A 121,896-nucleotide genomic window follows, 5' to 3' on the forward strand; every position below is an offset into this window, starting at 1 on the left:
ACAGACGGCTCCCCATGTCCTCCTCACTCGCGCAGACGGCTCCCCATGTCCTCCTCACTCGCGCAGACAGCTCCCCATGTCCTCCTCACTCGCACAGACGGCTCCCCATGTCCTCCTCACTCGCACAGACGGCTCCCCATGTCCTCCTCACTCGCACAGACGGCCCCCCATGTCCTCTTCACTCACACAGACGGCTCCCCATGTCCTCCTCACTCACACAGACGGCTCCCCATGTCCTCCTCACTCGCACAGACGGCTCCCCATGTCCTCTTCACTCGCACAGACGGCTCCCCATGTCCTCCTCACTCGCACAGACGGCCCCCCATGTCCTCTTCACTCACACAGACGGCTCCCCATGTCCTCTTCACTCGCACAGACGGCTCCCCATGTCCTCCTCACTCGCACAGACGGCTCCCCATGTCCTCCTCACTCGCACAGACGGCTCCCCATGTCCTCCTCACTCGCACAGACGGCTCCCCATGTCCTCCTCACTCGCACAGACGGCTCCCCATGTCCTCCTCACTCGCACAGACGGCCCCCCATGTCCTCCTCACTCGCACAGACGGCCCCCCATGTCCTCCTCACTCACACAGACGGCCCCCCATGTCCTCCTCACTCGCACAGACGGCTCCCCATGTCCTCCTCACTCGCACAGACGGCTCCCCATGTCCTCGTCACTCGCACAGACGGCTCCCCATGTCCTCCTCACTCGCGCAGACGGCTCCCCATGTCCTCCTCACTCGCGCAGACAGCTCCCCATGTCCTCCTCACTCGCACAGACGGCTCCCCATGTCCTCCTCACTCGCACAGACGGCTCCCCATGTCCTCCTCACTCGCACAGACGGCCCCCCATGTCCTCCTCACTCGCACAGACGGCCCCCCATGTCCTCCTCACTCACACAGATGGCCCCCCATGTCCTCCTCACTCGCACAGACGGCTCCCCATGTCCTCCTCACTCGCACAGACGGCTCCCCATGTCCTCCTCACTCGCACAGACGGCTCCCCATGTCCTCCTCACTCGCACAGACGGCTCCCCATGTCCTCCTCACTCGCACAGACGGCTCCCCATGTCCTCCTCACTCGCACAGACGGCTCCCCATGTCCTCCTCACTCGCACAGACGGCTCCCCATGTCCTCCTCACTCGCACAGACGGCCCCCCATGTCCTCCTCACTCGCACAGACGGCCCCCCATGTCCTCCTCACTCACACAGATGGCCCCCCATGTCCTCCTCACTCGCACAGACGGCTCCCCATGTCCTCCTCACTCGCACAGACGGCTCCCCATGTCCTCCTCACTCGCACAGACGGCTCCCCATGTCCTCCTCACTCGCACAGACGGCTCCCCATGTCCTCCTCACTTGCACAGACGGCTCCCCATGTCCTCCTCACTCGCACAGACGGCTCCCCATGTCCTCCTCACTCGCACAGACGGCTCCCCATGTCCTCCTCACTCGCACAGACGGCCCCCCATGTCCTCCTCACTCGCACAGACGGCCCCCCATGTCCTCCTCACTCACACAGACGGCCCCCCATGTCCTCCTCACTCGCACAGACGGCTCCCCATGTCCTCCTCACTCGCACAGACGGCTCCCCATGTCCTCGTCACTCGCACAGACGGCTCCCCATGTCCTCCTCACTCGCGCAGACGGCTCCCCATGTCCTCCTCACTCGCGCAGACAGCTCCCCATGTCCTCCTCACTCGCACAGACGGCTCCCCATGTCCTCCTCACTCGCACAGACGGATCCCCATGTCCTCCTCACTCGCACAGACGGCCCCCCATGTCCTCCTCACTCGCACAGACGGCCCCCCATGTCCTCCTCACTCACACAGATGGCCCCCCATGTCCTCCTCACTCGCACAGACGGCTCCCCATGTCCTCCTCACTCGCACAGACGGCTCCCCATGTCCTCCTCACTCGCGCAGACGGCTCCCCATGTCCTCCTCACTCGCGCAGACGGCTCCCCATGTCCTCCTCACTCGCGCAGACGGCTCCCCATGTCCTCCTCACTCGCACAGACGGCTCCCCATGTCCTCCTCACTCGCACAGACGGCTCTCCATGTCCTCCTCACTCGCGCAGACGGCTCCCCATGTCCTCCTCACTCGCGCAGACGGCTCCCCATGTCCTCTTCACTCGCGCAGACGGTTCCCCATGTCCTCCTCACTCTCCCGGACGGCTCCCCATGTACTCCTCACTCGCGCAGACGGCTCCCCATGTCCTCCTCACTCGCACAGACAGCTCCCCATGTCCTCCTCACTCGCCCAGACGGCTCCCCATGTACTCCTCACTCGCACAGACAGCTCCACATGTCCTCTTCACTCGCCCGGACGGCTCCCCATGTCCTCTTCACTCGCCCGGACGGCTCCCCATGTCCTCCTCACTCGCACAGACGGCTCCCCATGTCCTCCTCACTCGCACAGACGGCTCCCCATGTCCTCCTCACTCGCGCAGACGGCTCCCCATGTCCTCCTCACTCGCGCAGACGGCTCCCCATGTCCTCCTCACTCGCGCAGACGGCTCCCCATGTCCTCCTCACTCGCGCAGACGGTTCCCCATGTCCTCCTCACTCTCCCGGACGGCTCCCCATGTACTCCTCACTCGCGCAGACGGCTCCCCATGTCCTCCTCACTCGCACAGACAGCTCCCCATGTCCTCCTCACTCGCCCAGACGGCTCCCCATGTACTCCTCACTCGCACAGACAGCTCCCCATGTCCTCTTCACTCGCCCGGACGGCTCCCCATGTCCTCTTCACTCGCCCGGACGGCTCCCCATGTCCTCCTCACTCACACGGACGGCTCCCCATGTACTCCTCACTCGCACGGACGGCTCCCCATGTCCTCCTCACTCGCACGGACAGCTCCCCATGTCCTCCTCACTCGCCCGGACGGCTCCCCATGTCCTCCTCACTCGCCCGGTCGGCTCCCCATGTCCTCCTCACTCACACGGACGGCTCCCCATGTCCTCCTCACTCGCACGGACGGCTCCCCATGTCCTCCTCACTCACACGGACGGCTCCCCATGTCCTCCTCACTCGCACGGACGGCTCCTCATGTCCTCCTCACTCACACAGACGGCTCCCCATGTCCTCCTCACTCGCCCGGACGGCTCCCCATGTCCTCCTCACTCGCACAGACGGCTCCCCATGTCCTCCTCACTCGCACAGACGGCTCCCCATGTCCTCCTGACTCGCACAGACGGCCCCCCATGTCCTCCTCACTCACACAGACGGCCCCCCATGTCCTCCTCACTTGCACAGACGGCTCCCCATGTCCTCCTCACTCGCACAGACGGCTCCCCATGTCCTCCTCACTCGCACAGACGGCTCCCCATGTCCTCCTCACTCGCACAGACGGCTCCCCATGTCCTCCTCACTCACACAGACGGCTCCCCATGTCCTCCTCACTCACACAGAAGGCTCCCCATGTCCTCCTCACTCACACAGACGGCCCCCCATGTCCTCCTCACTCACACAGACGGCTCCCCATGTCCTCCTCACTCACACAGACGGCTCCCCATGTCCTCCTCACTCGCACAGACGGCTCCCCATGTCCTCCTCACTCACACAGACGGCTCCCCATGTCCTCCTCACTCGCACGGACGGCTCCCCATGTCCTCCTCACTCACACAGACTTCTGATTGCAGCTTAACATTTCAGCCAAACTCTGTCACTGCCCGTTATGTTTCATGTTATTCAGCCCTTACTTAGACTATTCATCTACATGGCGATTCTGTTACTGGTCCTGATCCTGATCTCCTGGTACCAACGTGGACCTTCCACTGCCAGCCAGCAACTTCATGGACACAACCCTGTATTATTCTGTATATATATAAACTGCACAGTACCACTCCTCCTGTCCTGTATATATACACTGCACAGTACCACTCCTCCTGTCCTGTATATATACACTGCACAGTACCACTCCTCCTGTCCTGTATATATACACTGCACAGTACCACTCCTCCTGTTCTGTATATATACACTGCACAGTACCACTCCTCCTGTCCTGTATATATACACTGCACAGTACCACTCCTCCTGTCCTGTATATATACACTGCACAGTACCACTCCTCCTGTCCTGTATGTATACACTGCACAGTACCACTTCTCCTGTCCTGTATATATACACTGCACAGTACCACTCCTCCTGTCCTGTATGTATACACTGCACAGTACCACTTCTCCTGTCCTGTATGTATACACTGCACAGTACCACTCCTCCTGTCCTGTATGTATACACTGCACAGTACCACTTCTCCTGTCCTGTATATATACACTGCACAGTACCACTCCTCCTGTATATATACACTGCACAGTACCACTCCTCCTGTCCTGTATATATACACTGCACAGTACCACTCCTCCTGTCCTCTACATATACACTGCACAGTACCACTCCTCCTGTCCTGTATATATACACTGCACAGTACCACTCCTCCTGTCCTGTATATATACACTGCACAGTACCACTTCTCCTTTCCTGTATATATACACTGCACAGTACCACTTCTCCTGTCCTGTATATATACACTGCACAGTACCACTCCTCCTGTCCTGTATATATACACTGCACAGTACCACTCCTCCTGTCCTGTATATATACACTGCACGGTACCACTCCTCCTGTCCTGTATATATACACTGCACAGTACCACTCCTCCTGTCCTGTATATATACACTGCACAGTACCACTCCTCCTGTCCTGTATATATACACTGCACAGTACCACTCCTCCTGTCCTGTATATATACACTGCACAGTACCGCTCCTCCTGTCCTGTATATATACACTGCACAGTACCACTCCTCCTGTATATATACACTGCACAGTACCACTCCTCCTGTCCTGTATATATACACTGCACGGTACCACTCCTCCTGTCCTGTATATATACACTGCACAGTACCACTCCTCCTGTCCAGTATATATACACTGCACAGTACCACTCCTCCTGTCCTGTATATATACACTGCACAGTACCACTCCTCCTGTCCTGTATATATACACTGCACAGTACCACTCCTCCTGTCCTGTATATATACACTGCACAGTACCACTCCTCCTGTCCTGTATATATACACTGCACAGTACTCCTCCTGTCCTGTATATGTACACTGCACAGTACCACTCCTCCTGTCCTGTATATATACACTGCACAGTACCCCTCCTCCTGTCCTGTATATATACACTGCACGGTACCCCTCCTCCTGTCCTGTATATATACACTGCACGGTACCCCTCCTCCTGTCCTGTATATATACACTGCACAGTACCACTCCTCCTGTCCTGTATATATACACTGCACAGTACCACTCCTCCTGTCCTGTATATATACACTGCACGGTACCACTCCTCCTATCGTGTATATATACACTGCACAGTACTCCTCCTGTCCTGTATATATACACTGCACAGTACCACTCCTCCTGTCCAGTATATATACACTGCACAGTACCACTCCTCCTGTCCTGTATATATACACTGCACAGTACCACTCCTCCTGTCCTGTATATATACACTGCACAGTACCACTCCTCCTGTCCTGTATATATACACTGCACAGTACCACTCCTCCTGTCCTGTATATATACACTGCACAGTACCACTCCTCCTGTCCTGTATATATACACTGCACAGTACCACTCCTCCTGTCCTGTATATATACACTGCACAGTACCACTCCTCCTGTCCTGTATATATACACTGCACAGTACCACTCCTCCTGTCCTGTATATATACACTGCACAGTACCACTCCTCCTGTCCTGTATATATACACTGCACAGTACCACTCCTCCTGTCCTGTATATATACACTGCACAGTACCACTCCTCCTGTCCTGTATATATACACTGCACAGTACTCCTCCTGTCCTGTATATGTACACTGCACAGTACCACTCCTCCTGTCCTGTATATATACACTGCACAGTACCCCTCCTCCTGTCCTGTATATATACACTGCACAGCACCACTCCTCCTGTCCTGTATATATACACTGCACAGTACCCCTCCTCCTGTCCTGTATATATACACTGCACAGCACCACTCCTCCTGTCCTGTATATATACACTGCACGGTACCCCTCCTCCTGTCCTGTATATATACACTGCACGGTACCCCTCCTCCTGTCCTGTATATATACACTGCACAGTACCACTCCTCCTGTCCTGTATATATACACTGCACAGTACCACTCCTCCTGTCCTGTATATATACACTGCACGGTACCACTCCTCCTGTCCTGTATATATACACTGCACAGTACTCCTCCTGTCCTGTATATATACACTGCACAGTACCACTCCTCCTGTCCAGTATATATACACTGCACAGTACCACTCCTCCTGTCCTGTATATATACACTGCACAGTACCACTCCTCCTGTCCTGTATATATACACTGCACAGTACCACTCCTCCTGTCCTGTATATATACACTGCACGGTACCACTCCTCCTGTCCTGTATATATACACTGCACAGTACTCCTCCTGTCCTGTATATATACACTGCACAGTACCACTCCTCCTGTCCAGTATATATACACTGCACAGTACCACTCCTCCTGTCCTGTATATGTACACTGCACAGTACCACTCCTCCTGTCCTGTATATATACACTGCACGGTACCCCTCCTCCTGTCCTGTATATATACACTGCACGGTACCCCTCCTCCTGTCCTGTATATATACACTGCACAGTACCACTCCTCCTGTCCTGTATATATACACTGCACAGTACCACTCCTCCTGTCCTGTATATATACACTGCACGGTACCACTCCTCCTGTCCTGTATATATACACTGCACAGTACTCCTCCTGTCCTGTATATATACACTGCACAGTACCACTCCTCCTGTCCAGTATATATACACTGCACAGTACCACTCCTCCTGTCCTGTATATATACACTGCACAGTACCACTCCTCCTGTCCTGTATATATACACTGCACAGTACCACTCCTCCTGTCCTGTATATATACACTGCACGGTACCGCTCCTCCTGTCCTGTATATATACACTGCACAGTACCACTCCTCCTGTCCTGTATATATACACTGCACAGTACCACTCCTCCTGTCCTGTATATATACACTGCACAGTACCACTCCTCCTGTCCTGTATATATACACTGCACAGTACCCCTCCTCCTGTCCTGTATATATACACTGCACAGCACCACTCCTCCTGTCCTGTATATATACACTGCACGGTACCCCTCCTCCTGTCCTGTATATATACACTGCACGGTACCCCTCCTCCTGTCCTGTATATATACACTGCACAGTACCACTCCTCCTGTCCTGTATATATACACTGCACAGTACCACTCCTCCTGTCCTGTATATATACACTGCACGGTACCACTCCTCCTGTCCTGTATATATACACTGCACAGTACTCCTCCTGTCCTGTATATATACACTGCACAGTACCACTCCTCCTGTCCAGTATATATACACTGCACAGTACCACTCCTCCTGTCCTGTATATATACACTGCACAGTACCACTCCTCCTGTCCTGTGTATATACACTGCACAGTACCACTCCTCCTGTCCTGTATATATACACTGCACGGTACCACTCCTCCTGTCCTGTATATATACACTGCACAGTACTCCTCCTGTCCTGTATATATACACTGCACAGTACCACTCCTCCTGTCCAGTATATATACACTGCACAGTACCACTCCTCCTGTCCTGTATATGTACACTGCACAGTACCACTCCTCCTGTCCTGTATATATACACTGCACGGTACCCCTCCTCCTGTCCTGTATATATACACTGCACAGTACCACTCCTCCTGTCCTGTATATATACACTGCACAGTACCACTCCTCCTGTATATATACACTGCACAGTACCACTCCTCCTGTATATATACACTGCACAGTACCACTCCTCCTGTCCTGTATATATACACTGCACGGTACCCCTCCTCCTGTCCTGTATATATACACTGCACAGTACCACTCCTCCTGTCCTGTATATATACACTGCACAGTACCACTCCTCCTGTCCTGTATATATACACTGCACGGTACCACTCCTCCTGTCCTGTATATATACACTGCACAGTACCACTCCTCCTGTCCTGTATATATACACTGCACAGTACCACTCCTCCTGTCCAGTATATATACACTGCACAGTACCACTCCTCCTGTCCTGTATATATACACTGCACAGTACCGCTCCTCCTGTCCTGTATATATACACTGCACAGTACCACTCCTCCTGTCCTGTATATATACACTGCACGGTACCACTCCTCCTGTCCTGTATATATACACTGCACAGTACCACTCCTCCTGTCCTGTATATATACACTGCACAGTACCACTCCTCCTGTCCAGTATATATACACTGCACAGTACCACTCCTCCTGTCCTGTATATATACACTGCACAGTACCACTCCTCCTGTCCTGTATATATACACTGCACAGTACCACTCCTCCTGTCCAGTATATATACACTGCACAGTACCACTCCTCCTGTCCTGTATATATACACTGCACAGTACCACTCCTCCTGTCCTGTATATATACACTGCACAGTACCGCTCCTCCTGTCCTGTATATATACACTGCACAGTACCACTCCTCCTGTCCTGTATATATACACTGCACAGTACCACTCCTCCTGTCCTGTATATATACACTGCACAGTACCACTCCTCCTGTCCTGTATATATACACTGCACAGTACCACTCCTCCTGTCCTGTATATATACACTGCACAGTACCACTCCTCCTGTCCTGTATATATACACTGCACAGTACCACTCCTCCTGTCCTGTATATATACACTGCACAGTACCACTCCTCCTGTCCTGTATATATACACTGCACAGTACCACTCCTCCTGTCCTGTATATATACACTGCACAGTACCACTCCTCCTGTCCTGTATATATACACTGCACAGTACCACTTCTCCTATCCTGTATATATACACTGCACAGTACCGCTCCTCCTGTATATATACACTGCACAGTACTCCTCCTGTCCTGTATATATACACTGCACAGTACCACTCCTCCTGTCCTGTATATATACACTGCACAGTACCACTCCTCCTGTCCTGTATATATACACTGCACGGTACCACTCCTCCTGTCCTGTATATATACACTGCACGGTACCGCTCCTCCTGTCCTGTATATATACACTGCACAGTACCACTCCTCCTGTCCTGTATATATACACTGCACAGTACCACTCCTCCTGTCCTGTATATATACACTGCACAGTACCACTCCTCCTGTCCTGTATATATACACTGCACAGTACCACTCCTCCTGTCCTGTATATATACACTGCACAGTACCACTCCTCCTGTCCTGTATATATACACTGCACAGTACCACTCCTCCTGTCCTGTATATATACACTGCACAGTACTACTCCTCCTGTCCTGTATATATACACTGCACAGTACCACTCCTCCTGTCCTGTATATATACACTGCACAGTACCACTCCTCCTGTCCTGTATATATACACTGCACAGTACCACTCCTCCTGTCCTGTATATATACACTGCACAGTACCACTTCTCCTATCCTGTATATATACACTGCACAGTACCGCTCCTCCTGTATATATACACTGCACAGTACCACTCCTCCTGTATATATACACTGCACAGTACCACTCCTCCTGTCCTGTATATATACACTGCACAGTACCACTCCTCCTGTCCTGTATATATACACTGCACAGTACCACTCCTCCTGTCCTGTATATATACACTGCACAGTACCACTCCTCCTGTCCTGTATATATACACTGCACAGTACCACTTCTCCTATCCTGTATATATACACTGCACAGTACCGCTCCTCCTGTATATATACACTGCACAGTACCACTCCTCCTGTATATATACACTGCACAGTACCACTCCTCCTGTCCTGTATATATACACTGCACAGTACCACTCCTCCTGTATATATACACTGCACAGTACCACTCCTCCTGTCCTGTATATATACACTGCACAGTACCGCTCCTCCTGTCCTTTATATATACACTGCACAGTACCACTCCTCCTGTCCTGTATATATACACTGCACAGTACCGCTCCTCCTGTCCTGTATATATACACTGCACAGTACCACTCCTCCTGTCCTGTATATATACACTGCACAGTACCACTCCTCCTGTCCTGTATATATACACTGCACAGTACCACTCCTCCTGTCCTGTATATATACACTGCACAGTACCACTTCTCCTATCCTGTATATATACACTGCACAGTACCGCTCCTCCTGTATATATACACTGCACAGTACCACTCCTCCTGTATATATACACTGCACAGTACCACTCCTCCTGTCCTGTATATATACACTGCACAGTACCACTCCTCCTGTATATATACACTGCACAGTACCACTCCTCCTGTCCTGTATATATACACTGCACAGTACCCCTCCTCCTGTCCTGTATATATACACTGCACAGTACCACTCCTCCTGTCCTGTATATATACACTGCACAGTACCGCTCCTCCTGTCCTGTATATATACACTGCACAGTACCACTCCTCCTGTCCTGTATATATACACTGCACAGTACCACTCCTCCTGTCCTGTATATATACACTGCACAGTACCACTCCTCCTGTATATACACACTGCACAGTACCACTCCTCCTGTATATATACACTGCACAGTACCACTCCTCCTGTCCTGTATATATACACTGCACAGTACCGCTCCTCCTGTCCTGTATATATACACTGCACAGTACCACTCCTCCTGTCCTGTATATATACACTGCACAGTACCACTTCTCCTGTATATATACACTGCACAGTACCACTCCTCCTGTATATATACAGTACATGACAGAACAATAATACATTACAGGACACCGAACATAAGAACAAAACAAGACGACAAATCACAGAAAATAAATCCCCCCAGGAATATATATATATATATACAGGAAATAAATATTATAAAACCTATAAGACCCCCGGCCCAGCTTCATTCATACTACTATATACAATCCCACACAACGCTCACACCGTCCTATATACACATAAAACACCGTCCTGTATACAAGATTATATACAATAAAACACTAAACCTAATATAACGTATATACAACCGGGAACTAACACTAACCTACTGGTCCCACTGCCTGACCTTAGTCACCCCCTTACCGCACCTCATTCACACCACAGAAAACCAAAAATAACAAGATATACAATAGTGACATGAACAATTTTAAACCTTTTTTTGTTTGTTTTAGATTTTTTTTTATTTTATTTTTTTTGTATTTTTTTTTTTGTAATTTTTAATATATATATATAAAACACAGACCTACACTAACTATCCCACCACCCCTGATCCAGCTCTGGCCACAAAGTTCAGGATTACTCCGAGCTAGGATCAGGCCCCAAAGTTTTTCCCCAGGCGGGGCCTGGACCAGGCCAGATCAGTCCTCTTATCACCGCCGATGAAAACCCCCCCAAATCCCCCACCCAACCTAACTAAAACCCCCTATTATACATTATATACAATATAAACAGAACACAACCTACACACTCACCATCCAAGGCTCAAGTTCGATGCCGGCAAACCTTCTATTCAGGAGACAGAAATACAAAACAAAAATCTAGGGTGGAAAGACATCAGCCCACCACCAGGATATAGGAGTACTACCGGACTAAGGCACCCTGAAGGAAAAGCCCCTCCAGAGACGGGCCGCCCTCCGGGCACCCAGTCTTTCATACTCCAGAGAACGTACCTTCACCAGGTCACCTAGGATGTTCCTACAGACTTCATCTACATGGAGGATTTTACTCTGCGTCGAGACTAAAACTCGTGCGTTCCACGTGAAATACCTGACCACTGCGCTGACTATGAATAAAGTGTCTCGGTCCCTTCTCCCAAGGTCTCCGAACGCTCCATAGGCCCACCCGGCGTAGGACAGAGTAGCCAGCCGCGGCCAACCAATGGAAGCCCCCACCCTGTTGTACACCTCTGTATTAAAGGGACAATGAAGCAGGAAGTGCTCCATGCTTTCCAGCACGTTAGCACAAGTCTCACGGGGGCAATTCCTGTCCTCGGAGCTCCTGTACTTCAAATTGTCCCTCACATACAGCTTACCATGGAAGCAGCGCCATGTCAAGTCCCAGTACTTCTCGGGGATCCTGGTAGAATTTAACAAACTCAACCCAACCTCCAGATCCCGAATTGGGCAGTCTTTGAGGGCCAATGGACTCTGAAAATGAGAAAGCAAGATCCTCATATCGAGGAGTTTCCTCGGGAGGGACCTCACCTCCCACATTCCCAGACCCCACCGGCGGATCATTTTCAGAACCGGGGTAACATAAGCCGGGAGATGCCCGTGTGGTGTGCGAAGATCCTTCAATCTTCCCCCTGTCTCCCATTCCTGGAAGAAAGGCTGAAACCATCCCTTGCAGGAAAATACCCACGGAGGAGCACTCTCTTTCCAGAGGTTTGCCACGTTCACTTTCAAGAAGGTGTTCACTAGGAACACCACGGGGTTCACCATATTCAAACCCCCTAGTCTCCTCGTACGGTAAGTGACCTCCCGCTTGACTAGGTTCAGTCTGTTCCCCCATAACATCTGGAAGAACAGACTGTAGACCCGTGTCCAGAGAGGCTCTGGTAAGACACAGACGCTGCCCAAATAGATTAGCAAGGGGAGCAGGAAAGCCTTGCACAGGCCAACCCTTTCCCTCAGGGTCAAAGACCAACCCCTCCATTGGTCCACTCTTTGGGCGACACCTTTGATTCTGCCTTCCCAGTTTTTCGTGGGGTAATCACCCTGGCCAAATTCGATGCCCAGGACTTTGGCATGTTCTTGGGGTTCGGGGAGGGTGTCCGGAAGATCAAACCCGGGATCTCCGCCTCCCAGCCAGAGACTCTCACACTTATCTTGGTTGACCTTGGACCCGGATGCCTCCGAGTAGCGCTCCACTTCTGACATCACCGCCGCTGCCTCCCCTTGCGAAGAAACAAAGACGGTGACATCGTCCGCGTAGGCCACCACCCTCAGGATAGCCTCCGACGCCGCCCCGCGCATCCGCACCCCCGCCAACGGTCCACAATCGATCCTTCTGAGGAAGGGATCGATTGCAATCGCGTAAAGCAAAGGGCTAAGAGGACAGCCCTGACGGACACCGGATTCTACCCCAAAAGGTCGTCCAATCCACCCATTCACCAGAGGGAAAGTCTCAGGCCCTGCATACTAGGTCTTAAGCCAGTCCACAAACCCTCCAGGCAGACCATACCTCAAAAGAGTGGACCAGAGGTACTCGTGGTTAACCCGATCAAAGGCTTTTGCCTGATCCAGGGTCAGCGAGAACCCCTTCCAGAGGCCCGCCCTGCCTTGCTCCACAGCCTCTCGGACACCTAGAACAGCACTAAAAGTGCTACGGCCAGGAACGCAACAGTGCTGAACCTCCGAAAGGAGCCGGGGTGCAAACTTTACCAGCCTGTTGAAAAGTATCTTAGCCAAAATCTTCCTGTCCACATTGAGAAGTGCTATGGGACGCCAATTCTCAATGCGTGACGGATCCTTACCCTTTGACAAAATGATCAAAGCTGACCTCCTTAATGATCTCGGTAGAGTGCCCGAGGAGAGACACTCGTTAAACACCTGAGTCAAGAGGGGGACCAAAGAGTCCCTAAAGGTGCTAAAGAACTCGGATGTTAAGCCATCCGGACCTGGCGACTTTTTGGGCCTAAGCCCATCGATCGCCAGTCTCACTTCCTCTTCTTTGATCGCTTCTGCCAAATCGCCCAGCGAGAGGTCAGCCCCTGGCTCAGGAACAGATTCAGCCAGGAAAGCCGACATCCCGTCACGATCAAGCTCCCTCCTTCCCAAGAGGTGCGAGTAGTAGGAACTGACGACCTCCAAGATCCCTGATCTGGACCTTCTCAGGGACCCCGTACTGTCCACCAGCCCCGTCACTATCTTACTATTCACTGACATCTTACAGTTTCTGTAAGGGTCGGGCGAGCAGTACTTCCCGTAGTCCCTCTCGAAAACCAAAGATGCGTGCCTATCGTACTGACACCTCTTCAGCAAGGACTTCACTCTGGAGATCTCCTCGCGGCTACCTCCAGTCGAGACAAGATGCTCGAGTTTCCTCCTCAGGCTCTGATACAGGCGATCCCTGTTCAGGCTTCTGAGGTTCGAGAGCTGCCGGAAGAATCTCGCCACCCGATGTTTGAACATCTCCCACCACTCTGACTTAGTGTTACTTAGGCCCAGCAATGGTACCTGGCTCTGAAAGAATTCCTCAAAAGACCGTCTTACAGCTTCTTCCTCAAGGAGTGACGAATTCAGCTTCCAATAGCCTCTTCCCATCCGAGGAGTCTCTGTAACGTTCAGAGAAAACATAATCAAACAGTGATCGGAGAACTCCACCTCCGCAACCGACAACGGTGAAGAGACGGCCTCCTCCTTCAAATAAAACCTGTCCAGCCTAGACCTGCACTGACTACCTCTAAAAAAGGTGAATCCCGTGTCGCCCGGGTTGTGCCGGATGTGGACATCCACCAGGCGAGCCTCACTCACTATCCTGTTTAACGCGACGCAGTCATAAGCCAGCCGATCTCCGGAACCACCTCTATCACAGGATCTCATGACATTGTTGAAATCCCCTCCGAAGACCACCTGCCGACTCGAAAATAAAAAAGGTTTGATCTTCAGCAAGAGACATTTGCGGTCCCACTTGGACTGGGGACCATAGATGTTAATGAGCCGAAGCTCTTGTCGCCCCATGGAGACATCTAGGATCAAGCATCTCCCCATTTCTAATTCGATCACTCGTCTGCATTCAACCGCTGCGGTCTTAAAAAGGACCGCCACCCCGCTATACGGCTCGGCCGCAAGAGACCAGTAGGAGGGCCCATGCCTCCACTCCCGCCTTGCTTTATGCAAGGTTGATATATCGGTCAACCTGGTCTCCTGCAAAAACAAAATGTCGGCGTCAAGTTGGCCGAGAAAATGAAAGGCCGTGTACCTTGCCGCATCTGACTTTATGCTGCAAACATTAATAGTTGCCAGCGTCAACGGGGTGGGTGCCGCCATCATGATTGATTGAATTAGATAGCCTTTTTCTTCCCACCACTGACAGTCCCAACCTCTTCCTCTGATAATGACGGGTTTTTAGTGCGCTTAAGACAAACAGACTCGTCCATTCTCTCCTTACATACATTCTTGCCCTTGTCTGGTGGTCCTGGGTTAGTCGTCCCACCAGAGGGCTTTGTTTTTGCCCCCCGAGAGGAAGACCCAGCCATCTCCTGAGCCCCAACCACCTTGTCCGCAACCTCCGGCCCCGGGTCCCCACTTCCCCCCTCCAGAGGGAGGTCCTGGAGAGCCCCGAACCGGTTGGAGAGATCCACCAGAGGGGGGGCGGCTGAACCCTTCAATGGCGCTTGGATCACGGCCAGAGAGTCAGAGGGGTCGCACTCCAAAGAGGCTGCTCGAGACCTGGTCCCCCTCCTACCTCTGGCCGTTTTCCTGTTACCCTTTTTCTTTTTCTGTGACCACTGCCCCTCTCCCTCATCTAGACTGTCACCAGAAGAGGGTTCCTGGAAAGACGTGGCATCCTCTCGCTCTTCCCTTTCAAGTCTCTTGACTTCCTCGCTCAATTCACTGTCTTTAGGATCCTCAGCTGCAAGTGAAGTACCTGGGTCAGAGTTTAGGGACATTACTCCCTGCCCCCTGTCCCCACGGCGCTGCTCCTGCCGCCTGATGGTGGATGGCAGCAGCTTGCTCCTCACCGGTTCCCTGCCTCCCCCGCCCCTACTGGTCCCTTCACCGGCAAGATTAGTCCCGACTTTCGCCTGTCCCGCACTCACCGCTTTCAGGACCGCATTGGCGAAGGAACGCGGACAGCGACTGAATGGGTGACCGAGGTCACCACACAAGTTACACCTAATCCTGCGACAGGCAGCAGCAAGATGACCAAGGTCCCCACACAGTGCGCATTTCTGGGTGGTACACTGCGCACTGAAGTGTGTGGGGCTACCGCACCTGTGACAGACCTTAGGCTGCCCCCGGTAGAAAATCAAGATCCTATCCCTCCCCAAAAAGGTTGAGGAGGGGATATGGGTAACAGTGTTTCCCGAAACCTTCAATCTCACCATGAAGGTCCAGGCCCCTGACCAGATACCATGGTCATCCAGATTCTTTTCGGGAATATTGGTGACCTCTCCGTATCGACTCACCCAGGTGGTAATGTCCATACAGGAAAGCGACTCGTTACTAGTCAAAACGGTCACTTTCCTGACTGAATCTTGGCGGGTTATTGCCAGGGGAAAGAGACCATGCCATTCGGGGCGACTCCGAGCCACCTCATGGCGAGACCAGAAAAGCTCAAGGCCCTCCGGTCTCACGAAGCTGACATCGAAGTAGGAGGTCCCGTAGGGATGGATCAAGGCAAAGATGTCATATGCCGCAAAGCCCATCCCCAGCAGGAGCTCAACCACCTTCGACCTATCAGGACAGGCATCCTTCCTTACCCACTGGAGACGGACCACGTTCCTACGGTTACTCCTCTGCCCCGTTGTCGGCAGAGACCAGACAGTCTCTGCCCCTCTATCTCGGAAGGCTGAAAGACCATGTCTCTCTATCCAGAAAGACAGATCAACCTCCCTCCCCTCTACAGTGATGGAGCTCTCCCCTCTCCTCAGGGCGTCCAGGAGCTGCTGCTGCAAGTCACCATCCCCAGGGCCACCAGACGAGGGCGCACTACTACCCCCAGCACTGACAGCTCCTGAATAGCTTTGGGCTGAAGCCCTCGCCAATGCTGGGGGGGCAGCGGGACCAGCGCCTACTTTCCCCCCACCAACACCAGTGCTGCTCCCACCATTCACTCCACTACTACTCACACCATTCGCAGGACCATTACTCCCATTATTCACTCCACTACTTCTCCCACCATTTGCTGCATCACTACTCCCACCATTCATTACACCACTACCCCCACCATATGCTACACCACTACTCCCACCATTCCCACTACTCCCAGCATTCATTCCACCACTACCCCCACCATTTGCTGCATCATCGTTCACTGCACCACTACCCCCACCATTTGCTGCATCATCATTCACTGCACCACTACTTCCACCATTCCTACTACTCCCACCATCTGCTCCACCATTACTCCCATCATTCACTGCACAACTACTTCCATTCCCTTTACTTGTCACCCCATTACCTCTGCTGTTCTCTGCACCTTGCACAGTCACATCCATTCCTTCCTCCCTTGTGTCTGGTGTCTCTGCACTCACACCTGCTGGGCCGGGGGAGGGGAGCACTTCCAGAGACTCCTTTCCCTGCAGCATCACACCCGTTTCCCTTTGGTTGCTGCTGGTTTTCTGCAGGTCGTCTCCTGGAGCTCCCTGCCCCCCTACTGGAGCATTTTGGTCCTTGTGCTGGGCAGACTATTTGTTGGGCACCGCTGCCCGCCCTGCACCCACAGACTTTGGGGTCTTAGTGTCCTTTTTGGGCGCTGGGGCACACTGCCCCCCTGTCGCAGCAGTGTGCCCAGTGTTCTTTGCAGATGTGTTTTTCACATCCTTCCCTGCCCCCCCAGCCCCGGTGATAACCGGCTTAGCCGCAGAGGGCAGGGAGGGAAACTCCACAGAACACCCTATGTCCGGCGCTGTGAGTACCTCCACAGCCTCGCCCCCTGCACTGTTCCCTGCACAGATGGCAGCATCGCCGGACGTCCTTCTCCTCTCCCCACCTTGCCTCGAGCCCACTGCAGAGCCCGTGCCTTTAGGTTTGGTGGGGTTTAAACAGAAGGTGGCAGGCGCAACATCAGACATTGGTACATACTTGTAACTCACCACCTCCTGTGCGGCTCCTCCGGTCTTCCTCTTCCTCCTCTTGGTCTCCTCCACTGGTTTGTCCTCACCGAAAGAAAACCGTGTCAGGTCCACTGGAGACTCCAGCAGTCGGATCTCCCTCAGCAGTCCTCCTTCCTCCTCCTCCCCCGACACTCCAGCCTCTGCTGTCGGAGTCCTCTGCCCTGCAGGGAGAACACTTGAGCTCCGGCTCTGCCCCTCACTGGCTCCAGCAACTGAAACTCCAGTCACCTCTTCATCCTCCTCCTCCTCTTCACTAAGGACGCCGGCTGGCGGTTCTCCTGAGGTGTTTAACCCCTTCATTTCTGAGAACCGCCGCTGGTTCTTCAAACTCTCCAGGAAGGGACCTGCACTTTTCTCAATCCCCTCCCCGAGGAGCACTAACCTGACCACCTCGTCTCTGAGGGCTTTAAACCTCTGGGAGGTCGTGGGCTTTCCATGTTGGACATCCGGGTGTTCAGGATCCGGGCCTCCCTCAGCTCCTCTTTCAGCTGGGTTAGTGCTTTGCCGGCGTCCTCGTACTCTCGCAACGTGGCGACCACTCGGGAGGAGAAGGAACTTGTGGACTCGCTGGAGCTCATCTCCCCCCAGCATCTTGCTGGGCTCTTGTTCCTGGGGCCTGGGGTGCCCCAGTCTCCCTCTCTGGGCGGGCAGTGAACAGTCTCGGGGTTGGAGCAGGTGGATGTACTCTTCCTCACCCTTCCCGATCTCCTCACTCCCTCCTGGGCCAGTTGTTGAGGCTCCTTCTCCCCCGCCGGCATAGACCGGGGGATAGGAGGCTGGGAAGCCATGCCGGCCTCCCAGTAGGCCTGCCTCTTCCTGGGGAGAAGAGAGGCAGACGACGACCCTCCTCCTGGAAGTGCTTGAGCTCAGGAGGCAGATGCTACTCTCAGCACCACTCCTCCTGTCCTGTGTGTATACACTGCACAGTACCACTCCTCCTGTCCTGTATAAATACACTGCACAGTACCACTCCTCCTGTCCAGTATATATACACTGCACAGTACCACTCCTCCTGTCCTGTATATATACACTGCACAGTACCACTCCTCCTGTCCTATTTATATACACTGCACAGTACCACTTCTCCTGTCCTGTATATGTACACTGCACAGTACCACTCCTCCTGTCCTGTATATATATACTGCACAGTACCACTCCTCCTGTCCTGTATATATACACTGCACAGTACCACTCCTCCTGTCCTGTATATATACACTGCACAGTACCACTTGGAGAATGGGAAGAGTTATTGTGTCTCTGGGTTTAGGTGTAGGAGGATGATGCACGTTCCCCCAGTAACTTTCGTGCTGAACTTCATACATTTTCCTCCGGCCAGAACCTTTGATTTTACAGATTGATTCTTTCGTTTCTGTTTCGTTTTGTCATCTGAGCTGTGAAGCTTCCGCCTCTATCGGGAATAGTAGAAGTCATTGCCAACACAGGCAGTCCGGCCTCTAAATTCTCACCCACCCAGGCCTCACCAGCACCCATGGTACCATGTCAGACCCCACAATCACAGCCTTTCTGACCAAGCTGCTTTGCTCACATGGGGGTCGTCTGCTCAAGGATCAGTTGTCTGGATTTTTGAACCTTCCCCCGGAGCAGATTGAGCAAATTCTAAAGGATAAATCCCAGAAGTTCCCGGTGGTTGGGGATCTTGTCCTGGCCCGAAACCCAGTGAGGATCTGCCCCAAATATCTGAAGAAAGAACAGGAGGAGAAGTGCGACAAACTGCATCTATGTAAAGAATATCTACTGGGAAAGTGCAAAAGGTGGGTGACCGGAGAGTAATGTACAGGATGGGAGGTGGGTGACCGGGGAGTAATGTACAGGACAGGAGGTGGGTGACCGGGGAGTAATGTACAGGGCAGGAGGTGGGTGACCGGGGAGTAATGTACAGGACGGTAGGTGGGTGACCGGGGAGTAATGTACAGGACGGGAGGTGGGTAACCGGGGAGTAATGTACAGGACGGGAGGTGGGTGACCGGGGAGTAATGTACAGGGCGGAAGGTGGGTGACCGGGGAGTAATGTACAGGACGGGAGGTGGGTAACCGGAGAGTAATGTACAGGACGGGAGGTGGGTGACCGGGGAGTAATGTACAGGACGGGAGGTGGGTGACCGGAGAGTAATGTACAGGACGGGAGGTGGGTGACCGGGGAGTAATGGTGGGTGACCGGGGAGTAATGTACAGGACGGGAGGTGGGTGACCGGGAAGTAATGTACAGGACGGGAGGTGGGTGACCGGGGAGTAATGTACAGGACAGGAGGTGAGTGACCAGGGACTAATGTACAGGAGGGGAGGTGGGTGACCGGGGAGTAATGTACAGGACGGGAGGTGAGTGACCGGGGAGTAATGTACAGGACGGGAGGTGAGTGACCGGGGAGTAATGTACAGGACGGGAGGTGGGTGACCGGGGAGTAATGTACAGGGCGGGAGGTGGGTGACCGGGGAGTAATGTACAGGATGGGAGGTGGGTGACCGGGGAGTAATGGTGGGTGACCGGGGAGTAATGTACAGGACGGGAGGTGGGTGACCGGGGAGTAATGTACAGGACGGGAGGTGGGTGACCGGGGAGTAATGTACAGGACGGGAGGTGGGTGACCGGGGAGTAATGTACAGGACGGGAGGTGGGTGACTGGGAAGTAATGTACAGGACGGGAGGTGGGTGACCGGGGAGTAATGTACAGGGCAGGAGGTGGGTGACCGGGGAGTTTTGGTGGATGACCGGGGAGTAATGTACAGGACGGGAGGTGGGTGACCGGGGAGTAATGTACAGGACGGGAGGTGGGTGACCGGGGAGTAATGTACAGTGCAGGAAGAGGGTGACCGGGGAGTAATGTACAGGGTGGGAGGTGGGTGACCGGGGAGTAATGTACAGGACGGAAGGTGGGTGACCGGGGAGTAATGTACAGGGCGGGAGGTGGGTGACCGGGGAGTAATGTACAGGGCAGGAGGTGGGTGACCGGGGAGTAATGTACAGGGCGGGAGGTGGGTGACCGGGGAGTAATGTACAGGGCGGGAGTTGGGTGACTGGGGAGTAATGTACAGGGCAGGAGGTGGGTGACTGGGGAGTAATGTACAGGATGGAAGGTGGGTGACCGGGGAGTAATGTACAGGGCGGGAGGTGGGTGACCGGGGAGTAATGTACAGGGCGGGAGGTGGGTGACCGGGGAGTAATGTACAGGGCGGGAGGTGGGTGACCGGGGATTAATGTACAGGGCGGGAGGTGGGTGACCGGGGATTAATGTACAGGACTGGAGGTGGGTGACCGGGGAGTAATGTACAGGACTGGAGGTGGGTGACCGGGGAGTAATGTACAGGGCAGGAGGTTGGTGACCGGGGAGTAATGTACAGGGCGGGAGGTGGGTGACCGGGGAGTAATGTACAGGACTGGAGGTGGGTGACCGGGGAGTAATGTACAGGACTGGAGGTGGGTGACCGGGGAGTAATGTACAGGGCAGGAGGTTGGTGACCGGGGAGTAATGTACAGGGCAGGAGGTTGGTGACCGAGGAGTAATATACAGGGCGGGAGGTGGGTGACCGGGGAGTAATGTACAGGACGGGAGGTGGGTGACCGGGGAGTAATGTACAGGACGGGAGGTGGGTGACCGGGGAGTAATGTACAGGGCGGGAGGTGGGTGACCGGGGAGTAACGTACAGGACGGGAGGTGGGTGACCGGGGAGTAATGTGCAGGACGGGAGGTGGGTGACCGAGGAAGAATGTACAGGGCGGGAGGTGGGTGACCGGGGAGTAATGTACAGGACGGGAGGTGGGTGACCGGGGAGTAATGTACAGGACGGGAGGTGGGTGACCGGAGAGTAATGTACAGGACGGGAGGTGGGTGACCGGGGAGTAATGTACAGGACGGGAGGTGGGTGACCGGGGAGAAATGTACAGGACGGGAGGTGGGTGACCGGGGAGAAATGTACAGGACGGGAGGTGGGTGACCGGAGAGTAATGTACAGGACGGGAGGTGGGTGACCGGGGAGTAATGTACAGGACGGGAGGTGGGTGACCGGGGAGAAATGTACAGGACGGGAGGTGGGTGACCGGGGAGAAATGTACAGGACGGGAGGTGGGTGACCGGAGAGTAATGTACAGGACGGGAGGTGGGTGACCGGGGAGTAATGTACAGGACGGGAGGTGGGTGACCGGGGAGAAATGTACAGGACGGAAGGTGGGTGACCGTGGAGTAATGTACAGGGCGGGAGGTGGGTGACCGGGGAGTAATGTACAGGGCAGGAGGTGGGTGACCGGGGAGTAATGTACAGGGCGGGAGGTGGGTGACCGGGGAGTAATGTACAGGGCGGGAGTTGGGTGACCGGGGAGTAATGTACAGGGCAGGAGGTGGGTGACCGGGGAGTAATGTACAGGATGGAAGGTGGGTGACCGGGGAGTAATGTACAGGGCGGGAGGTGGGTGACCGGGGATTAATGTACAGGGCGGGAGGTGGGTGACCGGGGATTAATGTACAGGACTGGAGGTGGGTGACCGGGGAGTAATGTACAGGACTGGAGGTGGGTGACCGGGGAGTAATGTACAGGGCAGGAGGTTGGTGACCGGGGAGTAATGTACAGGGCGGGAGGTGGGTGACCGGGGAGTAATGTACAGGACTGGAGGTGGGTGACCGGGGAGTAATGTACAGGACTGGAGGTGGGTGACCGGGGAGTAATGTACAGGGCAGGAGGTTGGTGACCGGGGAGTAATGTACAGGGCAGGAGGTTGGTGACCGAGGAGTAATATACAGGGCGGGAGGTGGGTGACCGGGGAGTAATGTACAGGACGGGAGGTGGGTGACCGGGGAGTAATGTACAGGACGGGAGGTGGGTGACCGGGGAGTAATGTACAGGGCGGGAGGTGGGTGACCGGGGAGTAATGTACAGGACGGGAGGTGGGTGACCGGGGAGTAATGTGCAGGACGGGAGGTGGGTGACCGAGGAAGAATGTACAGGGCGGGAGGTGGGTGACCGGGGAGTAATGTACAGGACGGGAGGTGGGTGACCGGGGAGTAATGTACAGGACGGGAGGTGGGTGACCGGAGAGTAATGTACAGGACGGGAGGTGGGTGACCGGGGAGAAATGTACAGGACGGGAGGTGGGTGACCGGGGAGAAATGTACAGGACGGGAGGTGGGTGACCGGAGAGTAATGTACAGGACGGGAGGTGGGTGACCGGGGAGTAATGTACAGGACGGGAGGTGGGTGACCGGGGAGAAATGTACAGGACGGGAGGTGGGTGACCGGGGAGTAATGTACAGGGCGGGAGGTGGGTGACCGGGGAGTAATGTACAGGGCGGGAGGTGGGTGACCGGGGATTAATGTACAGGACTGGAGGTGGGTGACCGGGGAGTAATGTACAGGACTGGAGGTGGGTGACCGGGGAGTAATGTACAGGGCAGGAGGTTGGTGACCGGGGAGTAATGTACAGGGCAGGAGGTTGGTGACTGAGGAGTAATGTACAGGGCGGGAGGTGGGTGACCGGGGAGTAATGTACAGGGCGGGAGGTGGGTGACCGGGGAGTAATGTACAGGACGGGAGGTGGGTGACCGGGGAGTAATGTGCAGGACGGGAGGTGGGTGACCGAGGAGGAATGTACAGGGCGGGAGGTGGGTGACCGGGGAGTAATGTACAGGACTGGAGGTGGGTGACCGGGGAGTAATATACAGGGCGGGAGGTGGGTGACCGGGGAGTAATGTACAGGACGGGAGGTGGGTGACCGGGGAGTAATGTGCAGGATGGGAGGTGGGTGACCGAGGAGGAATGTACAGGGCGGGAGGTGGGTGACCGGGTAGTAATGTACAGGACGGGAGGTGGGTGACCGGGGAGTAATGTACAGGACGGGAGGTGGGTGACCGGAGAGTAATGTACAGGACGGGAGGTGGGTGACCGGGGAGTAATGTACAGGACGGGAGGTGGGTGACCGGGGAGTAATGTACAGGACGGGAGGTGGGTGACTGGGAAGTAATGTACAGGACGGGAGGTGGGTGACCGGGGAGTAATGTACAGGGCAGGAGGTGGGTGACCGGGGAGTTTTGGTGGATGACCGGGGAGTAATGTACAGGACGGGAGGTGGGTGACCGGGGAGTAATGTACAGGACGGGAGGTGGGTGACCGGGGAGTAATGTACAGTGCAGGAAGAGGGTGACCGGGGAGTAATGTACAGGGTGGGAGGTGAGTGACCGGGGAGTAATGTACAGGACGGAAGGTGGGTGACCGGGGAGTAATGTACAGGGCGGGAGGTGGGTGACCGGGGAGTAATGTACAGGGCAGGAGGTGGGTGACCGGGGAGTAATGTACAGGGCGGGAGGTGGGTGACCGGGTAGTAATGTACAGGGCGGGAGGTGGGTGACCGGGGAGTAATGTACAGGGCAGGAGGTGGGTGACCGGGGAGTAATGTACAGGATGGAAGGTGGGTGACCGGGGAGTAATGTACAGGGCGGGAGGTGGGTGACCGGGGAGTAAGGTACAGGGCGGGAGGTGGGTGACCGGGGATTAATGTACAGGGCGGGAGGTGGGTGACCGGGGATTAATGTACAGGACTGGAGGTGGGTGACCGGGGAGTAATGTACAGGGCAGGAGGTTGGTGACCGGGGAGTAATGTACAGGGCGGGAGGTGGGTGACCGGGGAGTAATGTACAGGACTGGAGGTGGGTGACCGGGGAGTAATGTACAGGACTGGAGGTGGGTGACCGGGGAGTAATGTACAGGGCAGGAGGTTGGTGACCGGGGAGTAATGTACAGGGCAGGAGGTTGGTGACCGAGGAGTAATATACAGGGCGGGAGGTGGGTGACCGGGGAGTAATGTACAGGACGGGAGGTGGGTGACCGGGGAGTAATGTACAGGACGGGAGGTGGGTGACCGGGGAGTAATGTACAGGGCGGGAGGTGGGTGACCGGGGAGTAATGTACAGGACGGGAGGTGGGTGACCGGGGAGTAATGTGCAGGACGGGAGGTGGGTGACCGAGGAAGAATGTACAGGGCGGGAGGTGGGTGACCGGGGAGTAATGTACAGGACGGGAGGTGGGTGACCGGGGAGTAATGTACAGGACGGGAGGTGGGTGACCGGGGAGTAATGTACAGGACGGGAGGTGGGTGACCGGAGAGTAATGTACAGGACGGGAGGTGGGTGACCGGGGAGTAATGTACAGGATGGGAGGTGGGTGACCGGGGAGAAATGTACAGGACGGGAGGTGGGTGACCGGGGAGAAATGTACAGGACGGGAGGTGGGTGACTGGAGAGTAATGTACAGGACGGGAGGTGGGTGACCGGGGAGTAATGTACAGGACGGGAGGTGGGTGACCGGGGAGTAATGTACAGGACTGGAGGTGGGTGACCGGGGAGTAATGTACAGGGCAGGAGGTTGGTGACCGGGGAGTAATGTACAGGGCAGGAGGTTGGTGACTGAGGAGTAATGTACAGGGCGGGAGGTGGGTGACCGGGGAGTAATGTACAGGGCGGGAGGTGGGTGACCGGGGAGTAATGTACAGGACGGGAGGTGGGTGACCGGGGAGTAATGTGCAGGACGGGAGGTGGGTGACCGAGGAGGAATGTACAGGGCGGGAGGTGGGTGACCGGGGAGTAATGTACAGGACTGGAGGTGGGTGACCGGGGAGTAATGTACAGGACTGGAGGTGGGTGACCGGGGAGTAATGTACAGGGCAGGAGGTTGGTGACCGGGGAGTAATGTACAGGGCAGGAGGTTGGTGACTGAGGAGTAATATACAGGGCGGGAGGTGGGTGACCGGGGAGTAATGTACAGGACGGGAGGTGGGTGACCGGGGAGTAATGTACAGGACGGGAGGTGGGTGACCGGGGAGTAATGTACAGGGCGGGAGGTGGGTGACCGGGGAGTAATGTACAGGACGGGAGGTGGGTGACCGGGGAGTAATGTGCAGGACGGGAGGTGGGTGACCGAGGAGGAATGTACAGGGCGGGAGGTGGGTGACCGGGTAGTAATGTACAGGACGGGAGGTGGGTGACCGGGGAGTAATGTACAGGACGGGAGGTGGGTGACCGGAGAGTAATGTACAGGACGGGAGGTGGGTGACCGGGGAGTAATGTACAGGACGGGAGGTGGGTGACCGGGGAGAAATGTACAGGACGGGAGGTGGGTGACCGGGGAGTAATGTACAGGACGGGAGGTGGGTGACCGGGGAGTAATGTACAGGACGGGAGGTGGGTGACCGGAGAGTAATGTACAGGACGGGAGGTGGGTGACCGGGGAGTAATGTACAGGGCGGTAGGTGGGTGACCAGGGAGTAATGTACAGGACGGGAGGTGGGTGACCGGGGAGAAATGTACAGGACGGGAGGTGGGTGACCGGGGAGTAATGTACAGGACGGGAGGTGGGTGACCGGGGAGTAATTTACAGGGCTGGAGGTGGGTGACCGGGGAGTAATGTACAGGACGGGAGGTGGGTGACCGGAGAGTAATGTACAGGGCGGGAGGTGGGTGACCGGAGAGTAATGTACAGGGCGGGAGGTGGGTGACCGGGGAGAAATGTACAGGGCAGGAGGTGGGTGTCCGGGAGTAATGTACAGGACGGGAGGTGGGTGACCGGGGAGAAATGTACAGGGCAGGAGGTGGGTGTCCGGGGAGTAATGTACAGGACGGGAGGTGGGTGTCCGAGGAGAAATGTACAGGGCAGGAGGTGGGTGTCCGGGAGTAATGTACAGGACGGGAGGTGGGTGACCGGGGAGAAATGTACAGGGCAGGAGGTGGGTGTCCGGGGAGTAATGTACAGGACGCGAGGTGGGTGTCCGAGGAGAAATGTACAGGGCAGGAGGTGGGTGTCCGGGAGTAATGTACAGGGCGGGAGGTGGGTGACCGGGGAGAAATGTACAGGGCAGGAGGTGGGTGTCCGGGAGTAATGTACAGGACGGGAGGTGGGTGACCGGGGAGAAATGTACAGGGCGGGAGGTGGGTGTCCGGGGAGTAATGTACAGGACGGGAGATGGGTGACCGGGGAGTAATGTACAGGGCGGGAGGTGGGTGACCGGGGAGTAATGTACAGGATGGGAGGTGGGTGACCGGGGAGTAATGTACAGGGCGGGAGGTGGGTGTCCGGGGAGTAATGTACAGGACGGGAGATGGGTGACCGGGGAGTAATTTACAGGGCGGGAGGTGGGTGACCGGGGAGTAATGTACAGGACGGGAGGTGGGTGACCGGGGAGTAATGTACAGGGCAGGAGGTGGGTGACCGGGGAGTAATGTACAGGACGGGAGGTGGGTGTCCGAGGAGAAATGTACAGGGCAAGAGGTGGGTGTCCGGGGAGTAATGTACATTACTGGAAGTACTCTGACAGCACCGTATGAGTTAAGGTTTCTTCCCTCATACAACAGAAGAGACAATTACTTAGCAATGACTAATACTCAGAGGCGTAGCTAGTGGTACAGCTCAGGAGGGGGGACTTCTGAGTAGGCTTTGTTTACAACTACGATAATTGTGGATATCGGAGAACCTCAGCAAATGACCAGGCTGAAAATACATTTCTCTACAAAGATATTAGCACCATATAGTGACAAATAGTGTTAGGTGCTATTACTGCAGTCTATAAAAGTGATTACAGTACAGTTATACAGTGGGTACAGAAAGTATTCAGACCCCTTTTCACTCTTTGTTTCATTGCAGCCATTTGGTAAATTCTAAAAAGTTCATTTTTTTCTCATTAAAGTCCACTCTGCTCCCCATCTTGACTGAAAAAAAACAGAAATGTAGAAATTTTTGCAAATTTATTAAAAAAGAAAAACTGAAATATCACATGGTTATAAGTATTCAGACCTTTTGCTCAGACACTCATATTTAAGTCACATGCTGTCCATTTCCTTGTGATCCTCCTTGAGATGGTTCTACTCCTTCATTGGAGTCCAGCTGTGTTTAATTAAACTGATAGGACTTGATTTGGAAAGGTACACACCTGTCTATATAAGACCTCACAGCTCACAGTGCAAGTCAGACCAAATGAGAATCATGAGCCCAAAGGAACTGCCCAAGGAGCTCAGAGACAGAAATGTGGCAAGGCACAGATCTGGCCAAGGTTACAAAAGAATTTCTGCATTACTCAAGGTTCCTAAGAGCACAGTGGCCTCCATAATCCTTAAATGGAAGAAGTTTGGGACCACCAGAAGTCTTCCTAGGCCTGGCGATCCAGCAAACTGAGAAATCGTGGGAGAAGAACCTTGGTGAGAGAGATAAAGAAGAACGCCAAGATCACTGTGGCTGAGCTCCTCTCTTCTGGACCTCAGACTTGGCCGAAGGTTCACCTTCCAACAAGACAATGACCCTAAGCACACAGCTAATAAAGGAGTGGCTTCAGAACAACGCTGTGACCATTCTTGACTGGTCCAGCCAGAGCCCTGACCTAAACCCAATTGACCATCTCTGGAGAGACCCGAAAATGGCTGTCCACCAACGTTCACCATCCAACCTGACGGAACTGGAGAGGATCTGCAAGGAAGAATGGCAGAGGATCCCCAAATCCAGGTGCGAAAAACTTGTTGCATCATTCCCAAGAAGACTCATGGCTGCACTAGCTCAAAAGGGGGCTTCTACTCAATACGGAGCAAAGGGGCTGAATACTTATGACCATGTGATATTTCAGTTTTTCTTTTTTAATAAATTTGCAAAATTTTCTACATTTCTGGGGTTTTTTCAGTCCAGATGGGGTGCAGAGTGTACTTTAATGAGAAAAAAATTAACTTTTTAGAATTTACAAAATGGCTGCAATGAAACAAAGAGTGAAAAATTTAAAGGGGTCTGAATACTTTCTGTATCCACTGTATGTTAGACTAGCTATTGAACCCGTTCTACCCCCGGGTGGTGAGCATTTTTATTTGTATATGCTCTCCCATCCTGGTATATGCTCCCCCATCCTGGTATAGGCTGCCCCATCCTGATATATGCTGCCCCATCCTGGTCCCCATCATGTTATTTGCGCCCTCATCTAGTTATTTGTGCCCCCATCCTGGTCCATGCTTCCCCATCCTGGTCCCCCATCCTGGTATATGCTCCGCCATCCTGGTCCCCCATCTTGGTATATGCTCCGTCATCCTGCTCTCCCATCCTGGTTTATGCTCCCCCATCCTGGCCCCCCATCCTGGTATATGCTTCACCATCCCGGTCCCCCATCCTGGTATATGCTCCCCCATCCTGGTATATGCTCCCCCATCCTGGTATTTGCGTCCCCATACTGGTATATGCTGCCCCATTCTGGTCCCCATCCTGTTATTTGCGCCCCCATCTAGTTATGTGATTCCATCCTGGTCCATGCTTCCCCATCCTTGTATATGCTCCCCCATCCTGGTATATGCACCCCCATCCACCCATAAATGAAATTTAAAAAAAAAACACTTCTACTCACCTTTCCATCTCTCTCCTGCAGCGCGTCGCCTGGGTTATTTTACTAAAATGTCACTGGTATCAGCGCCTGCATAGCGCGATATCCAGATCCATTTTATTGAAGACAAATGTGCAGAGTGTATACAACAAAATGGCGCCGGATAGCGCGCTACTGATTCCGTCGCCACGTTTCTCCCCTGGCCTCCGGCCCGAACAGTGGCACCGCACTCTTCTCCGGTAGATATGTGCTTATGTCACCGGAGATCATGGTATGCGTTCAGTACCTACGCATACCGCGATCTCTGGCGCCACACTCCTCATCCCTGTCTGGGATGTGGTCTTCTGTTATCTATTATCGATGACTTACAGATGATGTTCTCTCTGATGAAATTGTTCATTTTTTCCATCTTTTCCATCTGGTCCAGACCGGCATGGCAACTTGTACAGCCAGGACTTGTCTGCAGAGATTCCAACAAAGACACGTCTGAGTTCTCACATTTCCAGCACCGTCCCCATCTATTCCCAACCTGCACAAACTCCTCATCCTGCTGTATGTGTCACGGGTGTGTCAGATGTGACAGTCGCCCTGCAGTTGGTTGCAGGAGATCTCTACGTTTGGCATTGCAGACATCTTCTTAGATCTGTCTCGCTCTAGGACCCAGCGGCTGCCCCCCCTCTTGCTGATTAACACCCTGGCCTGGGTGTTTAAATACTTTCAGTTTGCAATAGGGAGACACCGGTGATGTTCACATGACCCCTTGTGAAGGCTTGGAGCGAGTGCAGTCTGCTTACTTCCTCTCTGGAGCTAAGAGGATGTTTGTGTAATCTCTCTGAAGTCGGCACAAGCTAAGTTACTTTCCCCCGTGTCTGTCCACTTTGTCTTTAGTTGTTAGTGGAGACTGACTAGTGCTCATCCCCCCTTCCATAGCCAGGGCCTAGGTCTAGGGAAATACAGGGTTTTCCTGTGAGGGAACCAATATAGGGATGATAGGGAGACAGGGTGATATCAGATCAGCCTAGGAAGTCTCCACTCCCCCTTTCCCTAGTGTCTGGGCTCCCTTCCCCTCATCCCTTCGTATTGCACTTACTGTCATGCAAGGTGTGGGAAAGACTATGTCACCCTATTACTGCACCTGCTGTGTGGTACAATAACATTGCTATTCTTAATGTCCACCACTGTGCTCCTTACAAAGTAAAATTCTTTTTAGATGGTAAAATTGTCCCCTAGAAAATATTAATACCCTGTGTAAGTGCACTACAAAATAGTGCCACATATTGCCCTTAGAAAGTAATAATACCCCATGTGCACTTTTGACGGTCACAATACTGATTGCCCCTATAACAATAATGGTTAAGTGCCCACTTAACATTTAATAATGTCCCCAGAGTCCTTCCATCTACAGTAATTATGTCCCCAGAGTCCCTCCATCTACAGTAATTATGTCCCCAGAGTCCCTCCATCTACAGTAATAATGTCCTCTGAGTCCCCCCATGTACAGCTCCTCTATACACAGTATAATGGGCTAACAGCTCCCCTATACACAGTATGATGAGCTCACAGTTCCCTTATACACAGTATAATGTCCCCACAGCTTACTTATACACAGTAAAATACCCCCAAAGCTCCCCTATACACAGTACGGTGGGCCTACAGCTCCCCTATACACAGTACGGTGGGGCCACAGCTCCCTTATATATAGTATGGTGGGCCATCAGCTTCCTTAAACACAATATGGTAAGCCCACAGCTCACCTATACACAGTACAATGGATTCACAGTAGTCCTAACACTGTAAAATGGGCCCATACCTCCCCTATAAACAGTATAGAGCCCACAACTCCCCTATGCACAGTATGATGTCCCCACTGCTCCCTCAAAGTACAGTATAATGACTCCCACAGTAGTCCTCACACTGTATCATTGCCCCTACAGAAGCCCCCAAACTGTATAATGGCCCTCATATTAGCTCCCGAACAATATAATAGCTCCCACAGTAACCCCCCAAAGTATGATGGATCCCTCAGTAGTCCCCAAACTGTATAATGGACTCACACTGTATGACGACTCAAATAGTAGTCCCCAAACTCTATAATGGCCCTCCATTAGCTCTCACACTGTAAAACGGCCCTTACATTGAATGATAGGGTCCCCACACTTTGATGGCCTCCCACAATAGCTCCTAAACTTTATAAGGGCCCCCACAGTAGACCCCTCAAACTGTATAATGGCCCCCACATTAGCTGCCACTCTATATAATGGCCCCACAGTAGTATCCAAACAGTCTAATGACCAACATACTTTGAGGGCTTCCCATATTAGCCACTAGTGATGCTGAGTCACTTCTTGCAGACAAGCCATGAGTCAGGATAGTCAAGAAGTCCGAGGTTAAAAGCCAGGAGGGTACGTCCTAAATAGTGTCTGACTGTAGACTGTGTACCGAGGAGGTCTCTCTCAGAATACAGCGGGCCAAGGACAAAGGATACTAGCAGACAATTTGTTGGGGTAAGAACTAAGAACAGGAACTGGGTTGCCCCGGCAATGCAAAAAAGGAACACCAATAAACCTCACACACACCTAGCTCAAGACAGTTAGGACCCTTGCGCTGCACAACCGACAGGACCAGGATGTACTAACAGAAGAACTATAATTTGCCTACCCAGTGGTTCCGCCTAATGCGATAACCGCGTGTTACCCAGAGGAATGATCTAATCAGATGGGTGCACAAAGTGCAGTGGTGTAGCGCAACAGTTAACAAACTTAACAACTCTCTATGTTTACAATCATGTTATTCTAACTATACACAATCTCACCACTTGGGGGCGTCTCTAGCTAAGGTTCACCCAAACCTGTCTACAACCAATGTCTTTGAGAACCTGTGTTTGGCACCAAACTCTTCCTGCTATTTGCATGCATGCATCCACCAGGATCCCTGTGGTGGTGCCTGAGCTCAGTATTTACTGGCCGTTAACTGTTCTCTGAAGAAGCTGTCTGATCGGGCACTTAGCTGGGAGACTGAGGAGAGAGTCCTGACCTTATCACAGTAGTGCAGTTTTCAGTCTATCAGACTAGAAGAGGGCCCTTCACGTCACTCAGATGCCCTGGGGGGGAATCCAACTCTGCATCCAACCATAGTCACCCCCCCAAGGTGACTCCTTCTTCCTGGCCAAAGTCACAGGCAAGGCATCACCTTCAGTCAAAGTTCTGTTACACTCCCAGCACGCAGCACACACCAAGCTCTTAGGATGCAGCTCCACAATCGCTTTCCTCTCCTCACTCCTGCTTGTTTTTTTGCTGACTTACACACCAGCAAAATCACAAAAGAGTCCCTTTTTAGAGGCAACAGAGACCTCTTGTGGCCAGAGGCTGAAAAAACAGCAATGTCCACACATCTCCCTCTCACATGAGGTCAAAATACCAAGAGGATAGCGGATCAGAACAAAGGGGTTAAACAGACAGATGGTCAGAATGAGATCCAAGGTTAGGCAACGAAAGATCATCAAGCAAAACACAAGGCACAAAGAAAAGCAACCACACTTAGCTAAAGCTACGTCTGGCAGAGGTCTGGGACTAATAGCCCAGGTAAGTAGCAAGGTAATCATCAGGGACAATGAACACCTGGAGGCAGCCAGCGCCTCATAGTCTCAGATTGGACGGCCATTAGCTCAGCATGCCCCTGCACCAGTCTGGTCACTGAACTGTGAATCAAAGTACTGACAGCTTCAGCATGCCCCTGTATCACATTGGACGGCTGAGTCGTCAGTAACTACATCCCAGGCACACTGAGGAGTGGAATCGTAATGCCTCTACAATGTATGAGGGGCCAATTCCAATATTTAATCCAGGATCCTAGAGAGTCCTCCTGCAAAGCGCGGATGCACGCATAGGATGTCAGAGGGTCAGCGCAGCGCGATGACGTCACCGTGCCGGGACTCTGATGTCCTGCGAGTGCGCCGTGGCTTCAGGCTCTAAATCATCTGCTGTTCTGTAGACTGCAGGCTGAAAGTGACTCACGGTCTTCAGAACAGAGAGCGGTAGTGCAGAGAGTCCGTGTCTCCCCGCTCTACCGCAGGTCTATCAGCGTGCAGCGCATGCCGATATATTTAAGGGTAGTATAGCTAAGGGTGGGCCCCTCCGAGTGCAGGGCCCAGGGTAACTGCACTCTCTGCCCCTCCTGGTTGCAATGCTACTGCTAATACTGTGAAAGTTACACCAATTTAAGATACACTGTTTGTTCATAGATTTTGAGAGCCTTAGTAACTTTCCCTGTGGATATTGTCTGGGATATACGTACAACAATGCTCACCTGTCATTTTGCATACACCTCCTTTCTCTGCAAGTAACATATCCAGAGCTATTCTGTTTTGGAAAGCCATGGTAGATGTGGGTGCTAGTTGGTCAGCTATCCCTTGTAAGGCATCTTTGGTGTAATTGACAAATCTTTGTTGGTTATAATATATGTAAGTTATCCAATCTACGTTCTTGTTAACGATTATTATGGGTATTATGGACTGAAATCCCGCCTTGACTTGGTCTCAGGCATTGAATTTGTCTGGCACCCCCCTAAGCACTCCGAGAACATCAATATATATATGTGGGGCAAAACTGCCTTTGGGGTTAACTTCTCTCTTGGCCCTGTATGTGCCTGCAAACGCAGCCTCTATTTCCTTTTTTGATTCCCAGGACCCAGATATAAGATAAACAGACATTATTGCTTTAGTTAAGGCACATTCCCCAGTCCATTTGCCCTCCAGTCTAATCCTAATCTTCATGTCACCACATTCAAGGAAGTGTACAAGAAAACTGGAATATCATTCTCTTTAGTAATAATTGCTTGAAATGCACGTGTTACCGTAACAAAGGCTTCCACCCAGCTACTGTCGTCAGACAAAGGAACATCAGGGGTGTGGGTTCTTTATCCAGACAAAATCTCCAGGCTGGATGCTGTGAGTACCTGCAGGATTCTAGATCTGAGTCTGGAATAGAAGAGTACACTGTAGTATGTGTTAGTTTTAACTCTTTAGAAAGTCCGACAACAAGATTCACAAGCTTATCATTCGCTGAACTAAGCTGCTGTGGGTAATATCGACCCATTCTAGGTGGCCCCCCAAGCAAGATCTCATATGGTGTGAGCACTGTGGGTTGTCTCGGGGTATTTCGGACTGAGTATAGGGCAATAGGCAGCACCTCCGGCCATGGAAGTGACAATTCTTTACTGGCTTTAAGAATTTTGTTTTTTAAAGTGCCATTCATCCTTTCAACTTTGCCGTTACTTTGAGGATGATAAGGAGTATGCAGGCCCAAATCCGCCCCAATCATCTCCCAGATTGATTTGGTAACTTCTGCAGTGAAGGCGGGTCCTTGATCACTTTCAATCACTTCTTGTTTTCAATCCTTGTTTTCCTTCTTCCGTTACCGCATTCTGCCGGTCCACTTAAGTCCTGTGTGTCTGATTCTCTTCCAGTCTTTGCTCCTCTTCATCTTCCAACCCCAATTTTCTCATTCCCGTTTCTTCCTCATCTCCTCGTTGTCTCTGACTTCTGGCGAGCACAAACACCTCCGTACCCCCCGACACCTCTGCTTCCTCTGGAAATATTGGTTCGATAGCTGCTGCTTTTGCTGTAATGTCAGCCCTTGGCTTCCTCTGAATTTAGCTTCTCATGAGCCTTAATTTTGATCACAGCCACTTGCCTAGGTAATGTCAGAGCTTCTAGCAGACTTCTCACTGCCGTTGCATTTCCGGATTGGAGCTCCACTGGCTGTCTTGTAGCCCCTCAGGGCCCATATCAGGCCAAAGTCGTGGGCAATCCCGAATTCGTACCTCGAGTCCATGTAAATATTGGCCACTCGACTCTCTGTGCACTTGCAGGCTTTGGTATTGGCCACTCGACTCTCTGTGCACTTGCAGGCTTCGGTCAGAGCATACAGTTCGGCCTCTTGAGCTAACATATAAGATGGCAGTGGTCCAGCAGAAACAACCGTTGGTGGGGACATAACCGCATATCCGGTATGGTAAGTTCAATATTCATCTGCGTATCTGGACCCGTCAGTATACAGTATCAGATCCGCTTTCAGGCAGTGGCTGCTCAGAGACAGTAGGTAGGTGAGAGGTTTCTGCCTTCATGACCTCAAAGCAATCATGGTCACTCGAATCAGGGTATTCATGGTCTTCTGAGGACCCCCCTAAGTCTTCAGGGCAGTCCCCCCTTGACAGAGGAAGCAGAGTGGAGGGGTTCAAGACAGTACATCGCCGAAGAGCTATATTTTGTGGTAAAAGGAGTCACGGCACCATTTGTGAAGGTTACTCCAATTTAAGATACACTAGGTAACTGCTCTCCTCCAAATTAAAGATGTCTGAGTGCATGCAGAGAAGCTAAGTAGACATGGGGTTAAATAGCATTCTCCTTCTAGGTGGGATTAGTAAAATTTAATGCTCCTTTCTGATAACTCGGCACGCTGCAATTTGTCCATCCATGTATCTCTTGGTTTGAGTAACGCCTTAGGAATTCTGATGGGAGGGGTGAGTTTGTCTCTCAGCGCCATCTTTGCCAACTCGACATGAATCTCTCTGTTATCAGCCGTGCACATGCAAACGTCATTCCCAGGAAATCATTTAGTTGTTTGTGTCTACAAATTAGAACAGAAGCTGTTAGTTATATATTCATTAACTATTAACATAATCCATGTGCATATACACATTTGCATACATACATACACATAGATTATTCCATCATCGCTATATTGATTCACACTGATTAGGTAATCTATTAAAAGACACTAATTGATTTTCTATAATATATATTTTACCTTGACAATGTAAAGGACATATTGATACTCATGCTATAGCAACTCCATTTTGTCTGCTTGCTTTAAAATCATGTTATTATACTCCTTGCATAACATACATTCTTTCCTTCTTTTCTCATGCAACTTTCCCACACTAACCTTTTCCCACAAGAACATTCTGCGAGACACTCTGCTCCTGTTATCTAACTGGTCTGAGCCGGGATGTGTATAACCTTGTAAATTTCCACCATGCACCGAACTAACGATAATATGACCATATGTGTATTTCCGTAATAATTGTACTAACATTGGTTCAAGCCTGTAGTATGTCTGTAGGTGATTGGCTATTGATATACTCAAAACAATATAAAATGGTAAATAGAAATAAATGAGATTAGAGATTCTCTGAATCCTCCCATACAGAGCATTGCCTCCGTTTTGTTTTCTGTTGGATTGCGCAATCAATATAATAATTTGACACTCACTTGGTCAACCGTGAAGGGACGTTGATGCCCTCCCTCAACAACAATACTACGTATGGTCACATGAATAAAACAGACTGAAGCTTTTATTTCTTCTATTCTATGAAGATACAACCTGTGTCCGTCCTCCGGGGCCTTTTTTCTGGGAAACTTTCTTTGTTATTTGTGAGGGATTTCTAATCTAGTTTACTCCTTCCGATGCTAGGAGTGATCTTTGTGGGGAAGCTTTGCAGTAGATGCCTTCTCCTCTGTATGAAAATGATTCCTGACAAGAATTGGACCGCCATTTCTGTGATCATACCTTCTGTGTATGGTTTTCGTATTTCGGACTGGCCAACGGCTCGAGTGGAAGGCTGCGGCTGGTGACATGGTCCATTATGGGGACGTACTTCTGGATGAATTATTCCCTCTGGGCGAGTCCATCCTCAGGAGGTCTTTGATGTCTGGAAGTCCCATCTGATAGAGTCTGAGTATTTTGTGGGTCTTCTACTCTTTAGACGATGCCGACACTCTGCCAGACAGATGGCCTCACTGTCCACCAATGTGAGTACAGGGCGATCTCCACTTTACTCATCAGGCCACTATGTAGTGGATTTTATATACATCATTATACATGTCTGCACCAATATATAGATATATATTCTAGCATGCCACCTTATATTGGTGTTGTTTCCTAACAGTAATTGGGATGGACAAATTTAGGAACCTGGGCACCAGATGTCCTCCTTTTTTCCTGGTTTCGTTCCCAATGCTCGGATATGTTTGATGAAGCCAAGTCTGGCAAATGAAGGCAATGTAAATCATGAAGAAATACTCTGTCCCCAGCCACTTCTTCTGGCATAGACCTTTCTGATTCGGACTCCTCTGAAGACTCTGACTTCATAATTCGGAATGGCTATTTATTCTTTCATAAAGAGAATGTCCATGAGCTGGTCAAGTCGGTCAAGTCTACAGTAAAGTCAGACAAGGACATCAGAGATAAACCTAAAATGTAGGCCTTATAATACGTCCCTAGTTGTGAGAATCCTTTGTCCAGTCCCGCAGCATGTGTTGTCCAAGATGGCACTGATACAAGAAGGAAGAGAAGGAAAAAATAGAAGTTGCAAACAGAAAGGTCTTATGGGTAGAACAGTAATAATACATAAACAACGTATTATAACAACGGCCAGTAGATGGCAGCAAAGAGCAACAAATACTGTAACCATACTAAAGCGATAACATTAGATAAATGTTCCAAAATGGCTGAAAGTCTTTGCAAACAATTAGCTAACAGCACAAATTTTGTCTAAATTTTTCTCCTCATCACCAAGATCATTCGGAAGTCCTGGATAGTCTGTTAGTGTCCTAGAAGAACATCTTTGTTTGTACATTTCCCCCAATTCCAATGATTCCTAGAACTTTAAGGAAAATCAAAGAGAACACAAAGCAAAGGCCATAGTCATACTTTTGTTTTGGCCCTGCAGGGCCTGATTCTTGCATTGCTTCTCTCAAAAAACAGATATTGGAAGCTGCCCTTGAGGAAAGACCTTCTAACCCAGAAAGGGTGGCATCAACCCATCTAGAACTTCTTCACTTGTCTGCATGAAGGATGAATTCACTCCTCCTCTAAGATAAGAATTCTCAGAGGAGGTTTTGAGGACAGTAGTGGACTCTAGAAGACGAGAGATTAGATGAACATATCCCAGGATCTGGAGGATATTTTTTTGTAGCCAGTTTTCACAAGATCCTATTTCTCTCTATTTTATTTTGCAATTTCTTCAAGGTCTGGAGAAAGGTCTTCCATTGCTATTTTTTCCACCATCCACTGGTTAGTTTTCTAGGACAGTAAAAAAAATAATCTTTAATGTTTTCTTTTTCATTCATAACTTTATCCACCAGTTCTTCGTGGAATCAATCTCTTATTTTAGCGGTCCTTGAGAACTCTCAGTTTGAACCGCTATCAGAAACTAGATTAAAAATTTTCTACTGAAAAACCTTGGTTATAGTGGCTATCTCCTGAGCAGGGAGTTCTACAGATTTAAGCCTTGTCCTGTAGAGAACCCTATTTCTGAGACTTGGGCGATTGTTTGGTTCTTCGCACCATGCCAGGGTTTCTCCAGAAAGTTTCCTCATTTAGAAATATAAACCAGGAACTTATTCTTCCAACTTTTTCACAAAAAGAATTAGCGAACGCCTTTCCCAACCTGCATCTTCCAGATGGTAAGAGGGCAGTGCGAACCTACCTCCAATGGTCCTCAGAATTTAAGAAGGATGAATTTCTCCACTACAGAATCCAACTATATTCATTTAGTCATGACAGATAGCTCAGCCTTTGGCAATGGAGTGAAGAATGCTAGAGAAAGCTGCGCCTTAGTTTCCCCCTAATTTCTCTAATAACCCCCCACAACAGCACACAGGAGGATGTAACCCCACCCTAATAGGGACAGGAAATACGAAGAGGTATAAATAGCCCCTCCCACATCCTCCCTCCAGTGTTATTTCCTGTCCCTATCAGGGATGAAGAGGTCATCCCCGGTGTGCTGGGCCGCCGACAGGCACTGGGGCAAAGCTACTAGCCAGGCAGCGGCGGATGGAGCGGTCTTTACCTCTCCTCCTCAGGGCGCTGCTCCCGTCTCCTCCGGATTCGGAACCCCCTCCTGCAGCCCGCGCTCTCGGGCAAGGTCTGCAGGATCTTCTGACTGGAGGCCTCTCTGAGCTCTCCGGTCCATCTCCTCCTCCTCTCCCCCTCTGGATGCGCGCAATGCCGGCTCCCGGATGTGGAGCGCACGCCGTGGCGCCGGAAGTGACGCCGGGCGGTGGATGATGACGTCACTTCCGGCAGTTGTGTTACACTGTGAACCGCATCAAAAAACTATGGGGGAAGAAGAGCGGAATGCTGCCGGTGATCAGAAATCTTCACCTGGACACCGCTGGTCCGGTCGCCCATAAAAGGAGCCCTGGACAGGAAGACATCTACAGGTAGGACAAAACCATGTCTGTTGAAGCTTCTCGCTCTGCATCTGTAGAGCCCAGCGCCGGTCCGGTCCCAGTAAGTATGGCACTGGTAGTCCATCTCCCAGATGCAGGAAATAGTGATTATAGCTCCCCTCTCCTTCTCCTCTCTCTTGTAGGGGGACAAGGAACCTGCATCTGGAGAAAAAGTTAAACTGTCACGTTGATGTCCCATTTGTACAAAAAAACTATCGTCCTCCCATAGAAAGTCCCTATGCAAGGACTGTACGGAGAAGATTATCAGGCAGGAACAACCTTCCTTAATGGAGGAGATAAAGGGGATTGTACGCCAGGAGTTTAAATCCTCCTTAGCCTCGGTCACTCTCCCTACGCCCTCACCTAGTCAGGGTTCTACATCTACTCCCTCAGCAGCCCAAAAGAGGAAGATTAGCCCGCCAGAGGGAGGGGAGGAAGACTCTCAAGAGGAGATATATATCTCGGAAGATCTTCCAGAGGAAGGTGAACTAAGTCCAACCCCTGATAACACCCAACGAGAGAGAAATTATTTTACATCTGATAGTTTGGAGGAACTCCTCAAGGCAGTAAGGAGAACTATGGAGGTCAAGGAAGAAAAAGTGCCCCAAAGAGTACAGGATCAGATGTTTGGGGGGCTACGTTCCAGGAAAAAATTGGTGTTCCCTATACACCAGAGTATTAGGGACTTAGTCTTAGAGGAGTGGGAATCGCCAGAAAAGAGATTAAATACCCCTAGAGAGATAGATTTCCTGTGGACAATGAGATGGCAGAATGCTGGTCTGAAGTCCCAAGAGTGGATATCCAAATTGCACGAGTAGCAAAGAAAACCACACTGCCCTCTAAAGATTCCTCTCAATTAAAAGACCCCTTGGAACGCAAAATGGAGGGACTACTCAGGAAATCCTGGGAGACCTCGGCAACACTATTAAGCACCAATGTAGTCTCTACAGGCGTAGCTCGATCAATGGCTCGTTGGCTAGATCAACTGGAGGAACACCTAGTTTCAGGCACCCTCAGAGAAGACATCTTGGCATCCCTACCACTTCTACAGAAGGCTACGAGGTTTTTAGCAGACGCCTCTGCAGAATCCATGAGAGTGGCGGCAAGAGCATCTGGGGTATCAAACTCTGTAAGAAGGGCCCCATGGTTGAAATCCTGGAACGGTGACGTGGCATCAAAAATGAAGTTGTGTTCCATCCCCTTTAAAGGGAAATACATGTTCGGGCCAGCCCTAGATGATCTTCTAGAGAAGGCATCCGACAAGAAGAAGGCCCTCCCGGAACCTAGGAATGTGAGGAAGAGGCCTTTTCATCCCTCCCAAGAGCAGACCCCTCAATATAGGGGTAAAGGCAAAACAGGATGATGGAGCTACCCAAAAGGTAGAGGAGGCAAAAATCTTTTTCTCTCCCAAAATCAACGTCAGAACAGACCATGACGTCAGGACAGTCGGGGGCCGCATCTCGAATTTTCTCCCTCAGTGGAAAGAAATCTGCTCAGACCCATGGGTCCTGAGGGTTGTCGAGTTCGGAGTAAAAATAAATTTCTCCTCCTATCCTCCAGAGAGGATAAGGTTAACACCGCTCTCTTCTCAGTCGTCAGGCCACCCTGATATCTGGTCTTTCAGACCTATTATCCTCAGGGGTGATATCCCTGGTTCCTACAAGAGAGATAGGCACAGGACATTATTCCAGGCTCTTCCTAATAAAAAAACCAAATGGCTCACACCGAGTTATAATCAATCTAAGGCCACTGAATCAGTATATCCACTACCAACAATTCAAGATGGAATCCATCAGGTCGACGGTCCCTCTGATAGGACAGGACCATGTCATGGCCACAATCGACCTCCAGGATGCATATTACCACATCCCCATACATCCACTTCACAGGAGGTTCCTAAGATTCGCAGTGGCTCAAGGGGATCAAATAGTCCACTATCAATTCAATGTTCTCCCATTTGGAATTTCATCAGCCCCGTGAAAATTTACAAAAGTCATGGCAGAAGTCATGGCTTATAACAGGGGTCAGAACATTTCAATAGTACCATACCTCGACGACCTGTTATTAATCGGGCCCTCAGTACCAGTACTCCGAGAACATCTACAGTTGACCACTCAGATCCTATGGGCTGGTTAGTGAACCAGAAAAAATCAGAGATGGTTCCCTCCATGACAAAAACATTTCTAGGAGTACTATTGGATTCCCACAGCAAGATGTCATTCCTGCCCAAACAAAAACAGGTCATGATAAAAGCAAAAATCATTGTCCTGAGGAGCAGAAGATCAGTATCATTAAGAGACGCCATGTCGGTCCTCGGGTCTATGACAACCTGTATTCAGATGGTGGCCTGGGCTCAGGCGCACAACCGAACATTATAGACCCACATCCTTACGAATTGGAACGGATCTCCACGGTCTCTGAACAGGAGAATCCCTATACCACCATGAGTAAGAACCTCTCTATTCTGGTGGCTGAACGGAAAAAATCTCAACAGAGAAGTACCATGGATCCAGAATCCGCTGGGAACCATAAAGGTGGATGCCAGCGAGAAGGGATGGGAAGCCATGGTCTCCCAAGAGCTATTCCAGGGTATATGGACCAAAGAGGTGAGACAACGCTCATCAAATTTTAGAGAACTAAAGGCCGTAGAGGAAGTCCTCAGAGCAGCAGAGCCTCTGGTCCAGAAATCTCACATTCAGATATTTTCAGACAATATCACTACGGTAGCCCACCTTCGTCATCAAGGGGGCACAAGATGCGAAAGCTTAAAAGCAATCTCAGCAAGAATATTCTCCTGGGCCGAAGAACATCTTCTATCCTTGTCGGCTCTTCGTATCAAAGGTTCAGTCAATATCCAGGCCGACTTCTTAAGCAGAACAAAGATTCATCCAGGAGAGTGGAGTCTAAACCCAGATGTCTTCCAGATGTTAGTCGAGAGATGGGGCTATCCAGAGGTAGATCTCTTCGCCGGACACCAGAACCCGAAAGTACTTCAATATTTCTCCCTGGATCCAAATGGCCCTTGCCTGGGCGTGGACGCATTCGCTTACAAATGGGAGTTCAAACTAGCATATGCCTTTCCCCCACTACCTATCCTTTCAAAAACCTTACAGAAGATAAGGACCGAAGGGACCAAAGTAATCCTAGTGGCCCCTCGCTGGCCAAAAAGGAGTTGGTTCGGAACGTTAACCAGTCTGAGTGTGGAGAGCCCTCTAATCCTTCCTCCCATCAAGGATCTCCTTCTCCAGGGACCGATTCACCATCCGGATCCCAAGAGACTACACCTAACTGCCTGACTTCTGAATTCCTGATATTAAAGACAAGAGGCCTCTCAGAGAAAGTCCTCAAAACTCTCCAGAAGAGCAGGAAACCTGTAACGAACACCATTTACCATAAGATCTGGAAAACCTTCTTAAGGTGGTGTGCACCCACTGGCCCAGACCCTCATAGGGCTGATGTTTGCTCAGATTCTAGACTTTTTACAAGAAGGCCTGGACAAAGGTCTCAGACCTAGTACTCTTAAGGTCCAGGTAGCGGCGTTAAGTTCTTACTTCGATCAAAGACTAGCGGAACATCAGTGGGTGAGAAGATTTATGACAGCAGCCACCCGCATCCACCCTAGAGTAACAGACCTGGTTCCCCCCTGGGACCTTAACATTGTTGTGAAAGGGTTAACCCTTCCACCCTTTGAGCCCTTATCAACCATAAGACTGGACAGGCTGGCCTGGAAAACAGCTTTCCTGGTGGCAATAACTACAGCCAGAAGAGTGTGTGAACTACAGGCCCTTTCGATCAACGAACCCTACCTGAGAATCCTGGAAGATCGTCTAATTTTCCAACTTGACCCTTCATTTCTACCTAAGGTGGTCTCAAATTTCCACAGATCTCAGGAGATAATCCTTCCATCTTTTTGTGACAACCCAAAAGACAAAAAAGAGATGGAATTCCACACTCTGGACGTTCGGAGAATAGTACTGCGCTATCTTCAGGAAACAGAAGAAGGAAGGAAAGACAAGAACCTATTTGTCCATACACCAGGTCCAAACAGAGGAAAGAAGGCAGCAAAATCCACAATAGCCAATGGGATTAAGAGGGCGATTACGGAGGCTTACCAGATCCAGGATCTACCTCCTCCAGCAAAACTCAAGGCCCATTCTACAAGGGCGATTATCTGTCTCCTGGGCTGAAAAAGCCAGCGCATCCATCGAATGGATCTGCAGAGCTGCCACATGGTCCTCCATTCATACTTTCTCCAAACACTACAGACTAGACCTAATGTCACTTATTGTTTCTACGACAGCTTGATCAGTAGAAATAACAATTAATGTGAAGCATCTATACTCTTGTGGTCCTTTGTAATAACACTGGAGGGAGGATGTGGCGGGGGGCTATTTAAACCTCTTCCTATTTCCTGTCCCTATTACGGTGGGGTTACATCCTCCTTTGGTGCTGTCGTGGTGGGTTATTACAAACCGAATTACCGGTAAGTCTAATTCTATTTTTTGCTTTCCTGGTCATTAATTCCCATACCGTGCTGTCGTAGGACGTCCAGGAAATTTGTGACCTGAAATTTTCATTTCCTGGAGTCCATAGGCAGCACATGATTCCCCCCCATAAATTTATTGCTACTTACTAACTTGAGTCTGGTTTATTCATGTGGCCATATTTAGTATTAGTCATTATTGTCTATTCTGTTGCATCAGGAAAGTAACCTAAACTGCGCTGCCGAAAGATTCCAAGAAATAAACACTTTTTGGTAACAAGTTTTACTCTGTATTCTCATGTGCATTTTCTTTTATTCAGGCCACATTGCAAATTGCATCATGATATTTCATCATGTTATAATCAGACAGTTTTAAAAGTGAATGAAATCAGTGGACTTAATATACAGGAGATAAAGGTTCTTCTGCTTCAGAATGACAAACAGTTACAGCCTGAGGTCAGTACAACAGAACCACTATTATATGTAACTACTACTACTGCCCCCTATATACAAGAATATAACTACTATAATACTGCCCCCTATGTACAAGAATATAACTACTATAATACTGCCCCTATGTACAAGAATATAACTACTATAATACTGCCCCTATGTACAAGAATATAACTATTATAATACTGCTCCCTATGTACAAGAATATAACTACTATAATACTGCTCCTATGTACAAGAATATAACTACTATAATACTGCCCTCTATGTACAAGAATATAACTACTATAATACTGCCCCTATGTACAAGAATATAACTACTATAATACTGCCCTCTATGTACAAGAATATAACTACTATAATACTGCCCCTATGTACAAGAATATAGCTACTATAATACTGCCCCCTATGTACAAGAATATAACTACTATAATACTGCCCCTATGTACAAGAAAATAACTACTATAATACTGCTCCTATGTACAAGAATATAACTACTATAATACTGCTCTCTATGTACAAGAATATAACTACAATAATACTGCTCCTATGTACAAGAATATAACTACTATAATACTGCCCCTATGTACAAGAATATAACTACTATAATACTGCCCCCTATGTACAAGAATATAACTACTATAATACTGCTCTCTATGTACAAGAATATAACTACTATAATACTGCTCCTATGTACAAGAATATAACTACTATAATACTGCTCCTATGTACAAGAATATAAGTACTATAATACTGCCCCCTATGTACAGGAAAATAACTACTATAATACTGCTCCTATGTGCAAGAATATAACTACTATAATACTGCCCCCTATGTACAGGAATATAACTACTATAATACTGCTCCTATGTACAAGAATATAACTACTATAATACTGCCCTCTATGTACAAGAATATAACTACTATAATACTGCCCCTATGTACAAGAATATAACTACTATAATACTGCCCCCTATGTACAAGAATATAACTACTATAATACTGCCCCTATGTACAAGAATACAACTACTATAATACTGCCCCCTATGTACAAGAATATAACTACTATAATACTGCTCCTATGTACAAGAATATAAGTACTATAATACTGCCCCCTATGTACAGGAAAATAACTACTATAATACTGCTCCTATGTACAAGAATATAACTACTATAATACTGCCCCCTATGTACAAGAATATAACTACTATAATGCTGCTCCCTATGTACAAGAATATAACTACTATAATACTGCTCCCTATGTACAAGAATATAACTACTATAATACTGCCCCTATGTACAAGAATACAACTACTATAATACTGCCCCCTATGTACAAGAATATAACTACTATAATACTGCTCCTATGTACAAGAATATAACTACTATAATACTGCCCCCTATGTACAAGAATATAACTACTATAATACTGCCCCTATGTACAAGAATACAACTACTATAATACTGCCCCCTATGTACAAGAATATAACTACTATAATACTGCCCCTATGTACAAGAATACAACTACTATAATACTGCCCCCTATGTACAAGAATATAGCTACTATAATACTGCTCCCTATGTACAAGAATATAACTACTATAATGCTGCTCCCTATGTACAAGAATATAACTACTATAATACTGCCCCTATGTACAAGAATACAACTACTATAATACTGCCCCCTATGTACAAGAATATAACTACTATAATACTGCTCCTATGTACAAGAATATAACTACTATAATACTGCACCTATGTACAAGAATATAACTACTATAACACTGCCCCCTATGTACAAGAATATAACTACTATAATACTGCCCCATATGTGCAAGAATATAGCTACTATAATACTGCCCCTATGTACAAGAATATAACTACTATAATACTGCCCCTATGTACAGGAATATAACTACTATAATACTGCCCCTATGTACAAGAATATAACTACTATAATACTGCTCCCTATGTACAAGAATATAACTACTATAATACTGCCCCTATGTACAAGAATATAACTACTATAATACTGCTCCCTATGTACAAGAATATAACTACTATAATACTGCCCCTATGTACAAGAATATAACTACTATAATACTGCTCCCTATGTACAAGAATATAACTACTATAATACTGCCCCTATGTACAAGAATATAACTACTATAATACTGCACCTATGTACAAGAATATAACTACTATAACACTGCCCCTATGTACAAGAATATAACTACTATAATACTGCCCCTATGTGCAAGAATATAACTACTATAATACTGCCCCTATGTACAAGAATATAACTACTATAATACTTCCCCCTATGTACAAGAATATAACTACTATAATACTGCCCCATATGTGCAAGAATATAGCTACTATAATACTGCCCCTATGTACAAGAATATAACTACTATAATACTGCCCCTATGTACAGGAATATAGCTACTATAATACTGCCCCTATGTACAAGAATATAACTACTATAATGCTGCTCCCTATGTACAAGAATATAACTACTATAATACTGCCCCTATGTACAAGAATATAACTACTATAATACTGCTCCTATGTACAAGAATATAACTACTATAATACTGCACCTATGTACAAGAATATAACTACTATAATACTGCCCCCTATGTACAAGAATATAACTACTATAATACTGCCCCCTATATACAAGAATATAACTACTATAATACTGCTCCTATGTACAAGAATATAACTACTATAATACTGCCCCCTATATACAAGAATATAACTACTATAATACTGCTCCTATGTACAAGAATACAACTACTATAATACTGCTCCCTATGAACAATAATATAACTACTATAATACTGCCCCTATATACAAGAATATAACTACTATAATACTGCTCCTATATACAAGAATATAACTACTATAATACTGCTCCTATGTACAAGAATATAACTACTATAATACTGCAGCCTATATACAAGAATATAACTACTATAATACTGCTCCTATGTACAAGAATATAACTACTATAATACTGCCCACTATGTACAAGAATACAACTACTATAATACTGCCCCCTATGTACAAGAATATAACTACTATAATACTGCCCCCTATGTACAAGAATATAACTACTATAATACTGCACCTATGTACAAGAATATAACTACTATAATACTGCTCCTATGTACAAGAATATAACTACTATAATACTGCACCTATGTACAAGAATACAACTACTATAATACTGCCCCCTATGTACAAGAATATAACTACTATAATACTGCCCCCTATGTACAAGAATACAACTACTATAATACTGCTCCCTATGTAGAATAATATAACTACTATAATACTGCCCCTATATACAAGAATATAACTACTATAATACTGCTCCTATATACAAGAATATAACTACTATAATACTGCCCACTATGTACAAGAATATAACTACTATAATACTGCCCCCTATATACAAGAATATAACTACTATAATACTTCTCCTATGTACAAGAATATAACTACTATAATACTGCCCTCTATATACAAGAATATAACTACTATAATACTGCCCCCTATGTACAAGAATACAACTACTATAATACTGCCCCCTATGTACAAGAATATAACTACTATAATACTGCCCCCTATGTACAAGAATATAACTACTATAATACTGCACCTATGTACAAGAATATAACTACTATAATACTGCTCCTATGTACAAGAATATAACTACTATAATACTGCCCCCTATGTACAAGAATACAACTACTATAATACTGCCCCCTATGTACAAGAATATAACTACTATAATACTGCCCCTATGTACAAGAATATAACTATTATAATACTGCTCCCTATGTACAAGAATATAACTACTATAATACTGCTCCTATGTACAAGAATATAACTACTATAATACTGCCCTCTATGTACAAGAATATAACTACTATAATACTGCCCCTATGTACAAGAATATAACTACTATAATGCTGCTCCCTATGTACAAGAATATAACTACTATAATACTGCCCCTATGTACAAGAATACAACTACTATAATACTGCCCCCTATGTACAAGAATATAACTACTATAATACTGCTCCTATGTACAAGAATATAACTACTATAACACTGCCCCTATATACAAGAATATAACTACTATAATACTGCTCCTATATACAAGAATATAACTACTATAATACTGCCCACTATGTACAAGAATATAACTACTATAATACTGCCCCCTATATACAAGAATATAACTACTATAATACTTCTCCTATGTACAAGAATATAACTACTATAATACTGCCCTCTATATACAAGAATATAACTACTATAATACTGCCCCCTATGTACAAGAATACAACTACTATAATACTGCCCCCTATGTACAAGAATATAACTACTATAATACTGCCCCCTATGTACAAGAATATAACTACTATAATACTGCACCTATGTACAAGAATATAACTACTATAATACTGCTCCTATGTACAAGAATATAACTACTATAATACTGCCCCCTATGTACAAGAATACAACTACTATAATACTGCCCCCTATGTACAAGAATATAACTACTATAATACTGCCCCTATGTACAAGAATATAACTATTATAATACTGCTCCCTATGTACAAGAATATAACTACTATAATACTGCTCCTATGTACAAGAATATAACTACTATAATACTGCCCTCTATGTACAAGAATATAACTACTATAATACTGCCCCTATGTACAAGAATATAACTACTATAATGCTGCTCCCTATGTACAAGAATATAACTACTATAATACTGCCCCCTATGTACAAGAATATAACTACTATAATGCTGCTCCCTATGTACAAGAATATAACTACTATAATACTGCCCCTATGTACAAGAATACAACTACTATAATACTGCCCCCTATGTACAAGAATATAACTACTATAATACTGCTCCTATGTACAAGAATATAACTACTATAACACTGCCCCTATATACAAGAATATAACTACTATAATACTGCTCCTATATACAAGAATATAACTACTATAATACTGCACCTATGTACAAGAATATAACTACTATAATACTGCCTCCTTTGTACAAGAATATAACTACTATAATACTGCCCACTATGTACAAGAATATAACTACTATAATACTGCCCCCTATATACAAGAATATAACTACTATAATACTGCTCCTATGTACAAGAATATAACTACTATAATACTGCTCCTATGTACAAGAATATAACTACTATAATACTGCACCTATGTACAAGAATACAACTACTATAATACTGCCCCCTATGTACAAGAATATAACTACTATAATACTGCCCCCTATGTACAAGAATACAACTACTATAATACTGCTCCCTATGTACAATAATATAACTACTATAATACTGCCCCTATATACAAGAATATAACTACTATAATACTGCTCCTATATACAAGAATATAACTACTATAATACTGCCCACTATGTACAAGAATATAACTACTATAATACTGCCCCCTATATACAAGAATATAACTACTATAATACTGCTCCTATGTATAAGAATATAACTACTATAATACTGCCCTCTATATACAAGAATATAACTACTATAATACTGCCCCCTATGTACAAGAATACAACTACTATAATACTGCCCCCTATGTACAAGAATATAACTACTATAATACTGCCCCCTATGTACAAGAATATAACTATGTAGCGCCGGCGTCCCTGCCCTCTGCTAGGCAGGGACGCTGCTCCCCTCACCGCTCTGCTCCGTGCCTGGCGTCCTCTCCCCGCTCTGCTGTCAGCGCGCGCTCCTTCCCGGCGTCCTCCTCCCGCTCTGCTCTCAGCGCGCGCTCCTTCCCGGCCCCTGTGCTTAGGGCGCGCGCGCGCGCGCTCCCCTCCTCTTAAAGGGGCCGCGCGCGCCGCCCTAAAGAGTCCCCGGCCAATGGCCGAAGGACTTTACCATATATAAGGCACCTCCTCCAAAATGGAGGTGCCCGAGCAATGTTGTTTGCACCTGTGTCTCACCTGTGCTTCAGCCCTCAGGTCCCGTTGCCAGTTACCTGCCAGTTTCCTGCTAGTTACCTGCCAGTTACCTGCCTGTTTCCTGCCTGAATACTTGTTACCTGTCTGCCAGTCTGAGGTCCGACGGTCTGCCTTACTACTCCTGTCAGTCTGTCTAAAGGACCAGCCTGCCCGCTCACCTGGGAGCGCATATCAGCTACCTGCCTGCTTGCCTGAGGTCCGACGGTCTGCCTTACTACTCCGGTCAGTCTGTCTATGGACCAGCTTGCCCGCTCACCTGGGAGCGCTTCTCCGTTATCTGCCTGCTTGCCAGCCCGGAGGCTCCGTTGTCACGTGCTGTGACCACCAGCTATCTCAGAGACTCTTGCCCGCTCACCTGGGAGCGCATCTCCGTTACCTGCCTGCTTGCCAGCCCGGAGGTCCCGTTGTCACGTGCGGTGACCACCAGCTATTCCAGAGACTCTTGCCCGCTCACCTGGGAGCGCTTCTCCGTTACCTACCTGCCTGCCAGCCCGGAGGTTCCGCCGTCACGTGCCGTGACCACCTGTTATTCCAGAGACTCTCGCTTGCTCACCTGGGAGCACACATCTACCATCTGCCTGCTAGCCTACCCGGAGGCTCTGCCATCACAGGTCGTACCTACCCCTTACCCAGAGACTGCCCTGATCACTTGCCGTAACTCCCTGTCCGTTCACCCAGAGACTGCCACCCGCTCCCTTACAAGGGCCGCCCCCTTGTATAGTAGCTCAGAGGTTCCGCCTCCCGGACCCGTTACAGTCCGCCTCCCGGACCCGTTACAGTTTGCTCGGGCCATGGAACCCGGTGGCACCCAAGCTCCCTCGCTCACGGACCTGTGTCATGAACTGTCCCGTCAAAGGTCCCAACAGGAGTCCATCCTGGGTCACCTGCGGAATGTCAATACTCGCCTGGACACTCTGACTGCACCACCTGCAGCCACTGCCAGTACCATGACTCGCAACCCGGCAGCTCCGCTACCCACTAATACCATGGTAACCTATCCCGGTCCCCGGCTGTCTGCACCTCCTCGCTTCGGAGGCGACTCCGTCCAGGCTCGGGGCTTCATAAATCAGTGCACCCTGCACTTTGAACTTTTGTCCCATCAGTTTAATTCCGACCGGGCCAAAATTGCCTTTATCATGTCCCATCTCACCGGGGAGGCCCTGGCCTGGCTAAATCCTCTATGGGAGAGAGGAGACCCCCTGGTGTCCAACTTGCCTGCTTTTCTCTCGGCTTTCCGGAAAGTCTTCGACGAACCCGGACGGAAGACCTCATCCGCATCCTCTCTGCTACGCCTCCGTCAGGAGGGTCTCACCGTGGGCCAATATGCCATACGGTTCCGCACCCTTGCCTCGGAGCTGGCTTGGGATAACGACGCTCTGGTATCCGTCTTCTGGGAGGGTCTGTCCGGTCGTATTAAAGATGAACTTGCTGGTCGGGACATTCCTACCTCTCTCGATGATCTAATAACCCTTGCCACCCGGATTGACCTACGGTTCCAGGAGCGTGCCAAAGAGGTCACCCGTGAGAGAAGGATTCCACGTTTAGCTCCTACTTTCCAGAAACCCGTCATTCCCTCCATCTCTCCCCAGGTACACTCTCCTGAGCCTATGCAGGTCGACCAGACCAAGATGGTCAAAACCCGTCAGGACTCACGCCGTGCCGAGGGGAGCTGCTTCTACTGTGGCAGTAAGGAGCACCGGATCCGTGCCTGCCCGGAGAGGTCGGGAAACGCCTGTGTCTAGGTTCGCTCAGAGAGGTCCACCTAGACAAGAATAAATCCTCTCCATCCCTGCTGTTGTCAGTTTCGATCATCTACGGGGAGAACCGTTATTTCGAACTAGCCCAACTTGACTCTGGAGCAGCCGGGAACCTTATTTCACAGTCCCTGGTTGAGAAATACCGCATCCCCACCAAACCTCTGGCTGTACCCTTGTCTGTCGCTGCCGTGGATGGGGGCCTCTTACCTCGCCCCATTCAACTCATCACCGAATCCATTACCCTGCAGGTGGGAATGCTGCATTCTGAAAGTATCTCCTTTCATGTTCTGCCTGGACTCTCTCACGCCCTCTTGCTAGGTCTGCCCTGGCTCCAGAGACATGCACCCGTGCTAGACTGGCAAACCGGAGAGGTCCTTCGCTGGGGACAAGACTGTCATAAAACCTGCCTGGTTCCCGTCCATCCCGTCCGTCCCTCTCCTACCCCAGCTAATCTACCTGGACTTCCGATTCCTTATTGGTCTTATGCAGATGTCTTTAATAAAAAGGAGGCAGAGACATTACCACCACATAGACCATACGACTGTCCCATCGATCTACTACCCGGTACTACTCCTCCCCGTGGGCGTATCTATCCTTTATCCGCTGCTGAGACCCGGTCAATGTCCGAATATATTGAGGAGAATCTGGCCAGAGGATTCATCCGGAAATCTACCTCCCCGGCGGGAGCAGGCTTCTTTTTCGTCAAAAAGAAGGACGGCTCTCTCCGTCCCTGTATAGACTATAGAGGCCTAAACCTGATCACGGTGAAGAATAAGTACCCCCTTCCGCTCATTCCAGAATTATTTGATCGTCTGAGGGGGGCTAGGATCTTCACCAAACTGGACCTTCGTGGGGCGTACAACCTGGTTCGTATTCGTCAGGGGGATGAATGGAAGACGGCATTCAACACCCGGGACGGCCACTATGAATACCTGGTAATGCCCTTTGGTCTCTGTAACGCTCCTGCCGTCTTTCAAGAGTTGGTCAATGACATCTTCCGGGACCTTCTCTACTCCTGCGTAGTGGTGTACCTGGACGACATCTTGGTCTTCTCTCCGGAACTCCAGACTCACCGGAGGGACGTTCGTCAGGTCCTGCTCAGGCTAAGGCAGAACCATCTCTACGCTAAATTTGAGAAGTGCCTCTTTGAGCAGACCTCGCTTCCGTTTCTGGGCTACATTATCTCTCAGACCGGCCTACAAATGGATCCTGAGAAACTGTCTGCCATCGAGAAATGGCCCCGACCGGAGGGGTTGAAGGCCATTCAGCGATTCCTGGGCTTCGCCAACTACTACCGCCTCTTCATACCACACTTCTCTTCCCGGACGGCCCCAATTTCTGCGCTCACCCGTAAAGGTACTAATCCCAAAGAGTGGCCACCCGAAGCAGAGGAGGCCTTTCTTTCCCTTAAACAGGCCTTCTCTTCCGCCCCGGTGCTGCATCGCCCAGATGGCAACAAGCAGTTCTTCCTGGAAGTTGACGCCTCCTCCTCTGGAGCCGGAGCGGTACTTACTCAAAAATCATCTTCCGGGAGGATGGTAACTTGTGGCTTCTTCTCTAAACTCTTCTCCTCCTCTGAGCGCAACTATTCCATAGGAGACCGAGAGTTATTGGCCATCAAACTGGCATTGGAGGAGTGGCGTTACCTGCTCGAGGGGGCTCTTCACCCGGTAATAATTTACACTGACCACAAGAACTTGGCTTACCTCCAGCATGCCCAGAGACTTAACCCGCGCCAAGCCCGGTGGTCCTTGTTTTTTGCTCGTTTTGATTTTGTCCTTCATTTTCGCCCGGCTGACAAAAACGTCAAGGCGGACGCCTTGTCTCGGTCCTTTCTGGTGTCTGATCTCGAGGAGGATCCGAAACATATCATCGATCCCGCCAGAGTAATGCAGGTGGCTCCCGTGAGTCTAAATCGTCTTCCTCCTGGTAAGACGTTCGTACCAGTACCTGATCGGGAGAAGATCCTACACTGGGGTCATTCGTCTAAACTAGCTGGCCACGCCGGTCAGAAAAAGACCCTCCAGCTTATTACCCGGCACTACTGGTGGCCTAACCTGCACAAGGATGTAATAGACTTTGTTTCTGCCTGTGTGTCCTGCGCCCGCAACAAAGTTCCGAGACACCTGCCGGCCGGCCGCCTCCTACCTCTGCCAGTACCTGCTGCCCCCTGGCAGCATATAGCGATGGACTTCATTACTGATCTGCCCGTCTCTGCCGGTTGTACGGTCATTTGGGTGGTCGCTGACCGCTTCTCCAAGATGGCTCACTTCATTCCACTGCCAGGTCTTCCGTCTGCACCCGAGCTGGCTAAAGACTTTATCCGCCACATCTTCCGTCTTCATGGCCTGCCCCGTCACATCGTGTCGGATCGTGGGGTACAGTTCACTTCCCGTTTCTGGAGAGCCACTTGTAAATTGCTGGACGTCACCCTGGACTTCTCCTCCGCTTACCACCCACAGTCTAATGGTCAAGTGGAGCGGATCAATCAGAACCTGACCAGTTACCTTCGGCACTTCGTTAATGCCCACCATTCTGACTGGGTGGATCTCCTGCCATGGGCCGAATTCTCGTACAACAATCACGAGAGCGAGTCTTCCTCCAAATCCCCGTTTTTTGTAGTCTACGGTCAGCATCCTCGGATCCCGTTTCCCGTCTCCACCTCGGCGGACAATCCGGCTGCGGAATCTCTTGTTAACAAATTTTCCTCCATATGGGAGAGTACCCGGTCCGCACTCCTTCTGTCATCCGAGCGTATGAAAAGACACGCTGACAAAAAACGTCTGGACCCTCCTCAATTCCGCCCTGGGGATAAAGTCTGGCTCTCGTCCAAATATGTCCGGCTCAAGATCCCTTCCTATAAGTTAGGGCCTCGGTTCATCGGCCCACTGGAGGTCATCAGTCAGATCAACCCGGTGGCCTATAAATTGAAACTCCCGGCCAACTTACGGATCCCTAACTCCTTCCATGTGTCTCTCCTCAAACCTGTGGTGCTTAACTCTTTTTCCAAGTCTACAGGTACGCCTCCTGCTCCGGTTTCTGCTGAGGACGAGTTTGAGGTAGAGAACATTCTTGCCACCAAAAGGGTAAGAGGAAAGACCTTTTTCCTGGTAGATTGGAAGGGGTTTGGTCCTGAGGAGAGAACGTGGGAGCCCCGGGAGAACATCCATGCCCCTCTCATCCTAGCTAAATTTCTGTCTGGCCTAAAAAAGGGGGGGCCTAAAGGGGGGGGTACTGTAGCGCCGGCGTCCCTGCCCTCTGCTAGGCAGGGACGCTGCTCCCCTCACCGCTCTGCTCCGTGCCCGGCGTCCTCTCCCCGCTCTGCTGTCAGCGCGCGCTCCTTCCCGGCGTCCTCCTCCCGCTCTGCTCTCAGCGCGCGCTCCTTCCCGGCCCCTGTGCTTAGGGCGCGCGCGCGCGCGCTCCCCTCCTCTTAAAGGGGCCGCGCGCGCCGCCCTAAAGAGTCCCCGGCCAATGGCCGGAGGACTTTACCATATATAAGGCACCTCCTCCAAAATGGAGGTGCCCGAGCAATGTTGTTTGCACCTGTGTCTCACCTGTGCTTCAGCCCTCAGGTCCCGTTGCCAGTTACCTGCCAGTTTCCTGCTAGTTACCTGCCAGTTACCTGCCTGTTTCCTGCCTGAATACTTGTTACCTGTCTGCCAGTCTGAGGTCCGACGGTCTGCCTTACTACTCCTGTCAGTCTGTCTAAAGGACCAGCCTGCCCGCTCACCTGGGAGCGCATATCAGCTACCTGCCTGCTTGCCTGAGGTCCGACGGTCTGCCTTACTACTCCGGTCAGTCTGTCTATGGACCAGCTTGCCCGCTCACCTGGGAGCGCTTCTCCGTTATCTGCCTGCTTGCCAGCCCGGAGGCTCCGTTGTCACGTGCTGTGACCACCAGCTATCTCAGAGACTCTTGCCCGCTCACCTGGGAGCGCATCTCCGTTACCTGCCTGCTTGCCAGCCCGGAGGTCCCGTTGTCACGTGCGGTGACCACCAGCTATTCCAGAGACTCTTGCCCGCTCACCTGGGAGCGCTTCTCCGTTACCTACCTGCCTGCCAGCCCGGAGGTTCCGCCGTCACGTGCCGTGACCACCTGCTATTCCAGAGACTCTCGCTTGCTCACCTGGGAGCACACATCTACCATCTGCCTGCTAGCCTACCCGGAGGCTCTGCCATCACAGGTCGTACCTACCCCTTACCCAGAGACTGCCCTGATCACTTGCCGTAACTCCCTGTCCGTTCACCCAGAGACTGCCACCCGCTCCCTTACAAGGGCCGCCCCCTTGTATAGTAGCTCAGAGGTTCCGCCTCCCGGACCCGTTACAGTCCGCCTCCCGGACCCGTTACAAACTACTATAATACTGCACCTATGTACAAGAATATAACTACTATAATACTGCTCCTATGTACAAGAATATAACTACTATAATACTGCCCCCTATGTACAAGAATACAACTACTATAATACTGCTCCCTATGTACAATAATATAACTACTATAATACTGCCCCTATATACAAGAATATAACTACTATAATACTGCTCCTATATACAAGAATATAACTACTATAATACTGCCCACTATGTACAAGAATATAACTACTATAATACTGCCCCCTATATACAAGAATATAACTACTATAATACTGCTCCTATGTACAAGAATATAACTACTATAATACTGCCCTCTATATACAAGAATATAACTACTATAATACTGCCCCCTATGTACAAGAATACAACTACTATAATACTGCCCCCTATGTACAAGAATATAACTACTATAATACTGCCCCCTATGTACAAGAATATAACTACTATAATACTGCACCTATGTACAAGAATATAACTACTATAATACTGCTCCTATGTACAAGAATATAACTACTATAATACTGCTCCCTATGTACAAGAATATAACTACTATAATACTGCTCCTATGTACAAGAATATAACTACTATAATACTGCCCTCTATGTACAAGAATATAACTACTATAATACTGCCCCTATGTACAAGAATATAACTACTATAATGCTGCTCCCTATGTACAAGAATATAACTACTATAATACTGCACCCTATGTACAAGAATATAACTACTATAATGCTGCTCCCTATGTACAAGAATATAACTACTATAATACTGCCCCTATGTACAAGAATACAACTACTATAATACTGCTCCCTATGTACAAGAATATAACTACTATAATACTGCTCCTATGTACAAGAATATAACTACTATAATACTGCCCTCTATGTACAAGAATATAACTACTATAATACTGCCCCTATGTACAAGAATATAACTACTATAATACTGCCCTCTATGTACAAGAATATAACTACTATAATACTGCCCCTATGTACAAGAATATAACTACTATAATACTGCCCCCTATGTACAAGAATATAACTACTATAATACTGCCCCTATGTACAAGAAAATAACTACTATAATACTGCTCCTATGTACAAGAATATAACTACTATAATACTGCTCTCTATGTACAAGAATATAACTACTATAATACTGCTCCTATGTACAAGAATATAACTACTATAATACTGCCCCCTATGTACAGGAATATAACTACTATAATACTGCTCCTATGTACAAGAATATAACTACTATAATACTGCCCCCTATGTACAGGAATATAACTACTATAATACTGCTCCTATGTACAAGAATATAACTACTATAATACTGCCCTCTATGTACAAGAATATAACTACTATAATACTGCCCCTATGTACAAGAATATAACTACTATAATACTGCCCCCTATGTACAAGAATATAACTACTATAATACTGCCCCTATGTACAAGAATACAACTACTATAATACTGCCCCCTATGTACAAGAATATAACTACTATAACACTGCTCCTATGTACAAGAATATAACTACTATAATACTGCACCTATGTACAAGAATATAACTACTATAACACTGCCCCCTATGTACAAGAATATAACTACTATAATACTGCCCCTATGTACAAGAATACAACTACTATAATACTGCCCCCTATGTACAAGAATATAGCTACTATAATACTGCTCCCTATGTACAAGAATATAACTACTATAATGCTGCTCCCTATGTACAAGAATATAACTACTATAATACTGCCCCTATGTACAAGAATACAACTACTATAATACTGCCCCCTATGTACAAGAATATAACTACTATAATACTGCTCCCTATGTACAAGAATATAACTACTATAATACTGCCCCCTATGTACAAGAATATAACTACTATAATACTGCCCCTATGTACAAGAATATAACTACTATAATACTGCCCCTATGTACAAGAATATAACTATTATAATACTGCTCCCTATGTACAAGAATATAACTACTATAATACTGCTCCTATGTACAAGAATATAACTACTATAATACTGCCCTCTATGTACAAGAATATAACTACTATAATACTGCCCCTATGTACAAGAATATAACTACTATAATACTGCCCTCTATGTACAAGAATATAACTACTATAATACTGCCCCTATGTACAAGAATATAACTACTATAATACTGCCCCTATGTGCAAGAATATAACTACTATAATACTGTCCCCTATGTACAAGAATATAACTACTATAATACTGCTCCTATGTACAAGAATATAACTACTATAATACTGCTCCTATGTAGAAGAATATAACTACTATAATACTGCTCCTATGTACAAGAATATAACTACTATAATACTGCCCCTATGTACAAGAATATAACTACTATAATACTGCCTCCTATGTACAAGAATATAACTACTATAATACTGCCCCTATGTACAAGAATATAACTACTATAATACTGCCCCTATGTACAAGAATATAACTATTATAATACTGCTCCCTATGTACAAGAATATAACTACTATAATACTGCTCCTATGTACAAGAATATAACTACTATAATACTGCCCTCTATGTACAAGAATATAACTACTATAATACTGCCCCTATGTACAAGAATATAACTACTATAATACTGCCCCCTATGTACAAGAATATAACTACTATAATACTGCCCCTATGTACAAGAATACAACTACTATAATACTGCCCCCTATGTACAAGAATATAACTACTATAATACTGCTCCTATGTACAAGAATATAACTACTATAATACTGCACCTATGTACAAGAATATAACTACTATAACACTGCCCCCTATGTACAAGAATATAACTACTATAATACTGCCCCCTATGTGCAAGAATATAGCTACTATAATACTGCTCCCTATGTACAAGAATATAACTACTATAATGCTGCTCCCTATGTACAAGAATATAACTACTATAATACTGCCCCCTATGTACAAGAATATAACTACTATAATGCTGCTCCCTATGTACAAGAATATAACTACTATAATACTGCCCCTATGTACAAGAATACAACTACTATAATACTGCCCCCTATGTACAAGAATTTAACTACTATAATACTGCTCCTATGTACAAGAATATAACTACTATAATACTGCCCCCTATGTACAAGAATATAACTACTATAATACTGCCCCTATGTACAAGAATACAACTACTATAATACTGCCCCCTATGTACAAGAATATAACTACTATAATACTGCCCCTATGTACAAGAATACAACTACTATAATACTGCCCCCTATGTACAAGAATATAGCTACTATAATACTGCTCCCTATGTACAAGAATATAACTACTATAATGCTGCTCCCTATGTACAAGAATATAACTACTATAATACTGCCCCTATGTACAAGAATACAACTACTATAATACTGCCCCCTATGTACAAGAATATAACTACTATAATACTGCTCCTATGTACAAGAATATAACTACTATAATACTGCACCTATGTACAAGAATATAACTACTATAACACTGCCCCCTATGTACAAGAATATAACTACTATAATACTGCCCCATATGTGCAAGAATATAGCTACTATAATACTGCCCCTATGTACAAGAATATAACTACTATAATACTGCCCCTATGTACAGGAATATAACTACTATAATACTGCCCCTATGTACAAGAATATAACTACTATAATACTGCTCCCTATGTACAAGAATATAACTACTATAATACTGCCCCTATGTACAAGTATATAACTACTATAATACTGCTCCCTATGTACAAGAATATAACTACTATAATACTGCCCCTATGTACAAGAATATAACTACTATAATACTGCACCTATGTACAAGAATATAACTACTATAACACTGCCCCCTATGTACAAGAATATAACTACTATAATACTGCCCCATATGTGCAAGAATATAGCTACTATAATACTGCCCCTATGTACAAGAATATAACTACTATAATACTGCCCCTATGTACAGGAATATAGCTACTATAATACTGCCCCTATGTACAAGAATATAACTACTATAATGCTGTTCCCTATGTACAAGAATATAACTACTATAATACTGCCCCTATGTACAAGAATATAACTACTATAATACTGCTCCTATGTACAAGAATATAACTACTATAATACTGCACCTATGTACAAGAATATAACTACTATAATACTGCCCCCTATGTACAAGAATATAACTACTATAATACTGCCCCCTATATACAAGAATATAACTACTATAATACTGCTCCTATGTACAAGAATATAACTACTATAATACTGCCCCCTATATACAAGAATATAACTACTATAATACTGCTCCTATGTACAATAATATAACTACTATAATACTGCTCCCTATGTACAATAATATAACTACTATAATACTGCCCCTATATACAAGAATATAACTACTATAATACTGCTCCTATATACAAGAATATAACTACTATAATACTGCTCCTATGTACAAGAATATAACTACTATAATACTGCACCCTATATACAAGAATATAACTACTATAATACTGCTCCTATGTACAAGAATATAACTACTATAATACTGCCCACTATGTACAAGAATACAACTACTATAATACTGCCCCCTATGTACAAGAATATAACTACTATAATACTGCCCCCTATGTACAAGAATATAACTACTATAATACTGCACCTATGTACAAGAATATAACTACTATAATACTGCACCTATGTACAAGAATACAACTACTATAATACTGCCCCCTATGTACAAGAATATAACTACTATAATACTGCCCCCTATGTACAAGAATACAACTACTATAATACTGCTCCCTATGTACAATAATATAACTACTATAATACTGCCCCTATATACAAGAATATAACTACTATAATACTGCTCCTATATACAAGAATATAACTACTACAATACTGCCCACTATGTACAAGAATATAACTACTATAATACTGCCCCCTATATACAAGAATATAACTACTATAATACTGCTCCTATGTACAAGAATATAACTACTATAATACTGCCCTCTATATACAAGAATATAACTACTATATTACTGCCCCCTATGTACAAGAATACAACTACTATAATACTGCCCCCTATGTACAAGAATATAACTACTATAATACTGCCCCCTATGTTCAAGAATATAACTACTATAATACTGCACCTATGTACAAGAATATAACTACTATAATACTGCTCCTATGTACAAGAATATAACTACTATAATACTGCCCCCTATGTACAAGAATACAACTACTATAATACTGCCCCCTATGTACAAGAATATAACTACTATAATACTGCCCCTATGTACAAGAATATAACTATTATAATACTGCTCCCTATGTACAAGAATATAACTACTATAATACTGCTCCTATGTACAAGAATATAACTACTATAATACTGCCCTCTATGTACAAGAATATAACTACTATAATACTGCCCCTATGTACAAGAATATAACTACTATAATACTGCCCTCTATGTACAAGAATATAACTACTATAATACTGCCCCTATGTACAAGAATATAACTACTATAATACTGCCCCTATGTACAAGAATATAACTACTATAATACTGCCCCTATGTACAAGAATATAACTATTATAATACTGCTCCCTATGTACAAGAATATAACTACTATAATACTGCTCCTATGTAAAAGAATATAACTACTATAATACTGCCCTCTATGTACAAGAATATAACTACTATAATACTGCCCCTATGTACAAGAATATAACTACTATAATACTGCCCTCTATGTACAAGAATATAACTACTATAATACTGCCCCTATGTACAAGAATATAACTACTATAATACTGCCCCCTATGTACAAGAATATAACTACTATAATACTGCCCCTATGTACAAGAAAATAACTACTATAATACTGCTCCTATGTACAAGAATATAACTACTATAATACTGCTCTCTATGTACAAGAATATAACTACTATAATACTGCTCCTATGTACAAGAATATAACTACTATAATACTGCCCCCTATGTACAGGAATATAACTACTATAATACTGCTCCTATGTACAAGAATATAACTACTATAATACTGCCCCCTATGTACAGGAATATAACTACTATAATACTGCTCCTATGTACAAGAATATAACTACTATAATACTGCCCTCTATGTACAAGAATATAACTACTATAATACTGCCCCTATGTACAAGAATATAACTACTATAATACTGCCCCCTATGTACAAGAATATAACTACTATAATACTGCCCCTATGTACAAGAATACAACTACTATAATACTGCCCCCTATGTACAAGAATATAACTACTATAATACTGCTCCTATGTACAAGAATATAACTACTATAATACTGCACCTATGTACAAGAATATAACTACTATAACACTGCCCCCTATGTACAAGAATATAACTACTATAATACTGCCCCCTATGTGCAAGAATATAGCTACTATAATACTGCTCCCTATGTACAAGAATATAACTACTATAATGCTGCTCCCTATGTACAAGAATATAACTACTATAATACTGCCCCCTATGTACAAGAATATAACTACTATAATGCTGCTCCCTATGTACAAGAATATAACTACTATAATACTGCCCCTATGTACAAGAATACAACTACTATAATACTGCCCCCTATGTACAAGAATATAACTACTATAATACTGCTCCTATGAACAAGAATATAACTACTATAATACTGCCCCCTATGTACAAGAATATAACTACTATAATACTGCCCCTATGTACAAGAATACAACTACTATAATACTGCCCCCTATGTACAAGAATATAACTACTATAATACTGCCCCTATGTACAAGAATACAACTACTATAATACTGCCCCCTATGTACAAGAATATAGCTACTATAATACTGCTCCCTATGTACAAGAATATAACTACTAAAATGCTGCTCCCTATGTACAAGAATATAACTACTATAATACTGCCCCTATGTACAAGAATACAACTACTATAATACTGCCCCCTATGTACAAGAATATAACTACTATAATACTGCTCCTATGTACAAGAATATAACTACTATAATACTGCACCTATGTACAAGAATATAACTACTATAACACTGCCCCCTATGTACAAGAATATAACTACTATAATACTGCCCCCTATGTGCAAGAATATAGCTACTATAATACTGCTCCCTTTGTACAAGAATATAACTACTATAATGCTGCTCCCTATGTACAAGAATATAACTACTATAATACTGCCCCTATGTACAAGAATATAACTACTATAATACTGCTCCTATGTACAAGAATATAACTACTATAATACTGCACCTATGTACAAGAATATAACTACTATAATACTGCCCCCTATGTACAAGAATATAACTACTATAATACTGCCCCCTATATACAAGAATATAACTACTATAATACTGCTCCTATGTACAAGAATATAACTACTATAATACTGCCCCCTATATACAAGAATATAACTACTATAATACTGCTCCTATGTACAAGAATATAACTACTATAATACTGCTCCCTATGTACAATAATATAACTACTATAATACTGCCCCTATATACAAGAATATAACTACTATAATACTGCTCCTATATACAAGAATATAACTACTATAATACTGCCCACTATGTACAAGAATATAACTACTATAATACTGCCCCCTATATACAAGAATATAACTACTATAATACTGCTCCTATGTACAAGAATATAACTACTATAATACTGCCCACTATGTACAAGAATACAACTACTATAATACTGCCCCCTATGTACAAGAATATAACTACTATAATACTGCCCCCTATGTACAAGAATATAACTACTATAATACTGCACCTATGTACAAGAATATAACTACTATAATACTGCTCCTATGTACAAGAATATAACTACTATAATACTGCACCTATGTACAAGAATACAACTACTATAATACTGCCCCCTATGTACAAGAATATAACTACTATAATACTGCCCCCTATGTACAAGAATACAAGTACTATAATACTGCTCCCTATGTACAATAATATAACTACTATAATACTGCCCCTATATACAAGAATATAACTACTATAATACTGCTCCTATATACAAGAATATAACTACTATAATACTGCCCACTATGTACAAGAATATAACTACTATAATACTGCCCCCTATATACAAGAATATAACTACTATAATACTGCTCCTATGTACAAGAATATAACTACTATAATACTGCCCTCTATATACAAGAATATAACTACTATAATACTGCCCCCTATGTACAAGAATACAACTACTATAATACTGCCCCCTATGTACAAGAATATAACTACTATAATACTGCCCCCTATGTACAAGAATATAACTACTATAATACTGCACCTATGTACAAGAATATAACTACTATAATACTGCTCCTTTGTACAAGAATATAACTACTATAATACTGCCCCCTATGTACAAGAATACAACTACTATAATACTGCCCCCTATGTACAAGAATATAACTACTATAATACTGCCCCTATGTACAAGAATATAACTATTATAATACTGCTCCCTATGTACAAGAATATAACTACTATAATACTGCTCCTATGTACAAGAATATAACTACTATAATACTGCCCTCTATGTACAAGAATATAACTACTATAATACTGCCCCTATGTACAAGAATATAACTACTATAATACTGCCCTCTATGTACAAGAATATAACTACTATAATACTGCCCCTATGTACAAGAATATAACTACTATAATACTGCCCTCTATGTACAAGAATATAACTACTATAATACTGCCCCTATGTACAAGAATATAACTACTATAATACTGCCCCTATGTACAAGAATATAACTACTATAATACTGCCCCTATGTACAAGAATATAACTATTATAATACTGCTCCCAATGTACAAGAATATAACTACTATAATACTGCTCCTATGTACAAGAATATAACTACTATAATACTGCCCTCTATGTACAAGAATATAACTACTATAATACTGCCCCTATGTACAAGAATATAACTACTATAATACTGCCCTCTATGTATAAGAATATAACTACTATAATACTGCCCCTATGTACAAGAATATAACTACTATAATACTGCCCCCTATGTACAAGAATATAACTACTATAATACTGCCCCTATGTACAAGAAAATAACTACTATAATACTGCTCCTATGTACAAGAATATAACTACTATAATACTGCTCTCTATGTACAAGAATATAACTACTATAATACTGCTCCTATGTACAAGAATATAAGTACTATAATACTGCCCCCTATGTACAGGAATATAACTACTATAATACTGCTCCTATGTACAAGAATATAACTACTATAATACTGCCCCCTATGTACAGGAATATAACTACCATAATACTGCTCCTATGTACAAGAATATAACTACTATAATACTGCCCTCTATGTACAAGAATATAACTACTATAATACTGCCCCTATGTACAAGAATATAACTACTATAATACTGCCCCCTATGTACAAGAATATAACTACTATAATACTGCCCCTATGTACAAGAATACAACTACTATAATACTGCCCCCTATGTACAAGAATATAACTACTATAATACTGCTCCTATGTACAAGAATATAACTACTATAATACTGCACCTATGTACAAGAATATAACTACTATAACACTGCCCCCTATGTACAAGAATATAACTACTATAATACTGCCCCCTATGTGCAAGAATATAGCTACTATAATACTGCTCCTATGTACAAGAATATAACTACTATAATGCTGCTCCCTATGTACAAGAATATAACTACTATAATACTGCCCCCTATGTACAAGAATATAACTACTATAATGCTGCTCCCTATGTACAAGAATATAACTACTATAATACTGCCCCTATGTACAAGAATACAACTACTATAATACTGCCCCCTATGTAGAAGAATATAACTACTATAATACTGCTCCTATGTACAAGAATATAACTACTATAATACTGCCCCCTATTTACAAGAATATAACTACTGTAATACTGCCCCTATGTACAAGAATACAACTACTATAATACTGCCCCCTATGTACAAGAATATAACTACTATAATACTGCCCCTATGTACAAGAATACAACTACTATAATACTGCCCCCTATGTACAAGAATATAGCTACTATAATACTGCTCCCTATGTACAAGAATATAACTACTATAATGCTGCTCCCTATGTACAAGAATATAACTACTATAATACTGCCCCTATGTACAAGAATACAACTACTATAATACTGCCCCCTATGTACAAGAATATAACTACTATAATACTGCTCCTATGTACAAGAATATAACTACTATAATACTGCACCTATGTACAAGAATATAACTACTATAACACTGCCCCCTATGTACAAGAATATAACTACTATAATACTGCCCCATATGTGCAAGAATATAGCTACTATAATACTGCCCCTATGTACAAGAATATAACTACTATAATACTGCCCCTATGTACAGGAATATAACTACTATAATACTGCCCCTATGTACAAGAATATAACTACTATAATACTGCTCCCTATGTACAAGAATATAACTACTATAATACTGCCCCTATGTACAAGAATATAACTACTATAATACTGCTCCCTATGTACAAGAATATAACTACTATAATACTGCCCCTATGTACAAGAATATAACTACTATAATACTGCACCTATGTACAAGAATATAACTACTATAACACTGCCCCCTATGTACAAGAATATAACTACTATAATACTGCCCCATATGTGCAAGAATATAGCTACTATAATACTGCTCCTATGTACAAGAATATAACTACTATAATACTGCCCCTATGTACAGGAATATAGCTACTATAATACTGCCCCTATGTACAAGAATATAACTACTATAATGCTGCTCCCTATGTACAAGAATATAACTACTATAATACTGCCCCTATGTACAAGAATATAACTACTATAATACTGCTCCTATGTACAAGAATATAACTACTATAATACTGCACCTATGTACAAGAATATAACTACTATAATACTGCCCCCTATGTACAAGAATATAACTACTATAATACTGGCCCCTATATACAAGAATATAACTACTATAATACTGCTCCTATGTACAAGAATATAACTACTATAATACTGCCCCCTATATACAAGAATATAACTACTATAATACTGCTCCTATGTACAAGAATATAACTACTATAATACTGCACCCTATGTACAATAATATAACTACTATAATACTGCCCCTATATACAAGAATATAACTACTATAATACTGCTCCTATATACAAGAATATAACTACTATAATACTGCTCCTATGTACAAGAATATAACTACTATAATACTGCCCCCTATATACAAGAATATAACTACTATAATACTGCTCCTATGTACAAGAATATAACTACTATAATACTGCGCACTATGTACAAGAATACAACTACTATAATACTGCCCCCTATGTACAAGAATATAACTACTATAATACTGCCCCCTATGTACAAGAATATAACTACTATAATACTGCACCTATGTACAAGAATATAACTACTATAATACTGCTCCTATGTACAAGAATATAACTACTATAATACTGCACCTATGTACAAGAATACAACTACTATAATACTGCCCCCTATGTACAAGAATATAACTACTATAATACTGCCCCCTATGTACAAGAATACAACTACTATAATACTGCTCCCTATGTACAATAATATAACTACTATAATACTGCCCCTATATACAAGAATATAACTACTATAATACTGCTCCTATATACAAGAATATAACTACTATAATACTGCCCACTATGTACAAGAATATAACTACTATAATACTGCCCCCTATATACAAGAATATAACTACTATAATACTGCTCCTATGTACAAGAATATAACTACTATAATACTGCCCTCTATATACAAGAATATAACTACTATAATACTGCCCACTATGTACAAGAATACAACTACTATAATACTGCCCCCTATGTACAAGAATATAACTACTATAATACTGCCCCCTATGTACAAGAATATAACTACTATAATACTGCACCTATGTACAAGAATATAACTACTATAATACTGCTCCTATGTACAAGAATATAACTACTATAATACTGCCCCCTATGTACAAGAATACAACTACTATAATACTGCCCCCTATGTACAAGAATATAACTACTATAATACTGCCCCTATGTACAAGAATATAACTATTATAATACTGCTCCCTATGTACAAGAATATAACTACTATAATACTGCTCCTATGTACAAGAATATAACTACTATAATACTGCCCTCAATGTACAAGAATATAACTACTATAATACTGCCCCTATGTACAAGAATATAACTACTATAATACTGCCCTCTATGTACAAGAATATAACTACTATAATACTGCCCCTATGTACAAGAATATAACTACTATAATACTGCCCCTATGTACAAGAATATAACTACTATAATACTGCCCCTATGTACAAGAATATAACTATTATAATACTGCTCCCTATGTACAAGAATATAACTACTATAATACTGCTCCTATGTACAAGAATATAACTACTATAATACTGCCCTCTATGTACAAGAATATAACTACTATAATACTGCCCCTATGTACAAGAATATAACTACTATAATACTGCCCTCTATGTACAAGAATATAACTACTATAATACTGCCCCTATGTACAAGAATATAACTACTATAATACTGCCCCCTATGTACAAGAATATAACTACTATAATACTGCTCCTATGTACAAGAAAATAACTACTATAATACTGCTCCTATGTACAAGAATATAACTACTATAATACTGCTCTCTATGTACAAGAATATAACTACTATAATACTGCTCCTATGTACAAGAATATAACTACTATAATACTGCCCCCTATGTACAGGAATATAACTACTATAATACTGCTCCTATGTACAAGAATATAACTACTATAATACTGCCCTCTATGTACAAGAATATAACTACTATAATACTGCCCCTATGTACAAGAATATAACTACTATAATACTGCCCCCTATGTACAAGAATATAACTACTATAATACTGCCCCTATGTACAAGAATACAACTACTATAATACTGCCCCCTATGTACAAGAATATAACTACTATAATACTGCTCCTATGTACAAGAATATAACTACTATAATACTGCACCTATGTACAAGAATATAACTACTATAACACTGCCCCCTATGTACAAGAATATAACTACTATAATACTGCCCCCTATGTGCAAGAATATAGCTACTATAATACTGCCCCCTATGTACAAGAATATAACTACTATAATACTGCCCCCTATGTACAAGAATATAACTACTATAATGCTGCTCCCTATGTACAAGAATATAACTACTATAATACTGCCCCCTATGTACAAGAATATAACTACTATAATGCTGCTCCCTATGTACAAGAATATAACTACTATAATACTGCCCCTATGTACAAGAATACAACTACTATAATACTGCCCCCTATGTACAAGAATATAACTACTATAATACTGCTCCTATGTACAAGAATATAACTACTATAATACTGCCCCCTATGTACAAGAATATAACTACTATAATACTGCCCCTATGTACAAGAATACAACTACTATAATACTGCCCCCTATGTACAAGAATATAACTACTATAATACTGCCCCTATGTACAAGAATACAACTACTATAATACTGCCCCCTATGTACAAGAATATAGCTACTATAATACTGCTCCCTATGTACAAGAATATAACTACTATAATGCTGCTCCCTATGTACAAGAATATAACTACTATAATACTGCCCCTATGTACAAGAATACAACTACTATAATACTGCCCCCTATGTACAAGAATATAACTACTATAATACTGCTCCTATGTACAAGAATATAACTACTATAATACTGCACCTATGTACAAGAATATAACTACTATAACACTGCCCCCTATGTACAAGAATATAACTACTATAATACTGCCCCCTATGTGCAAGAATATAGCTACTATAATACTGCTCCCTTTGTACAAGAATATAACTACTATAATGCTGCTCCCTATGTACAAGAATATAACTACTATAATACTGCCCCTATGTACAAGAATATAACTACTATAATACTGCTCCTATGTACAAGAATATAACTACTATAATACTGCACCTATGTATAAGAATATAACTACTATAATACTGCCCCCTATGTACAAGAATATAACTACTATAATACTGCCCCCTATATACAAGAATATAACTACTATAATACTGCTCCTATGTACAAGAATATAACTACTATAATACTGCCCCCTATTTACAAGAATATAACTACTATAATACTGCTCCTATGTACAAGAATATAACTACTATAATACTGCTCCCTATGTACAATAATATAACTACTATAATACTGCCCCTATATACAAGAATATAACTACTATAATACTGCTCCTATATACAAGAATATAACTACTATAATACTGCCCACTATGTACAAGAATATAACTACTATAATACTGCCCCCTATATACAAGAATATAACTACTATAATACTGCTCCTATGTACAAGAATATAACTACTATAATACTGCCCACTATGTACAAGAATACAACTACTATAATACTGCCCCCTATGTACAAGAATATAACTACTATAATACTGCCCCCTATGTACAAGAATATAACTACTATAATACTGCACCTATGTACAAGAATATAACTACTATAATACTGCTCCTATGTACAAGAATATAACTACTATAATACTGCACCTATGTACAAGAATACAACTACTATAATACTGCCCCCTATGTACAAGAATATAACTACTATAATACTGCCCCCTATGTACAAGAATACAACTACTATAATACTGCCCCTATATACAAGAATATAACTACTATAATACTGCTCCTATATACAAGAATATAACTACTATAATACTGCCCACTATGTACAAGAATATAACTACTATAATACTGCCCCCTATATACAAGAATATAACTACTATAATACTGCTCCTATGTACAAGAATATAACTACTATAATACTGCCCTCTATATACAAGAATATAACTACTATAATACTGCCCCCTATGTACAAGAATACAACTACTATAATACTGCCCCCTATGTACAAGAATATAACTACTATAATACTGCCCCCTATGTACAAGAATATAACTACTATAATACTGCACCTATGTACAAGAATATAACTACTATAATACTGCTCCTATGTACAAGAATATAACTACTATAATACTGCCCCCTATGTACAAGAATACAACTACTATAATACTGCCCCCTATGTACAAGAATATAACTACTATAATACTGCCCCTATGTACAAGAATATAACTATTATAATACTGCTCCCTATGTACAAGAATATAACTACTATAATACTGCTCCTATGTACAAGAATATAACTACTATAATACTGCCCCTATGTACAAGAATATAACTATTATAATACTGCTCCCTATGTACAAGAATATAACTACTATAATACTGCCCACTATGTACAAGAATACAACTACTATAATACTGCCCCCTATGTACAAGAATATAACTACTATAATACTGCCCCCTATGTACAAGAATATAACTACTATAATACTGCACCTATGTACAAGAATATAACTACTATAATACTGCTCCTATGTACAAGAATATAACTACTATAATACTGCACCTATGTACAAGAATACAACTACTATAATACTGCCCCCTATGTACAAGAATATAACTACTATAATACTGCCCCCTATGTACAAGAATACAACTACTATAATACTGCTCCCTATGTACAATAATATAACTACTATAATACTGCCCCTATATACAAGAATATAACTGCTATAATACTGCTCCTATATACAAGAATATAACTACTATAATACTGCCCACTATGTACAAGAATATAACTACTATAATACTGCCCCCTATATACAAGAATATAACTACTATAATACTGCTCCTATGTACAAGAATATAACTACTATAATACTGCCCTCTATATACAAGAATATAACTACTATAATACTGCCCCCTATGTACAAGAATACAACTACTATAATACTGCCCCCTATGTACAAGAATATAACTACTATAATACTGCCCCCTATGTACAAGAATATAACTACTATAATACTGCACCTATGTACAAGAATATAACTACTATAATACTGCTCCTATGTACAAGAATATAACTACTATAATACTGCCCCCTATGTACAAGAATACAACTACTATAATACTGCCCCCTATGTACAAGAATATAACTACTATAATACTGCCCCTATGTACAAGAATATAACTATTATAATACTGCTCCCTATGTACAAGAATATAACTACTATAATACTGCCCCCTATGTACAAGAATATAACTACTATAATACTGCCCCTATGTACAAGAAAATAACTACTATAATACTGCTCCTATGTACAAGAATATAACTACTATAATACTGCTCTCTATGTACAAGAATATAACTACTATAATACTGCTCCTATGTACAAGAATATAACTACTATAATACTGCCCCCTATGTACAGGAATATAACTACTATAATACTGCTCCTATGTACAAGAATATAACTACTATAATACTGCCCCCTATGTACAGGAATATAACTACTATAATACTGCTCCTATGTACAAGAATATAACTACTATAATACTGCCCTCTATGTACAAGAATATAACTACTATAATACTGCCCCTATGTACAAGAATATAACTACTATAATACTGCCCCCTATGTACAAGAATATAACTACTTTAATACTGCCCCTATGTACAAGAATACAACTACTATAATACTGCCCCCTATGTACAAGAATATAACTACTATAATACTGCTCCTATGTACAAGAATATAACTACTATAATACTGCACCTATGTACAAGAATATAACTACTATAACACTGCCCCCTATGTACAAGAATATAACTACTATAATACTGCCCCCTATGTGCAAGAATATAGCTACTATAATACTGCTCCCTATGTACAAGAATATAACTACTATAATGCTGCTCCCTATGTACAAGAAAATAACTACTATAATACTGCCCCCTATGTACAAGAATATAACTACTATAATGCTGCTCCCTATGTACAAGAATATAACTACTATAATACTGCCCCTATGTACAAGAATACAACTACTATAATACTGCCCCCTATGTACAAGAATATAACTACTATAATACTGCCCCCTATGTACAAGAATACAACTACTATAATACTGCTCCCTATGTACAATAATATAACTACTATAATACTGCCCCTATATACAAGAATATAACTACTATAATACTGCTCCTATATACAAGAATATAACTACTATAATACTGCCCACTATGTACAAGAATATAACTACTATAATACTGCCCCCTATATACAAGAATATAACTACTATAATACTGCTCCTATGTACAAGAATATAACTACTATAATACTGCCCTCTATATACAAGAATATAACTACTATAATACTGCCCCCTATGTACAAGAATACAACTACTATAATACTGCCCCCTATGTACAAGAATATAACTACTATAATACTGCCCCCTATGTACAAGAATATAACTACTATAATACTGCACCTATGTACAAGAATATAACTACTATAATACTGCTCCTATGTACAAGAATATAACTACTATAATACTGCCCCCTATGTACAAGAATACAACTACTATAATACTGCCCCCTATGTACAAGAATATAACTACTATAATACTGCCCCTATGTACAAGAATATAACTATTATAATACTGCTCCCTATGTACAAGAATATAACTACTATAATACTGCTCCTATGTACAAGAATATAACTACTATAATACTGCCCCTATGTACAAGAATATAACTATTATAATACTGCTCCCTATGTACAAGAATATAACTACTATAATACTGCTCCTATGTACAAGAATATAACTACTATAATACTGCCCTCTATGTACAAGAATATAACTACTATAATACTGCCCCTATGTACAAGAATATAACTACTATAATACTGCCCTCTATGTACAAGAATATAACTACTATAATACTGCCCCTATGTAAAAGAATATAACTACTATAATACTGCCCCCTATGTACAAGAATATAACTACTATAATACTGCCCCTATGTACAAGAAAATAACTACTATAATACTGCTCCTATGTACAAGAATATAACTACTATAATACTGCTCTCTATGTACAAGAATATAACTACTATAATACTGCTCCTATGTACAAGAATATAACTACTATAATACTGCCCCCTATGTACAGGAATATAACTACTATAATACTGCTCCTATGTACAAGAATATAACTACTATAATACTGCCCCCTATGTACAGGAATATAACTACTATAATACTGCTCCTATGTACAAGAATATAACTACTATAATACTGCCCTCTATGTACAAGAATATAACTACTATAATACTGCACCTATGTACAAGAATATAACTACTATAACACTGCCCCCTATGTACAAGAATATAACTACTATAATACTGCCCCCTATGTGCAAGAATATAGCTACTATAATACTGCTCCCTATGTACAAGAATATAACTACTATAATGCTGCTCCCTATGTACAAGAAAATAACTACTATAATACTGCCCCCTATGTACAAGAATATAACTACTATAATGCTGCTCCCTATGTACAAGAATATAACTACTATAATACTGCCCCTATGTACAAGAATACAACTACTATAATACTGCCCCCTATGTACAAGAATATAACTACTATAATACTGCTCCTATGTACAAGAATATAACTACTATAATACTGCCCCCTATGTACAAGAATATAACTACTATAATACTGCCCCTATGTACAAGAATACAACTACTATAATACTGCCCCCTATGTACAAGAATATAACTACTATAATACTGCCCCCTATGTACAAGAATATAGCTACTATAATACTGCTCCCTATGTACAAGAATATATCTACTATAATGCTGCTCCCTATGTACAAGAATATAACTACTATAATACTGCCCCTATGTACAAGAATACAACTACTATAATACTGCCCCCTATGTACAAGAATATAACTACTATAATACTGCTCCTATGTACAAGAATATAACTACTATAATACTGCACCTATGTACAAGAATATAACTACTATAACACTGCCCCCTATGTACAAGAATATAACTACTATAATACTGCCCACTATGTGCAAGAATATAGCTACTATAATACTGCTCCCTATGTACAAGAATATAACTACTATAATGCTGCTCCCTATGTACAAGAATATAACTACTATAATACTGCCCCTATGTACAAGAATATAACTACTATAATACTGCTGCTATGTACAAGAATATAACTACTATAATACTGCACCTATGTACAAGAATATAACTACTATAATACTGCCCCCTATGTACAAGAATATAACTACTATAATACTGCTCCTATGTACAAGAATATAACTACTATAATACTGCCCCCTATGTACAAGAATACAACTACTATAATACTGCCCCCTATGTACAAGAATATAACTACTATAATACTGCCCCTATGTACAAGAATATAACTATTATAATACTGCTCCCTATGTACAAGAATATAACTACTATAATACTGCTCCTATGTACAAGAATATAACTACTATAATACTGCCCCTATGTACAAGATTATAACTATTATAATACTGCTCCCTATGTACAAGAATATAACTACTATAATACTGCTCCTATGTACAAGAATATAACTACTATAATACTGCCCTCTATGTACAAGAATATAACTACTATAATACTGCCCCTATGTACAAGAATATAACTACTATAATACTGCCCTCTATGTACAAGAATATAACTACTATAATACTGCCCCTATGTAAAAGAATATAACTACTATAATACTGCCCCCTATGTACAAGAATATAACTACTATAATACTGCCCCTATGTACAAGAAAATAACTACTATAATACTGCTCCTATGTACAAGAATATAACTACTATAATACTGCTCTCTATGTACAAGAATATAACTACTATAATACTGCTCCTATGTACAAGAATATAACTACTATAATACTGCCCCCTATGTACAGGAATATAACTACTATAATACTGCTCCTATGTACAAGAATATAACTACTATAATACTGCCCCCTATGTACAGGAATATAACTACTATAATACTGCTCCTATGTACAAGAATATAACTACTATAATACTGCCCTCTATGTACAAGAATATAACTACTATAATACTGCCCCTATGTACAAGAATATAACTACTATAATACTGCCCCCTATGTACAAGAATATAACTACTTTAATACTGCCCCTATGTACAAGAATACAACTACTATAATACTGCCCCCTATGTACAAGAATATAACTACTATAATACTGCTCCTATGTACAAGAATATAACTACTATAATACTGCACCTATGTACAAGAATATAACTACTATAACACTGCCCCCTATGTACAAGAATATAACTACTATAATACTGCCCCCTATGTGCAAGAATATAGCTACTATAATACTGCTCCCTATGTACAAGAATATAACTACTATAATGCTGCTCCCTATGTACAAGAAAATAACTACTATAATACTGCCCCCTATGTACAAGAATATAACTACTATAATGCTGCTCCCTATGTACAAGAATATAACTACTATAATACTGCCCCTATGTACAAGAATACAACTACTATAATACTGCCCCCTATGTACAAGAATATAACTACTATAATACTGCTCCTATGTACAAGAATATAACTACTATAATACTGCCCCCTATGTACAAGAATATAACTACTATAATACTGCCCCTATGTACAAGAATACAACTACTATAATACTGCCCCCTATGTACAAGAATATAACTACTATAATACTGCCCCCTATGTACAAGAATATAGCTACTATAATACTGCTCCCTATGTACAAGAATATATCTACTATAATGCTGCTCCCTATGTACAAGAATATAACTACTATAATACTGCCCCTATGTACAAGAATACAACTACTATAATACTGCCCCCTATGTACAAGAATATAACTACTATAATACTGCTCCTATGTACAAGAATATAACTACTATAATACTGCACCTATGTACAAGAATATAACTACTATAACACTGCCCCCTATGTACAAGAATATAACTACTATAATACTGCCCACTATGTGCAAGAATATAGCTACTATAATACTGCTCCCTATGTACAAGAATATAACTACTATAATGCTGCTCCCTATGTACAAGAATATAACTACTATAATACTGCCCCTATGTACAAGAATATAACTACTATAATACTGCTGCTATGTACAAGAATATAACTACTATAATACTGCACCTATGTACAAGAATATAACTACTATAATACTGCCCCCTATGTACAAGAATATAACTACTATAATACTGCCCCCTATATACAACAATATAACTACTATAATACTGCTCCTATGTACAAGAATATAACGACTATAATACTGCCCCCTATATACAAGAATGTAACTACTATAATACTGCTCCTATGTACAAGAATATAACTACTATAATACTGCTCCCTATGTACAATAATATAACTACTATAATACTGCCCCTATATACAAGAATATAACTACTATAATACTGCTCCTATATACAAGAATATAACTACTATAATACTGCCCACTATGTACAAGAATATAACTACTATAATACTGCCCCCTATATACAAGAATATAACTACTATAATACTGCTCCTATGTACAAGAATATAACTACTATAATACTGCCCCCTATGTACAGGAATATAACTACTATAATACTGCTCCTATGTACAAGAATATAACTACTATAATACTGCCCCCTATGTACAGGAATATAACTACTATAATACTGCTCCTATGTACAAGAATATAACTACTATAATACTGCCCTCTATGTACAAGAATATAACTACTATAATACTGCCCCTATGTACAAGAATATAACTACTATAATACTGCCCCCTATGTACAAGAATATAACTACTTTAATACTGCCCCTATGTACAAGAATACAACTACTATAATACTGCCCCCTATGTACAAGAATATAACTACTATAATACTGCTCCTATGTACAAGAATATAACTACTATAATACTGCACCTATGTACAAGAATATAACTACTATAACACTGCCCCCTATGTACAAGAATATAACTACTATAATACTGCCCCCTATGTGCAAGAATATAGCTACTATAATACTGCTCCCTATGTACAAGAATATAACTACTATAATGCTGCTCCCTATGTACAAGAAAATAACTACTATAATACTGCCCCCTATGTACAAGAATATAACTACTATAATGCTGCTCCCTATGTACAAGAATATAACTACTATAATACTGCCCCTATGTACAAGAATACAACTACTATAATACTGCCCCCTATGTACAAGAATATAACTACTATAATACTGCTCCTATGTACAAGAATATAACTACTATAATACTGCCCCCTATGTACAAGAATATAACTACTATAATACTGCCCCTATGTACAAGAATACAACTACTATAATACTGCCCCCTATGTACAAGAATATAACTACTATAATACTGCCCCCTATGTACAAGAATATAGCTACTATAATACTGCTCCCTATGTACAAGAATATATCTACTATAATGCTGCTCCCTATGTACAAGAATATAACTACTATAATACTGCCCCTATGTACAAGAATACAACTACTATAATACTGCCCCCTATGTACAAGAATATAACTACTATAATACTGCTCCTATGTACAAGAATATAACTACTATAATACTGCACCTATGTACAAGAATATAACTACTATAACACTGCCCCCTATGTACAAGAATATAACTACTATAATACTGCCCACTATGTGCAAGAATATAGCTACTATAATACTGCTCCCTATGTACAAGAATATAACTACTATAATGCTGCTCCCTATGTACAAGAATATAACTACTATAATACTGCCCCTATGTACAAGAATATAACTACTATAATACTGCTGCTATGTACAAGAATATAACTACTATAATACTGCACCTATGTACAAGAATATAACTACTATAATACTGCCCCCTATGTACAAGAATATAACTACTATAATACTGCCCCCTATATACAACAATATAACTACTATAATACTGCTCCTATGTACAAGAATATAACGACTATAATACTGCCCCCTATATACAAGAATGTAACTACTATAATACTGCTCCTATGTACAAGAATATAACTACTATAATACTGCTCCCTATGTACAATAATATAACTACTATAATACTGCCCCTATATACAAGAATATAACTACTATAATACTGCTCCTATATACAAGAATATAACTACTATAATACTGCCCACTATGTACAAGAATATAACTACTATAATACTGCCCCCTATATACAAGAATATAACTACTATAATACTGCTCCTATGTACAAGAATATAACTACTATAATACTGCCCACTATGTACAAGAATACAACTACTATAATACTGCCCCCTATGTACAAGAATATAACTACTATAATACTGCCCCCTATGTACAAGAATATAACTACTATAATACTGCACCTATGTACAAGAATATAACTACTATAATACTGCTCCTATGTACAAGAATATAACTACTATAATACTGCACCTATGTACAAGAATACAACTACTATAATACTGCCCCTTATGTACAAGAATATAACTACTATAATACTGCCCCCTATGTACAAGAATACAACTACTATAATACTGCTCCCTATGTACAATAATATAACTACTATAATACTGCCCCTATATACAAGAATATAACTACTATAATACTGCTCCTATATACAAGAATATAACTACTATAATACTGCCCACTATGTACAAGAATATAACTACTATAATACTGCTCCTATGTACAAGAATATAACTACTATAATACTGCCCTCTATATACAAGAATATAACTACTATAATACTGCCCCCTATGTACAAGAATACAACTACTATAATACTGCCCCCTATGTACAAGAATATAACTACTATAATACTGCTCCTATGTACAAGAATATAACTACTATAATACTGCTCCTATGTACAAGAATATAACTACTATAATACTGCCCCTATGTACAAGAATATAACTACTATAATACTGCTCCTATGTACAAGAATATAACTACTATAATACTGCTCCTATGTACAAGAATATAACTACTATAATACTGCCCCCTATGTACAAGATTATAACTACTATAATACTGCTCCTATGTACAAGAATATAACTACTATAATACTGCCCCCTATGTACAAGAATATAACTGCTATATTACTGCCCCCTATGTACAAGAATATAACTACTACAATACTGCTCCCTATGTACAAGAATATAACTACTATAATACTGCTCCTATATACAAGAATATAACTAATATAATACTGCTCCTATGTACAAGAATATAACTACTATAATACTGCCCCCTATATACAAGAATATAACTACTATAATACTGCCCCCTATGTACAAGAATATAACTAATATAATACTGCTCCTATGTACAAGAATATAACTACTATAATACTGCTCCTATGTACAAGAATATAACTACTATAATACTGTCCCTATGTACAAGAATATAACTACTATAATACTGCTCCTATGTACAAGTATATAACTACTATAATACTGCTCCTATGTACAAGAATATAACTACTATAATACTGTCCCTATGTACAAGAATATAACTACTATAATACTGCTCCTATGTACAAGTATATAACTACTATAATACTGCCCCCTATGTACAAGAATATAACTACTATAATACTGTCCCTATGTACAAGAATATAACTACTATAATACTGCTCCTATGTACAAGAATATAACTACTATAATACTGTCCCTATGTACAAGAATATAACTACTATAATACTGCTCCTATGTACAAGTATATAACTACTATAATACTGCTCCTATGTACAAGAATATAACTACTATAATACTGCTCCTATGTACAAGAATATAACTACTATAATACTGCCCCTATGTACAAGATTATAACTACTATAATACTGCTCCTATGTACAAGAATATAACTACTATAATACTGCCCCCTATGTACAAGAATATAACTGCTATATTACTGCCCCCAATGTACAAGAATATAACTACTACAATACTGCCCCCTATGTACAAGAATATAACTACTATAATACTGCTCCTATGTACAAGAATATAACTACTATAATACTGCTCCTATGTACAAGAATATAACTACTATAATACTGCCCCTATGTACAAGAATATAACTACTATAATACTGCTCCTATGTACAAGAATATAACTACTACAATACTGCCCCCTATGTACAAGAATATAACTACTATAATACTGCTCCTATGTACAAGAATATAACTACTATAATACTGCTCCTATGTACAAGAATATAACTACTATAATACTGCCCCTATGTACAAGAATATAACTACTATAATACTGCTCCTATGTACAAGAATATAACTACTATAATACTGCCCCTATGTACAAGAATATAACTACTATAATACTGCCCCCTATGTACAAGAATATAACTACTATAATACTGCCCCCTATGTACAAGAATATAACTACTATAATACTGCCCCCTATGTACAAGAATATAACTGCTATAATAGTGCCCCCTATGTACAAGAATATAACTACTACAATACTGCCCCCTATGTACAAGAATATAACTACTATAATACTGCCCCCTATGTACAAGAATATAACTACTACAATACTGCCCCCTATGTACAAGAATATAACTACTATAATACTGCCGCTATGTACTAGAATATAACTACTATAATACCGCTCCTATGTACAAGAATATAACTACTATAATACTGCCCCCTATGTACAAGAATATAACTACTATAATACTGCCCCCTATGTACAAGAATATAACTACTATAATGCTGCCCCTATGTACAAGAATATAACTACTATAATACTGCCCCCTATGTACAAGAATATAACTACTATAATACTGCTCCTATGTACAGGAATATAACTACTATAATACTGCTCCTATGTACAAGAATATAACTGCTACAATACTGCCCCCTATGTACAAGAATATAACTACTATAATACTGCCCCTATGTACAAGAATATAACTACTATAATACTGCTCCTATGTACAAGAATATAACTACTATAATACTGCTCCTATGTACAAGAATATAACTACTATAATACTGCCCCTATGTACAAGAATATAACTACTATAATACTGCTCCTATGTACAAGAATATAACTACTATAATACTGCTCCCTATGTACAATAATATAACTACTATAATACTGCCCCTATATACAAGAATATAACTACTATAATACTGCTCCTATATAGAAGAATATAACTACTATAATACTGCCCACTATGTACAAGAATATAACTACTATAATACTGCCCCCTATATACAAGAATATAACTACTATAATACTGCTCCTATGTACAAGAATATAACTACTATAATACTGCCCACTATGTACAAGAATACAACTACTATAATACTGCCCCTATGTACAAGAATATAACTACTATAATACTGCCCCCTATGTACAAGAATATAACTACTATAATACTGCACCTATGTACAAGAATATAACTACTATAATACTGCTCCTATGTACAAGAATATAACTACTATAATACTGCACCTATGTACAAGAATACAACTACTATAATACTGCCCCCTATGTACAAGAATATAACTACTATAATACTGCCCCCTATGTACAAGAATACAACTACTATAATACTGCTCCCTATGTACAATAATATAACTACTATAATACTGCCCCTATATACAAGAATATAACTACTATAATACTGCTCCTATATACAAGAATATAACTACTATAATACTGCCCACTATGTACAAGAATATAACTACTATAATACTGCCCCCTATATACAAGAATATAACTACTATAATACTGCTCCTATGTACAAGAATATAACTACTATAATACTGCCCTCTATATACAAGAATATAACTACTATAATACTGCCCCCTATGTACAAGAATACAACTACTATAATACTGCCCCCTATGTACAAGAATATAACTACTATAATACTGCTCCTATGTACAAGAATATAACTACTATAATACTGCTCCTATGTACAAGAATATAACTACTATAATACTGCCCCTATGTACAAGAATATAACTACTATAATACTGAACCTATGTACAAGAATATAACTACTATAATACTGCTCCTATGTACAAGAATATAACTACTATAATACTGCCCCCTATGTACAAGATTATAACTACTATAATACTGCTCCTATGTACAAGAATATAACTACTATAATACTGCCCCCTATGTACAAGAATATAACTGCTATATTACTGCCCCCTATGTACAAGAATATAACTACTACAATACTGCCCCCTATGTACAAGAATATAACTACTATAATACTGCTCCTATGTACAAGAATATAACTACTATAATACTGCTCCTATGTACAAGAATATAACTACTATAATACTGCTCCCTATGTACAAGAATATAACTACTATAATACTGCCCCCTATGTACAAGATTATAACTACTATAATACTGCTCCTATGTACAAGAATATAACTACTATAATACTGCCCCCTATGTACAAGAATATAACTGCTATATTACTGCCCCCAATGTACAATAATATAACTACTACAATACTGCCCCCTATGTACAAGAATATAACTACTATAATACTGCTCCTATGTACAAGAATATAACTACTATAATACTGCTCCTATGTACAAGAATATAACTACTATAATACTGCCCCTATGTACAAGAATATAACTACTATAATACTGCTCCTATGTACAAGAATATAACTACTACAATACTGCCCCCTATGTACAAGAATATAACTACTATAATACTGCTCCTATGTACAAGAATATAACTACTATAATACTGCTCCTATGTACAAGAATATAACTACTATAATACTGCCCCTATGTACAAGAATATAACTACTATAATACTGCTCCTATGTACAAGAATATAACTACTATAATACTGCCCCTATGTACAAGAATATAACTACTATAATACTGCCCCCTATGTACAAGAATATAACTACTATAATACTGCCCCCTATGTACAAGAATATAACTACTATAATACTGCCCCCTATGTACAAGAATATAACTGCTATAATAGTGCCCCCTATGTACAAGAATATAACTACTACAATACTGCCCCCTATGTACAAGAATATAACTACTATAATACTGCCCCCTATGTACAAGAATATAACTACTACAATACTGCCCCCTATGTACAAGAATATAACTACTATAATACTGCCGCTATGTACTAGAATATAACTACTATAATACCGCTCCTATGTACAAGAATATAACTACTATAATACTGCCCCCTATGTACAAGAATATAACTACTATAATACTGCCCCCTATGTACAAGAATATAACTACTATAATACTGCCCCTATGTACAAGAATATAACTACTATAATACTGCCCCCTATGTACAAGAATATAACTACTATAATACTGCTCCTATGTACAGGAATATAACTACTATAATACTGCTCCTATGTACAAGAATATAACTGCTACAATACTGCCCCCTATGTACAAGAATATAACTACTATAATACTGCCCCTATGTACAAGAATATAACTACTATAATACTGCTCCTATGTACAAGAATATAACTACTATAATACTTCTCCTATGTACAAGAATATAACTACTATAATACTGCCCCTATGTACAAGAATATAACTACTATAATACTGCTCCTATGTACAAGAATATAACTACTATAATACTGCCCCTATGTACAAGAATATAACTACTATAATACTGAACCTATGTACAAGAATATAACTACTATAATACTGCTCCTATGTACAAGAATATAACTACTATAATACTGCCCCCTATGTACAAGATTATAACTACTATAATACTGCTCCTATGTACAAGAATATAACTACTATAATACTGCCCCCTATGTACAAGAATATAACTGCTATATTACTGCCCCCTATGTACAAGAATATAACTACTACAATACTGCCCCCTATGTACAAGAATATAACTACTATAATACTGCTCCTATGTACAAGAATATAACTACTATAATACTGCTCCTATGTACAAGAATATAACTACTATAATACTGCTCCCTATGTACAAGAATATAACTACTATAATACTGCCCCCTATGTACAAGATTATAACTACTATAATACTGCTCCTATGTACAAGAATATAACTACTATAATACTGCCCCCTATGTACAAGAATATAACTGCTATATTACTGCCCCCAATGTACAATAATATAACTACTACAATACTGCCCCCTATGTACAAGAATATAACTACTATAATACTGCTCCTATGTACAAGAATATAACTACTATAATACTGCTCCTATGTACAAGAATATAACTACTATAATACTGCCCCTATGTACAAGAATATAACTACTATAATACTGCTCCTATGTACAAGAATATAACTACTACAATACTGCCCCCTATGTACAAGAATATAACTACTATAATACTGCTCCTATGTACAAGAATATAACTACTATAATACTGCTCCTATGTACAAGAATATAACTACTATAATACTGCCCCTATGTACAAGAATATAACTACTATAATACTGCTCCTATGTACAAGAATATAACTACTATAATACTGCCCCTATGTACAAGAATATAACTACTATAATACTGCCCCCTATGTACAAGAATATAACTACTATAATACTGCCCCCTATGTACAAGAATATAACTACTATAATACTGCCCCCTATGTACAAGAATATAACTGCTATAATAGTGCCCCCTATGTACAAGAATATAACTACTACAATACTGCCCCCTATGTACAAGAATATAACTACTATAATACTGCCCCCTATGTACAAGAATATAACTACTACAATACTGCCCCCTATGTACAAGAATATAACTACTATAATACTGCCGCTATGTACTAGAATATAACTACTATAATACCGCTCCTATGTACAAGAATATAACTACTATAATACTGCCCCCTATGTACAAGAATATAACTACTATAATACTGCCCCCTATGTACAAGAATATAACTACTATAATACTGCCCCTATGTACAAGAATATAACTACTATAATACTGCCCCCTATGTACAAGAATATAACTACTATAATACTGCTCCTATGTACAGGAATATAACTACTATAATACTGCTCCTATGTACAAGAATATAACTGCTACAATACTGCCCCCTATGTACAAGAATATAACTACTATAATACTGCCCCTATGTACAAGAATATAACTACTATAATACTGCTCCTATGTACAAGAATATAACTACTATAATACTTCTCCTATGTACAAGAATATAACTACTATAATACTGCCCCTATGTACAAGAATATAACTACTATAATACTGCTCCTATGTACAAGAATATAACTACTATAATACTGCCCCTATGTACAAGAATATAACTTCTATAATACTGCTCCTATGTACAAGAATATAACTACTATAATACTGCCCCCTATGTACAAGAATATAACTACTATAATACTGCTCCTATGTACAAGAATATAACTACTATAATACTGCCCCTATGTACAAGAATATAACTACTATAATACTGCTCCTATGTACAAGAATATAACTACTATAATTCTGCCCCCTATGTACAAGAATATAACTGCTATATTACTGCCCCCTATGTACAAGAATATAACTACTACAATACTGCCCCCTATGTACAAGAATATAACTACTATAATACTGCTCCTATGTACAAGAATATAACTACTATAATACTGCTCCTATGTACAAGAATATAACTACTATAATACTGCTCCTATGTACAAGAATATAACTACTATAATACTGCTCCTATGTACAAGAATATAACTACTATAATACTGCCCCCTATGTACAAGAATATAACTACTATAATACTGCCCCTATGTACAAGAATATAACTACTATAACACTGCCCCCTATGTACAAGAATATAACTACTATAATACTGCTCCTATGTACAAGAATATAACTGCTACAATACTGCCCCCTATGTACAAGAATATAACTACTATAATACTGCCCCTATGTACAAGAATATAACTACTATAATACTGCTCCTATGTACAAGAATATAACTACTATAATACTGCTCCTATGTACAAGAATATAACTACTATAATACTGCCCCTATGTACAAGAATATAACTACTATAATACTGCTCCTATGTACAAGAATATAACTACTATAATACTGCCCCTATGTACAAGAATATAACTTCTATAATACTGCTCCTATGTACAAGAATATAACTACTATAATACTGCCCCCTATGTACAAGAATATAACTACTATAATACTGCTCCTATGTACAAGAATATAACTACTATAATACTGCCCCTATGTACAAGAATATAACTACTATAATACTGCTCCTATGTACAAGAATATAACTACTATAATTCTGCCCCCTATGTACAAGAATATAACTGCTATATTACTGCCCCCTATGTACAAGAATATAACTACTACAATACTGCCCCCTATGTACAAGAATATAACTACTATAATACTGCTCCTATGTACAAGAATATAACTACTATAATACTGCTCCTATGTACAAGAATATAACTACTATAATACTGCTCCTATGTACAAGAATATAACTACTATAATACTGCTCCCATGTACAAGAATATAACTACTATAATACTGCTCCCTATGTACAAGAATATAACTACTATAATACTGCTCCTATGTACAAGAATATAACTACTATAATACTGCCCCCTATGTACAAGAATATAACTACTATAATACTGCTCCTATGTACAAGAATATAACTACTATAATACTGCCCCCTATGTACAAGAATATAACTACTATAATACTGCCCCCTATGTACAAGAATATAACTACTATAATACTGCCCCCTATGTAGAAGAATATAACTACTATAATACTGTCTTCAGAACTATGAATGTTTCCTTGCCTTTTTCCATTGTTTTGGTATTATATGATCTTTGTGCTTGTCGGCTTCTTCGCGTCTGATTTCTTCCCTGGAGTAGAATGTCAGTATCCCTCCTGTAAACCTTCTCACAATCTTCTGGATCTTTTTTTTGCTCGGTGTCAGATGCCTCAGGTTTCTATTAGGAATTTTCAGATGCTTTGTGACTTGAAACACAATGAAAATCTCAAGTTGTTTCATGAAGCAGTGAAGATGGAGAGCTCTACAGCAATGAGTGATGGAAGAGAAGATAGAAAAAGAAGGAATTCTGAGGACGCTCCGCGGAGAAAGTTACCAAGAGTGCAAGAAGAATCCGCAGGTGCGGTTTAGATATATATGGAATAATAGGATCTGAGGCACAGATCCAGTGAGTGGATTTTCTTGAGACTGGCATTTAAAGGGCAGATTCACCCTCAGCTTCAGGGTCGACCGTTGCAGGTCCCATCAGTTAAACTCCCACCAATCAATAAGTTGTATCCCTTATCCTGGCATATATTGACTGTGATATCCATCACATTGCAATGAGGACAAGGAACAATGGAGACAAAGAGAATACAAATACGTTGTTAGGGGATCTTACAGGCCATGCACCACATAGAAAAGAGGTGAGAACAGTAATGGAAGCCTATACCTCTGTTCCTTGCCGGTTCCTCTGCTGTTCCTTGCCGGTTCCTCTGCTGTTCTTGCCGGTTCCTCTGCTGTTCCTTGGCGGTTCCTTTGCTGTTCCTTGCCGGTTCCTCTGCTGTTCCTTGCCGGTTCCTCTGCTGTTCCTTGCCGGTTCCTCTGCTGTTCCTTGCCGGTTCCTCTGCTGTTCCTTGCCAGTTCCTCTGCTGTTCCTTGCCGGTTCCTCTGCTGTTCCTTGGCGGTTCCTTTGCTGTTCCTTGCCGGTTCCTCTGCTGTTCCTTGCCGGTTCCTCTGCTGTTCCTTGCCGGTTCCTCTGCTGTTCTTGCCGGTTCCTCTGCTGTTCCTTGGCGGTTCCTTTGCTGTTCCTTGCCGGTTCCTCTGCTGTTCCTTGCCGGTTCCTCTGCTGTTCCTTGCCGGTTCCTCTGCTGTTCCTTGCCGGTTCATCTGCTGTTCCTTGCCGGTTCCTCTGCTGTTCCTTGCCGGTTCCTCTGCTTGTTCCCTCCAGTAACTCTGCTCTCTTCAGATCTTCCATGTGATCGCTGGAAGCCTAGTGCCAGAATAAGCAAAGGACTCAGCAGGGAGTTGTGTGAGCCGGACATGATGGGGGGGGCGTTCTTAGGACAGGTTGGGTATAAGCATTTATTATTTTTTAACCCAAATGTAATCCTGTCCCTCCATTTATTATACTTTAGGATCGAATTGCTGTCAACCTATCCAATGTATATTGATGACCAATAAGATGTCCGTAATTTCACCAACAGGAATGCCAGCCGGACTTATGTCTTCTACCATATCTGCTATCCAGGAAGAACCAATTACTACACCATTGACCACTGCAAGACCAGTAAATGCTTCACCAGTTAATGTTCCTATGATTGGTCCATCAGTTTCCCAATCAAAACCAGTGCCACTGCAGTTGGTGGACTTACCCAATGTTCAACCAATAGCACTTACCAGTCCAAGCAAATTGGTTGATTCTCTTTCTTCATCTGTTCTTCTGGAGACACAAATGACCATTTCAAGCCCATTGGTTTCGCAACCATTTGCTACCATCATAAAATCAAATACCCCTCCACCAACCGGTCCTTTCATTGCCCCATCATCATCTTATATCAGATTGCCCAATTCTCCCACAAAAGGTTCCGCTGTTCCTCTAAAGACAGCAGTGACTACTCCCATTACAAGACCATCCAGCCCACAACCAGTTGGCCTTTCGTCTTCTATCCCACATATATTTATTTCAAAGCCAACTATTGCACCAATGACCATCTCAGGAACAGTTATTACTCAACCAGATAAAGCTACAGTGAATGATCCATCAGTTTCCCAAGCAAAATCAGTACCCTTCCCAGTCCCAGTGCTGAAGGTTCCAGAAATGGCATCTACCAGACCATGCAGATTGATAGGTTCTCTTCCTAAAGGTCCATCTGTCCAAATTGAGAAACCAATAAGCACCTCCACTACCAGTCCATCCAATTCTCAATCAACTGTTAACTTCATGAAATCAAGTATCTGCCCTAAAGCAAGGATTTCCAGGGTTCCATCGTCCTCATCATATACCACATTGGTTAATTCTCTTACAAAAAGTCTATCTTGTCCTTTGGATAAACCAACGATCACCTCCATTGCAAGTCCATCCAACCCTCAACCAGCTGGCCTTTCATCTTCTATCACAAGTTTATCTCTTTTTCCGCCTAAACCAACTACTCCACCCGTGACCGTCACAGGACCAGCTAATGCTCCACTGAATGGTCAATCAGTTTCCCAAGCTAAACCAGTGCCCTTCCCAGTCCCAGTGGTGAACCTATCAAATGTTTCACCAATGTTATATACCAGACGAAGAAGATTGGTTGATTCTCTTTATACAGGTCCATCCGTTCCTCTGAAGAAACCAGTGCCAATCTCTAGTACAAGCCCATCCATCCGTCAATCAGTGTTTACCTTCATGAAATCCAGTACCCCTCCAGCAACCCGTCCTTCCACTGCTCCATCATCCTGGATCAGATTCAAAAATTCTCCTACGAAAGGTCCATCTGTTCCTCTGGAGAATCCAGTCCAGGCCAATGTCCAGTCACAGATGCCGGTTTCACCTGTGGATTTGGTTCCAGGTAAGACTAGTAATTTTGATGGCTGTACCTTTTAAATATTGTCCAGACTTCTAGCCCCTACTGATTTATTCTTTGTATAGATAATTCTATACTTAGACTCTATCACCTTCTATTTGTAGATATTCTTTTATTTTTCTTTGTAGCTCTGGATGTAATTGGAGGAATGTTTTGTAAGGCAAGATCGGTAGAGGATTTTGATTTGCATGGTGGCCAGTCGTAAAGACTTACCGTGTCCTTCTTTGGGCTTTCTTATTCCCACGGTCTCCTCATTTATCAGTATTGGGTGATGGATGATACGTCTGTGCATAAAGCTTAGGTCTGATTTGTTGCAGATCTTGAAATTATTTCAAAAAGTCATAATAAAGTGTTTTTAGAGATCAGCAAATCGATAACCTTATAGATGACCCATTAAAAAATTTTATTTTTTTACTTTTTCTTTTTTTTTGTAGTTTGGTCTCCCACTAAGCCTAAGAGAGTTCAGGAGATATGTCTTTCTAGTCTTTGGAAATACTGCAATCTAGGAAGTAAGTGACCCCCATGGAGGGATTATTAGATTTAGGTTTGGATAGGGCAGGTAAAGCAAGGTTCTTTTTTATTTACAGGGCGTTGCCGGGATATGCATTACTACCTGCCGTACTGCTGGCAGATTTTCCAAGGAACCACCTGGGAAGATGTTCCCAACATGGAGGAAATTGAGAAAAGTTACTGCGACCCAAAGATTGACAGGTACAGATCATCCAGAACCAAGTGTCAGAAGATAATGTGTGGGATTTTGCTCTTGTTCCCACCTTCTATGTAGGCTAGATTACTTTAGAGGCTACGGCATCACCAGGTAACTTCTTCCAATTTTTTGTCCGCAGTGTTCCTCTGATTGACTTTCTGACCATGAAATCTGGCGGGCACAGAGTTCGTCGTCTCTCCACCGTATCATCGGTAGTGAAGCCGTCTGAATATGTTCTGACCACGGAGTGGCTGTGGTACTGGAGGGATGAATATGGCACCTGGACACCCTATGGCCACTCTGTAAGTTGGCACTGGGCACATAATAATGGGCGATCCTCAACAGTGGATCTTTAGAGGATGCAGAGTTTATGGTTACACCTGGCTCTTCTGGAGCCTATGTGGACCAAGAGGTCTTTCTGCTCTACAGTCTACAAATGTTATAGTTGGGGTACCTTTTTATAGATATTGGGGTGGGCATTGGTAAAAAATCATAACTGCCCGGAGAATTAAATATTTTTTCTTGATTTTTTTTGTTTATCTAGAATGTGAATCACATGAGCGTCACCATCTCATCCTCAGATCTGGAGAACCTATATCTTGCCAATGCCAATGACGTCATTCCTTTTTCTACTGGAGAAAACAACTATGAGATCAGCTTCCGAGGTGCGGACATGGATAATGTGGTGTTTAAATGTCATTCTTACCAATGTTGACTCCAGAAAATCCACAATGCTCAGGGAACGGCCCAAACATCAGCCCCAATAATGTCCTTTACTGACATGAAATTAACGTTAACCTTTGGGATATGAGGTTTCTCTTTAACCATTGTCTAGTTTTATAGATATGAAGCAGAAAAACGTTGTGTACAAGACGGAGAAAGACGTGCGCAGGAGGCCGAAATTTCTCAGCTTCGATGATGTGAAATTATTGAAAGGAAGGTAAAGTCATCATGTACTATAATAGATGGAGAAATAGTAGAGACGAGTGACTATTAGGAAATTCATATTCACCAGTGTTGCCAAATTTATCTGGGAAATGTGATTTTCAGTGAATCGATTAGATGCGAATCAAAGACCAAAGCCTCTAATTGCCCTAAAAGACTTGAGTAACTCTCTGAAGTGTCCAAGGAATTTACCCAACTACTTTGCAAGCTCTTTAGTTCAAAACCGGGTATTAATGTCAAAGAGACCTTAGCATTGGCGGCCATGATCCAAAAAATGATCTTTTTTTTTTAAGAGCAGAGGACTGTCTTGCTGGTGGTGTTAATACACAAAAGAAACCATCGTGGTCCAAAAATTATCCCTTCTTGTGGACTAGCAAATGGTTTGGCATCTATAAACTATGGCAGCAAATGCTTGGCTTCTTTTAGCCTTGACAAATTATTAATTATGCCTTGTTTTTGGGAGTAGCAACAGGTTTGGTGTTTGTTCGTAAAGTGAATAATGGACAAGCACCAGGGTATAAAAAAAAAGCAATGGATTATTATTATTTTAGCAGTAACTAAATTATTTTCTTCCTTTTTGGCACCATCAAAAAGACTCTTCAAAAAATCCTTTCCCTGTGTATGGTACAATTTTTATGCCCATAAGCAACAGGACAGTATGGTCACCCTCATTTCATAAAAAAAAGTACCCCAGAAGCACAAGTATCTACTTGTCTGTTTGTACATATGTTTAACAATAATTTATTTAAATGGCTGATATGTAATACTACATTTATTTTCTGCTGCAGAGGAAATACTGGGCAAGCTATGATATCCTCCAAGGCTGGACGTGGCCAGGGGGCAGATGACCCCTGAGCCGGTCACCTGGTAACTGTTTAGAGGGTCTGAGAAGAGTGAAATACTGTAGGAGAGGAAAAAATATGGAAGAACTGAGAGGAGTGATGTACTGTAGGGGAGATAAATATATGGAGGAACCAAAAGGAATGATGTACTGAAGGAGAGCAAAATATATATATATGGTGGAACAGAGAGGAGTGATATACTGTAGGAGAGGGAAATATATGGAGGAACCGAGAGGGGTGATGTACTGTAGGAGAGGGAAATATATGGAGGAACCGAGAGGGGTGATGTACTGTAGGAGAGGAAAAAATATGGAAGAACTGAGAGGAGTGATGTTCTGTAGGAGAGGAAAAAATATGGAAGAACTGAGAGGAGTGATGTACTGTAGTGGAGGGAAATATATGAAGGAACCGAAAGGAATGATATACTGTAGGAGAGGGAAATATATGGTGGAACCGAGAGGGGTGATGTACTGTAAGAGAGGAAAATATATGGTGGAACAGAGAGGAGTGATGAACTGTAGGAGAGGGAAATATATGGAGGAACCGAGAGGAATGATGTACTGTAGGAGAGGGAAATGTATGGTGGAACCGAGAGGGGTGATGTACTGTAGGAGAGGAAAATATATGGTGGAACAGAGAGGAGTGATGTACTGTTGGGAGTGAAATATATGGTGGAACAGAGAGGAGTGATGTACTGTAGGAGAGGGAATTATATGGTGGAACCGAGGGGAGTGATGTACTGTAGGAGAGGAAAATATATGGTGGAACCGAGAGGGGTGATGTACTGTAGGAGAGGGAAATATATGGTGGAACCGAGAGGGGTGATGTACTGTAGGAGAGGAAAAAATATGGAAGAACTGAGAGGAGTGATGTACTGTAGGGGAGGGAAATATATGGAGGAACCGAAAGGAATGATGTACTGTAGGAGAGGGAAATATATGGTGGAACCGAGGGGGGTGATGTACTGTAGGAGAGGAAAAAATATGGAAGAACTGAGAGGAGTGATGTACTGTAGGGAAGGGAAATATATGGAGGAACCGAAAGGAATGATGTACTGTAGGAGAGGGAAATATATGGTGGAACCGAGAGGGGTGATGTACTGTAGGAGAGGAAAATATATGATGGACCATAGAGGAGTGATGTACTGTAGGAGAGGGAAATATATGGTGGAACCAAGAGGGGTGATGTACTGTAGGAGAGGAAAATATATGGTGGAACAGAGAGGAGTGATGTACTGTTGGGAGTGAAATATATGGTGGAACAGAGAGGAGTGATGTACTGTAGGAGAGGGAAATATATGGTGGAACCGAGAGGGGTGATGTACTGTAGGAGAGGAAAATATATGATGGACCATAGAGGAGTGATGTACTGTAGGAGAGGGAAATATATGGTGGAACCAAGAGGGGTGATGTACTGTAGGAGAGGAAAATATATGGTGGAACAGAGAGGAGTGATGTACTGTTGGGAGTGAAATATATGGTGGAACAGAGAGGAGTGATGTACTGTAGGAGAGGGAAATATATGGTGGAACCGAGAGGGGTGATGTACTGTAGGAGAGGGTTGTATATCGAGGGAATGATGACAGGTGATGTACATGATGTGACTGTATAAATTGGCTAAAAGGAGTGATATACTGCAGGATGAGGCGTTATATACAGAGGCTTAGAGGAATTATATACCACAGGTACACACTCCCAGATAGTAGGATGGGAGGTTGAATTATGTACTGCATGATAGAGCTGTATATAGAGGAGCTGAGAGGAGTGATGAACTGCAGGGTGGGGCTGTATATAGAGGAGTGATGAACAGTAGGATGGGGCTGTATATAGAGGAGTGATGAACTGTAGGATGGGGCTGTATATCGAGGAGTGATGAACTGTAGGATGGGGCTGTATATAGAGGAGTGATGAACTGCAGGGTGGGACTGTATATGGAGGAGCTGAGAGGAGTGTACTGTAGGATGTTACTATAAACTGGTTAGGGGTGATTGATTACAACTGTTATGCAGAGGACAACAGGGTCGTTAAGTTGTGTCTAGAAAAACACATCAGATTTTTCTTTGTTGATGTGATCTTATAATCACCTGACTGCTGCAGCCAATCAAAAGCGTCAACACCCCTGCTGACTTCCAAACAGAGCAGACACCATTATCTGAGTGCGAGTTTCAGTTTTCTTATATTTACTTTAGACATGGTAGGGTTCCCATATGGAAAATAACACAATTGACAGTCAGGAGATGTGCAGCTTTCTATTGGCAGTGGAAGCAAAGTATAGAACATGATGGACAGGCAGGAGATGTCCGGTTGTGAATGGCCAGGAATGGCAGCTGAAGCACAGTGTACAACATAATAGACATGCAGAAAATGTGTGGCTGTCTAGTGTCCGTGTCAACAGCACAGCAGCATAGTCTAAAACATGATGGACAGGCAGGCGATGTCTGTCTGTGTGTGACCAGTGCTGGCAGCATCGGCAGCAGTACAGAACAGAACATGATGGACAGGCAGGCGATGTCTGTCTGTGTGTGGCCAGTGCTGGCAGCATCGGCAGCAGTACAGAACAGAACATGATGGACAGGCAGGCGATGTCTGTCTGTGTGTGGCCAGTGCTGGCAGCATCGGCAGCAGTACAGAACAGAACATGAGGGACAGGCAGGTGATGTCTGTCTGTGTGTGACCAGTGCTGGCAGCATCAGCAGCAGTACAGAACAGAACATGAGGGACAGGCAGGTGATGTCTGTCTGTGTGTGGCCAGTGCTGGCAGCATCGGCAGCAGTACAGAACAGAACATGATGGACAGGCAGGCGATGTCTGTCTGTGTGTGGCCAGTGCTGGCAGCATCGGCAGCAGTACAGAACAGAACATGATGTACCGGCAGGTGATATCTGTCTGTGTGTGGCCAGTGCTGGCAGCATCAGCAGCAGTACAGAACAGAACATGATGGACAGACAGGCAATGTCTGTCTGTGTGTGGCCAGTGCTGGCAGCATCGGCAGCAGTACAGAACAGAACATGATGTACCGGCAGGCGATGTCTGTCTGTGTGTGACCAGTGCTGGTAGCATCAGCAGCAGTACAGAACAGAACATGATGGACAGACAGGCAATGTCTGTCTGTGTGTGGCCAGTGCTGGCAGCATCGGCAGCAGTACAGAACAGAACATGAGGGACAGGCAGGTGATGTCTGTCTGTGTGTGACCAGTGCTGGCAGCATCGGCAGCAGTACAGAACAGAACATGATGGACAGGCAGACAATGTCTGTCTGTGTGTGGCCAGTGCTGTCAGCATCGGCAGCAGTACTGAACAGAACATGATGGACAGGCAGGTGATGTCTGTCTGTGTGTGGCCAGTGCTGGTAGCATCGGCAGCAGTACAGAACAGAACATGATGGACAGGCAGGCGATGTCTGTCTGTGTGTGGCCAGTGCTGGTAGCATCGGCAGCAGTACAGAACAGAACATAATGGACAGGCAGGCGATGTCTGTCTGTGTGTGGCCAGTGCTGGTAGCATCGGCAGCAGTACAGAACAGAACATGATGGACAGACAGGCGATTTCTGTCTGTGTGTGGCCAGTGCTGGCAGCATCAGCAGCAGTACAGAACAGAACATGATGGACAGGCAGGTGATGTCTGTCTGTGTGTGACCAGTGCTGGCAGCATCGGCAGCAGTACAGAACAGAACATGATGGACAGGCAGGTGATGTCTGTCTGTGTGTGGCCAGTGCTGGCAGCATCAGCAGCAGTACAGAACAGAGCATGATGGACAGACAGGCGATGTCTGTCTGTTTGTGGCCAGTGCTGGCAGCATCGGTAGCAGTACAGAACGGAACATGAAGTACCAGCAGGAGATGTCTGTCTGTGTGTGGCCAGTGCTGGTAGCATCAGCAGCAGTACAGAACAGAACATGATGGACAGGCAGGTGATGTCTGTCTGTGTGTGGCCAGTGCTGGCAGCATCGACAGCAGTACAGAACAGAACATGATGGACAGGCAGGCGATATCTGTCTGTGTGTGGCCAGTGCTGGCAGCATCGGCAGCAGTACAGAACAGAACATGAAGTACCGGCAGGCGATGTCTGTCTGTGTGTGACCAGTGCTGGTAGCATCAGCAGCAGTACAGAACAGAACATGAGGGACAGGCAGGTGATGTCTGTCTGTGTGTGACCAGTGCTGGCAGCATCGGCAGCAGTACAGAACAGAACATGATGGACAGGCAGACAATGTCTGTCTGTGTGTGGCCAGTGCTGTCAGCATCGGCAGCAGTACTGAACAGAACATGATGGACAGGCAGGTGATGTCTGTCTGTGTGTGGCCAGTGCTGGCAGCATCGGCAGCAGTACAGAACAGAACATAATGGACAGGCAGGCGATGTCTGTCTGTGTGTGGCCAGTGCTGGCAGCATCGGCAGCAGTACAGAACAGAACATGATGGACAGACAGGCGATTTCTGTCTGTGTGTGGCCAGTGCTGGCAGCATCAGCAGCAGTACAGAACAGAACATGATGGACAGGCAGGTGATGTCTGTCTGTGTGTGGCCAGTGCTGACAGCATCAGCAGCAGTACAGAACAGAGCATGATGGACAGACAGGCGATATCTGTCTGTTTGTGGCCAGTGCTGGCAGCATCGGTAGCAGTACAGAACGGAACATGAAGTACCGGCAGGCGATGTCTGTCTGTGTGTGGCCAGTGCTGGTAGCATCAGCAGCAGTACAGAACAGAACATGATGGACAGGCAGGTGATGTCTGTCTGTGTGTGGCCAGTGCTGGTAGCATCGGCAGCAGTACAGAACAGAACATAATGGACAGGCAGACAATGTCTGTCTGTGTGTGGCCAGTGCTGTCAGCATCGGCAGCAGTACTGAACAGAACATGATGGACAGGCAGGTGATGTCTGTCTGTGTGTGGCCAGTGCTGGCAGCATCAGCAGCAGTACAGAACAGAACATAATGGACAGGCAGGCGATGTCTGTCTGTGTGTGGCCAGTGCTGGCAGCATCGGCAGCAGTACAGAACAGAACATGAGGGACAGACAGGCGATTTCTGTCTGTGTGTGGCCAGTGCTGTCAGCATCGGCAGCAGTACAGAACAGAACATGATGGACAGGCAGGTGATGTCTGTCTGTGTGTGGCCAGTGCTGGCAGCATCGGCAGCAGTACAGAACAGAACATGATGGACAGACAGGCGATATCTGTCTGTTTGTGGCCAGTGCTGGCAGCATCGGTAGCAGTACAGAACGGAACATGAAGTACCGGCAGGCGATGTCTGTCTGTGTGTGGCCAGTGCTGGTAGCATCAGCAGCAGTACAGAACAGAACATGATGGACAGGCAGGTGATGTCTGTCTGTGTGTGGCCAGTGCTGGTAGCATCGGCAGCAGTACAGAACAGAACATAATGGACAGGCAGGCGATGTCTGTCTGTGTGTGGCCAGTGCTGGCAGCATCGGCAGCAGTACAGAACAGAACATGAGGGACAGACAGGCGATTTCTGTCTGTGTGTGGCCAGTGCTGGCAGCATCAGCAGCAGTACAGAACAGAACATAATGGACAGGCAGGCGATGTCTGTCTGTGTGTGGCCAGTGCTGGCAGCATCGGCAGCAGTACAGAACAGAACATGAGGGACAGACAGGCGATTTCTGTCTGTGTGTGGCCAGTGCTGTCAGCATCGGCAGCAGTACAGAACAGAACATGATGGACAGGCAGGTGATGTCTGTCTGTGTGTGGCCAGTGCTGGCAGCATCGGCAGCAGTACAGAACAGAACATGATGGACAGGCAGGTGATATCTGTCTGTGTGTGGCCAGTGCTGGCAGCATCAGCAGCAGTACAGAACAGAGCATGATGGACAGAAAGGCGATGTCTGTCTGTTTGTGGCCAGTGCTGGCAGCATCGGTAGCAGTACAGAACGGAACATGAAGTACCGGCAGGCGATGTCTGTCTGTGTGTGGCCAGTGCTGGCAGCATCGGCAGCAGTACAGAACAGAACATGATGGACAGGCAGGCGATGTCTGTCTGTGTGTGGCCCGTGCTGGCAGCATCGGCAGCAGTACAGAACAGAACATGATGTACCGGCAGGTGATATCTGTCTGTGTGTGGCCAGTGCTGGCAGCATCAGCAGCAGTACAGAACAGAACATGATTGACAGACAGGCAATGTCTGTCTGTGTGTGGCCAGTGCTGGCAGCATCGGCAGCAGTACAGAACAGAACATGAGGGACAGGCAGGTGATGTCTGTCTGTGTGTGACCAGTGCTGGCAGCATCGGCAGCAGTACAGAACAGAATATGATGGACAGGCAGGCGATGTCTGTCTGTGTGTGGCCAGTGCTGGCAGCATCGGTAGCAGTACAGAACGGAACATGAAGTACCGGCAGGCGATGTCTGTCTGTGTGTGGCCAGTGCTGGTAGCATCAGCAGCAGTACAGAACAGAGCATGATGGACCGATGTCTGTCTGTTTGTGGCCAGTGCTGGCAGCATCGGTAGCAGTACAGAACGGAACATGAAGTACCGGCAGGCGATGTCTGTCTGTGTGTGGCCAGTGCTGGTAGCATCGGCAGCAGTACAGAACAGAATATGATGGACAGGCAGGCGATGTCTGTCTGTGTGTGGCCAGTGCTGGCAGCATCGGTAGCAGTACAGAACGGAACATGAAGTACCGGCAGGCGATGTCTGTCTGTGTGTGGCCAGTGCTGGTAGCATCAGCAGCAGTACAGAACAGAGCATGATGGACCGATGTCTGTCTGTTTGTGGCCAGTGCTGGCAGCATCGGTAGCAGTACAGAACGGAACATGAAGTACCGGCAGGCGATGTCTGTCTGTGTGTGGCCAGTGCTGGTAGCATCGGCAGCAGTACAGAACAGAATATGATGGACAGGCAGGCGATGTCTGTCTGTGTGTGGCCAGTGCTGGCAGCATCGGCAGCAGTACAGAACAGAACATGATGGACAGGCAGGCGATGTCTGTGTGTGGCCCGTGCTGGCAGCATCGGCAGCAGTACAGAACAGAACATGATGTACCGGCAGGTGATATCTGTCTGTGTGTGGCCAGTGCTGGCAGCATCAGCAGCAGTACAGAACAGAACATGATTGACAGACAGGCAATGTCTGTCTGTGTGTGGCCAGTGCTGGCAGCATCGGCAGCAGTACAGAACAGAACATGAGGGACAGGCAGGTGATGTCTGTCTGTGTGTGACCAGTGCTGGCAGCATCGGCAGCAGTACAGAACAGAACATGATGGACAGGCAGACAATGTCTGTCTGTGTGTGGCCAGTGCTGTCAGCATCGGCAGCAGTACAGAACAGAACATAATGGACAGGCAGGCGATGTCTGTCTGTGTGTGGCCAGTGCTGGCAGCATCGGCAGCAGTACAGAACAGAACATGATGGACAGACAGGCGATTTCTGTCTGTGTGTGGCCAGTGCTGGCAGCATCGGCAGCAGTACAGAACAGAACATGATGGACAGGCAGGTGATGTCTGTCTGTGTGTGACCAGTGCTGGCAGCATCGGCAGCAGTACAGAACAGAACATGATGGACAGGCAGGTTATGTCTGTCTGTGTGTGGCCAGTGCTGGCAGCATCAGCAGCAGTACAGAACAGAGCATGATGGACAGACAGGCGATGTCTGTCTGTTTGTGGCCAGTGCTGGCAGCATCGGTAGCAGTACAGAACGGAACATGAAGTACCGGCAGGAGATGTCTGTCTGTGTGTGGCCAGTGCTGGTAGCATCAGCAGCAGTACAGAACAGAACATGATGGACAGGCAGGTGATGTCTGTCTGTGTGTGGCCAGTGCTGGCAGCATCGGCAGCAGTACAGAACAGAACATGATGGACAGGCAGGCGATATCTGTCTGTGTGTGGCCAGTGCTGGCAGCATCGGCAGCAGTACAGAACAGAACATGAAGTACCGGCAGGCGATGTCTGTCTGTGTGTGACCAGTGCTGGTAGCATCAGCAGCAGTACAGAACAGAACATGATGGACAGACAGGCAATGTCTGTCTGTGTGTGGCCAGTGCTGTCAGCATCGGCAGCAGTACTGAACAGAACATGATGGACAGGCAGGTGATGTCTGTCTGTGTGTGGCCAGTGCTGGTAGCATCGGCAGCAGTACAGAACAGAACATAATGGACAGGCAGGCGATGTCTGTCTGTGTGTGGCCAGTGCTGGCAGCATCGGCAGCAGTACAGAACAGAACATGATGGACAGACAGGCGATTTCTGTCTGTGTGTGGCCAGTGCTGGCAGCATCAGCAGCAGTACAGAACAGAACATGATGGACAGGCAGGTGATGTCTGTCTGTGTGTGGCCAGTGCTGGCAGCATCAGCAGCAGTACAGAACAGAGCATGATGGACAGACAGGCGATGTCTGTCTGTTTGTGGCCAGTGCTGGCAGCATCGGTAGCAGTACAGAACGGAACATGAAGTACCGGCAGGCGATGTCTGTCTGTGTGTGGCCAGTGCTGGTAGCATCAGCAGCAGTACAGAACAGAACATGATGGACAGGCAGGTGATGTCTGTCTGTGTGTGGCCAGTGCTGGCAGCATCGGCAGCAGTACAGAACAGAACATGATGGACAGGCAGGCGATATCTGTCTGTGTGTGGCCAGTGCTGGCAGCATCGGCAGCAGTACAGAACAGAACATGAAGTACCGGCAGGCGATGTCTGTCTGTGTGTGGCCAGTGCTGGCAGCATCGGCAGCAGTACAGAACAGAACATGATGGACAGAGAGGCGATATCTGTCTGTGTGTGGCCAGTGCTGGTAGCATCGGCAGCAGTACAGAACAGAACATGATGGACAGGCAGGCGATGTCTGTCTGTGTGTGGCCCGTGCTGGCAGCATCGGCAGCAGTACAGAACAGAACATGATGGACAGGCAGGCGATGTCTGTCTGTGTGTGGCCAGTGCTGGCAGCATCGGCAGCAGTACAGAACAGAACATGATGGACAGGCAGGCGATGTCTGTCTGTGTGTGGCCAGTGCTGGCAGCATCGGCAGCAGTACAGAACAGAACATGATGGACAGGCAGGTGATGTCTGTCTGTGTGTGGCCAGTGCTGGTAGCATCGGCAGCAGTACAGAACAGAACATGATGGACAGGCAGGTGATGTCTGTCTGTGTGTGGCCAGTGCTGGCAGCATCGGCAGCAGTACAGAACAGAACATGAAGTACCGGCAGGTGATATCTGTCTGTGTGTGGCCAGTGCTGGCAGCATCGGCAGCAGTACAGAACAGAGCATGAGGGACAGGCAGGTGATGTCTGTCTGTGTGTGGCCAGTGCTGGTAGCATCGGCAGCAGTACAGAACAGAACATGATGGACAGGCAGGCTATGTCTGTCTGTGTGTGGCCAGTGCTGGCAGCATTGGCAGCAGTGCAGAACAGAACATGATGGACAGGCAGGCGATGTCTGTCTGTGTGTGGCCAGTGCTGGCAGCATTGGCAGCAGTGCAGAACAGAACATGATGGACAGGCAGGCGATGTCTGTCTGTGTGTGGCCAGTGCTGGCAGCATTGGCAGCAGTGCAGAACAGAACATGATGGACAGGCAGGCGATATCTGTCTGTGTGTGGCCAGTGCTGGCAGCTTCAGCGGCAGTACAGAACAGAACATGATGGACAGGCAGGCGATTTCTGTCTGTGTGTGGCCAGTGCTGGCAGCATCAGCAGCAGTACAGAACAGAACATGATGGACAGGCAGGTGATGTCTGTCTGTGTGTGACCAGTGCTGGCAGCATCGGCAGCAGTACAGAACAGAACATGATGGACAGGCAGGTGATGTCTGTCTGTGTGTGACCAGTGCTGGCAGCATCAGCAGCAGTACAGAACAGAGCATGATGGACAGACAGGCAATGTCTGTCTGTGTGTGGCCAGTGCTGGCAGCATTGTCAGCAGTACAGAACAGAACATGATGGAAAGACAGGCAATGTCTGTCTGTGTGTGGCCAGTGCTGGCAGCATTGGCAGCAGTACAGAACAGAACATGATGGACAGGCAGGCGATATCTGTCTGTGTGTGGCCAGTGCTGGCAGCATCGGCAGCAGTACAGAACATGATGGACAGGCAGGTGATGTCTGTCTGTGTGTGGCCAGTGCTGGTAGCATCGGCAGCAGTACAGAACAGAACATGATGGACAGGCAGGCGATGTCTGTCTTTGTGTGGCCAGTGCTGGCAGCATCGGCAGCAGTACAGACCAGAACATGATGGACAGGCAGGCGATATCTGTCTGTGTGTGGCCAGTGCTGGCAGCATCGGCAGCAGTACAGAACAGAACATGATGGACAGGCAGGTGATGTCTGTCTGTGTGTGGCCAGTGCTGGCAGCATCGGCAGCAGTACAGAACAGAACATGATGGACAGGCAGGCGATATCTGTCTGTGTGTGGCCAGTGCTGGCAGCATCGGCAGCAGTACAGAACAGAACATGAAGTACCGGCAGGCGATGTCTGTCTGTGTGTGGCCAGTGCTGGCAGCATCAGCTGAAGTACAGAACAGAACATGATGGACAGACAGGCGATATCTGTCTGTGTGTGGCCAGTGCTGGTAGCATCGGCAGCAGTACAGAACAGAACATGATGGACAGGCAGGCGATGTCTGTCTGTGTGTGGCCAGTGCTGGCAGCATCGGCAGCAGTACAGAACAGAACATGATGGACAGGCAGGTGATGTCTGTCTGTGTGTGGCCAGTGCTGGCAGCATCGGCAGCAGTACAGAACAGAACATGATGGACAGACAGGCAATGTCTGTCTGTGTGTGGCCAGTGCTGTCAGCATCGGCAGCAGTACTGAACAGAACATGATGGACAGGCAGGTGATGTCTGTCTGTGTGTGGCCAGTGCTGGTAGCATCGGCAGCAGTACAGAACAGAACATGATGGACAGACAGGCGATTTCTGTCTGTGTGTGGCCAGTGCTGGCAGCATCAGCAGCAGTACAGAACAGAACATGATGGACAGGCAGGTGATGTCTGTCTGTGTGTGGCCAGTGCTGGCAGCATCGGCAGCAGTACAGAACAGAACATGATGGACAGGCAGGTGATGTCTGTCTGTGTGTGGCCAGTGCTGGTAGCATCGGCAGCAGTACAGAACAGAATATGATGGACAGGCAGGCGATGTCTGTCTGTGTGTGGCCAGTGCTGGCAGCATCGGCAGCAGTACACAACAGAACATGATGGACAGGCAGGCGATGTCTGTCTGTGTGTGGCCCGTGCTGGCAGCATCGGCAGCAGTACAGAACAGAACATGATGTACCGGCAGGTGATATCTGTCTGTGTGTGGCCAGTGCTGGCAGCATCAGCAGCAGTACAGAACAGAACATGATTGACAGGCAGGCGATGTCTGTCTGTGTGTGGCCAGTGCTGGCAGCATCAGCAGCAGTACAGAACAGAACATGATGGACAGGCAGGCGATGTCTGTCTGTGTGTGGCCAGTGCTGGCAGCATCGGCAGCAGTACAGAACAGAACATGATCGACAGGCAGGCGATGTCTGTCTGTGTGTGGCCAGTGCTGGTAGCATCGGCAACAGTACAGAACAGAAAATGATGGACAGGCAGGCGATGTCTGTCTGTGTGTGGCCCGTGCTGGCAGCATCGGCAGCAGTACAGAACAGAACATGATGGACAGGCAGGCGATGTCTGTCTGTGTGTGGCCAGTGCTGGCAGCATCGGCAGCAGTGCAGAACAGAACATGATGGACAGGCAGGCGATGTCTGTCTGTGTGTGGCCAGTGCTGGCAGCATCGGCAGCAGTACAGAACAGAACATGATGGACAGGCAGGCGATGTCTGTCTGTGTGTGGCCAGTGCTGGCAGCATCGGCAGCAGTACAGAACAGAACATGATGGACAGGCAGGCGATGTCTGTCTGTGTGTGGCCAGTGCTGGTAGCATCGGCAGCAGTACAGAACAGAACATGATGGACAGGCAGGCGATGTCTGTCTGTGTGTGGCCAGTGCTGGCAGCATCGGCAGCAGTACAGAACAGAACATGATGGACAGGCAGGCGATGTCTGTCTGTGTGTGGCCAGTGCTGGCAGCATCGGCAGCAGTACAGAACAGAACATGATCGACAGGCAGGCGATGTCTGTATGTGTGTGGCCAGTGCTGGTAGCATCGGCAGCAGTACAGAACAGAACATGATGGACAGGCAGTTGATGTCTGTCTGTGTGTGGCCAGTGCTGGCAGCATCAGCAGCAGTACAGAACAGAACATGAAGTACCGGCAGGTGATGTCTGTCTGTGTGTGGCCAGTGCTGGCAGCATTGGCAGCAGTGCAGAACAGAACATGATGGACAGGCAGGCGATATCTGTCTGTGTGTGGCCAGTGCTGGCAGCTTCAGCGGCAGTACAGAACACAACATGATGGACAGGCAGGCGATTTCTGTCTGTGTGTGGCCAGTGCTGGCAGCATCGGCAGCAGTACAGAACAGAACATGATGGACAGGCAGGTGATGTCTGTCTGTGTGTGACCAGTGCTGGCAGCATCGGCAGCAGTACAGAACAGAACATGATGGACAGGCAGGTGATGTCTGTCTGTGTGTGGCCAGTGCTGGCAGCATCGGCAGCAGTACAGAACAGAACATGATGGACAGGCAGGTGATGTCTGTCTGTGTGTGGCCAGTGCTGGCAGCATCGGCAGCAGTACAGAACAGAACATGATGGACAGGCAGGTGATGTCTGTCTGTGTGTGGCCAGTGCTGGCAGCATCGGCAGCAGTACAGAACAGAACATGATGGACAGGCAGGCGATATCTGTCTGTGTGTGGCCAGTGCTGGCAGCATCGGCAGCAGTACAGAACAGAACATGATGGACAGGCAGGCAATGTCTGTCTGTGTGTGGCCAGTGCTGGCAGCATCGGCAGCAGTACAGAACAGAACATGATGGACAGGCAGGCAATGTCTGTCTGTGTGTGACCAGTGCTGGCAGCATCGGCAGCAGTACAGAACAGAACATGATGGACAGGCAGGTGATGTCTGTCTGTGTGTGGCCAGTGCTGGCAGCATCGTCAGCAGTACAGAACAGAACATGATGGACAGGCAGGTGATGTCTGTCTGTGTGTGGCCAGTGCTGGTAGCATCGGCAGCAGTACAGAACAGAACATGATGGACAGGCAGGTGATGTCTGTCTGTGTGTGGCCAGTGCTGGCAGCATCGTCAGCAGTACAGAACAGAACATGATGGACAGGCAGGTGATGTCTGTCTGTGTGTGGCCAGTGCTGGTAGCATCGGCAGCAGTACAGAACAGAACATGATGGACAGGCAGGTGATGTCTGTCTGTGTGTGGCCAGTGCTGGCAGCATCGGCAGCAGTACAGAACAGAACATGATGGACAGGCAGGCGATGTCTGTCTGTGTGTGACCAGTGCTGGCAACATCGGCAGCAGTACAGAACAGAACATGATGGACAGGCAGGCTATGTCTGTCTGTGTGTGGCCAGTGCTGGCAGCATCGGCAGCAGTGCAGAACAGAACATGATGGACAGGCAGGCGATGTCTGTCTGTGTGTGGCCAGTGCTGGCAGCATTGGCAGCAGTACAGAACAGAACATGATGGACAGGCAGGCGATGTCTGTCTGTGTGTGGCCAGTGCTGGCAGCATTGGCAGCAGTGCAGAACAGAACATGATGGACAGGCAGGCGATGTCTGTCTGTGTGTGGCCAGTGCTGGCAGCATCGGCAGCAGTACAGAACAGAACATGATGGACAGGCAGGCGATGTCTGTCTGTGTGTGGCCAGTGCTGGCAGCATTGGCAGCAGTGCAGAACAGAACATGATGGACAGGCAGGTGATATCTGTCTGTGTGTGGCCAGTGCTGGCAGCATCAGCAGCAGTACAGAACAGAACATGATGGACAGGCAGGTGATGTCTGTCTGTGTGTGACCAGTGCTGGCAGCATCGGCAGCAGTACAGAACAGAACATGATGGACAGGCAGGTGATGTCTGTCTGTGTGTGGCCAGTGCCGGCAGCATCGGCAGCAGTACAGAACAGAACATGATGGACAGGCAGGTGATGTCTGTCTGTGTGTGACCAGTGCTGGCAGCATCGGCAGCAGTACAGAACAGAACATGATGGACAGGCAGGTGATGTCTGTCTGTGTGTGGCCAGTGCTGGCAGCATCGGCAGCAGTACAGAACAGAACATGATGGACAGGCAGGCGATATCTGTCTGTGTGTGGCCAGTGCTGGCAGCATCGGCAGCAGTACAGAACAGAACATGATGGACAGGCAGGTGATGTCTGTCTGTGTGTGGCCAGTGCTGGCAGCATCGGCAGCAGTACAGAACAGAACATGATGGACAGGCAGGCAATGTCTGTCTGTGTGTGACCAGTGCTGGCAGCATCGGCAGCAGTACAGAACAGAACATGATGGACAGGCAGGTGATGTCTGTCTGTGTGTGGCCAGTGCTGGCAGCATCGGCAGCAGTACAGAACAGAACATGATGGACAGGCAGGCAATGTCTGTCTGTGTGTGGCCAGTGCTGGCAGCATCGGCAGCAGTACAGAACAGAACATGATGGACAGGCAGGTGATGTCTGTCTGTGTGTGGCCAGTGCTGGTAGCATCGGCAGCAGTACAGAACAGAACATGATGGACAGGCAGGTGATGTCTGTCTGTGTGTGGCCAGTGCTGGCAGCATCGGCAGCATTACAGAACAGAACATGATGGACAGGCAGGCTATGTCTGTCTGTGTGTGACCAGTGCTGGCAGCATCGGCAGCAGTACAGAACAGAACATGATGGACAGGCAGGCGATGTCTGTCTGTGTGTGGCCAGTGCTGGCAGCATCGGCAGCAGTACAGAACAGAACATGATGGACAGGCAGGCGATGTCTGTCTGTGTGTGGCCAGTGCTGGCAGCATCGGCAGCAGTACAGAACAGAACATGATGGACAGGCAGGCAATGTCTGTCTGTGTGTGACCAGTGCTGGCAGCATCGGCAGCAGTACAGAACAGAACATGATGGACAGGCAGGTGATGTCTGTCTGTGTGTGGCCAGTGCTGGTAGCATCGGCAGCAGTACAGAACAGAACATGATGGACAGGCAGCTGATGTCTGTCTGTGTGTGGCCAGTGCTGTCAGCATCGGCAGCAGTACAGAACAGAACATGATGGACAGGCAGGTGATGTCTGTCTGTGTGTGGCCAGTGCTGGCAGCATCGGCAGCAGTACAGAACAGAACATGATGGACAGGCAGGTGATGTCTGTCTGTGTGTGGCCAGTGCTGGCAGCATCGGCAGCAGTACAGAACAGAACATGATGGACAGGCAGGCGATGTCTGTCTGTGTGTGGCCAGTGCTGGCAGCATCGGCAGCAGTACAGAACAGAACATGATGGACAGGCAGGCGATATCTGTCTGTGTGTTGCCAGTGCTGGCAGCATCGGCAGCAGTACAGAACATGATGTACCGGCAGGTGATATCTGTCTGTGTGTGGCCAGTGCTGGCAGCATCGGCAGCCGTACAGAAAAGAACATGATTGACAGGCAGGCGATATCTGTCTGTGTGTGGCCAGTGCTGGCAGCATCAGCAGCAGTACAGAACAGAACATGATGGACAAGCAAGAGATGACTGAATGTGTACGGCAGCAGAACATGATGGATATGCAGGCAGATTCTGTAGCCCATGTAATCACTGGCATCAGTTGAAGGTGTATGAAAATCTTTACTGATATATGTCTGATGCATCACAAATTAAAGTTTTTTTTTACACTTCTGGAATAAAATCTAGCCTGCTTTGGTGTGACAAAGTCACCTGCTGCGCTGACGACACTTTATTATTGTACACCCATGGAAACTTGACCAATTTTTGCCTTTGGTTCTATCTGCAGACTTAGAAAGGTCAAGTCTCAAGGAATCTACTAGAGAAAGGACAGAGTCCAGGTACGATTGACTCTGGCTGTTCAGGCGGTGCATCGCTGTTTGCTAATGTACATTAGGTTGGTTAAGCAGCTGATAACACATTTGGTCCATTGTCAGGGGATCACGCAGATATCGATTCGCTGTTACCAAGTTGTCATGAACCAGCAATCCACTACCTACAATCTTCAGGACAATTACACAACTGAATGACAATTGATGGACAAGGCCACAGCTGCTTTCTCTACGAGGCACGGATATTGGGGAATTCACAGTGAACGTATAGCATATACACATCCGATTCCAATGCATGGAATGTATTCTCCGGTACGGTCACCGCCAAGATCCGCAATAACCCAAGGAAACTAGCTGCCTCCATCAGTCGCTTATACAGGCCAATTATGCACCCGTTACAGGTAGCGTATGGCTTCAGGGGTGCAGTTTACAAAACAAGAGGAACAAAGCTATTAAATTTTATATATTTAATCCGAAAAGTAGGCAGTGTTTATAAAAAAATATACAAAATATATTACAAAGGGGGACAAAATAATACAGCATATACAATTACATAAAATAAAAAGGGATAACAAAAGAATAGTATTAAACCTGTGGTGGCAGGAATGGCTCTGATCTTTATGGAGGGAAACTCTCCTTTGATTATGGATTAGAACAATAGTGAACTGTATCTTCCAGGACTGAACAATGACAATAATTCAAAATCTTCTTTTATTAGATTAAAGTCCCGCCCACTTACCTGCCATTGGTGATCTCAGAGGGGGAGCACCTGGATGTCCCAGGCATGAGATATTAATGCCATATTTCCTATCATGATTTTAGCTTTTAGATTTTAGGAAACATGGAATATATATCATCATCCTTCTGGCCGATATTAATTTGTGACTGATGCACCAACTGCCCATTAATGTAAATAAATTCATTACATTCACCACTTCGTCACGACACCGATAATATGTATCCCATAACTATAGGACCTACACCAGTCACAAAAAAATAATATTCATAACTGGACTTCGGCTCCAAAAAGTCTCTTTGTAATTCTTTTGAAGACAGTAAGAGTTATCTATGGAGGTGACACATTTGTCGCTTCCCAAACTCCTGTACAGACTTCTTGTCTGCTCTGCATCAGATAACCCACTTCAATTACCTGTTCACAGCAGGGAGGTAATAGTTGAATATGGATTGGAATGAAGTGTGAGCCCTTTTTCCCTTCCCAGGTTATAATTAAGCCATGTTTAAATGTTCTATATGAGGGTGACACGTCCACTCTCAAGAGACGGTTTAGCTATTGGTCTCAGTTTACCATTACATGAATACCATTTTCATATTTTCTGAAGAGAAAATTTGCATATGCCTCTTGATGCATCCCATTATTTTATTGGCCTTGGCTGCAGCTGCCTGACACTGGTCACTAAAGCTGAGTTTGCCGTCGAGCCATACACCCAAATATTTTTCAGTGACAGTTTTACCCAGTAATAATGTCCCCCATCCTGGACCCCATCCTGTAATAATGTTTCTCATCCTATGCCCCTTCCTATTATAACTAACAAAAGACTAACCGTCACTTGCAAACAGAACACTACAGGTGCATACTAAGAGTAGACAACTCCATACATAACTAAAAAATAAAGTTTTGTGTGATGAATGATACAGCTTATACTCTTAATCAGCCAGACGATTAGATCTGTTAGGCCAAGAGAAATGCACTATTGTGTTTGTGTGACATGTAAATGTACGTGTATTTCTATGGCTTGTCAAGAAGAACAGACCAGTATTTGTATGACCCTGATTGTTGTCTTCTCTTTGATTCTGAAACAATGATATTTATTTACAAGAGCCCCTGCGATACCAACCATGTAAATTGATTAGCTCAAACAATGAGACCTGTGAGTAATGCCCTCCCTAACCTCTTGACACTGTGGATGTGTACTTAAAAAGGAAGATATGCCTCTGTAGCAGGCAGGGAGACTTGACACAGAAATTGGAAAGAGACTTTACAGGGAGAGTCAAGGTTCAGAATCTCTGAGACCAGCTTGGTAGTATGGCTTTAACCAAAGAGACACAGATTTGGATTCTACATGATTCCGGACTAAGGATATATGGCCCTGACTGGAAAGATACAGATCTGCTCCATTGACCATCAGAGAACTCATGGATACATTTGGGGAGACCAGGTTGGTACGATGACATCACCTGGCCCCATGGATATGTTGTTTGGAGTTGCCAGGTGGGACCCTCCGGTCACCTGGAACCCACGGAAACATTCGGAGAAGCCAGATTTGGACCCGCTGGTCATCTGGACCCATGGAAACTCTCGGAGAGGCCAGGGTGGGACCCTCGGGTCCCCTGGCCTTGCACCTCGATGGACTGCTAGTTTCGCAAGCTTGCCGCTACCTTCTCTCTGTGGGGACCCACCAGAAGTGTGGGGCTACTGGTTGAGGTAGTCGGCCCTGGAAGTCCCAAAGTCGCAGTTGTTCTATCCCAGGCGGGCGGAGAAGGAAGGGTGAGACTGTGTAATTTTGCACCATCTTTGGTATTTGCTGGGACTGTTCTGTGTTTATTGTCCGTTTTGTAGTTCAATAAAGTATTGCCACGCTGTGTTACCATCACCCTGTGTTGTCTGAGTGTCTGTCTAGTATTACGCCCACGGAAGACCCCGTTTCTTCACATTTTTTTTTTCATAAAGTGCAAAAATTCATATATGATTTAAAATAATTGATGTTCTACATAAATACCTGTTCTATAGATCTAAATACCATCCATGATTCCCAGTTTATAAGAACGATCCCCAGTATACAGCAATGTGCAAGTCTTAAAGTATGAGACGTGACAATTATTACATAGTCTGGAGGTGGCACTTACTGGACGGCGCTCTGTCATTATTTTATCATTGAACTTTTTTTTTATCCTTTCAGCACAAGATCGGAAGCGGCTAAATCACTCTTGAAATTAAGAAAGCCCCACAAAAAATTAAAAAAGACCCGCCTGAGATTAGAAATGTCCCCTGTAAAATTAGAAATGTCATCTCTGAACATTGATATCTACCCCAAGACCTGGGACCCTGAGGCCATGCCGGAGCTCGGCTGTAAGGTAATGTGCGGAGCCCCTATGACGTGTGGCTGGAGGACATGGGACAGGAGGGGTCACGTATCTTCTTCTATCCTCTGTAGAAAGTTCTTGTCTCGGACACATCCAGCGAGTTCTCGGAAATTGTCAGCAGCTTCTCCAAGACGGTCAGCGGTCACGAGGTGAAGAGGATGTGGCGTATCCAGAACAAATCTCTTTGGCAGATGTTCCATTGGTACGTCCGCTCTTCACCATCACATCTGGCAGGGGGTTAATATGTGCCCCGTGAAGAGAGGTGTAGATTATAAGAGGCAGCAATGTACTGGGATGCCCTTCACTATGGGTGGCAGGACCTTACAGATAGAGGATGTCCCTGCTCTCGGTGGCCCCATCTCTTCATTATGGGTGGCAGGATCTTACATATAGAGGATGTCCCTGCTCTCGGTGGCCCTAACCCTTCATTATGGGTGGCAGGACCTTACATATAGAGGATGTCCCTGCTCTCGGTGGCCCCATCTCTTCATTATGGGTGGCAGGACCTTACATATAGAGGATGTCCCAGCTCTCGGTGGCTCCATCCCTTCACTATGGGTAGCAGGACCTTACAGATAGAGGATGTCCCTGCTCTCGGTGGCTCCATCCCTTCACTATGGGTAGCAGGACCTTACAGATAGAGGATGTCCCTGCTCTCGGTGGCTCCATCCCTTCACTATGGGTAGCAGGACCTTACAGATAGAGGATGTCCCTGCTCTCGGTGGCTCCATCCCTTCACTATGGGTAGCAGGACCTTATAGATAGAGGATGTCCCTGCTCTCGGTGGCTCCATCCCTTCACTATGGGTAGCAGGACCTTACAGATAGAGGATGTCCCTGCTCTCGGTGGCTCCATCCCTTCACTATGGGTAGCAGGACCTTACAGATAGAGGATGTCAACAGGGATCCTATTTCTTTACTTTTATGGCTTTTTTTTGCAATTTTGATTTTAAGGCAAAAGGAACACATGAAGAAAGTCAATCAGGGACAAGACGTGAAGGAAATCCAGTTGTTTCATGGCACAGATAGTAAACACATCGATGACATCTGCGATCAGAATTTTGATTGGCGCATCTGTGGCACCCATGGCATCGTGTATGGACAAGGTAGGAAGCAGCATCCAACAATAAATGCCCTGATTGTTGGACTGTTTTTTTCCCATTTATGACACTGCAGAGACTGGGTCCTGGCTTCCAGAACCCCATTCTGGGGGGCATTTGGGGTTGCACTATACTGGGAATCCAAGTAGCCAATCAGATGCAACCCTTTTAGACTCTATAGTAAGTATACCGGACCCTTTAAATTTGTGCTATGCTATTCTAAAGCTAGAGGATGCACTGACATCCATTGTATGTAAATGCCTTCAACCATTTTTGGAACTATCAAAGATCACAGACTGGAGGTCGCGCTGAACACGCGCGCTGTTGCCTTTTTTGTCACAAACAGCCCTCTGCTGCCCCCTATCGTCCAGACAATTATGTAAGTGACCAACGATTAATGGAGGAGGCTGTGGGTGCTTCCACTAGTAGGCCGGTTATTGGAGAACTAACAGTGAGCGCATAGTATATGCACCTCTAATTCCAACGCATGGAATATATTTATACCCCAGTACGGTCACTGCTAACTCCACGATAACCCAAATAAGATTATTAGTTGCCATCACCAATTGTTTATAGGCCGATTGGACGTCTGACAGGTTGCGTATGGCTTTCAGGAGTGCGGTTTACAGAACAAAAGGAACAGAGTTATTACATTTTATATTTAATCCAGAACGATAGACAGTATTTGTAAAAAATATACAAAAGATTTTACAAAGGGGACAAAACAATACAGAATATACAATTAGAGGAAATAAACAGGATTAATAAAATGAATTTACTAAACGCTGATCACGAGATGATTCAGCTTAGTGAATGGAAGCAATCCAATTGTAAATGTGGATCATGCCTACAGTGATATGTATCTTTTGACATTGAACACAGATCATAATTCGTTTTGTCCTTTTATCAGCACCTAAGTGCCCACCTACACCCCCCCCCTAGCCTTGATGACTCACAACAGGGCTGGTCATGGGATGTGGCTTCAGTTTCAGAAAATTATGATATTCCCAACATTCAAAATATCTTCACTCCTAGCGATCACAGGAGTTCGATATCGCCATCATATTTTTTATCGGGATTTTACCTTTTCATAGATAGGAAACATCGCATGGCTGTTGTCAGCGATCTGTTTACTATTGATTTGGGGCTTATATGCAGGTGTCACAGTTCTGAAAAAATATGCATATTCTTCTCTAATTAGTCCTGAAGATGAAGATGTATGTTCAATCAATATCGGATCTATACAAACTCCAATATTCATAACTGCACATTGGAAACACAAAGCCTGGGGAAGTTCTTTCATCATAGTTAGCTCATCCTGGAGAAGAACCTACTGCTCCTCCTCTAATCAAACAAACACCAGACTTCATGTCCATTTCCAGCAAATATACCAGTCTTAATTACCTGTCCACATCACTGAATCTGGGCTTCCAAAAGGAGTCTTAATTAGTTTTGTCACTTCTTAGCTATAAGTAATTTCCTGTGTAATTTCAACTGTGTAATTCTACTTCAGGGAGGCTCTTAGATTGTAAGCTCTTTTCTTTGAGATTTTATGGAACTTCATTTTTTTATGACAGAGCCCTTCTGCACTTGTCTGCACTTGTGACTCCATAAAAATAGGAAGACCCCTGGTATGGAACTTCAAGGGTTCTTAAGTGGATGCACTCAAATTCCCTAACTTTTAAAAGACACCTCAAATAGGTACTTACATCTAAATGGAGACAGAACCCCTTTAAGAATGTGAATAGAAAGCATTGTAATTTTAATAGATAGGACACTTTTCAGGTTAGTTTCTTTGTTTGCAGTTATATCAGTGATCTATAAGCTTTTAATATTGCGTGTAATACAGTTATTTCTCCCACCATGACCAGCCACCTCAGGTGTTTATCAAGTGTGATATTTTACTGAAGTCATCACTCAGGAGTTTCTGGTAACCTGTCCTTGTTCTCCCCATAGGAAGCTACTTTGCTCGAGACGCCTCGTACTCCCATAACTACTCCATGCCGACGTCTAGCGGATCACGGGCGATGTTCGTAGCTCGTGTTCTGGTGGGAGACTACATAATGGGGAACCCCCAAATGAAACGTCCACCGCTGAGACCCGGCAGCAGCACCCGGTACTATGACTCCTGTGTGGACGACACCACCGACCCTTCCATCTTTGTGGTGTTTGAGAAGCATCAGATCTACCCGGAATATCTCCTGGAGTATGATGAGGAGAAGAAATGTTAAAATGCTAAATGTAGAACCGGCAATGACATTACATCTATCACAATGCACACCAGGAAGAGGGGTGGTAGATAGAGCCAATGGGGCCCTTCAGCTTGAGGATAGTGGGCACTGGGGCCCCTTTTTACCATGCACAGCACTTGTCCTTCCACTAGATGGAAAGCTTTCTGGACTATATCCAGCCCTGCTCTCGAATATCTGAACTTAGGTCCATCTTGTTTGAGCAGAACTGGCAAAAAAACTCTTCCAGCCCTTATACAATATCCCCTTCACCACCACCACCCCTGAATATTGTGTAACCATGTCAGCAATTTTCTTAACCCCTTCACGACAGGGTCAATTTCCGTTTTTGAGTTTCCGTTTTTTCGTCCCCTTCTTCCCAGAGCCATAACTCTTTTATGAGGGCCTGTTTTTTACGGGACGAGTTGTACTCTTGAATAACACCGTTCATTTTACCACATGCACCAGTGCACTGAAAAAACGGGAAAAAAATTCCAACTGCGGTGAAATTGTGAAAGAAGTGCAATTCTGAAATTGTTTTTTTGGGAATTGTCTTTGTGGTGCACATTTTGTGGTAAAAATGACATAGTAATAGGATTCTCCTCCTTTTTTGTGGAATTGCGGCCGCCAACAAAGTGTAATTTTGTTGTTCTTGATTTTTTTTTCCCATTTATGGTGTTTACTGATCTGGTTAATTGTTTTTATATTTTGATGGATCGGACTTTTCTGAAAAAATGTGTATTTTTTTATATTTTTAATATCTTTATTTTCAATGGGGTAAAAGGGAGGGTGGTGATTGGAACTTAGAGGGTTTTTTTTTTTTCTTCATATTTTTAAAAACTTTTTTTGTCTTTTTTTTTTTTTTTACTTTTTACTGTTATTGTTAGCTCCCGAAGGGGACTTGAAGATGCAATCGTCTGATCGCTTGTGCTATATACAGCTGTCATGACAACCCATCGGCAACCCTGATCACGTCATGGGCGTGCCGATTGGCTGAGAGAATGACGCGGCCCCAAGCCGGCGCATGTTAAATGCCGCAGTTAGAGATTGTCAGGAGCACTTAACAGGTTAACAATCCCGGACAGAGCACCGTTCCACTCGTGATTGTTAGCAGCAGTTCCTGACTGCAATACACAGCCATCAACTGCCGGGTGTGGAGCGGGCTCGCTGCGTGAGCCCGCTCCATACACCTGCTTCCGACTTCAGCCGTACATGTACGACCGATGTCAGGGTGAAAGGGTTAAAAGCTTCTTTTCCAATAAAAGAACAACAACAACACGAGTTGGATTATAACCCAGAATTATTTGATGGTTTTCTGTCTTTATACACTGTTGTCCCAAATGCAAATTATTTTTTGTTTCCTCTTCTTGATATTGATAAAGAAAAGACTGTATGTATTGTTAAAGCTAGTATTTAACTTTTAAACTCCACCATAGCCATCCGCTGAAAAAAAAAATACAGAAAGGAAATTATCATGCAATACACACTGTTACTTGGTAATGATTCTCAACTTTCCTTAATATATAAATCACAATTTCAAAATGGAATATAGAAACACTTAAGAACACGCAAAGACAGATGTCCACCAAGGCCAAATCTACCTTTTCTGCTGCCAGAGGCAAAAATTCAAATGTAGTCCCTCCCTGCATTGCAACTTAAACCTGCAGTGAAGAAATGCAATTCCATATTTGTTTTTTTGGGTTTTACCATTATGATATTAATTCATTATTATTCAGTCTGCTTAGGTGACTTGAACCTGAGATCAGCTGATCACTTATACCCCAGTACAGCAGAATAAAGTACAAATCACTGCCTCCTATGAAGGAATACAGCAACAGAACCACTATCAGTACATGGATACAGCACAAGAACCTCCATAAGTACATGAATGAATCACCAAAACCATCATAAATACATGAAAACAGCACCAGAACAACCATCAGCACAAGAATGCATCACCGTAATCACCATCAATATATGAATAAAGCAATAGATCAACTATTAGTGCAAGAATCTTCAACCAGAACCACCATCACTACATGAATACATCACCAGAAAAACCATCAGTGCAGAAATACAGCACCAGAACCACCATCAGTAAATGAAAACAGCTTCAGAATCCCATCAGCACATGAATGCATTACCAGAACCACCATATGTACATGAATATAGCACCGTAATAACCATCAGTACATGAATACTGTGCAGGAACCAACTAGAGGGACGGCCCTTTTAGACTTAATATTAACTAACAGGCCAGACAGAATAACTGAGGTGCAGGTCGGGGGGCACCTGGGAAATAGTGACCACAACATTATACAATTCCACATGTGCTTCAGTAGGGAGCCCAGCAAGGGAGTCACAAAAACACTGAACTTCAGCTAAGAGATGCCCTTCACCTTATAGACTGGGATAGTATCTTCAGTAATAGGAGCACGGATAGAAAATGGGAAATTTTCAAAGCAGTCCTACATAGTCACTGTAGAAGGTACATACCTTATGGGAATAAAAGGGCTAGGAATAGGAGGAAGCCAATGTGGCTAAATAAGGAAGTCAAGAGGGCAATGAAAAACAAAAAAAGGGCTTTCGGTAAACTTAAACAAGAAGGCAGCGAGGAAGCGCTAATATCTTATAGGGAAAAAAACAAAATCTGTAAGAAACAAATAAGAATAGCAAAAGAGGAGACAGAGAGACTAATTGCCAAGGAAAGTAAAACCAATCCCAAACTGTTCTTTAACTATATAAACAGTAAAAGGATTAAAACTGATGGCGTTGGCCCATTGAAAAATAACCTGGGTAAAATCATAGAGGGCGATGAGGGTAAAGCGAACCTACTCAATAGCTTCTTCTCCACTGTTTTCACAAAAGAAAACAATTTATCGGAGGAAATGCAGAGTGATAAAGTAAACCCTCCGCTAAATATCACCCACCTAACCCAGGAGGAAGTTCAGAAACGCCTAAATAATATCAAAATAGACAAGTCACCAGGCCCAGATGGCATACACCCCCGGGTACTAAAAGAATTAAGTAATGTGATAGACAGGCCGCTGTATCTTATATTCAAGCAGTCTTTATGGACAGGGACTGTCCCACTAGACTGGCGCCAAGCAAATGTGGTACCAATATTCAAAAAGGGGTCTAAAAGTGACCCTGGGAACTATAGAGCAGTCAGCTTAACGTCTGTTGTGGGTAAATTGTTTGAAGGATTTCTTAGAGATGCTATTGTAGAATATCTTAATGATAATAACTGTCTAACTCCATATCAACATGGATTCATGAGGGATCGCTCCTGATGGCCTTCTACGAGGAGGTGAGCTTACAGCTGGACCGGGGAGAGTCAGTGGATGTTGTAGACCTTGACTTCTCCAAAGCGTTTGATACCGTGCCACACAAAAGGTTGGTATATAAAATGAGAATGCTTGGTCTGGGGGATAATGTGTGCGAGTGGGTAAATAGCTGGCTGAGTGATAGAAAGCAGAGGGTGGTTATCAATGGAGTAAGCTCAGGGGGTGTCAGGGTTACTAGCGGGGGGCCTCAAGGGTCTGTCTTGGGCCCTATATTATTTAATATATTTATTAATGATCTAGTGGAAGGGTTGCATAGTAAAATAGCAATATTTGCAGATGATACTAAACTTTGTAAAGTAGTTAATACAGATGAGGATAGGGCACAGCTACAGGAGGATTTAGATAAATTGGGGAGTTGGGCCAAAAAATGGCAAATGGAGTTCAATGCCGATTAATGTAAGGTCATGCACATGGGAAAGAAAAACAGCAGTCACCCATACATATTAAATGGGAAACCGTTGGGGAAATCTGACATGGAGAAGGACCTGGGCGTCTTGGTTAATAGCAAATTAAATTGGAGTGCCCAGTGTCAGGCAGCAGCTGCGAAGGCAAATAGAGTCATGGCATGCATCAGAAGAGGAATAGGGGCATATGATGAGAGCATTGTTCTTCCTCTGTATAAAGCGCTGGTAAGGCCGCACTTAGAATATTGTGCACAGTTCTGGGCTCCGGTGCTCAGGAAAGACATATTGGAGCTAGAGAGGGTACAAAGGAGGGCGACTAAGGTAATAAAGGGAATGGAGGGACTAGAATACCCAGAGAGGTTGTCAAAATTAGGCCTATTTACGTTGGAAAAGAGAAGGCTTAGGGGAGACCTCATAAACATGTATAAATACATCAGGGGGCAGTACAGAGATCTCTCCCATGACCTGTTTATACCAAGGATGGTGACAAAGACGAGGGGGCACACTATGCGTCTGGAGGAAAGGAGGTTCCTGCACCAGCATAGAAGGGGATTCTTTACGGTCAGAGCCGTGAGACTCTGGAACTCTCTGAGAGAGGAAGTGGTGATGTCCAACTCACTTAATGAGTTCAAGAGAGGCCTGGACGCCTTTCTTGAGAACAATAAAATTACATCTTATGCTTAGTTAATTAATCCAGGGATTTAATCTGACTGCCAGATTGGTGTCGAGAAGTGAATTTTTCCTCAATGATGTAAATTGGCCTATACCGCATGGTATAGGAATAGCTGCAGTGCACAAGAAATAGGCTGAACTGGATGGACGCCTGTCTTTTTTCGGCCTTATAAACTATGTAACTATGTAACTATGTAATACATCACCAGAACCACCATCAGATCAGTACATGAATACATCATCAGAAGCACTATCAGTGCATGAATACATCATCAGAAGCACTATCAGTACATGAATACAGCACCATGACCACCATTAGTACACAAATACAGCACTGAGGTGAACAGCCATGTCACTTCAGTGCATACCCAAAAACACGGCCAACAGAAGAGACCTGTGGCTTATCAGTCAGACTGAAATCCCCATAATGGGGGAGGGGGACCTTCTTGTATCAGATCCACTTCTGCTTTAAAAGGCCACAGAGATAGTTCTTGATTACAAGGTTACACTACACTCAACACAAAATTCATGATGTCCTCAGTCAGCTACAACCTAGACACATTTCACATTTCAATGGCCTATCAACTTCAACTTGAATGTGCTGTTCTCATGCTTCAAATGTAGAAATCACGGGATGTACAGTTTAGAATCTAGCTTCGCTGCTGCCACTGGTTTCAAGCGATGGGAAAGATGCGGAAAGTGAATTATTTTTACATTTTCTAAAAAAAAAGGATACATAGCATACATATGATTGCGTTGCTCTGATGCAATAGGAAACAGCAGGGTTTGATCATGTCTTCAATGATCCCATTTCTAACCAGATTTTGAGTTTGTTGTAGATGGATCCAGATACCAAGAGGCTGGTCAAATTTACATTGGATATGCTGTGGGTACATAGCATGATGTAATAAAAGTTGTATAACTCCCTCCTCACCTGTTGGCACAGTAGGCAGATTTTAAGGCACTAACTCAGGCGTGTAGGGCGGCAAAGAGTAAGACGGCCAATGTGTCTATGGACAATAATGATGCTTTTGGAACTTCTCATGATTATGGTCCAAAATAGGAAGTTAAATCTTTCCTAACATCAAATGAGAAACCCTTTGAAAATGCAGAGCATGTGCAAGCCCTG

The 121,896-nt window shown here is 44.4% G+C and overlaps 1 protein-coding gene across 1 annotated transcript; it reads left to right on the forward strand.

Annotated features, from left to right (window-relative positions):
* Positions 1–19,268: 19,268 nt before the first annotated feature.
* On the forward strand, positions 19,269–117,100 carry LOC141164848 (zinc finger CCCH-type antiviral protein 1-like). Its single transcript, XM_073650470.1, has 13 exons — positions 19,269–19,664; positions 44,271–44,406; positions 88,993–89,185; positions 90,252–91,598; positions 92,048–92,122; positions 92,201–92,324; positions 92,459–92,621; positions 92,864–92,984; positions 93,163–93,259; positions 112,834–113,008; positions 113,089–113,219; positions 113,971–114,122; positions 116,073–117,100. The coding sequence occupies exons 1-13, from the start codon at positions 19,390–19,392 to the stop codon at positions 116,345–116,347; spliced, it is 3,264 nt and encodes a 1,087-aa protein (XP_073506571.1). The 5' UTR covers positions 19,269–19,389; the 3' UTR covers positions 116,348–117,100.
* The last annotated feature ends 4,796 nt before the right edge of the window (positions 117,101–121,896 follow it).

This window comes from Phyllobates terribilis, unplaced genomic scaffold (assembly GCF_046119375.1).
Source record: "Phyllobates terribilis strain yellow unplaced genomic scaffold, ASM4611937v1 Scaffold_10__3_contigs__length_209671492, whole genome shotgun sequence".
Lineage (NCBI taxonomy): Eukaryota > Metazoa > Chordata > Amphibia > Anura > Dendrobatidae > Phyllobates > Phyllobates terribilis.

Coding starts and splice junctions, on each gene's coding strand:
- LOC141164848 (XM_073650470.1), top strand. CDS start 19,390: ATGTCAGACCCCACAATCACAGCCTTTCTGACCAAGCTGCTTTGCTCA. Junction 44,407..88,992: donor ACAAACAGTTACAGCCTGAG/GTCAGTACAACA, acceptor GCTCGGTGTCAG/ATGCCTCAGGTTTCTATTAG. Junction 113,220..113,970: donor CTTTGGCAGATGTTCCATTG/GTACGTCCGCTC, acceptor TTTGATTTTAAG/GCAAAAGGAACACATGAAGA.